We start from the raw sequence: 144,179 nt of genomic DNA, 5'->3' as shown, positions 1-144,179 counted from the left end.
ATTTTAGAATCTTTTTATTTCTTGTGTATATCTAGTGTTTTGATTATTATATGTATGGAATGCTGACTTTATAGTTCTATCTATTTGGTATTTGACATGCCTCTTGTATTTGATAGCATCTTTGTTATAGTTTCTATTGCTGTGAAGAAATGCCATGACCATGGCATCTCTTGTAAGAGAAAATATTTAATTGAATTGATTACAGTTTCAGAGGTATAGTCCACTATAATGGTCAGACAAAAGCACCATGCAGGCATACATGTTACTAAAGAAGGAGCTAGATCTTGATCTGCAGGCAACAGAAACTGAACTCAGGCACTGGGCATGGCTTGAGCATGAAAGAGCACATCCTTAATGATGTACTTCCTCTAACAAGGGCATTCCTATGCCATCAAAGCGACACCTCCTAATAGTGTAACTCTTTATGACTTTATGGTGACCAACTTCATTCTTAACTATCACAGATGGACGTTATTTTCATTATATTAAGGAAACTTCATTTTGTGATTTTATTGATAGTATCCCCTCCTTCTTCTATACCCATTAATTGTATGTTTGGAATTTTTATTTTGACCCAATGTTTCTACATGTTCCTTTCTGGGTTTTATATTTTATTTTTAATTTTATATCTAATTTGATTGTGTGATTCAATTATACATTACCTCAAAATCAAGACTTGGTAATTTCTTAGACTTGGTCTAACCTATTGATGAGGATTTTTTGTTAATTTTTAAAATTATTTAATTTTTCATTTTGTTTTATTTTACATTGGCCTTTTCACCAGATATTATGTATTTTTTATTAAATTCTGGTTTTTGGTTTTTTATCTTGAATTACTTTCAATATTTTGTTCAATAAAAATTTTTGATTTCTATATCTTTGTGTTTTCATTCATTTGGGTTTTGAGATTTTGGACTATGCTATTATTGTTATCTTGAAATTATTTTCTGGTATGCTTCGTAAACAACTTTCTAATAGGTATTACCATCAGTATTAATTTTCTATGAGTAATTATTATTTTGGTTGTTCTCATTTATGTTCTTGTGATGGCACCTAGGAAACTAGAGTTAGTAGTGAGTTCTTTTTTTGGTATCAAAATCTTATCTATGTTGTGTTGAATTGGTGTTTGAATCTGTTTCATGTTATTGCAAGTTACGAAGTTATTGAACAGGTATCTGGTGCTTAGGACCCTGTGTTTGGGACATTTAATGTTTATGTTCTAAAGGAGTTTCATAAGGATGCCTTGTTAAGCTCAATCCTAGTGAGGTTTCTAAGTCAAAGTGCAGACATTTGGCAAATGTAGTAAAGGCTATTGCTGGAACTGGTGATATAAGTGTGGAATCTTATCTGGTGAAGTGGGCCATGAAGTGGTGGCAGAGAGTAAATGTGGGATGCATAGTTTCTGGGAAATTTGATTGTGGTTATATAAGAGTTTATGAGTCTAGTGACTTCCCTGAGTCAAGCCTCATTCAATGCTTGACTTTTGTGTAGCAGGCTGCTTCTTTGCATTGCAACTTGCCTCTTTCTTCAAGTTACCCTCACTCTGACTCTCACCTATGAACTTCTCTTATACAACTCATGCTCTCTATGCATATATTCCTTTTCCGTCTTCAAGCCACTTTGCAACTTCATAAGTCGAACTTAAGGAATAATTAAGCTTTACCCTCTTTCATTCACAGAGAACTTTGCCATTTATAAGATGTCAAATAGAGACTTTGGTCCCATTAACATAGATGATCTGTTCTCTAAGTCACATCTCTCTTGGATACACTCTAAGCTATGGAAGCTTAATCAAGATCCTTCAGTCTCCCATGTAATTAAATCTGGACACACACACCCCCATCCCCCTATCCCCCCCACGTAATCAATCAGCTCTATAATTTGTACAGATTTTGTGTTTGGAGCCAATCTGCATCTGGGCTGTGAAATTCTACACCAATAACTATCATGTACCCTGTTCAGGGCCAGTTGTAGATCCTGAGAAGGAACCTTGCTGTTCATATTGTCATGCAGCAAAGAAAAAGATGGACGAAGACCTACTAGGACTGTTTGATGAACCATTCTAGAGGGAATGATCAACTGTGCCATCAGAAGTACTGGGTAGAACACCTTGTGGGAAATACCAGAGGGATCATGCTGTCTTTCAATCTCAACAAATAAAAAGCATGGGCAACTGTACCATTCTTGACACAGATGATTGGGAAGGCCACAGTATCATTGTCCATTTTACTGACACAGCCTTTCCTGACTTTATACAGGGGTTTCAAACAGTTAGCTAAGGACTCCAGACTCATTTTACACATCATTAGTTACAATATTTAAGGCGTTTAATAAATCATGAGATATTGAGAGTCAAGAAAGAAACTATGGAGGATAAAATGAGTGTAGATAATGCTCCCAACATGGCTACAAATTATGTATTCCCTGCACAGTTCATGAAATCCTAGAACTCTACTTTAAAGATACCTAATTCAGTCAATAGGAAACAAGCATATTCTCAAAATGAGTGATGCCTTCCTGCTATCAACAAGTTTAGCCAATGTATAAGATTTTCTGGAGAAGGTATAGTATTAAATTGAGAATCTAATTGAAGGAGGAGTATCTCAGTTTTCTTTGAAAATGGGATAAACTGATATGAGAATATCATACTCAGTTCAAATGTGGAAGAGGATAAAATTACTGACTCTATTCATATAATACTGAAAGACAAAGAAGGAACACATTTATTCCTATGGAGACAAATTGAACACTAGAATATTTAGGCTGTGATATTCTTTATATTATGAATGAGACGAGTAACCATAAATGTAAAAAGAATAAAAGTTGTATTTCTTACCAATATGAGAATCATTTTTTCTTTGTGAGCTAATGATCTGGTTCAGAACTCTGGTATGTAGTGCATTCCATATGTATTTATGGAGGTCCTCAAACAACTTATACTTTTGTTACATGATAAACAAATGACCCAGATACGGATATTAAGTTCAAGCTATATAAGATGAAGATCAGAAAAGCCAAGCATCTCGTCACTAGCTCTTATTCTACCTGAGATGAAAGGCACTCCTGGCTCCACCAAAGTTCATACTGTAACCTCCCCTCATTGTGTCTGGATAATCCTGAGACCACAATGTCTTCCTATGCTGAATGTGGCTGGAGAATGAGTACATGATAAAGACTGTTGAAGACCCTGCTCCTATCTTTTGTACCCCTCTAGTGTGATCCCAAGTGCTGAACTCATCTTTATGTGAGCTGTTTCTCTTTGGGACTAGATCCATCCTGTGTAGATCTGGGTGGCCTTGGACTCACAGAGATTCATCTACTCTTTTTTATTATTTGAATTAGAAACAAGATTGTTTCACATGTCAATCCCAGTTCCCACTCCCTCCCTCCTCTCCTACCACTCCCCCAACTAACACCCTACTTATCACATACACTTTGTGCTCTCCAGGGAGGGTGAGGCCTTCCATAGAGGGTCATAAAAGTCTATCATATACTTTGGGATAGGGACTAGGCCCACCCCACTGTATTTTGGCTCAGAGAATATCATCTACTCTTAATCCTGAGTCCTAGGATTAAAGGTGTGTACTACTACCTCCTAGCTTCTGACTGCTGGAATTAAAGGTGTGTACCATCACTGCCTGATCTCTATTGCCTGAAACTGACTTTGCTCTGTGAATCCTCAGGCAAGTTTTAATAAATTATAAATAATATACCACCAGATACTTTGCTCTTAATAATACTTTATTGTAGATACTTATCTTTTCATTCATTCATTTCTGGTTCTACCATGTTATTGGTTCTCTTCCTATGTAGGACTTTTGGAAAGTAGGATGTAATTAAGTATACTACTTGTTTCTTCTACAACTTTTCCCATATCTTTCACAAACACACTCCTTTCCACTTCTTTATGTTTTTTAATAACACCCTATGTTTATTTAATGGTGCAACTAGGTATAATGATGTTTGATCATTCAGGGGATCATTGACTACTTCCAGACTTAAAATTAAATAAGAATGAAATATATCACACATTATCTTCATTTGTATCATCCCAAGTTTTAGCAAACAACTGTGGTTCCAAAAGTAATAGTAAGAGTTCCATTCACTTAGCAAATATCCACATACCTTTCTCCCATAATTATGTATTAGGGAACATAACCCTAAAATGCAATTTCTACTGGAAGAAGGTAATTTGTAAAATGTAGATCCATTTCCCTATTATTATACTCTTCAAATGCAAGCATAAAAATGAAAGAAACCAGCATTACAGGTGTAGAAGTGACTAATAACACAATTTTATTCATGAGAACTAAGATTTAGATCAAGTTTGAGAATTCTAATATGTAGATTTTCATTTGTTAATGAGTATTGATGAGAATATATTATATATTTTGACCAAAATTTTAACATTCAAACTTTCAGTGTTGCCTTGTGGACAAGTTTGTTCTAACAAACAAGTCAGGGAAATTTAATGAGCATTTTGAATTTTAAAATGCACATTCCGGGACTTCTGAAAAGAATTTCCCTCAGGTCTTAACAAAATAATGAAGCACTTTGGGCCAAAGATGCAAAGAAGCAGACCTGCACTGGAGGCCAATATACAGAAGACTTCCACAGCCACCATTGCCTTCCCCTTGGTGCTGTGGTAGACAGGAAGGAAGGTCACCCAGACACTACAGAACACCAGCATGCTGAATGTCAGGTATTTGGCTTCATTGAATGTGTCAGGGAGATTCCTGGCCAAGAATGCCAAAGTGAAACTTCCAATGGCAATGGAGGTTAAGTATCCCAAGACACAATAGAAAGCAATAATTGAACCTTTGTTACAGATAATCAAAATATGGCCCCTTTGAGCATGTACGTCAGCATCAACAAATGGAGGATAAGTGCCCAGCCAGATTCCACAAATAATCAGTTGAATCATGGTGAAAATTGGAATGATGTAGTTCGGTGCCCTTGACACAAGCAGCCACCTCAACCTTCTACTTGGATTAGTAACTTTGAAGGCCAGTATTACTGTAACTGTTTTGGCTAAGACAGTAGAAGCAGCCACAGTAAACATGATTGCAAATATGGTCTGCTGCATGATGCATGTGGCCATAACAGGATGACCAATGAAAAGCAAGGAACAAAGAAAACAAAAGATAAGGGCCATTAGTAGAACATAGCTGAGAGTTCTGTTATTGGCCTTGACAGTGGGTGTGTCTTGGTGCTTCAAAAACACACAAAGTATAAGAGCTGTCAGAGCAAAGAAGCCCAGGGCCAAGCAGGCAAGAGACATCCCCAAAGGGTCTTCATAACTCAAGAATGTCACAACTTTTTTGAGGCAGTGCGTTCTTCCAGGGTCGTCATATTGATCATCTGGACACTTTATACAATGATCCATATCTGGTATGGGAAGCAAATAAAAATCAGGTTTAATATTTCTTGATCATTCACAAGACATATTATATAAAGGCATCAGAAATTTCTTGTCAAATTGGCTTCATCTTTTGTGGTAGATGGAAAGTTAAATTTGGTTTTTGTTTAAGAATTAGTAGCAACTTCAAAATATATTATCCTTTTTCACGATTATGTGAATATCTTGCTTATATTTTTCTTCCATATTATGATGTCTTTAGTAACTTGCCAGAAAATAATAGTCTATGACTATTTATGTTTGTATAATAAAATACACAGTGAGAGGAATTCATGGAAGGACATATTTATTCTTAATTATTCTGTAAAATTCTGAAATTCACAAACATATAAAGAACTTCTTCCATATATAATTCCCATTTCAGCCTCAAGGCTAAAACCAGATGCTAATGTCCTTATGTAATGTCTTGGATATGCAAAATCCTCTAAGCCCATATATTTCATAAGTGACTACATAAATAGTATCCAGAAAAGCAGAGACAAGCATGGACCACTTACCACTTAAAGTCTCTACATGGTAAAAGTATCACTTTACTATTAGGAGTTGGTGTATGAATTCTAGTTAGAAACTGTACCTACCATTTTCCTAATTTTTATATTTGATTGCCAATGCTCCCAAGAAAATTGTTTACAAATGTCTTTATATACAAGAATTTAAGTATATTCATGTAAATTGGTCTATTTGATAAGTAATTCCTAGTATCATAATAGAAAGATTTACAGATGAAAACCAAAATTCAAAATTAGTTACATTGTTCTGAAAATATAAAGCCAAGATGACTTCCTCACCTAAGTAAAAAATTATATCTATGACTCCTTTCTGTTCTAAAGATCAGGTACTTCTAACTCACAGCTAGTGGGAGGAGGACTTTCTCATACTAAAGTAGAATAAGGTAGAAAAGACTAAATAGTACTTATTACTAATGACTGATTGGTTTGTTTACAGATTTACTTAAAGCACTGCTTGTAGTGCCTTTTTGTCATTATGACTCCACTGGATACCTGGAACAGAATGACCTGGAGAAATAGCTGAAACAATGAGTCCTTGTCCTTAACAACCTTTGAGTGTCACATATGCTTCTGTAAAATCTTGCTTGCTTGCTCACTCCACCTTGTAATTTTAGAGTATAAAATGAGAAGTAAATTGGACTGAGGATCAAGGCCTTTCACAAGTTATCCTGTCATCAGTAACATAGCCTCTCTTCTATTCTCATTGGTATCATTGTGCTTGCTCCAGAAAGATTTCCCCAACAGCATTTTCTGTAAGCATATCCATACATACTTTGAAAATGCTAAATGGAACTCTTCTTCAATGCCTCTGAGAGTACCAAGAGTAAATAAATATTTCTTTTCCTTTTTATGTTTCTTAGATAGCTTTGTAATTACCTTAAAATATTTCTAACTTGTGAAATAATACTAATTTTAGTTTTAATAATATTAAAAAGAAATATAACTATTGCAATACAGTACAAAATATATGTTTTTCCACATTGTAAGGACATAGACATGCCAAAAACAGGAGAGAGGAAGGAGATTCCTCCCACCCATATTGTGTAATTTATAAAATAACACCTTCAATTTTTTTCAATTGTGAGTACACATCAGAGCAAAATTAAAAGCAGTGATATCATTCATTCCATTTAGGGATATATGTTCCTTTGTAATTACTCATGTACTCTCTTAGTTTTCTAAGCAGTGCCATCTAAACCGTTCGACAAAAATATTCAGACATTTTTATTTTTCTAATAATTTTATAATTATGATTTGTTATAAAATGTTTAGTTTCAAGCATTAAGGATACAAATGGCATCAAGTAAATTTTAATTTTTTGTTGCATATTATTAGTTTCAATTACTCAAAAGACAATATATTAAAAACAACTTTCTTTTTGTTAGGCCATACAGCTGTTTTATCGCTTTATTCATTTGGTACTCTACAAAATATGTTGAACATTTCAATGTATATTTTTTGTCTTTGAACTCTATATGTATCTCTACACTTCTCAAGTTTAAATTGAACTGAATAAAAATATATTGAACTGAAGATTAAATGAAATTGTAAGTTTAGTATTTACCTTATGTGTCACCATTACAAAAGAAATTACATAATTCAATAACCTGATGCACTATCAAAAACATCTCAGAAGTTGTACAGGACCCTTTTCACAATGGAGATATTCCCAACTAAGTTTATGTTTGTACTTGTCCTCAAACTTTCTATAAATTTTTTATTTAGAATCCTATCATGGCTTCCAAACTCTCATGTGAAAGTACAACCTACCAAGTGACAGAGTTATCTACCATAGATCACATTATAAAACACATGCTTCTCAAACAGGGTTTACCTTTCTGAGCATCTACAACTTGTCACAAACTTGCCATGCACTGGATAAATAAGAATATGCAGCTCACATGTGCTAGGGAGGAAGAGAATTAGATGCATTACATAATGCTGTATTGCATACTACTGAATTCCAGGGTGGAAGATAAATGCTACAGTGATGTCTCATATTCTAATGCAGTTACCAAAAGAAACTATTATGTTCAATGTTTGAGAATAATGAGCCAATATGTAGTACTGGACACAAGAGTGTGCTATTCCAAGGGGAAGACTTATTAATTCATATAATTACATGATGAGATTTAACATCATGTACCCTAAGACGTCACTGAGAACTATGTTAATATGAGAGAAATAATCTAAGTAAATTTTTTTGTGAATTACATACTCACCTGTCATGTTGGAAATTTCATTCTCTGGGCAGGGTATACAATCAAAACAGCAGACAGCCTTTCCCTGCTGAGGGGATTTTCTGAATCCTGGACTGCAAGGCACACTGCACATTGATGTTGGAGTCTGAGGAAAACCACAAATGTATTAGAAACAAGAAATTTACCTGCTTGGTTGTAGTCATAGTGACTTAGAAAATGGCACTATTGTAAAACATCCTTATCTACACATGCATTAAATTAAGTAGTAACACTACATTGTATTATGTTGTTACATAGTATAGAATTATAGTGATTAGTATAATGTGAAATATATATATATATATGTTTGTGTTTATGCATATACATTTTACATCTATCCATCTCTCTCTCTCACAGACACACACACATATAGTATGCTACTGAAAAAAATGTGAAAGCAAGTTTAGGAATGTGGGAAATTAGTTTGTGAGTAAATTTGAAAATGCTGTATTCTGTGATAATGGTAAAGTCAACTTGAGATTTTGGGGACCTATGTTGCATGCAGAGCTGTAAAAATAAGTGCAATGCACCTGTTTAATATCGGTGTTCCACTTTATCACCTCTTCAGACATACCCAGTTGTTGACCATGTGGTAAATATTGGGAAAATGTGCCTATTTTCACTTTAAGACCGAGTTTTGGCAAAATATCCATAGTGTGGTAAATGTCATACTTTGCATTCAATTTTTCTTTCTGATTCAGGCTCACTTGGTCTTCAGCAGGGTTTATAAACTGAATGTTTTCCAGGAAAGGGACCATCTGAAACATTTATTATTTTAGTTTCAACTATGCCTACAGATTAGGAAAGAAAACGTGGAGTTTAGATTGTCTTTAATTTTCATTCATCTGTTCTAAAAATGTGACTTTATTATAAGTGCTCTGATAGTAAAAGGAAAAAAAATCATCATAGATTTATAGTCATACATAAATCATATTATTACTCCATTATTAATTTATTTACATGTATTTAAGATATCACTACAACTTGGAAATACCAATTTCTCAGTGAAGTTAACTCTCTAAGACATGAACAACTGAACAATATGCCTATAAGTGCCATCCCATTTCTTCTATAATGTTAATCAGCTAGGAAATTGATGTAATTAATAGATTAAAAAATGTAGCCGAATTATTGGTGTTATTTGGGATCTCTTCATGAGATTGATTACCCATTTTCATCACTTAAACAACAGTCAGCATCTTGTTGCCAATAGGAATTTCACAAGAAACATTAAATTTTGTTTCAAATATTAAAAATATGAGATGCAAATGTGTTGGAAATATTGCAGTAACTAGTATGAGCTTAGGTTATGAGTCTGTTTTAGTGTTGACTTGTCTAGAATTTAATGAACAATAAAGTTACATGACATAGTGAAAGAGTACAGAAATTGATGTATTGAAAACAAAAGATTTTAGAGTCATTGGAGAGAACATAGAGTGTCCTTTAAGAAAATTATAACCATAACACTACGTGACATACAATTGAATACATATTACCCGCCAAGAATCAAATTCCAGTCCTTTCCCATCATTACTTTGCCATGTATCTACTTGTTGCAGAAGCATCTGATGGAGTGCATGGGCCACAGCATACACAGCATTATGTAGGTCATAACTTGTACCACTCAAAGAAATTTCAGAATGGTTCTTGGATAACCAGTTTAATATTGTTTTGGTTGAACAATTCTTCAGATTCTTGCAATTAAATGATGACAAAGAACAATTAAAATACATCCACCACAATCTAGCAAGAGAGATATCATTACTGTAGTTGGTAGGGTGTGTTGTCTGGATAAATGTTTTAAAGCCAGTTAATTCAGAATAGTGATGTATAAAAGTGAGAGTCCCATAGAAGGAGTTAAGGAGGAATTTTCCTTCATGTATGATCATATCCCACTGGGCAGTAGTGACCCAAATCCTCTGAATGTTCATTGAATTCCATATTCTAAGGTTCACTTGTAGGTAAGAGTCTTTATCTCCATAAATGATAACAACTTTTGCTGATGACATCATGATCTGGCTATAATATATATTTATATTTTTCAGGAATACTGTAGGATCGTTTGTAATGATACTCACAATGGATAAACACACAGTGTTTCTTTGCATTTCTTTTCTCAATTCCAAGAGAAATTGAAGTCCTAAGTCATCATCCGAAATGATTGTTCCCACCCAGTTCCAGCTGAAATGGACCATCAATGACACCATGGCTAAGGCCAGAGATGTGTGCTTAGGAGCCGTCTGGTACAGATATGGAAATTGTTCTCGGCTGCTCAGGAGAGGATTCAAGGGCCCGTAATAAAGCTGAAGGCCACAGAACATAAGAAATAAGTTAAAGGAGGTAGAATACATAATGCTCAGTCTAGAACTTAGTACACTAAACAAAACCCATGAGTGTTTGGAAGTACAAACTTCTCATGTGATTATTAGGATCATATCTAATTTCTTGTATCTTATAAAGTACAGAAAAACTAATCTGCATCACTTCAAGTTTCTGCTGATATTAAGTTCTGTTTATCCTAAAGTAGTGGCATGTGCCTCTAGAATATCTCAGTATTTATGTTTTGAATTCTCTGCATCAACATAGACATAAAACAATTTCATGCTTGCAATGAATTAGTATTCAAAATAAAAGAGAATGACAGCAGCCAATGTATTATAAAAATTAGCTCCCCCAACTTTACCTCTGGTGTTTTGGAGATGTACAGGAGTGGCCCAAGGATGGCAGATGCTAGCCACATTGGTCCTGTAAGTACAATTAAGTATCTTCTCTGACTTATGCAGTAGTAGTTTGGAATAAATTCACCTCTTTTTGAGGCTAAACTGTTTATTCTCCAGTCATCTAGTAGGCTACATTCGACTTTGACTAGCAGTGAAATGTTGGGTAGAAAATGTGGGTTTTGATTGATTTCTTTGAGGGCAAAATAAAGAGACAAAATCAAGTGGATATTCTTAGCTGTCAATCTGGAAACAGAGCCAAGACATGATTAGAGATTAGACTCCAAGCCTGATAATATTGAATAACACTAATATTGTTTCTGTATTTAATTCTTGTGTTTTAACCCATTGGTATGGTTACACAAAGTTCTTTTACTATGGTGTATGAGAATGTGAGATCTGTAGAAGTATGGTGTATGAGAATTTGAGATCAGTAGAATTAAGTAAGGACTTTGAAAGGGTATAGGTAGCTATCTCTCGTGTGTTATCCTGTGATTTTGAACTTTCATACAGATTCATTCCTTTGTCTGCAAGCATTTTATGAAGCATGTTGCCAAATAAAGTTAATCTGCTCATTATTTTGGAATTCTAATTATTAACACTCATGAAAAAATTAAAGGGGTATAATCTGTTACCTAGGTTATGATGCTTTATTACAGAGAAGCAGCCCTGGCCAAGAAATTGTTTTTATGCACACAACGAATGGGTAGCCAAATTTTATGTCTATGTCACTGGCTCTGAGAAAAATAGTAGAGTAAGAAGTAAATTGCATAATTTTTATTCTTTCTCTCCATGTTATACACATTTGTCCTCTTTTTTTTCATTTAATGCTGTTTGTTCTTTGGTGATATGCTATTGATAATAACAACAATATTTTTCATCAGGAATGAGCCCTTTCCTATTCCCATGGACATCAAAATTTCTAATAATGGATTTCATTTTTATTCACTTGTCTAAACATTAGAGACTTGGCATTGATTCCCATTTGTTTATTCTGGTTCATAAAGAGTTGTTTCTTCTTTAATCACTTCACATTAATTCCCATGCATTTATTTAACATATTTTAAAGGGGCACAGATTCTATGATATAGTCTTATTCAGACTGACAATCCTGTCTAAATAATCATTAACGTTTTACTGTTTTTCTTATTTTGTTTCAGCTTTTCCCTCCTCTCATGTAATATTTTATTGCTTTTTAGCCATGTTACACATTAAAATACATTAGCTCACTTTGTCACTGTGTATTTAGTCTCAAATAGACAGAAAAGTAAACATGCTCTATAATTTTGTGCTTCTTGTGTTTGAATAACACAATTTGTGTGTTTTTTTTATTTCTTTAATGTTTCTGTCTTGCTAAGAAATACCCAAACATCCACTGCTTTCTAGTGCCTTGCCATTTTGTATTGGATTATATTGATGTATGTTGTCTCTAGTTTAATTTGACTACTCCAATTAAACCAGTGAGGTTACTGTTGTGTAACGATAATATCTCAACTCATGTAGACCTTTGTCTTCCAAGTAAAGTTTTAGAATTTGTGTTTCTTCTTCTTATAGAGTCATACATTCAATTTCCATGAAATGCTATTATTCATTCACTTTTTATTTAATGGTTTCTATATCAAATCTTTGATGGTTTAGTAGCTTACATAGTTTTTAAAACATGTTCTTGGGGCGACATCATCAATATTTCCATATTTCCTCATTTGTTCAATGACTCACCAGTTCTGTGTTTTCATTTTAATATATGGCAAAGCGGGAGTTCATTTCCTTTTTATTTTACCATATTGATTTCTGATCCAAAGCAGAAAAATGACATGGCTTTTTCCAATTTTAAGGCACTGTTAATTAAGCCTCAAATTTAGTGGCCATCATTTGTTTATAAGCTTATGAAAGTACTTTATTTCAGGATATCAATATCTATTACAAATAGAATAATCCCAATTTCCTTTTATCTTGCATTAACTTGTCTTCTGTACATATACCCTGCTTTATTCAAAGTCATAAATTTCCTGTGCTGTGGAAATCCAGTATATATAAATATCAGAAAGAAAGTAGACACAAATCTCCCTCCATACACAAGAAAATAACTAAAAGTGAATCAATAGTAGCAATGCTGGAAGAGGAAGATGCAGTTTTCTTTAGGACTGTGGCCCATGATGTTTCAAAAATGGCTATTTCCAGGTACCATATACAAATGAATATAAGCAACACAAATTAGACTTTATGGGTCAAAATACCACTTCATGAGGAGAGCAGATATCATCAAAGCACAATATTCAAAACTCTTAAAGAACTAATAAAATGTACCTAAGGATATAAGCTTCAAATAGAACTAATATATACAGATTCACATTTTTCCAATTTTGACTTGTTTTGAATGGAACTTAATTAGTTTCTTTCCCTGATAATACTATATACCTCTAGGTGGGAGAGAGTTATGACCGAAAACATTGGCATCATGTATTAAATAAATAAGAAAATATCAGGAAAGTTTGGGATTTCACAATTGCCTTAGAAGGTACACACAGAGTGATTTAAACACCTTATAAAGTATTCCACATATAGATATTGGCAAACTGTAACTCTATTGATCAGAGCACAAGCATTTCTGTAACCCTGGAAGCAAACCTATAAGAATTCTTAAAATATATGAAAAATGAAATACCTATAATAATTTTCCCCTTTCAATATATCAACAAATCACACATTCTAGTGAATAACTGAAGACATAGGAGAAGCCTTTGCTCAGTCACAGAAATAATCATTAGGTAAGTCATCACAGGAACTGTCATATGGAAATTCTAGTCTATTACACACACACACTAATCAAGGCTAATTTAATTCACATGTGTATTGACCTGGATAGATCCCAGATAAAGCAACAAACCTGAGGGATTTTATTTGTGAAAACCAATGGATGCAGAATATTGGTCCAGTGTATTGAATGAGTTCCTCAACTCAAGATTAAAACAAATTCATATTGTACATTTTCTTCCCATACTCTACATGCAGTGATAGACACTCTTCTAAAAAGTGTTCAAGCATCCTACTAGAATTTTATAAATGGATGCTTCACATATTTACAACATAGAACTTTGGAAAATGCCTGACATTGTCAATAATAAAAACCATGTGGCAATGGATGTGTTCAAGTGAAGCAAAATTTAACCGAAAGCATTACATTCTCATAGTAAATGGACTTTCTTTTTCTGTATATGATTTCAGTGTTAGTAGTCCAACAGCATAGCAGATATGAAATGAAAAACAAACTATAAATATGTAGTATTCTCTTAAGAAATAAAATCATGAAGCAGGGTAGACATATTAAAGATCTCTCTTTATAGGAATTGGCCATTCTCTGCTGATGACAGAAACACTAGCAAACTACTGAAAGAAAATTTTAGTCAATCTCTAGGAAATAAACTCATGACAGTGCTTTGGATTATGTTTATCAGGGATATCACTTGCCACCATGCAATGAAATCTGCCACTATTTAGGGTATTCCTACAGAAAATAGGTTTTTTTAGATGTATATAATTCAGGTTCTGATATGAAAAATCCAACTCCATTAAGATGACTTAGATATCATTAACCTGTGAGAAATGGGGAAAAAAACCAACAGTAAACAAAATAAATTTTAATTATACCCTTGGTAGTGAGGGAGGGAAAACAGACAGAAGACATGGAGTATTAGGGTCTGCCTATGTATATCTCTACTATGTATTATTTACATTGACTTTCAATTAAGAACAAATAAGTGAAAATTACTGACCGCTTATCTAGATTCTCACTGAAGTGTTCATTCTTCACATGACCCCGCTTTGTATAAATTGAAAAAAAACAATCAATATCTTTGTCTCCTTCCCAATTTTTGTTGGTTTTTAATCTCCAAAAGCACTTGGGTTCAATTGAACTGCTGAAAAGAAAGGAGAGCTTCAGGATCAAGAAGACAACCATCAAAGAGAGCATCTTTATCATGTCACCAAGATGAAAGGTTAGCTAAAAGTGTAGCAAGCAATTTACACAGAATACCAGTAGTCAAATATGTCTGTACATATATGTGTCTCTTTTTATTACTGTAGTCACTAATGAGTAAGCTGATATTTCCCAATACTTTTTCTCCCAAATTGTTCTCTGGGGAACTCTTATGCATTATTAGGCCTCAGGTTCTGCATCTGAGTTCTCATATGCAGGTGCAAGCAACATTTGGTACTTTTGTTTAAGGATAATTCTTCCTTCCATATTATTTATAATTATGAACATATTAGTCAACCTGAAGGCCCCAGAAAAGATTCCTCCTGAGTAAATTATGTAATAAGCATAGTTTGCAAAACAGCTTTTCTGATCACAATTTTAGCAGATTGCATCAGACATTTGGAACAAGTTTAAGATGGAAGCCTCAGAAACAATTAATCCTAGACAGAGCACACTATAGACATTCAGGTATCATGTACATGAATATCTGTGATATGCAATGTACCATCATTTACTTGGTGTTCAGACATCCACAAAACATTCATTCTCTATTTGTCTTTCTGTCTTCTATCACACACACACACACACACACACACACACACACACACACACACACACATGCACACAGGCACTGACTTTGTCTGATAATGAACAAAAACTTCCCGAGTTAAATGTATTAGATAAGGAACCAATCATCATCCAAAAATCCGAAATGTTAAGTAGTATCTCAAAGTCAAGGACAAAACTAAATATTATATTGGAGGCCCCAGATTATGAAATCTGGGCCTAAGTTTCCATGGGTTGATATCTTGAAATCAGACATTTATATATCTACAATATAGGCTTCCCAATTTATTCTTTTATATAAATAGAGTAGTACCTGCAATTAACTCCATAGTTTTTGAGTAAGTATTATCAGTCCATAAAAGGACACAGCTGGATTTATTCTTTTTTTATTTGGGGTGGGTATTGTTCCTGGTTTTATATTTTTCCTCTTATTGAAAATATTTTCACCAGGCGTTGGTGGTGCACACCTTTAATCCCAGCCCCCAGGAGGAAGGCAGATCTCTGTGAGTTTAAGGCCAGCCTTGTTTCCAGAGAGTGTGCCAGGATAGGCTCCAAAGCTATACAGAGAAACCTTGTCTCAAAAACAAAACAAAACAACAACAAAAACAAACAAAAAAGAAAAATAACTTCTTTTCCCACACTATCTGTATTTATTAAAGGTTTCCTCTTTTCATTACACCTCAGTTTTCCTCCCCACCTTCCATGGAATCCCTTCCATCCTCTATCTGTCTTTGGAAACAATTAGGCTTCTAAGAGATGACTAATACAATATAATATAATGTAAAAACTAACCTATTTGAATTGTGAAACCCAAACAACAGAAAGAAAAGAGTCCAAAAGAAAGCACAATATTCAGAATCCCACTTGTTCTCCTGCTTAAGCATTCTGTAAAAATGATAACCTTGAAGACAGTACATTTGCAAAGGACTTGTAGGTTAAAGCAGAGAAGAAAAATATAATTAAATAAATTAAACATGATACATAACAAAAGGGAATGCTCTAATATGACTCTGATTGACAAGGAACTTCAAAAGATACACATGACTTTATTTTGTGTTGACCATCTACATTTAGGTTTGCATTCTAACCTTAAGAATAATATTTTACTTTTTTCCCCCAGGGAGTCTCCCTTGGAAATGAACTAAGTTTTAATTTAAAAGTGGTTATCAATGGGACATTGCTTCTTGTGGTGATATCTTGCTTGTACAAATAAAGCCTGTCTGAAGGTCAGAGAACAGAGCTTGCCACTAGCTAACCATGGAGGTATGGAAGTCTGGAGGTCTGTACAGACAGACAGAAAGTAAGATGGCTTGGCAGAAACAGGATATAAGGAGGGAGAAAGAGGAACTCCTTCTCTTATCTGCTGAGATAGTAAGGAGATAAGGTGTGGTCATGGCTTGCTCCTTCTCTCTGATCTCTCAGCATTTTCTTCTGTATCTTTGGGTTTTTATTACTTAACCCAACTGAGAACTCTTTTACAGCTTCCAAGTTAGGGATAGGAATGTGTGTCCACTTCTTTCAGCTTTAGGTCCTCATCTGGTACTGACCAGTGTAGGCCCTGTTCATGCTGTCTCAGTCTCTGTAAGTTCATATGGATATTGATTATGTTGATTTAGAGTGCCTTAATTTCTTGATGTCCTCAATCTTCTTTGGCTCTTCCATGCTTTCTGCCTGTTCTACTGAGTTCCCTGAGCCCTGAGGGGAACTATTTGATATTACATTTATAGCCCAATATTTGAAGGTGTCTCACTCTCTGTATAATGTCTCTGTGAATTTCTGTATTTATTCCTATCTGTTGCAGGAAGAAGATTCTCTAACAATTGCTGAGCAAGGCACTGATCCCATGCATGTTGTCAGGATTCATTTTATGGATACTTTCTCCTACCTCTTGAAGAACAATATTATTTGGTTTTCCCTAGGTACCTGGAATATCTAGTTTCTGGTTCTTGGTCACCTGTATGGTATTGCATATGGGTCCAGTCTTGTGGAGAGGATTTTAAGTTAAATTAGATATTGTTTGCTAACTCCCCCCAACAGTGCCATCATTGTGCTAGTTTAATTTCCAGGCAGAACAACATTGTAGATCAATGGCTTTGAGGCTATATTGCTGTTTACATTTCTTCTTAGGTAGCATGCCCAGTACCTTCCTGAACTAAAGACATTAGCATGTAGAAGTGAATGCTCTATGTGGGCGCCAGCTCTTCTTCTTCATACTCAATGAGTTGTGCAGATGTTATCATCAGAATCAGGGTCTTACTAACAAATTGTGGAGAGAATAATGTAATCTTGGCAATAACTTGGGTTGTTTCAGGCTTCCTATGGAATCATTTAGCCAATAATTAAATTAGATGCATCTCAATCTGAGGACTGGAATTGTCATTTGGGACAAGTGTGTCTAGTTGTAATTATGTCTCCCCTAGATTTGATGACTTCATTTAGATGACCTTCCTATATATGCATATATTTTAGGAAGCTTCCACTGTGTTAAACTTCCACACTACCCTGCAAATGGCCCTTAATTTTAGCTATCTCTCTTGGTATTCCCTTCTTCATCACACTCTCTAATTCCCCACTCCACTTGATCCTCCAATTTCATTCTCTGTCATCCTTCCATATCTATCTATTTCTCCTTTCCATAAAATGGTATGTGTCACCCATAATACCTTATGATATATGTAAAGTCTGTGGTTCTATGGATTAAAGTTGGTTGTTGTGCTAGAGAGATAGGTAAGATTTTTACATCTAGATTTGAAAAGCCCATACCCAGTGACATATTTCTTCCAAAAAGACCACAACTACTGAAACGAAATATCACAACTAATTGTGCCAACTATTATGAGCTTAGGGGCCCACTTTCATTCAAACCACCATATTTTGCTCCCTGGCCTCCATAGCCTTGTAGCCATATCAGAATGCAAAAATGCATTTAGTCAAACTCCAAAACCCCCATACTATGTAAAAATCTGAACACTGTTTAAAAGTCCTAAGTCAAAGTTTCTTCAGAGACTCAAGGCAATCTTTTATCTGTAACAGTCTGTAAAATCAAAAATAATAATAAATGTATCCAAGAAACAACAACACAGGATATCTATTACAATTCCAGGAGGGAAGAAAGGGATCATCCAGTGAGCTAATACTGGATCAAAACAAGACTGAAAACCAAGTGGGCTAATTCCAAGCACTGCATCTCCATGTCTGACGTCAGAGCAATATTCAGATGTCCAACTCCTTTTAGCTTTGTTGACAACATACTTATTTCTCTGGTGCTTTCTTCAAACCCTGTTAACAGCTTTCTTGGCAGGCATCACACATGTCCTGCATATCCAACATCTTGGGATCTCCAAGGCAATCCAGGCTTCACCTTCACAGCTTCATACAAAGGATTCTCTTGGTGTTCATTCAGGTGTTCATATCTTACATAGGTAACCTCAGTGGCTTTTCTTAGTCAAGGAGGGAAATTCCACATATTCTTTTTTTTTTCTTTTTGTATCCTTGATTCTAAACTTCGAATCACATGGCCAAAGCTACAATGTTCTGTTGTTTGCTGGTGCTGGCTCATGCCCACCTTGTTCAATTAGATTTTCATCTGCTTTCTGGTTTCAATGGTTTCTTTATCTGCTTAAGCCTGGCTGTCCTAGAAGTTGCTCTGTAGACCAGGTTGGCCTTTACCACAGAGAACCTTTTTCCTTTGCCTCTCAAGTACTTGGATTAAACATGTACCATCATGTACAGCAGTATGTTTTCCTTAATTTATTTTTACTAGTTGGAAGCTTTGCTGAGTGGGGTCTGTATTTGACTTATGATTACACTTTTCTTTAAACTTTTTTCAAGTGCTCTTTTTCTCTGCAAGCTTCACTTTTTATTAGCTTTCTCCTTTTCATTATAGATACTAACAAGAAGAGCCACTAATAAACACACAACATAGTTAATGCTAGGATGTTTTGAAATATCCTATTTCAATGATTTTAATCCAAAATATTTCAAATGAACCTCAGGCAGATATTTTTATTTAAATTAGAAACAATCCTATTTTACATATCAATCCCATTTCCTCTCTGTTCCATCCTCCCATGACCCCCAGAAATCCCCATGCCATCACCTTCTGTTTCCCATGGAGGGTAAGACCTTCCATATGGGGAATCATCAAAGTCTGTCATCATTTGGGGCAGGGCCTAGGCACTCCCCCATGTATCCAGGGTGAGAGGGTATCCCTCTATGTGTAATGGATTCTCAAAGTCCAATCTTACACTAGGGATAAATAATGTACCACTACCAGAGGCCCCATGGACTACTCAGGCCTCCTAACTGATACCTATGTTCAGCGGTCAGGCATATTTTTTTAGACAAGGAAATAAGCAGCCCCATCCTTTGACAAAATATCAAAACAATGGCATCTAGGTCACATACTTCCATTCTTCTCCTCTGAAACATCTTGAGCCAGGGAGACATGGTTGAAATCACACTCAGCACCACTGTCTTCTATGGTGCTTCATACTAGTATGGTCCATTAATCCCTACTTAAATTATTTAACTGCTTTCCTAATGCAAGTCCATATTCTTTCAAACAAAATCGAGGTTCAGCCTATTACAACAATACCCTAGTTTTAGGCACTAAATTCTGTCTTAGTTAGGGTTTTATTAATGTAAAGAGTTACCATGACCATAACAACTGTAATAAAGGAAAACATTTAATTGGGCCTGGCATATAGATTTAGAGGTTTATTCCATTATCCTCATGGTGGAAAACATGGCAGCACACTGGCAGGCATGGTGCTGGATTGGTAGCTAAGAGTTCTACATCAGGATTTTCAGGCAGCAGGAAGAAAGAGACACTGGGCCTGGCTTGAACTTCTGAAATCATTTTCATTCAAACTACATCTTCTAACTTGAATATCCTAGATCTCCTTCAGTTGTCATCTTGGTCTATCTAAGATTTCAAGAACTATGTTGAATAAGCTTGAATAAGAGTGGACAACATTGTCATATTCCTGATTCCAGTGGAATTTCTTTGAGTATTTTATTATTTAAGTTGATTTTGGCTATGGGCTTCTTTTAAACTGCCTTTATTGTGTTGAGGTATGTGTTGAATTTTTGTCAAATACCTTTTCTGCATTTATTGAAATGAACTTGTAGTTTTTCCCTTCCAGTTTGTTTATAATGTGAATTATGTTTGTCATTTTACCTAGGATCAAATCTTTTACTCATTGTTTTCTATTGTTATTTCTAGTTCATAGTAGTTTATGATAGCCATGTGTTGGTGTCTGTAAACTCTTTTGGAATCCTAGTAGGTGAGACAGGCCACTTGGACTCAGAAGAAATGTGTTTCTAGGTATTGGGATGCTGAAAGACTGAGTGATAACTTCCTATTGCCCCCTTAATGAAAAGACTGAACCACCTAAAACAGTTTGAGGGAAATGAATTTCTGATGCACTTGTGACCAAATTCTGAACCCCCAAATTACAAAGAGACCCATTCTGATGTAAAAGAAAAGAGTCTTTTATTATTAATGAGTTAACTGCATTAACTTGGGACCCTCATTCATGAAACAAGGTGGCTGGCATGAGATGGACCCAGAGAAACCATGAGGCAAGGAACTTATTGAGGCATGCAAGGGGTCTAGGGGTATGCAACAGCCTCAAAATTGGTATGCTTCCAGGCTTGGACAAAGTGTCCTATGTTGATTGGTTAACTGGTTGTTATAGCCTATAGGCCCTCGCAGGGTAGTTGCTATGCTCTGCATGCCACTGTTATACCACTTTTATCGTAAAGTGCTATAAAGCAGTCAGCTAACTTCTGATTGGTTCCTTGCTACACAGAGGGTATCTTACTTAGGGCAGCTCCTGCAAGGTCATAAGGCTGGAAACTATGCATATGTGCTGAGTCAGGGGCCTTGTCTTTCTAGGTCTTTTCTGCAGCCTGTCATGGCTGCTAAAGTAGGGGGCTGGGTGAGGGTCTGGTCCCTTCAGTCTAACCCATTGAAGTTATCAGGAATTCTTAGTTATCTCCTTCTGAAATCTTCACAAATAGCAGCTGTTAGAGGATGGACTATTCATAGAAGGAACAAGTGTTATTTAAAAACTTGGAAAAAGGAATTTTGCGTGTGTGCTCAATTCAGTGGGTCAGAAAAAGTATGTTCATGGAGGATTTGATGAAAGATTAATCCTGTAGGAATGTCAAGATTGGCATGAAATGTTCTTTTAGTGGCCTTTCTCAGGTTTTCATTGGAGCAAGATCTCTATGAAGTAGGAAAAGCATTGATTTATCTAAGTGATATAGGCCAGAATGTAAAGAGAATTTGTAAAGTGCGAGAGCAACACAGAACTCATAGTAAGCATTGAAAGCAGAGGCTGAGGTTGTTCTGGGTTACTTGAAACCAAATATGGCAAAAATTGCATCAAGTTAGAGTTCTTAATGAAGAAAATAATAATAGACATAAACAGGGTGCTAAGGAGGTTCTGGGAGGATTTAAAGTCTCAGGAGCAATTCCTGTAAGATATTTGTGATGGAAAAATATAGCCCAAAATGATCAAACCTCTCACAGAGTTGGGTAATTATCCTCTCCACTGCAAAAGGTTACAATTCCCTCAACAAAAGGTTATGCTATGGGTGGAGATACTTTGCCCAGCCATGATGTGGTGAATAGTGATGTAAAAGTTATAGCTACAGCCAGCACACCAACACAGAGACATTCAGACACAGGGAGATAGCAGATGAATCAGGCAAGAATAGAGACATGTTCATATAGTTGGTTCTCCATAGGTCAAAGATTTCATCATGGTTAGAGAAATGTATGAGGGCTTTTTGGAAGAGCTGCAATACATATAATAGAAAAGTTTAGAAAGAAACACTGAGTATTACAGAGAATAAATTACATTAGCACTGCCTATCCATGCTTTTTAATAAACTCTGATTTGGGAGAATGCAAGTGATACAAATGGATGGACCCTTTCCATGCTGAATCAGAGCATGCCTTTGTTCACTGTTAGTGCCTTCTTAGTTGGAAATGCCTGGACTCACCTGACAATTGTTGAAGCAGATGGCAACAAACTTTTGGAGTGCTTCACCAAGGATATCTTTGTAAGCCCACTATTGTTTTGGAGTGTTACTTTGTCCTGACTATCCTCTGAAAAAGATTTTTACAAGGATGACATAGTGTTAAATAAGTGCTTTGCTGGTTTGGAAAGCCCTTGGTGAGACAATGATACTTTGAACTATATTGAAACCCTCCTAGGGTTGGGGTAATTAAACAAACAAACAAACAAATCAAACTAAAGTCAAAGGTATTCAATGTGGTTATAAAAGGACACTCCCAGAGGCCATAAGATTATTAAATTACAACTTCAGTGCTATTAGGTATGTTATTATTTGCTTTTTTTGCCAGTGAAGCTCCTGGGGGATTATTCTTTTGATTGTATGCCAGAACTGGATGGTATGATAATGAGGGAAGTTACCAATATGGAGCCAGGTTAAAAATACAAGGGAAATTAATAGGGAAAAGCCTTACTTAAAGAGCAACCTAGCCAGCCAGCAGGCAGCAGTCTGTACAGCAAGCTGAAGATGAAAGCAAAAGCATCCTGCCACCTAAGCATCCCTCAATCTATGTCACCCTGACCCCGCACTCACAGGTGTGGTCAGGGAACACTTGTACCCAGCCCCTAAGCAGGCATGACTACAGCATCCCCTACAATTCCCCTTTCAGTCTAAAATAGGATTAAAACTTAACAGTGTAAAGTATGCAAAATTAACAGTCATAAAGGTGAAATATAAGAAGATACAACAATCTGCTTATGTCACATCCTAACTATGTCTATTTTAACTAAACCATAAAGTCATCTGAGAGAGGTTTTCAAGACTGAACACCATAAACAATAGGAAGCTATCCTTAACTAGGTGTACATTATCCTTAGTGACAACAATGGGGGAAAGAGGACGTAGCATCCTCCAAGTTACTTCCTGCTGAAATGGGACAATGATAGCCTTGTGGGGTCCTGTAGGAAAAAAAATGATAGTATACTGAAAGTCTTCAATGGATTGTATCCAATCCATTTCAGATGGGATTCGCTTGATTGGAGATCTCGCTTTGAATCCTCTATTTGATTGATGTCAGTACCTGAAGCTCTGGCCAGAGTGTCTGTTGAAATGGAGCAAGTTGGATCCAGTGCAGTCGAGGAGGTGTGGCCCATTTTCTTTCCTGGGTGTTCAGGGATTGCTGTCAGGCAGGTCTTCATTGGCTGTGTAGGACTCAAACATAAACAACAGAGAAATGTTTGGTTGTGTATGTACGCATACTGGAAAAGGCAACCATGGGAGAATAACGATTATGAGAGGGTGTACACCTTGAAAGAAAGAGCCAAGAAAAGACAAAGAAAGTCCCCAAATTCTTCTCCTATTCTGTATTACATCAATTGGCTTCTTGATACAATACAGAGACTCTAAAGTTTACTTAAACAACGTGCTTGGATTTTAGATGAGGAAAGCCAAATCCACCTATAAATGCATCATTGGTTTAATTGAATAGGGACTAGGAAATTAAGAGAAATAGAGTTCTCAAAGGGACAACTGTAAAGGAATATTATCATATGGCACCTTCCTTTTCTTTCATGGTTATAGCTAGCTACCTTGTCTTCTTAAGAATCTACCCATGTAGTGTCCTTTGACTTCTGGAGATGAGTTTCCCTGTGAATATAAAAGAAAAACACTTCCGTTTCCTTTGCGATGTTTCTATTTAGTTTATAAGATATACATTAGTAGAATACCTGTCATTTCTCCTCATTGAGAGGATTTTCCTTTTCAACTCGTATCTTGATCAACTTTGATGGTATGCAAGTTTTTCTTCTCGTGTGATAACCAATGCAAAATCCCTACTCCATCATAATACATGTCCTGGTTTCCATACATAGGTTAGTACATCTTTGAAGTACTTGGCTGATTCAATTGTGCATTTTTTTCTGTCGTCTAGTGTACTTCTGCAGCTGTTTGTCCTTTCTCATTGGCATTATGAAAGTTACGTGTTAATAAATCATTATGCAACCTATGTTTTGGGGGTTTTCACTTACCAGCCTGTCTATGGAGATTCTCCTTAAGTGTCCTATTAGGTCTCTCAACCACTGCTTGTCCTGTAAGATTGTTTGGTTTACCAGTGACATGTTTTATGTCCTAATATTTGAACCACTGTTCCAATTATGTGGAGACATATGATGGAGCATTGTCGTTTTTATTTGTGCAGGTATACCCAAAATGTCATAATCTCTATCAGGTATGTAATAACAGAATCAGCTTTTTCAGAGTTAAGAGCAGTAGCCCATTGGAACCTTGAGAATGTGTCTATAGTATGATGCACATATTTCAAATTTCCAAATTCTGCAAAGTGAAAGACATCCATCTGCCAAACCTCATTTCTCCAAATGCCCTTAGTATTACAACCTGCTGGCAATGGAGTTTGATTATAAAAGGAACAGTTTCTCACTATCTCCTTGGCTTATTGCCAAGTGTTGGAGAAGTCCTTTTTAAACCTTTGCTATTTAAATGATGTTACCTATGAAATTCGGAGGCTTCTAGCACACTTCCAATTAATAACCGATCAGTCTCATCATTGCCTTGTGCTAGTGGGCCTGGCAGACCCCTTATGGGATCTGACATGTATAATGTATATAGGATTACTTCTGTGTTTGACTGTTTCCTGTAACTGTATAAACAGTGTGGTTAATTCAGTATTATCAGAAATGAATTCTGCAGTCTCAATGTGTAACACGACTTTCTCTCTGCATGTGGAGAATCTGTAACTATATTAAGTGGTTCTGTAAAACCCATGAGTACCATGAGAATTGCATATAATTCTGCCTTTTGTGCAGATGTATATGGAATTTGAACTATTTACTTAACTCACCTGCTTTATAACATGCCTTACCAGATATGTTGGCATCAGTGTAGAAGGTAAGAGCTCCAGAAATGGGAGTTTGTCTTATGATATGTGCAAGAATCCAGACTGTCTTTTTTGAATTTAATTCTGTAGTTTTGGGATAATTGTTGCTAATCATTCCCAAAAGTCAGTAAGAGCTATTTGCCAATATTCATTATCCTTCCACAAGGAGGAAATTTCTTCACTAGTTAAAGTGACTATAATTTCTGCTGGGTCTTTTCCAGTCAGTTGACAATGTCTTAATTTGCCTTGTAAAATCAAATAAGAAATCTTTTCTAAATATGTTTTTAACTTTTTATTCTGTTTATGTGGCAGAAATATCCACTCCAATATGGTGTTTTCCCTCTGCATCAGAATTCCAGAAGGGTATCCTCTGGATGGCAAGATAACCAGAATACAGTCTAAATCAAGGTTTATCTGATCTACATCCAATATTCTGTTTTCTACCCATTGTAATTCTTTTTCTGCCTCAGCAGATAATATTCTCGAAGGGTTTAGGTCCTTATCACCTTTAAGGGCCATTTTTAAATTCTTTAAGTAATGTCCTTCTACTCCAATAATCATCTGTAATTGGGCAATTTCTCCTAGAAGCTTCTGAAGACTTTTAAGTGTTTGATAATGATCCCTTCTAATTTGTACCTACTGTGGCCGGATTCTTTGTAAGTCTATCTTACAACCTAAATAGTTAATAGAATCTCCTCTTTGTATTCTTTCTGGGGCAATCTTAACCCCAAATGAGGTAGAACTTCCTTCACTATGTCAAACATACCTTCCAAAGTCTCCTTATTAGAATCTGATAAAAGAATGTCACATATGTAATGATAAACAACAGATTGTGAAAATTTTTTAAGAATTATTTCCAAAGGTTGCTGTACAAAGTGCTGACACAAAGTAGGACTATTTAGCATCCCTTGTGGCAAAACCCTCCACTGATATCTCCTAACTGGCTGTGAATTATTAAGAGTTGGTACAGTAAACATAAATTTTTCTCTATAGTTTTCCTTTAACGGTATTGTGAAAAAAAGTCTTTTAGATCAATAAGTATGATATGCCATTCATTAAGTATTAAGGAAAGTAATGGCATTCCGGGTTTTGGAGAGCTCATATTGGTTGAATTACTTTATTTATGTCTCTCAGGTATGTCAGCATTCTTCACTTACCTGACTTCTTTTTGATAACAAATACAGGAGAATTCCAAGGACTGGTAGATTCCTCTATATGTCCAGTATCTAGCTGTTCCTGTACTAACTTTTCTAAAGCCTCTAGCTTCTCAGAGGTCATAGGTCATTGTCCTTCCCAAACAGGTTCATCTGTAAGACATTTCAATGGCAGGGCCTTTGGCTCCTCTGAAGGTCCATCATTTCTACCTAGTTTCTGTACAGGTTGGATGATTGGTAACAGTTTTCCATAGCGTCTTACCAGACCTTTTCTACTATGTAAAGATTGTACATAATTTGTATCCAATAGTGGAGGAATATTAATCTGAGTATTCCATTGCTGTAAGAGATCAGGACCCTAGAGATTTACAGCTATATCTGCCACTTATGGTTTCAGTATCCCTTTCTGTCCTTCCGGTCCAATGCAGACCACGGAGATAACACTGTCGAACTCTAGATAGAGTTCCAATTGCTAAAAATTGTACATTTGCCTCTGCAAGATGCCATTTTTGAGGTCAAGACTTTTGGGTAATAATAGTCACTCCCGCCTCAGTGTCTACTAAGCCAGTAATAGCTTTATTATTAATTTTCAGTTTCTTTTTTATTTTATTTATTTACTTTTATTTTTTCCATTCATTTATTTAGCTCATAAATAAAGTCATGCACAATTATGATACACAATACAGTATGTTCACAATGGCATGGCTAAAATTAAACCAATTAACATATTATATCACACATATTCATCATTTTTGTTTAGAGAACACTTAAAGTATACTATCTCACAACTTTTAAAATATAGCATATTGTTATCAACCATATTTATCATGCTCACAGTAGACCTCAAGACTTCACAGAGTCCATGCCTCTTGTCCAACTGCCATTTTATATCCTTAAACCAATCGTTTCCCCATTGTTAAAAGACCAACATTGAAGCCTAATAGACACAATTTTACTCTCTGTTCCCATAAGTTCATCATTTCTAAGTTACACATAAAATTGAAATTGTGTGGCATTTGTCTTCCAGTGTGTCATTTATTTTTTTTTAATTGGGCAAGCATATAACTTTACTAGTTCCTAAAGATGAAATCAAATTTGCATGCACAGGTGAGGACTCACTGAAACACCTTGGATTCATCACATATTTGAGTTTCAATTAGCATATACATATGTATATATATTTACATAAAAAGAGCAATAATGGCGATATGTGATGCATCAATAGCAGCAACAGCTTTTCCAGATTCTGCAGTCATTTGAGCAAAATTTTAGAGGCATCCACCACACTCCATTTAAAAAAAAACCAAAAAAGCAAAAACAAAAAAACAAACAAATAACAACAACAACAACAACAACAACAACAACAACAACAAAGTAAAAAACAAAATCCCAGAAAATAGCACAGTTCTGTTACTCTTTGGTACCTGGCACCATTTTTTTAAAATTAACTTCTCAGTCATCATCTGAGAGAAAACCATTCTGAGCAATATCGTCAAAAATAGCTGTGTTAAAGCACAGTCACTACTATCTATCATAAAGCAGGTCCACATATGAATGAGTACACATCATGTTTGTCTTTTTGTGATTGGGTTATCTTGCTCAGAATGTTTTTTTTTTTTTTGAGTTCCATCCATTTTCCTGCAAATTTCAAGAATCCATTTTTTTCTGCTGAGTAGTACTCCATTGTGTAAATGTACCAAAATTTCTCTATCCATTCTTTGGTTGAGGGGCACCTTGGCTGCTTCCATTTTCTGGCTATTACAAATAATGCTGCTATGACCATGGTTGAACATATGTCCTTGTTATATGAATGTGCTTCTTTTGGGTATATGCCTAGGAGTGGAATTGCTGGATCTTGTGGTAGACTCATTCCCATTTTCTTGAACAGTCACCATACTGATTTCCACATTGGCTGTACAAGTTGTCACTCCCACAAGCAGTGGAAAAGAATTTCCCTTTCTCCACATCCTCTCCAGCATAAACTGTCATTGGTATTTTTGATTTTAGCCATTCTGACAGGAGTAAGATGGTATCTCAGAGTTGTTTTGATTTGCATTTCCCTGATGACTAAGGATGTTGAACACCTTCTCATGTGTCTTTCAGCCATTTTAGATTCCTCTATTGAGAAATGTCTATTTTGTTCTGTACCCCATTTTTTAATTGGATTGTTTGGTGTTTTGGGGACTAGCTTCTTGAGTTCTTTGTATATTTTGGAAATCAGCCCTCTGTCAGATGTGGGGTTGGTGAATATCTTTTCCCAGTCTGTGGGCTGCCGTTTTGTCTTGCTGACTATGTCCTTTGCTTTACAGAAGCTTCTCAGTTTCAGGAGGTCCCATTTATTAATTGTTGATCTCAGTGTCTGTGCTATTGGTGTTATGTGCAGGAAGCAGTCTCCTGTACTGATTAATTAAAGGGTATTTCCCACTTTATCTTCTTGTAGGTTCAGTGTGGCTGGGTTTATATTGAGGTCTTTGATCCATTTTGACTTAAGTTTTGTGCAGGCTGAAAGCCTCCAGTCTATCTGTAGTCTTCTACATGTTTGCATCCAGTTATGCCAGCACCATTTGTTGAAGATGTTCTCTTTGTTCCAACGTATATATTTGGATTGTTTGTAAAAAATCAGGTATTCATAGGTGTGTGGGTCAATATCAGGGTTTTCAATTCTATTCCATTGGTCTACCTGTCTATTTTTGTGCCAATACCAAGCTGTTTTCAGGACTATAACTCTGTAATAGAGTTTAAAGTTAGGGATGGTGATGTCTCCAGACATACAGAGTTGTTTTGGCTATCCTGGGACTTTTGTTTCTCCATATAAAGTTGAGAATTGTTTTTTCAAGGTCAGTAACGAATTTTGTTGGGATTTTGATGGGGATTGCATTGAATCTGTAGATTGCTTTTGGTAAGGTTGCCATTTTTAGTATGTTGATCCTGCTTATCCATGAGCATGGGAGATCTTTCCATTTTCTGGTATCTTCTTTAATTTCTTTCTTTAGCGACTCAAAATTCTTATGGTACAGGTCTTTCACTTTTTTGTTCAGCATTACCCCAAGGTATTTTATGTTGTTTGTGGCAATTGTAAAGGGTGATGCTTCTCTGATTTCTTTCTACACCAATGTGCCATCTGTGTATAGTAGGGCTACAGTTTTATTTTGAGTTAATCTTGTATTCTGCCACTTTGCTGAAGGTGTTTATCAGCTGTAGGATTCCCCTTGTGGAGTCTTTCGGCTCAATTACGTAGACTATCATATCAACTGCAAATAGTGAGATTTTGATGTCTTCCTTTCCAATTTGTATTCCCTTAATCTCCTTTATTGTCTTATTGTTCTAGCTAGAACTTCAAGGACAATATTGAAGAGATATGGAGAGAGTAGACAGCCTTGCCTTGTTCCTGAATTTAGAGTTATTGCATTGAGTTTTTCACCATTTAATTTGATGTTGGTTGTTGGCTTGCTGTATTGTTTGGTGTTTTGGTGACTAGCTTCTTGAGTTCTTTGTATATTTTGGAATTTTATTATGTTGAGTTATGTTCCTGTTATCCCTTATTTCTCCAGGACCTTTATCCTGAAGGGGTGTTGGATTTTGTCAAAGGCTTTTTTGGCATCTAGTGAGATGATCATGTGATTTTTTTCCTCAGTCTGTTTATATGGTGGATTACATTGATGGATTTTCATATGTTGAACCATTCTTGCATCCCTGGGATGAAGCCTACTTGATCGGGATGGATGATTTCTCTGATGTGTTCTTGGATTTGATTTGCCAATATTTTATTAAGAATTTTTGCATCAATGTTCATGAGGGATATTGGTCTGTAGTTCTCTTTCTTAGTTGTGTCTTTGTGTGGCTTGGGTATCAAGGTTATTGTGGCCTCATAAAAAGAGTTTGGCAATGACCCTTCTGCTTCTATTGTGTGGAATACTTTGAGAGAATTGGTATTAATTGGTATTAGAATTGGATTTTTTATAGAATTCTGCACTGAAGCCATCTGGCCCTGGGCTTTTTTTGTTGGGAAACTTCTAATGACTACTTCAATTTCATTAGAAGTTATAGGTATATTTATGTTACTTATCTGTTCTTGATTTAATTTTGGTAAGTGAAATCTGTCCAGAAAATTGTCCATTTCCTTTAGATTTTCAAAATTTGAGGAATATAGGTTTTCAAAGTATGACCTGATGGTTCTCTGGATTTCCTCTTTGTCTGTTGTTATGTACCCCTTTTCATTCCTGATTTTATTCATTTGTATGTTCACTCTCTGTTGTTTGGTAAGTTTGGATAAAGGTTTGTCTATCTTGTTGATTTTCTTGAAGAACCAACTTTTTGTTATATTGATTCTTTGTATTGTTCTCCTAGCTTCCATTTTATTGATTTCAGCCCTCAATTTGATTATTTCCTGGCAACTCCTCCTCTGGGGTGTATTGGCTTCTTTTCTTTTCTAAAGTTTTCAGTTGTGCTGCTAATTCTCTAGTGTGATTATTCTCCTGTTTCTTCATGTGGGCATATAGCGCTATGAACTTTCCTCTTAGCACTGCTTTCAAAATATCCCATAGGTTTGGATATGTTGTGTCTGCATTCTCACTGAATTCTTGGAAATCTTTAATTTCTTTTTTTATTTCTTCCTGAACTCATGAATTGTGCAATTGGGTGTTGCTTAATTTCCTTGTGTTTGTAGGCTTTATGTAGTTCGTGTTGGTGTTGAATTCTAATTTTAAAGCATGGTGATCTGATAAGACACAGGGGGTTATTTCAAGTTTTTTGTACCTGTTGAGGTTTGCTATGTTGCCAAGTATGTGGTCGATTTTAGAGAAAGTTCCATATGGTGCTGAGAAGAAGGTAAATTGTTTTGTATTTGGGTGGAGTATTCTATAGATATCTGTTAAGTCCAATTGTGCCATAACTTCTATTAGATCTTTTGTTTCTTTGTTAAGTTTCTGTCTGATGTTCCTATCCAGTGGTGAGAGTGGGGTGTTGAAATCTCCCACTATAAGTGTATGCGGTTTTATGTGTGATTTGAGTTTTAGTAAAGTTTCTTTTACAAACGTGGATGCCTTTGTATTTGGGGCATAAATGTTCAGAATTGAGACTTCATCCTGATGCATTTCTCCTGTGATGAGTAGCAAATGACCTTCTTCATCTCTTTTGACTGATTTTAGTTTAAAGTCCAATCTTTTGGATATTAGGATTGCTACCCTCGCTTGTTTCTTGGGTCCATTTGATTGGAAGATCTTTCCCCAACCTTTAATTCTTAGGTACCATCTCTCTTTGAGGTTGAGGTGAGTTTCTTGTAAGAAGCAGAAGGAAGAATTGTCTCTTCTTATCCATTCTGCTAATCTGATCATTTACCAAGCTTTTCTATTTCCAGCATTGCCTCAGATTGTGCTTTCTTTATTGTCTCTATTTCAGTTTTTAGGTCTTGAACTGTTTCTTTATTTTTTGGCTTGTTTTGTCTTCAATTTCATTAAGGGATTTTCTCATGTCCTCTTTGAGGTCCTCTATCATTTTCCTGGAGATGTTTTAAGTTCATTCTCTTCTGGTTCATCTGCATCATGATGTTGAGGTCTTACTGGTGTATGGTTCCTAGTTTCCGGTGGTGTCATATTGGGTTTTCTGTTGTTGCATGTGGTGTTACCTTTTCCTCTTCTCATCCTTTCTTCTGGTGGGTCTAGCAAGACCCTAGACCCTGGTGGGTCTAGCATACATTTCTTGTTCTCCTGGTGGTTGTGGGTCCATGGTTCCCTTCCGGTAGATGCAAACAGATCCAATATTCTGATGCTAGTCCTCTTTTCGTGGATGGAAGTGTCACTGTTACTCGGGTGTTGGCAATGTCCGGGTGTGCCGGGTCCCACTGGGCTGGCAGTTGGAGGAAGAGCTGTCCACAGGCCTCTGGGTGTCGGATCCCACTGCCGAACACCATATGGTCACTTGTGTCAGATGACTCTGAGCAGCGATGTCGAACCAGTTCCTCGCCTACCTGGGCTGGCAGATGGAGGCCAGGCTGCCTCTGGGTGTTGGGTGTTCAGAACCCACCGCTGCCGAGCTGGGTCCAGCTCGCAGGTTGCTTGTGTCAGATGACTCTGAGCAGTAATGACAAACCAAAACTGGAAACAGTTCCTGGCCTACGTGGACCGGCAGATGGAGGTCGGGTTGCCTCTGGGTGTTGGGTTTTGAGAACCCACTGCTGCCACTGAACTGGGTCTGGCAGGCAGTTCACTTGGCTCAGATGACTCTGTGCAGCGATGACAAAACGGAACTGGAATCAATTTTCTCTTTCAACTGAGCACTTTTATTTTTAATAGAAGTTTGCCAAAATATGCATTTCTCATTTTGTCTATTCACATTTGATTCTTTATCACTATTCAATCTACCATATAGAGCAGTATCATTTTTCACAATAGGCAAAGAACTATTTATTTGTCCCGTGAGAGATTGTCTTCCACTGCTACTGGGAAGGATATGGGGAACTTCTTGAGGCCCCCCTCGAAGTTTCCCGGCCTTAACGGGTTTCCTTGCATATCCCTGGTTAATCTACATACATTGGTCCAGTGTCTGCCCTTACCACATCTTCTACATAATCCAGAAGGCAGTGACCTTCTGTATGAGGCATTGTCAGAATTCGTTTGTCTACAATTTCTCTTGATATGTCCCATTCTACCACAGCTGAAACATCTAGGTTCCTGGTGCCTTCGTGGTTTCCTGGGGAAGGCTCTTCCTACCCAAGTTTATGGTTCATAGTAGTAGTAATCTCTGGCCTCTGGGTACCTATGTTAACCTCTGTAAAGTGCTTCTCCTTCCCAAACCCTTGCGTCCTCAGTTCTACAACTTTAATCTCTTGTTGCCCTTTTAAACCTTTTGACATGGCTTCTCCTACCCAAGCTCCAGGACCTTGCACATTATAGTCAATGTTGGCTGCATGCAAAACCCATTCTTCTAGTGGAGCTGATCTGATCTTGAAAGGAAAAAGTATTCTTTTGCAAATTGGGTTTGCATTTTTTATAAGCTAGTGTATGAACAATTGATTTCTTGTTTCTGGATCTGTTATCTGTAATTCTACTGCCATAGTTAACCTTTATAAGAAGTCCTGGAACTGTTCTGTATGTCCCTGTTATGTTCTGGTATAAGCTTCTAGACATTCCCTTGGCTCACGAAACTTGTACCAGGCATTTAATGCTGCTTTCCTGCATAGGGACAGTATATGGTCATCATATTCAGCCTGAGACTGTGGGTTAGTATAAATACCCTCACCAAGAATCTTATCTAGAGTGGCTTCATAACCATCCTTTATTCCTTGATGCTCAAGGAGTTTCGTCTCTTCCCTGACCAATGCCTTCCACTGGATTTGCATGAATTCTCAAGTACAGCTGCCACCAATCATTCCCAATCTGTGGGTGTCACCATGTTAAAGGTTGCCCTTGAATGTAATAGCTGTTTTGCATATGAGCTATGGAGACCATGTGAGACAACTGATTCTTTAATATTCTTAAGATCCTTCCTTCAGCTGTATAGGTTGACATAATAAGCCTTCTGTCCCGAAGGGTGTTTCTTAGAAGCTGGCTTTTCTACCATGGCAGCTGGGTAGACTAATGGTGTACTAGTAACAACCTTAGAAGAATAGTCATGATACCTGGGTGGAGTAGATTTCTCAGATTGGAGTGATTCTGCCTCTGAGGCATCCCAATGATCTTTAAGCCTAGTAATGATATCCTCATGAAAAGTTTCAATTTGCTGCATCATAAAAGATTCCAAGCATGTTAGTGAATTTGTAAATTGCTCTAAGTGCTCTTCTATGCATTTTTCTAGGTCTTTAATACATTCATCCTTAGACATCATCTGGATGGTATGGAAACTGCCTTCTAGGAATTGGAGTCTTGATTCAAGGTCATGATTTGCTGATTTTGAGTCCTCAGCAATCAACTGTATGGACATATCTAATCTGTCAGCTCTGTACTGTAAATTATCTTCCAAACATTCTAATCTAGACTCAAATTTGTGATCTGCTACCTTAGATGCTTCAATAATTGATCAAATGGCATTGTCCTGTTCTTCAACGCTATCCTCAGTATTTTGCACCTTTGCATCTAGTTTCTGGGTCACAGAGCCCATCTGAGTTTCTAGCTGGCTACAGATATTCTTTAGTTCGTCATGGTCCTCTGACAGCCTAGCCTCTAATGCCTCAGACATGGAAGATCTCTATGTGTTTATATATTCATAAATACACTGCATCTCATCTTGGGTAACAGACAGCTCTGTCTTTAGCGTGTTGGACACAGAGCCAAGCTTATCATCCAATTTTTGTTCCACTTGCTGCACAATTGTGTCCTGACCCAATCTGTTCTCCAAAACATCATTGCATAAAGGTTTTATTTCCTGTAAGTAGGTGGTGAGGTTATCATTGTCCCTGTTGCTAGGAGCTCTGGCTAGAAATGTTATTTGTACCAGGAAGCTAACTGCTATTAGTACATATAGGCAGATGATTGGGAGATTAGCATCCTCCTCAAATGTTGAATTCACATAATGAGCAAAATATCACCAATTTTAGCAAATGATAAATATTCCACCATGATTTTACCTGATTTCTACTCCAGATGCAGTAACTATCTTTGACCTGCTGGTGGCGCAGGTGTACAGTTAGTCAGTGCAGCATTTGCAGTGGTCAGTCAGACAAGATGGTGGCAGCTGTGGAGCTGAGGTCACACAGGTGGCTGCCCTAATCTGAGAGAGTTTATGGCCTTGTGGCCGCAACCACTAAATAAGCCACAACTTTCTGGCCACTGCTCGGACCCTGCTGAAAGCCAAGTCCTACTCGGTTTAAGGGCAGGAGGCATCTGGGCTTGGGTAAGCTGCAGTCCAAGCCTGTCCTGTGCATGCAGCTAGAAACTGAGACAATAACCATGGGGAGGTCTGTGGAATTCTCCCAGCTGGGTGGACGTTTCAGAGAGGCTCAGTTGCAGCAGGGATGCACTTGTGGTGCAGAACTTTGGCTGCAAGATGGGAGCACCTGTGGAGACATGGAGTGCTTTCCCGGTCTAGGCCACCATCCTGGTGGAACCTGCAGGGTCTCCCAAATGGGGCCTAGGTTTACAAGATCCCACTTCTGAGAACCAGATAATATGGGAAATTACCAATATGAAGCCAGGTAAAAATACAAGGGAATTTAATAGGGAAAAGCCTTACTTACAGAGCTACCTAGCCAGCCAGTGGGCAGCGGTAAGTTCAGCAAGCTGAAGATAAAAGCAAAAGCATCTCGCCACTTAAGCATCCCTCACTCTACGTCACCCTGACCACACACTCACAGGTGTGGTCAAGCAAAACCTGTAACCAGCCCCTAAGTAGGCATGGCTACAGCATCCCCTACAGTATGACCCTATGGGTAAAGAAACTAAATATATTTACTTTGACTGTCGGACACAGAGAAATTAAGGTGGAACTAATCTGGAAACTCCCACAATTCTAGATACCTTATGGAATGTCAGAGGGGTGATTTGAAGTCTTCCAGTGGAGAGTTGCAGTCAACACTCCTTTTTTTTATGGGCCCTGCATTTCAAACCACCAACATGCCAGGCAGGATGTGAATTTTTATGCACAAGTGGTTTGGTTACCATAGGTAAGAACAACAGTCTTCCAATTGGATTCAATACCCACTATACAAGAAGGAGTTCAAGCCTGGCACTGTAAACCACATCAAAAATCTGTGACTGGGGAAGCAACTTCAATGTTTTTTCTTGATGGACATTATGTGCCTGTCAAATTGCCTTACAAACCTATGTGCTTATACCCATAGATCACTGCTGCTGTCAGCCTTAACTCATAACCACTTGTGAAGCGCCTGATAACAAGTGCCTGTTACTGGGAAAGGACTGCCTATTAATTAACCATCTGTAGACATCTATAGTGATCCTATCCAAGGCTTAGGATCACTGTAGAAGAGGGGACAGAGCAACATAAGAGCCAGAAGGGTGGAGTGCTTTGTAACAGTTTCTTCTGAGATTAAAATTTCCAACCTGCAGAAAGCTCCTAAGAAGAAAGGTAAACAATTAAAAATATCTTCAGAGAATTGCTGAAACTTACAAGATTCACTAGATCCTCACTGGCAATGTAAGCAATAAAAATCAGAATCCTTCTCAGATAAAATAAGCTGAGCTGAAAAGAAGTCTCTCAGAGGTTCAAAGTTGCAAATAATAAGCTGAGACCAGAATAGCTTTCTGGAAGAAGCATGATCCCTTAGAGTCTGCATAATGTCTGTCCATTGAGAAGTTGGGTCTGATAGGTTACTTGACCTTTTACTTTAACAGCTCTTAATATTCTTTATTTTATATATTTTGTGGTTTGATCATTACATGGCAAGAGGACTTTTTTGGTGCACTCTATTTTGGTGTTCTGTAAGCTTCTTGTATATTCATAGGTATTTACTTCTTTAAGTTGAAAAACTTTTATTCAATGATTTTGTTGACTATATTTTCTGTGTCTTCAAACTGGTATTCTTCTCCTTCTTCTATCCCTATTACTCTTAGTTTTGGTCTTTTTGTGGTGACCCAGATTTTCTGGACATTTTTTGTTATGAATTTGATGGCTTTCATGTTTTCTTTGATGGATGAACTACTTCCTCTATCATATCTATTTTTAAAATTTTATTTATTAGTTCTAGTTAGGGAACAAGCTTATTTCACATGCAACTCCCTTCTCTCTCTCCCTCCCCTCACCCCCATGCCTCATCCCCCACCCCCAGCCTACCTCCCACCCCATCCACCTACCATTCCCCAGGCAGGGTAGGGCCCTCAACGGGGGCTCTGTGAAGTCCACCAAATCTTCCTATGCTGTTCCTGGGCCCTTCCCCATGTGTCCAGGGACAGAGTGTATCCCTTAACATGGGATGGGCTCTCAAAGTCCCTTCTTGCACCAGGGAAAAATACTAATCCACCACCAGAGGCTCCTGGAGTGCAGAGGCCTCCTTATTGACCTCCATGTTCAGGGGTCTGGATCAGTCTTGTACTGGCCTCCCCGACCCGTCGATGTGCTCTCCCTTGGTCAGGCCAAGTGTTCCTGTGGGTTTCTCCAATCTGGTAAGACCACTTCGCTCTTCATTCCTCCCTCTCTTCAATTAAATTCCCGATTTAAGCTCAGTGTATATCTGTGGATGTCTATCTCTGCTTCCATCAGCCACTGGATGAGGGCTCTAGGATGGCATAAAGAGAAGTCATCAATCTCATTTTAGGGGAAGGGCTTTTAGGTAATCCTCTCCACCATTGCCTGGATTGTCAGATCCTGTCATCCTTGTAGGTCTCTGGAGATCTCCCTGGTTCAAGATCTCTTCTCAGACCTATAGTGGCTCCCTCTAATATGGTATCTCTCATCCTGCTCTCTCTCCTCTATTCTTGCCCAACTCAATATTTCTGCCCCTCCATTTCCTCTCCTCTACTCCTCTTCTCTTGCTCTTATTGTAGAAGCTCCCTCCCCACTACCTCATGTTCCCAATTAGCTCAGGAGTTCATGCCACTTCCCATTCCTGGGGTCCATTTATACCTTGGAGTCTTTCATGATTCCTAGTTTCTTTGGTGAAGATGATTATAGGCTGGTAATCCTTTGCTCTATGTCTAAAATTCATATATCAATGAGTACATAACATGTTTGTCTTTTTGTGACTCGGGTACCTCACTCAGGATGGTTTCTTCTAGTTCCATCCATTTGCCTGTGAATTTCAAGATTTCATTGCTTTTTTCTGCTGAGTAGTACTCCATTGTATAAATGTACCACATTTTCTCAATCCATTCTTCAGTTGAGGGGCATCTAGGTTGCTTCCAGGTTCTGGCTATTACAAACAATGAACATGGTTGAACATATGACCTTGTTGTATGAACATGCACTATTTGGGTATATACCCAAGAGAGGAATGGTTGGATCTTGAGGTAGATTGATTCCCATTTTTCCGAGCAACTGCCATACTGATTTCCAGAGTGGTCTCACAAGTTCACACTCCCACCAGCAATGGAAGAATGTTCCTTTTTCTCCACATCCTCTCCAGCATAGATTGTCATTGGTATTTTTGATTTTAGCCATTCTGACAGGTATGAGGTGGTATCTCAGAGTTGTTTTGAGTTGCATTTCTCTGATGATTTTGAGCACTTTCTTAAGGGTCTTTCAGCCATTTCAGGTTCCTCTGTTGAGAATTCTCTATTTAGTTCTGCACCCCACTTTTTAATTTCATTGTTTGGTGTTTTGGTGGCTATCTTCTTGAGCTCCTTATTTATTTTGGAAATCAGTCCTCTGTCAGATGTGGGATCAGTGACAATCTTTTCCCATTCTGTGGGTGGTTATTTTGTCCTACTGACTGTTTCCTTTGCCTTACAGAAACTTCTCAGTTTCAGGAGGTCCCATTTATTAATTGCAGACCTCAATGGCTGTGCTACTGACGTAATGTTCAGGAAGCTGTCTCCTGTGCTAATTTGTTCAAAGGTAGTTCCCACTTTCTCTTCTAGAAGATTCAGTGTGCCTGGATTTATGCTGAGGTCTGTGATCCATTTACACTTAAGTTTTGTGCATGGTGACAGGTATGGATCTATCTGCAATTTTCTGCATGTCCGAATCCAATTGCACCAGCACCATTTGTTGAAGATGCTATCTATTTTCCATTGTATAGATTTAGCACCTTTGTCAAAAATAAGGTATTTGTTGGTGCGTGGGTCAACATCAGGGTTTTCAATTCAATTCCATTGGTCTATCTATCTATTTTTGCACCAATACCAACCTGTTTTCAGAACTATGGCTTTATAGTAGAGCTTGAAGTCGGGGATGGTGATGCCTCCAGAAGATCCTTTATTGTATAGAGTTGTTTTGGCTATCCTGGGTTTTTTGTTTTTCCATATAAAGTTGAGTATTGTTCTTTCAATGTCTGTGAAAAACTGTGTTGGGATTTTGGTGGGGATTGTGTTGAATATGTAGATTGCTTTTGGCAGGATTGCCATTTTTACTATGTTAATTCTACCTATCCAACAGCATGGATACCATTTTCTGGTATCTTCTTTAATTTCTTTCTTTAAAGTCTCAAAGTTCTTATTGTACAGATCTTTCACTTTTTTGGTTAATATTACCCCAAGATATTTTATGTTGCTTGTGGATATTGTGAAAGGTGATGTTTCCCTGATTTCTTTCTCGTTGGATTTATCATCTGTATATAGTAGGGCTACTGATTTTTTTTGAGTTAATTTTGTATCCTGCTACCTTGTCGAAGGTGTTTATCAGCTGTACGAGTTCGCTGGTAGAGTTTTTCGGGTCACTAATGTAGACTATCATGTCGTCTGCAAATAGTAAAAGTTTGACTTCATCCTTTCCAATTTGTATCCCTTTGATCCCCTGTTCTTGTCTTATTGCTTTAGCTAGAACTTCAAGTACAATATTGAAGAGATATGGAGAGAGTGGACAGCCTCGTCTTGTTCCTGATTTTAGAGGAAACGCTTTGAGTTTCTTTCCATTCAGTTTGATGTTGGCTATTGGTTTGGTGTATATCGCGTTTATCATGTTTTGATATGTTCCTGTTATTCCTGTTCTCTCCAAGATCTTTATCATAAAGGGATGTTGGATTTTGTCAAAGGCTTTTTCATCGTCTAGTGAGATGATCATGTCGTTTTTCTTTTTCAGTTTGTTTATATGGTGGATTACATTGATGGATTTTCGTATGTTGAACCATCCTTGCTTCCCTGGGATGAAGCCTACTTGATCATGGTGGATGATTTTTCTTATATGTTCTTGGATTCAGTTCGCCTATATTTTATTGAGTATTTTAGCATCGATGTTCATGAGGGATATCGGTCTGTAGTTCTCTTTCTTAGTCTTATCTTTGTGTGACTTGGGTTTCAAAGTGATTGTAGCCTCATAGAAAGAGTTTGACAATATCCCATCTGCTTCTATTGTGCGGAACAGTTTGAGGAGTGCTGGTATCAGCTCTTGTTTGAATTTCTGGTAGAATTCTGCAGTGAAGCCATCTGGCCCTGGGGTTTTTTTTGGTTGGGAGGCTTTTGCTGACTGCTTCTATTTCATTAGGGTTATGGGTCGATTTAAACTGTTTATCTGATCTTGGTTTAATTTTGTTAAGTGTTATTTTTCCAGAAAACTGTCCATTTACATTAGATTTTCAAATTTTGTGGAGTACAGGTTTTCAAAGTATGACCTGAAAATTCTCTGAATTTCCTCAGTGTCCGTTGTTATATCCCCCTTTCGTTTCTGATTTTGTTAATTAGCATGCTCGCTCTCTGCCTTTTGCTTAGTTTGGCTAGAGGTTTGTCTTTCTTGTTGATCTTCTCAAAGAACTTGTTGTGATCAGTCGGTTTAAAACCACTTTCATATCTTCAACAACTGAGATTCTCGCTTTCATCTCTTGCATTCTGTTGGTTTTGCTTGCATCTGTACTTCCCGTTTATTTACTAAGCTTTTCCATTTCCAGAATTTCCTCTGTTTGTGTTTTCTTTATTGCCTCCATTTCAATTTTCAAGTCTCAGACTTGTTTGTTCGATTTTTCTTAGTATTTTGGTCCTCTTTGAGGGATTTATTTATTTCTTCCATTTTTTTTGACTTTTTCTCCTTTTATTAAAGAAATTCTTCATTTCACCTCGAAGGGCCTCCATCATTTTAGTCAACTTATTTTAAAGGTCATTTTCTTCTGTTTCTTCTGCATTGTGATGTTCAGGTCTTCCTGATGTAGTACCACTAGTTTTTGGTGCTGCCATATTGCTCTTTACGCTATTTGAAGTATTTTTGTATTAACCTACCCTTCTCTTCTTCCTCTTGGTGCAGGCAGTGTCTTTGTCTCAGTCTTCACCCTCAGTCCCTTCTATGCAATATGTGTCTGTGTCCTAGGGGGACACTCTGAATCCTCTGTCTCATTTCTTTATGTGCAGTAGATGTCCATGTCCTAGGGAGCCACTGATGTCACTGTGGTTTGGGAGCAGACTCTCAGTCTTCTCTGTGAAGTTTATGTCAGTGTCATAGAGACCCACTCTCAGTCCTCTCTCAGTCTTATCTCTCAGTCTTCTCTGGGCAGTAGATGTGTTTGCTCCTGAGAGCTGTAGATGTCATCAGGGATGGGTGGGATTGGGGGTCTGAGTGGGATTTGTAGGTTACAGGGTCAAGAGGATGGCTGTTGGTGTAGCCTTCTTGCAGGAGACTTTTCTATTGACCTGCTAGTGTGGCTGTGATGGGTAGGGGAAAGTTCCAGGGTTTTGCCTCAGGCCTCAGGCAGAAAGCTTGTTCAGACAGGAAGCTTGTCACTCACAAGTAACAATTACTGATCATTAATATCCCTTAATACCAATGGACTCATCTCACCTAAAAAAAGGGCACAGACTAACAGAATGGTTACAAATCAGGATCCATCCTTCTGCTGCATAGAAGAAACCAACTACAACTTCAAAGATAGACATTTCCTCACAATAAAGGGGTGTGAATAGACTTTCCAATCAAATGGATCTAAGAAGCAAGCTGGTCTAGCTATCCTAATATTTAACAAAACAGACTTCAAAATAAAATTAAAATCAAAAGGGATGATGAAGGACATTTCAGGTTCATCACAGGAAAAATCCATCAGGAAGTCGCAATCCTAAACATATATGCTCCAAATACAATATCACCCATATTCATAAAAGAAACATTACTAAAATGTAAATCACACCTCAAACCCCACACACTAATAGTGGAAGACCTTATCACCCAACTCTCACAAGTGGACATGTCTGCCAGACAGAAAATTAACAGAGAAATAACTTAAATGTCAGACATTATGACTCAAGTGGACTTACCAGACATTAATAGGACATTCCACCCAACAAAAAAGAATACACTTTCTTCTCAGCACCCCCATGGAATCTTTTCTAAAAATTTTCACATACTCGGTCACAAAGAAAATCTCAACAAATAAAAAAATGGAATGACTCTCTGTATCTTCTTAGACCACCATGACTTAAAGTTAGAATTAACAATACAAATTCTAGAAAGCCTACAAACTCATGGAAACTGAATAATACCCAACTGAATCACTCCTGTGTCAAGGAAGAAATAAAGAAATTAAAGATTTCCTAAAATTTAATGAAAATGAATGTACAACATACACAAATTTATGGTACACTATGAAAATAGTGATAAGAGGAAAGTTCACAGCAATAAATGCCTACATAAAGAAGTTAGATTAATTCCACATCCATAAATTAACAAAACACCTCAATGCTCTAGAATAAAAGAAGCAAATTCACCCAGGAGTAGTAGATAGTAGTAAATAATCAAATTGTGGGTCAAAATCAGTAACATAGAAACAAAGTGAACAATAGAAAGAATCAATAAAACAAAGAGTTTGTTCTTCGAGAAAATCAACAAGATAGACAAACCCTTATTTAAAGTAACCAAAGACACAGAGAGAATATCAAAATTAATAAAATCAGAAATGAAAAGGGGACATAACAACAGACACTAGGAAAATCCAGAGAACCATCAGATCATACTTCCAAATCATGTATTCCACAAAATTGGAAAATTTAAAAGAAATGGACAGTTTTCTCAATATATTCTACATACCAAAATTAAATCAATGCCATGTATAAAATTAAAAAACCCTATAACCCCTAAGGAAATAGAAACAGTCATTAAAATTCTGTCAACCAAAAAATATCCCAGGACCAGATGGCTCCAGCACAGAGTTCTATCAAAATTTCAAAGAAGAGCTAACTCCAATACTTCTCAAGTTGTTCCACAGAATAGAAACAGAGGGGACATTGCCAAACTCCTTTTATGAGGCTATAGTAATCTCGATACCCCCAACACACAAAGATGCAACAGAGAAAGAGAATTACATACTAATCTCCCTCTTGAACATTGATGCAAAAACTCTCAATAAAATACTGGAAAACTGAATATAGGAATGCATCAAAAAGTGATCCACCATGACAGAGTAGGTTTCATCCCAGTGTTTCTGGGTTGGTTGAACATATGGATATTTTTCAATGTAATCCATCATATAAAGAAATTGATAGAAAAATACCATATTATCATCTCATACACTGAAAAATCCTTTGACAGAATCCAACACCCCTTCATGATAAAGGTCTTGGAGAGATCAGGGATACAAGTAACATACCTAAACAATAAAGGCAATAGCCAACATCAAACTGAATGAAGAGAAACTCAAAGTGATTACACTAAAATCAAGAACAAGAGAAGCCTGTCCATCTCTTCTTATCTATTCAATATAGTATTTGAAATTCTAGCTAGAGAAATATGAATACAAAAAGAGATCAAGGAGAAACAAATTGGAAAGGAAGAATTCAAACTATCTCTATTTGCAGATGATATGATAGTATACAGAAGTGAACCCCAAAATTCTACCCCACAATTTGTACATCTGATAAACACCTTCATTAATGTGGCATGATACAGAATGAACTAAAAAATCATTAGCCCTCCCATATACAAATGATAAAGGGGATGAGTGGGAAATCAGAGAAACATCATCAGTTATAATAGCCATAAATATAAAATATCTTGGGGTAACACTAACAAGTGAATGATCTGTATGACAAGAACTTTATGTCCCTAAAGACATAAATTGAAGAGGATATTTGATAATGGATCGATCTTCCATGCACTTGGATAGTAGGATCAACATTATAAAAATGGCAACCCTATCAAAAGTCATCTATAGATTCAATGCAATCCCCATCAAATCCAACAAGAATTCTTCACATACATTGAAAGAACAATACTCAAGTTTATATGGAAAAAGAAAACAAAACAAAAACCTAGGATAGCTAAAACAATGATGTACAATAAAGAAATTTCTGTAGTTATCACCATCCCTGACTTCAAACACTACTATAGAGATATAGTAATAAATAGCTTGTTATTAGCATAAAACAGACAGGTGGATCAATAAAAATCTAATCAAAGTATCTGGTCTCAATACACATACCTATGGTCACCTGATTTTTGATAAAGAATCCGAAATGGTGAAATGGAAAAAGGAAAACCTCTTTAACAAATATGCTGGCACAACTGGATGTAGAAGATATGTAGAAGATCACAAATAGATCCATATCTTTCACCATGCACAAAACGCAAATACAAGTAATACTGAGGACCTCAACATAAATCCAGCTACACTGCTGGATAGAAAAGAAAGTGTCAAGTAGCTTGACACACATTGGCACAAGAGAGCACTTTTTAAAATATAACACCAGTAGCATAGACACTGAAAACAATAATCAATACGTGGGACCTCCTGAAACTGAAAAGATTCTGCAAGGCAAAGACACTGTCCATAAGACAAAATGACAGCTTACAGAATTGGAAAATGTCTTTACCAACCTCACATCTGTAGTGGCATCTTGCTTTGCCAGTGAACTTGAGGTGGTGGTCACAACCTATGAGCATGGTTTCAGGTGTTCAGATGTGACCCCTTATAAGGTAGAGGAGGGACTGGCTTGCTGTTTTTGGTTGCAGTTCCCTCCTGATGCTCTCACCACAACCCAAGAAAGCAAATCAGGCTCTCATCTACCTTATAGGGGGTCATGTATGAACACCTTAAGCCACGCCTCTAGAGTGTGACCACCACCTCAAGTTCACTGGCTAAGCAAGATGCTACGGCACACATTTGACAGAGGGCTGATCTCCAAAATGTATAAAGAATTCAAGAAGCTGCCGGGCATTGGTGACGCATGCCTTTAATCCCAGCACTCAGGAGGCAGATGCAGGCGGATCGCTGTGAGTTCGAGGCCAGCCTGGTCTCCAGAAAGAGTGCCAGGATAGGCTCCAAAGCTACATAGAGAAACCCTGTCTTGAAAAACCAAAAAAAAAAAAAGAATTCAAGAAGCTAGACATCAAAATATAAAATAACCCAATTGAAAAATTGGGTACAGAGAATTCTCACCAGAAGTATCTCAAATGGCCAAGAGTCACATAAGGAATTGCCCAACATCCTTAATCATCAGGGAAATGAAAATTAAAACAACTCTGAGAAGAGCAATGAAAGATATATCTTAATAGACAGAGATCTATGGCTTAGGGAGAAACCTGGTGCTAGGGTAACTCCCAAGAATCCACAAAGAGAACCCCAGCTAGGACTCCTAGCAATAGTAGAGAGGATGCCTGACCTGGCCAACCTGTGTCATCAGATTGGTGAATACTCCAACTATTGTCATAGAACATTCATCCTATAATAGATGGAACCACATGCAGATATCCACAACCAAGAACCAGGAGGAGCTCTGTGAATCCAGTCAAAGAGAGGGAGGAGGGAATATATGAGCAAGGGATGAACAAATCTACAGAGACAGCTGAATCAAGCTCGAGGAAACTCATTAACTCTATACCTACAACTGTGGAGAGTCCAGAGGACCAAAGTAGACCTTTCTTATGTGGAATACAGTTGTGAAGCTTGGAGTATCTGAGAGGCCACTGGCAGTAGGACCACAAAACAAACCTGGTACATGAACTAGCTTATTGGAGCCCACACCCATGCTTGAATTCCATGCTCAGTTTTAATGTGGCAGAGAGGGTCCTGGCCCTGCCCCATCCTATTGTGTCAGACTTAGTTGATTCCTCATGGGAACAATTATTCATGAGAAGGAGTGGGATGGGGGAAGGTGGGGGTTTAGGAGTAGGCGAGAGTGGTGGGAAAAGGGGTGGGAGAGAGAACTGTGGTGTGAATATAAAGTTAAATAAAAAATAAAAAAATGGAAAAAAGAAAAAAAATATTATTGCTCTGTCAGGTAATACAGAAAATAAAATATTTGGCTTACAAAATAGAATTACATGTATAGAAATGTTTTTTCATATCAAGTATTATACAATAGAACTAACGTTCAGATTTTGTGTTTGTATTTTATTATTTAGCTTATTTTCTACATTTTTCCATAAGAGAAGCCTTCATATTTTGGAATAATACTTGTGATCTTGTAGGCATTCTAGTATAGGAAGTAAGTTAAATTTCATGGATATTTTCATCTTTACAATATGTCTTTCTGAGCTTATGAAAAGAATTTATCTGTGGCTTGAACAAAATAATGTAGCACTTTGGGGCAAAGATGCAGAGAAGTAGGCCTGCACTCGAGGCCAAGATACAGAAGACCTCCACAGCCACCATACCCTTACCCTTGGTGCTTTGGTAGACAAGGAGGAAGGTAAACCAGACACTACAGAACACCAGCATGCTGAATGTCAGGTACTTGGCTTCATTGAATGTGTCAGGCAGATTTCTGGCCAGGAAAGCCATAGTAAAACTTGCAAGGGCCAGAGAGCCCAAATATCCCAGGACACAGTGGAAGGCAGTAGCTGAGCCTTTGTTGCAAACAATCAATATGTGGCCATGTACAGTTTGTGCATCAGCATCAACAAATGGAGGAGAAGTTCCAAGCCAGATTCCACAGAGAATCACTTGGATCATGGTGCAGATGGGAATGATGATGTTTGGTGCACCTGATGCCAGAAGCCATCTCATCTTTGCATCTGGAACAGTGACCTTGAATGCCAGTACTACAGTAATTGTCTTAGCCAAAACAGAAGATGTTGCCACAGTGAAGACAATTGCAAATGTGGTCTGCTGCAAGATACAGGTGGTTGTATGTGGTTGACCAATGTAGAGCAAGGAACAGAGAAAACAAAGTATTAGGGAGAGGAGTAGTACATAGCTGAGAACTTGGTTATTGGCCTTTACTATAGGAGTACCTTGATGCTTCAAAAAGACAACAAGTACAACAGCTGTAAGAAAGGAGAAAAATAGGCCCAAGGCAGCCAGAGACATTCCCAATGGATCCTCATAGGCCAGAAAGGTGACAACTTTCTTGAGGCAGTGAGTTTGTTTTGTGTTGGCATATTGATCATCTGGACACATCACACAATGATCCATGTCTAGTATAGGAAGGGAAGCATTTTCAGATTTAGTTTTTTTCTTAATATTCATGAAACATGATAGCTACATTTCTGCATTAAGAAGTCATATTTGTTGTGGTATACAGAAACTACATGTGTTTGATGCATAAGACTTAATTCTAATTTCCATTGCCCTTAATCATAATGCAAAGATTTTGTTCATATTTTTTTACTTACCCAAGAACTTTTTATTTTTCAAAAAGAATTATGTACTTTCACATAATGTTCAGGTGGCCACAGTAAAATACCTTGTATTGAGTCATTCATGGAAACACAGTTGTTACTCAAAATTTTGCATGCTATGTCAAACAATTCAGAATGAGCTACTACCTTTCATATCATAATCTATCAGCAACAAATTGGTTTCCACATACAAATGTCCTCATGTCTCTCCTTTGACACACAAACATTACCCACTAAATATCTTGGAAGGAACCTATACCCACCAAATTATTAAAGCAATATTATTCCTAATAATGTTCAAAGTATCTGTGCCTATACACAGATTGGTAAAGTACTCTCCAAACAAAAGGAAAACTATCTTTGAAACAATGACTACTAGAGAAAAATCACTACCAGTGAAAATGTAGAATTGTGGAGTTTTGTCTAATAGATACATCTATAATAATACTGCCTCAATTAAATTACAGGAAAAAATGAAAAAGAGGACCATGGAAAGATTGAAGAGCTAGGGTATCAGGGAGTTTGATATGATCAGTGGCTCTTAGAAATACTGCAAGATACAGCCCTAAAATCTCATTGACATGACTCCTTAAATTGGAGCTGACAAGGACAAAAACAACAGACATGATAAAGGGGATAAGGGAGAGACATTCAGGCCTCAACTCTACATAGAGAACAGCAAGCTCCTGGAATATTAAACATGGAAAATCTGTCTTTCCCAGATTATCTGTGGATAACAAGATGGTAAATCCTGAAAACATATAAGTAATATTGTACAGACTGAACAGTTTGTATTTAGAAATTATGCACACACACACACACACACACACACACACACACACACACACACACACACACACACACTTAATGATGAAAGTGTCCTTGAATTTGAAAGACAGCAAGAAGGGGTATTATATGGGGGGATTTGGAAGAAGAACGAGGAAAATAGAAATGATATAATTGTATTATAATCTCAATAATAAAAAAGAAGCAAACAGGGCTAGCATAGCTAATTACAAAACAGAGCAGAAACACCATGGACAAATTCTCTACATGTCCAAAATATCACATTTAGTTTTATGTTCCAATAATTGATCTTTGCTTGTGGGCATTGTCTGCAAATTTTACTCATTTCTTAAGATTTAGTCATTCAATGCTACACCGATGTTGCAGTATTTATTGAGAAAACATCAAAATCAAGTTAATATGCCATATCTCAAGGGCACAATTTTGAAAGATAATATTGGATGAGGCTAAGAAGTTTCTTCCATTTGCATCTTTATAATTTATATCACAATATATTTACTTTTTTTCAGTTGTGTAGACCCAACAAATCAAACTGAAAAGTGATTATTCCATTCCGGTCTTGAGTGTATCCATCAGAAAGTTTATATTCTGTTTCAGTTTTTAAATTCTCTCCAATTTTGCTAAGCAGTGTCATCTAAGCTGGTGAGTATAAGTAATTCAAATGCAGGCTGGAGAACTCTTGCAGGGGACCTGACTTCAATTCCCAGAAACCACAAGGAGGCTCACAAGAATCTATAATGAGATCTGGTGCCCTCATCTGGCCTGCAGGAATACATGCAGACTGAACATGTTATAAATAATAAATGAATGGATGAATAAATGAATGAATAAATAAAAAACAAACAAACAAATAAATAAATAAATAAATAAATGTACTGGAGTTTCTTATCCCAGCAGGTTCCACCACCCTTCATCCCCAAATAAGCACACAGGAGGCTATATTAATTACAAAACTATTGGCCCATGGCTAGGCCTTCTTATTGGATAGCACTCTATTAATTATTTACCCATTTCTATAAATATATGTATTTCCACATGGTCTTAGCTTACAGAAGAAGGGCCCAGACCTCTTACTCCTTTCTCTGCTACATGACATCTACTCTGCCCCTATGTGACCTTCTGCTTCCTCTTGTAGCCCCACTTATACTTCCTGCCTGGCCAGTCAGTATTTTGTTTTTCAACAAATAAGAGAAACATATATACTGAAGAACATTCCCCCATCACCTCCTTTTGTTCTGTGTAAACAAAAAGAAAAGTTTTAATTTTAACATAGTAAAAGTATATATAACAAAGCAGTTATCAAGTAAGAAGTATAGGGCCTTCCTCTGCCATGCTCGGGGATATCTGAGGCTGTGGGACTGCTCACAGTGGCAGATCCCATTCTGCAGAATCCAGCCCACCCAGAGACTGCCAAAGCCCCATACTAGTCCCACCTCCATTCATGGGCCTAGAGAGGAGAGACATCTGAGTATTGGATCTGTTTTCAACTACCAGAAGGGAACCTTGGTCCCTGACCCACCAGGAGAGGAAGAGATATCATCTACAACCACTGTAAGAAGCTATGGGAAGAAGACAATATAAAAACACATTCAACAACAGAAAAACCAATATGACAATACCGGAGTCTAGGGACCCTACACCAGCAACACCTGAACATCACAACTCAGATGAAACAGAAGAGAATGGACTTAAAAATATCTTCGTGAAAATGATAGATGGCTTCAAAAAGGATATGAGAAAATCCCTTAAAGAAATGGAAGAAAAAAACCAAAAATACCAGAAATCAACAAATCTCTTAAGGAATGCCAAGAAAATACAGTCAAACAGCTGAAGGAAACAATTCAGACAATTGAAGACCTGAAAACTGAAATAGAGATACTAAAGAAAACACAAACTGAGGGAATGCTGGAAATAGAAAAGATGAGTAAATGATCAGGAACTACAGATGCAAGCATAACCAACAGAATACAAGAGATGGAAGAGAGATTCTCAGGAGGTGAAGATACATTAAGAGAAATAGACTCATCCACCAAAGAAAATCTTAAATCCAACAAATCCCTGATGCAAAATATCCAGGAAATATGGGGCACTGTGAAAAGATCAAACCTAAGAATAATAGGTATAGAAGGTGAAGAAATATGACTCAAAGGTGCAGAAAACATGTTCAATAAAATCATTGAAGAAAACTTTACCAACCTAAAGAAAGACATGCCTGTGAAAATACAAGACGCATACAGAACACCAAATAGACTGAACCAAAAATGGTCTCTTCACCACATAAATGAGAGCAAGATAAGAGATACCATAATACAGGGAGCCATTATAGGATTAAAGAGAATTCAGGCACTAGGGAAATGTCTGGAGATCTACAACGATGACACCAAGTAACAATCTAAGCAACAGAGGAGAGGCTACCTTAAATGCCCTCCCAGATAATGTGATTGATGACTGACTTATATGCCAACCTATAGCCTTCACTCAGCAGTTGGTGGAAATGGAAGAAGATACCCACAGCTAAACACTGAACTGTACTGGAATCCAGTTGTAGAGAAGGAGGACTGATGAGCAAAGTGTTCAAGACCAGGCTGATGAAACCCACAGAAACAGCTGATCTGAACAAGGGGGATCTCTTCTTTCCCAGACTGAGAGCTGGGAAACCAGCATGGGACTTATTCAGACCCCATAATCGTGGGTGTCATTGAGGAGACCTCAGAAATGTATGGGGCCTTTTATAGTAGATCAGTACTTATCCCTAGCATAGAAATAGACTTTGGGAGCTCATTCCACATAGAGGGATACTCCTGGAGCTTAGACACAAGGTGGTTGGCCTAGGCCCTATACTACAGACCCCTTATGGAAGGCCTCACCCTCACCCTCACTGGGGAGCAGAATGTGTATGGGATAGGTTGGGTGTTAGTTAGTATGGGCACAGGAGGAAGGGGGAAGAGGGAACTGGGATTGACATGTGAAACAATCTTGTTTCTAATAAGAACTATAATTAACAATATTTAGTTCATTAACATTTGGCAAAAATTAAACACAATATTCTGTCATCTCTGTTATCTTTGTGAATCTTAAGTTTGATATGTAACTTATCTGTTATCATAACTAAGGAAAACTATAACCATAACTTTCTCTGTCTCTATCAAAGACCTTACAATGATAGTATACACTCTAATATTCACAGAGCCATCTCGCTTCCTGGACAGACACCCAACATTTTTCTGTAATGTTGGAGCATCCATTTTCAGCTTAGGGGCACTATATTGTGTGTAGCAGACTTCTCAGTAAATCAGGAAATTTTAAACTGTTCACTTGTATTGGCAGTTTGTCAATAATTTTTCTCTGTGTCCTGCAGAATGTCTGGCAGACTACTCCATGAAGAAGGAACCCTGCAGGACTGTCCCACCTTGGTTTGCAAGTTCAGCAACCATTTTCCTGTGGGTCCTTCATGTACAGTTTATACAGCACACAGTCAAACAGTCCTGGAAAGAGCAGTTTTTGCTCAAATGGCTATTTCTGCCATGTTGATGGCAAACTCTATAACAAGTTTCTTGGATGCTCATCTTCCTCTCTGATGTAATTGGCATTTCCAGGAGCAGTTGTGTTTCAGTGTCATAAAAATCCCTAACTTACACTAAATGTCATATTCTGTAGGTCTTTGAAAGGTTTGAAGGATATCTATCCATTTGAAATACATCTCTGTGTATCTAGATAACTTAACTGTAAGATTTTGACTATTATAGCTGACAATCTATAATCTGTATTTAATTATATATTATATGTTTGAAAGACCTGTACAAATACAATACCTAAACAATAGAAGTATACACATAACAAAATTGACCTTAACTTTGAATCAATAAACCAAAATCCACACCAGTACAAAATATTCATTTTTATATCAAATAAAATCTTGAAAGATGTATTAAAAATTTCAATTTTAATATTTATTGAAAATTAATTGTTAAAATGTTTTATTTATTTATTTACTTTTACTTTATTCTCTGATAGAATACACTCTGACCACAGCTTCCCTTTCCCCACTCCTCTATTGCTTTTTTTAGTAGGAACAAGGAGAATTAATAAAAGTGAATGTAGTATCTTTTTATTGAACCAACATAAACATCAATAAATTTAACTTTTGAATTCATTATGTCTCTGATATTATCATTTGAATCAATACAATGTTTTGCATTATTCTATCCAAGTGGTTTATTTTCATCCATTAGTCACTGGGTTTAGTAGTCAAATATTTTTATAATATTACTGTATTTTTTAAACTGTAATATTTCTTCACAATCTGCATGTTGAAACCATATAGAATTATATTTGTATGCTTGTCTGGTTCTAAATGAAACTTTCAGTTAATTATTGAGCTATTTCTCTTCACTACATCAGTAATTAAATCCATCCTTCAGAACCCTGTACAATATGAAAAACGTATTTTTCAAAGTTTCTGGACATCAATGTATATTTCACCACATATTTATTCAAAATCTTCTCTGTGCATCACTTTTATGAACATTATGATGCTATCTTTAATTCAGAGTTGAATATGATTTTTAAATTTAAAATATCTCTGATAATGACATTTGAATCAACACATTTTTTTGTGTTGTGTTTATTCAAGTGGCTTATTTTCATCCATTAGCCACTAGGTTTAAGAGTCAAATATTTTAATAATTTTACTGTAATTAAAAAAAATCCTGTACTATTTTTTTTTACAATCCACATGTTCAAATCATATTGAATTATGCTTACATGCAGGTCTGGCTCTAAATGAAACTGTCAGTTAATTATTGAGCTTTTTCTCACCACTACATTAGTAATTAATACCATCCTTCAGAACCTTGTATACTATGAAAAACATATTTTTTAAAGTTTCTGTAGATCAATGTATATTTCACCACCTATTTAATTCAAAACCCTCTCTGTGCATTACTTTTATGAATATTATAATAAAATCTTTAATTTAGAGTTTAATATGATGCCATCTAAACTCACGTTTGAAGGAGGGTTGAACTGAAAATACAAAGTATTAATGATGGCATTATCTACCATAGCACACAGAATAAAAACATATATTTCAGAAACATGGCAGAACATCACTGAACATCCATTCTTTGTTAGCAGGCTTGTGGCCTGCTGGGGAACATAATGATGCATAGCCTATAAATCTTAAATAAACTGAAAAATCAATGCAACTTATTATAAAATGCTGAATATTAGAATGAAGATGAGTTTCAGTATTAATCTTTAGTACTCTACTGTACTTTCTGGGAGAAAATATTATGTTCATATGTTCTAGACTGATCAGACAAAAATGTAATAAAAAATACAGTGTTTTATTTAAAATAGCGATGTTAGTGATCTTTCAACTTCACAATGAAATTTATCTATTTCCTAAAGGACTGTCTGAGAGCTATGTAATTATGGAAGAAAATAAGCAATCTTTTATTATTTTGGTAAAACATATCCTTACTTGTCATGTTGGAAATTTCATTTTCTAGACAGCGGTTACAATCAAAACAGCAGACAGCTTTGCCCTCCTGAGGGGATTTTCTGTGTCCAGGACTGCAAGACCTACTGCATATGGATGGTGGAGTCTGAGGAAAATCAGAAAATTTTAGAAACAAGGCGTTTATTTTAAGTTATAGAAGCTATAGCAATTCACAGCATGGAAAACATTCACAGTGAAATTCACAGTGAAAAACCTCTTTTTAAGCACATGTATAATAATAAAAAATCATTGTTTCTAAGATAAATATTTTGAGTATATGGTAATGTATTGTGAACACATAAATACACATAAGACAGGACAGAGAGAGGGGGGAGAGAGGGAGAGAGAGAAAGCAAGAAAGAGAGAGAGAGATCTATAGGGATGGAAATTGATTCAATAAATTAGTAAATGTCAAATGTTTTTATGCAGTGATGAAGCACATGTAGACCATAAGATTGTGGAGTATTCATGCTACATTTAAAACATTTGATTTAAGATCAAATTACCTGTCTAAAATCTGTGGCCCATTCTATCATTTCATCAGACATATATAATTGTTGTTCATTTGGAAAGTGTCCAGAAAACTTTCCTATTTTCACTTTAAGCCCAATTTTACTTTTATGATCCATGATATAGAAAATGTCATACTCTGTATCCTGTTTTGCTTTGTGGTTCATGTTCACTAGGTCTCCAGCAGGATTTACAAATTGCATGTTCTTCAGAATAGAGAACATCTAAAACACAGTTGTTGTTTTAGTTTCAACTATGTCTATACATTAGGAAATACAATATAAATTATTTAATGCCTGTAATTTTCATTGGCCTCTTCTAAATGTCACTTTATTATAAGTAGTTAGTGTAAACAAGAGAAATTACATAAAGACTTAAAATTTCTGTACATATTAAAGGTAAAATTTGGTCACTGAGTTGATAGTCTAAAATATATACATATAAATTTTATACTTATAGAGTAGTGACACATTCTCTATATCATTCTGACATGAATGTCATTTAATCATAACTTAGTAATTGAGTTTCTTAATTGTTCAAAAAGTGTCAGTACTCCAAACATTAGCTGCAAAATATTTATTACAATGATAAAAACTTTTTGATCATATAAAAGTCATTTACATGTTGCCATTTAAGAATCTTATAAAAATATTTTTTTTCAAATTTTAAAAACATAAGATTCATGTGTGCATGAAATATTCTGGACAAAACATTTTGACATAGATTGTGAAATGCTGACTTTTGTGCCTATACCAGATGTACTATTATTTAAGACTCTAAATGAACTAAATCACTTGCCGTGAAAGAGTACAGAAATATATGCATCTGGGAGAAATGCTTGTACTTTTCATGGATTTAGAACTTACAGTTCCCTTTATGAAAGTAATTACTATGACATATAAGGAATGGGAAGCTAATTACCTGTTGAGAGTCAAATGCAAATCCTTTCCCAGCATTTTTTGACCATGTGTCCACATGGTTTAAAAGCATCTCATGGAGTGAGTAGGCCACAGCATGCACAGCATTGTATAAATTATAACTTGTATCACTCATGGCCATTCCAAACTGGTGCCTATAGAACCATTTCAACAGAGTTTTGGTAGAACAATCTTTAAGTTTTGTGCAATTAGATGATGAGAAAGAACATTCAAAATAAATCCACCATAGTTTAGCAAGTGAAATTTCATTACTATAGTTTGAAGGATGCACTGTCTGAATAAATTGTTTAAAACCAGACATCTCAGGATTCTTATGTGAGAAAATGAAAGTCCCATAGAACGGGTTAAGCATAAAATCTCCCATAAATGTGATACTATCCAATTGGGACATACTGACCCAGATTCTCCGAATTTCCACATAGTTCCATAGTATAAAGTGACATACTAGAGAGTCTTTGTCTCCATAAACAATCACAACTTTTGCTGATGACATCATGATCTGGTTATAATATGTATCAGCCATTTTAGTATATGATATAGCATCATTTGTGATAATGCTCACAAATGCTATACAGACAATTTTATTTTGCATCTCCTCTCTCAATTCAGAAAGAAATTCATGTCCATGGACTTCATCTGGAATGATCACTCCCACCCAATTCCATCTGAAGTGAGCCACTAGGGATACCATGGCAAATGGCAGAGATGTGTCCTTGGGAGACATCTGGCAGAGATGAGGAAATTGTTCATGGACATTCAGGAGAGGTTGAAAATGACCATAGTATAGCTGAAGGACATAGAATATAATCATAATATGAAGAATATGGAATTAATAATATTTGGTCTAAGATGTAAGTGTGCTAAACATTACTGGAGGCATTAGAAAGTGTGGATTCTAAACCTCATTGTTAAAATTATATCCATTTTCCTGTGCTTATCCAAACAACTAAAGAAAACTAATTTTTTTCATAAAATGCTTCACATTTCTTCTGCCGTTTGTGTTTATTTGTGATGAACTTTTGTTTCATGCAGCAAGTATCTGAACATTTTTTTTCTCTTGATGGAACAGAATATATATATATATATATATATATATATATATATATATATATATATCCGGTCTCTGCCTTTTAACCTTTCTTGGTACTCAGATAGTCAACTTGAAGGAGATACTATTTCATTAAAAGCAACCTACCCCAACTTACTTCTGGTGTTTTTGACATATACAGCAATGGTCCAAGAAAGGAAGATAGTAACCACATGGGTCCTGTAAGTACAATTATATATTTTCTCTGATCTTTGCAGTAGTAGTTAGGAAAATTTACAGTTCTTTTTGCATATAATCTAGATCTTTTCTGATCACCCATCAGGTTACACGAGATGTTAACTAGCAGAGAAATGTTTGGTAAAATATGAGGGTTCCTATTGATTTCTTCCATGGCAAAGTAAAGAGAGAAGATCAAGTGGATGTTCTTAGGGGTCAACCTGAAAACAGAGAACACTATTCATGAGAGATTAGGTTCCAAACATGATAATTTTAAATAACACTCAATATAAGAATAACACTGAATTCTTTTTTTTTTTTTTGTAACCCATTGCTATGGTTACACAAGTCCTATTACTTTGATATAGGAGAAAATGAGACCTGTGTTAGAGTATTAGGATTCTTAAAGTGTGTGTGTGTGTGTGTGTGTGTGTGTGTGTGTGTGTGTGTGTGTGTGTGTTTTGGGGGTAGATTTCATAACAATGAGATTGATTTTGTTACTTTGTAATTTCCTATGGTTTCACCCTCTTTCTTATAAATTTTGTGAAATGTATGCCTGACATTCAAGGACTATAAAAGATTTACTGTCCAAAACTGAATCTGCTCATGAATCCATCTTATACTTCTTCTAACAGTTAATATATGTGGAAACAAATAGGTATTATCTGCTATTTAGAATTCTATACTTTTGTACCGAGGCAGCATTGGACAATGTTATGAGTATGAAGATGAGGTTGTCAAAATTTCTGGGTAAAGACCTATGAATAGACTGAGGAATTCATAGGTAATGCAAATAGCATAATAATTCTTATATTCCATCTTCTTCACATACTTTCTTCTTTCCATTTTTTATTTGTGGTTATGCAATATTGAGTTGTATAAGATTGGATGTACGTATACCTGCTTCCATGAGTAATGAGCTCATTCTGTTCACATGGACCCTTATTCTGTACTGATCACTTTATATGTATATGATCAGCTTGGTATCACAGAACTAGCCCTGGCTTCAAATTGGTTCATATTTTTTCTGATACATTCTATGTAATATATTTGATTTAGCTTATGTCTTCCACTAAATGTATTTTAATTGGATGTAACTGTTTTGATATAGTTTTTATACAGTTTGATCTTATTTAACAATAACATTTCATTTCAATATATTGTTTATGAGTGTTTTAGGTATTGCCTCACCTATGAGTTTTGTATTTCTTTGTGACTAAATAAGTATTCGAGTAACTGAGAATGTCACTCTGACCTGACAATATAATACATAGCTGTAGTAATAAAAACATCATAATATTGCCACAAAAACAGACATAGTGATCAACAGAATGGAATTGGCATTTCAGATTTAACACTACACACCTATGGAAGCCACTTTTTGATAATTAAACCATAATTACACAGTGGACATGATAAAATATATTCAACAAATGGTGCTGGCTAAACTGGATGGCTGCATGGAGAGGAACACAATAGATCCATACCTATCACCCTGTGCAAAACTCAATTACAAGAGGATGAAAGACCTCAACATAAGACCAGATATGATAAATCTCTTAAAAGTGAAAATTGGGGAATAATCTCGAACTCATGGTTATGGCAAAAATTTTTCTGAATAGAACAATGATAGCAACAATAAGTAAATGAGACATCATGAAACTGAAAAGCTTTTGTATGACAAAGAATTACATCATTGGGACAGAGTGGCAGGCTAAAGAATGGGAAAAGATCTTTACTCATCAGGATACTGTAAATCAAATGTACTTTGAAATTTTATCCAATTATATTCAGAATGGCCAATGTCAATAAAAATGATAGTTCCTGCTGTAAAAATACACACTAATGTGAAAACTCATCCATTCCTTGTGGGAATGCAAACTTGTACAGCACCATGAAAATCAGTGCAGTAGTTCCTTGGGAAGCTTGGTATAGATCTATTTCAAGATCCAGATATCTGATTTGTCTTAGGTATGGTTTATAATGCTGCAATGAAACACCATGACCAACTAGCAAGACAGGGAGGAAAGAGTTTATTTTTCATAAAATTCCATGTCCGTTTATGACAGAAGTCAGGATAGGAATACAGAGACAGAACCTGTTAAATGAAGCTGTTGAAGAGTCCATGGAGGAGTGCTGCTTATTGGCTTATTTTTCATGGTTTGCTCAGCCTGCTTTCTTATAGACCCCAGGACCACAAGCCAAAGGATGGCACAATCCATAATTGGTTGAGCCTTCCCCTATTGATCACTAGTTTAGAAAATGCTCCATAGAAATGCCTGCATCCAATATTATGGAGATATCATTTTAACTGAATTTACCTCTTCTCAGATGATTTTAGCTTGTGTCTAGTTGCCATAATTCAAATCTTCAGCATACAACTCTTTGTCATATGCTCAAAGGACTATACATCCTTCTATAGAGACATTTTCTTACCCATACTAATTGTATGGAAATCTGAAATAGATTTAGCCTTCTAAAATATATGCATGTATTAAGGCAATCTAAATGAAATTGGCAAATAACAGTTGAGACCAATCCCCAACCATACAGATATGTCTTGTAAACAAAGGAAGCTTCCAATACCATTAATAGGTTATATTTCTTTGAATAGTCAGCCAAAGGAGTCCTGTAAGGACCCTCCAAAAAACCCAGGCTGTTACAAAGGCTATAGAGTCCTCTCTATAAATTTATAAGTAATCCCTATGGCTGAAGATGACACATACATAGCTGATTGAAGACGAAGGAACTAATCTTGTACCTACCTAGAGTGTTCATGCCTACTAACTACTGTTTATAGTAATCAAACTACTGTGAAAAAAGAGCAAGGTAAATACAAGCCTAATTATCTACAATGCTGACCCGCTGCAGACATGCTAGTGAAATAGTGGCAGAAATAACTGGTTGGATTAATCAAACAGTAAATGATTTGGTATTTTGAAGGATATCCCACAGCATCAGTTGGGAATTGTAATATAAAATGATTGTCTCTAGAAAGTGTGGGCCATTCATTAAGTTTCCAGTCTGGAATTTGTGACTTGAAAAAGACAAAGGACAAGCTAACCCTAAATAATCAGAAACAGGGAAATAAATTTGCAGTAAAATAGGATAAATTTGGGTTATAACATAAATGAGTGAAGGAATTATGGACAGAACATATACAGAACAATTGTCTGCCTCTCAGCAGCCATAGAATACATCATCTACCATAATAAACAAAGAAACAAAAACCAAATGAAAGTTGGCACTTACTGCTTATCTAGATTCCCACTGAAGTAATCATTTTTCATGTATCTGTGCTCTGTATAAATGGAAAAGAAACAATCAACCTCTTTATCTCCTTCCATGTTGTTCTTGTCTTTTATTCTCCAAAAGCACACAGGATCAGTCAAACTGCAGAAAAAGAAGGAAAGGTTCAGGACCAAGAAGACAAACAGAGAAGATAACATCTTTGTCAGGTAACTAAGATGAGAGGCTGAGCAAAGTACAGCATGAAGGGTCACAGAGGAAGCCATGTATCAATTATGCATGAACACATCCTGAGTCTCTTTTTATTATTGTATTTACTGCTAAAGAATTCATGTATTTCTTTCAGTACTTATCTTTTCAGCTGGCTCTTTACCTCTGGAGGATTCTTAAGTACATGCTAGCCTGGGGCTCTGCATATGAGGTCCTGTGTCTAAGTAACAATTAAGGGGTAATAATTTTATTCATGATTATCTTTCCCCCATATCCATTATGACTAGATCCATGTCATTGGACATAAAATTCCCAGACTTTATTCCTCTAGGGAAAATTTCCTAATAAGTCTAGCTCACCAAACCAATTCTTTGATTACCATTTGTACTAACTGACTTGGAACTACATCAGAAATTGCAGAGTTTTGAGATAGAAGTGTCAAAATGAGTTCCTCCCAGAATGAATTTATTACAAACATACAAAAATATGACCAGTAATGTTCAGGATAGTATCTTTACTATCTGTGATATGAATATGATCTATGCCTACATGAATGCTGTTTTGTGAGTCTCTTTGAGAAGTTCTGCATGTCAAAGGACACAGTCATTCAGGCAATGCAGCAATATATAGAATAAAAATATTTACATCAAGTACACATCAGATAGAAGAATAATATACAAAATTTCTAAAGATATCAAGAAAATACATATCATTAAAACAAGGAATCAAAAATGGAGTACAGACATAAACAGAAAATTCTGTATAGAGAAAAATCAAATGTCTAAGAAAGAAAGAAATGTTCAAAACTGTTAGCAACCATTAAAATGCAAATCAAAACTATACTGAGATTTCAACTTATACCTGTCAGAATGACCAAGATCCATACCACAAGTGAAAGCACAGCTGGCAAAGATGGATGTGAAGCAAGAACACTCATACATTGCTTGTATGAGTACAAACTCATACAATCACTATGAAAGTTAGCATGGCAGTATGTCAAATAAGATGGCAATCAATCTATCTCAAGATCCAGCTAACCCACTCTTAGGGATATGTACAAAGAATGTTTTATCCTACTTCTGAGTCAAAGGCTAAATTATTTTCATTGTTTCTTAGTTCATAAGAGTCAGAAATTAAAAACAATACTGTTTCCCTTCAAGAGAAAAATTATAAAGAATGTATGGTACCCTTAAGCAATGGTGTATTACCCAGCTGTTAAAATAACAATATTATGAAATTTGCAGGAGAGTGGATGGAATGAGAAAAAAAATCATCCTGAGTGAGGTAAACTAGAAAGATAAATTGGGCATGTATTTGCTTATAAGTGGATATTGGCTGAGTTGTCATTGATAACCAAGCTACAACTGATAGAACCACAGATAGTATGGATAGAATAAGGGATTGGAAGGAACAGGTAGATATCCTTAGGAAAGGGATGTAGAATACATGGTTATGAATGGAAAGGGTTGGAGGGCTAGAGTAGGAGGATCAGTTGAGGACAGAAAGGGGAGAGGTTGCTGTAGGGGAAGCTGTAGCTACGCCTTCTTAGGGGCTGGCTACAGGTGTGCCTGACCAGGCTTGTGAGGGCATGGTAAGAGTGACGTAGTGTGACTGCATTTTGCGGTTTCGGTTTCTCTTTGCTTCTTGCTGTACAGACCTCTACCACGCCAGCTGGCTAGGTTGCTCTGTAAGTAAGGCTTTTCCCTATTAAATACCCTTATATTTCTACCTGACTCCGTATTGGTAATTTCCCACAATAGGTTGCTGTTTGGAAGATTATGTGGTGAAATATGTAAAATCAAGGGCTATTCAAGATGTAGTATAAAATCAATACAGTTAGAACTTCTTTAAATTCATATGTTAGTAAAGATGCTCTAAAGGAAGTTGCCAATATTGGTATATACAGAGTAACAAATGCCTATCTCTTTTAATCAAATGAAGCTTTCAGTACCTGGAGTGAATTATGTTTAATTCAGTTGTTGGCCAAAGGTGATTGATGGGGAGTCCAGATAAACTCATGCTGTGTCTGACTTTATGTATAGTTTGCTCTCCACATACTGACAGCCTCATTGAAAATGGAGATGTCAAGTGAGTTCCCATATCGATTTGTCTCCTATGTTCCAGTTTCTTTGATGAAGGAACTACACAGCAAGCTCTCTAAAGAAAAACATAAACATCATGCATAGAACAAACTTTTTATATACAATGTGTATTGCCTGAAAGATATGTTAGGACAATGGTGGTCAAAAGCCTGTGTGAGTAACCAACAAATATCTGAGTTCACCTGAGGCCCACTCCAAAATATGGATCTCATTCTCTACACTGTTTTCATAACCAAGACCTTGAGACTCAATAGCCCAGAGACCTAGGGTGACATTAAATAATACACATATAAGAAAAGAAAAAATATAGTGATATTCTGATATACTTAAAAAATCAGTTCCTTCTTCACCTGATGTAGCAATGAAACAAGTATAGAGATCCACGGGCTGACATTACACAGAAGGCGAGGGACCTTGAAACACCCAGCCCTACATAAATCTCTCCCTTTAGACCTCAGGAAACCTCATAGATGAGGATGCAGAAAGAGTCTAAGAGCCAGAGTGGTTGGAGGACAGGAAAAGAAGGGCCCCTAAATCAGCATGAGCAAAGTTCATATGAACTCACAGAGACTGAGGTAACATGCACATGGCCTGCATTTATCAGCACCACATCCTCTACATTTATAATATGGCTACAAGTTTAGTGTTTTTATGGGATTTCCAAGTGGTTGAACAAGTGTGTCTCTGATTCTTGTGCCTTTTATTGGGCTTTTTTTCAGTATCTTTGTTTCTATTGTCTGGTATCAATATGGTAGTTTTTGTTTTAACATTTATTGTATTTTTAAAAAGGGAATGAATGAATGAATGAATGAATGAATGATGGAGTAAATGAAACCTACCCACAAACGTATGGGTTAACAACTGAAATTTAACATACTTGCTGAACAATGGAAAATGAGTTTTCTTTAATAGAGTGATGCTGGGTATATCAACTATACCAGGACAGAAATATTCTTGTTCAGGAGTAGTTGACCAACATATAATGGATGGCAGATTATTTTTGTGAGCTTTTATTTAGTTACAGTTTGGTGCTTTTTTGTTTGTTTTGGGTATGTTTTTAATTTTTCTCTCTAGGTATTGATGGAGTTTGTTGTTTATAATTGATTCTTGCTCAGTTTTTAAGAGAGAACTTAAAGCTGTGTCAGAGAGTATAAGGGAGGATTTAAGGGAAGGATAGAATATTATTCATATATATGTAAATTTAAATCACTGTTTTAAATGATAAAAAGTTTAAAAATGTATTTAATCATTTTCCTTATCATATAACTACTTCTACACCCCTAATTTCTCTAACCATCTAACTTTCTCTTTCCAAAATATTAGTGAAAACAAGAACAAAATTAAAAATAAATCTAAGAAACCCAAACATGAATATGAAAGCAAAGAAATAAAAGAACAAGGAAAAAATAATATCAAAATGAGATAATGTCTGCAAAACAAAAACATGAATTTGATTTCGTGGTGACAAACTACTCATTGGCATGGGGCCTGCCTTTGAGTTTGTTGGCTATGCCAATTGACATTCCACTGGAAAACACTATGTTTCAAATTTATTTATTACTTATTATTCTGATATGTTTCCCCTCCTCTCAGTGTTTCCCACCACCTCCTCTTTAAAAACCCAACCAACTCTTACTCAGTTTCTATTCAGAAATGTCATGAGTGAGGAAAATTCCATTATGAAATTTCCAGGGTTTCCAGTAACTGGGAGATCTGGTGTACATTGAATAGATGATTTGCTATTAAATAGCATGGCCTCAGTGGGGAATGTCTCCTAGTTTGCATCTCTACTGAACTAAGCATTTGAATAGGCCTGCACCTGAGGGGAGGTGCTAGGTGTGTAAGTAACATGTGAGGACAGATTAAGAGTGATAGAGCAGAGAGGGGTTAGGAGGAGAGAAATGACCTCCTTGTGGCCATGGAAGCATGGTTAAGAAACAGCCAAAAAGATGCTAAATAAACATGAGACTCTAGTTTTACAAAATGGAACTGAGAGCTCTCTAAAGATGACAAGATGCCTGTGTTTGGTCTTTATCATCCTTGGGTTGCTAGGAGCTTTCAAGTCCATGGTCCCCCACTCAGGCCGAACCTCATGGCTGCTGTGGCTTGATGCTGAGACATGCCAGTCCACAACACAGAAACATTCAGGCCTCCCATGTCAACAAAACATGGCATATTAACTTGCATGATGACTAATCAACTCTCCTTTTATTAAGGCTGGGTCCTAAAAGCCAGCAAAAGAGTCACAGTCAATCACTGATTCCACTATTATAAAAACACAGGCAGATGGCATTAGTTCTAATGGATTGTGGCTGCACTGGTGTTCCAAACTATTTGAAGTCTTTCATGGTCACAGGAGATGGCCATTTCAGGTTAGATATCCTCTATTGCTAGCTGTCTTACCTGGGCTCATCCTTGTAAGTTCTTGTGAGTTTCCTTTCCATCAGTTTTCAACCTAACCCTAAAATGCCCAATTCTGGTTGTCTCTTTCTGGTATCTCCTCCTACATGCTCCCACCTGATTCCTCATGTTCCCATCCCTATCTGCTCACAATCTACTCACAAAATCTCTTCTACTTCCTCTTCCCAGGAGATGCAAGCATTCTCCCTTGAGCCTTCCTTTTTACCTAGCTTCTCTGGGTCTATGGATTATAGTATTTTTATCTCTTACTTTATAGTTAATATCCACTTATAATTGAATATATATCATAGTTGTCTTTCAGGGTTTGGATTACCTCATTCAGGATGAATTTTATGGTTACAGCCATTGTCTGCAAATTTCATGTTGTCATTTTTTTTTACAGCTGAGTAATACTCCATTGTGCAACAATGCCAGTTTCTTTATCCATTCTTCCATTGAGAAACCTCTAGGTTGTGTATGGGTACTGGCTATTAAGAACAAAGCAGCCATGAATATAGTTGAGCAAGCATCCTTGTGGCATAACTAAGCATCTTTTATGTAGATGCCAAAGAATTGTATAACTGTGTCTTGTGGTAGATTGTTTTCCAATTTTCTCTGAAACTGTTGTGTTTATGTCCAGAGTGGCTGTACAAGATTCCACTGCCAACAATGCAATGGAGGAATGTTCTGGAGGTATAACCATCCCTGATTGCAAACTGCATATCAGAGTCATAGTAATAAAAACCACATGGTAATTATTAGGCAGTATGGACAAGTTATATGTTCAAACTTTTCTGAACACACATATAGGAGCAAACATAAACTAAGACCTCCCACTGTAGAATCTTCATGTTTAACAAAGGAAAATAGATGGAAACTCTTAATTGCATTTAAGTCTTATCATAGTATCATCTGAATATTCACAATATTTATTGCCAATATTTCATCCATCATTTAATAACATATTAATAACATAAAAACACAAAGGAAAAACAATGAATTTTAAGCAAAACACATGCATAAATCTCCACACCTATGATCACCTGAGTTTTACAAACAAGAAAAACTTATACAATGGAAGAAAGAAAGCCTCTTCAACAAATGATGTTGGTATAACTAGATATTGGCACGTAGAAGAATGCAAATAGATGCAAATTTATTAGCCTGCAAAAAGTCAAGTCCAAGTGGATCAAAGACCTCAACATAAATCCAGACACATTGAACCTGATAGAAAAGAAAGTGAGATTTATCATTAAATACATTGGCATAAGAGACAACTCCCTGAATAGAACACCAAGAGTATGAACACTAAGATTAAAAATTAATAAATATGACCTCATGAAATTGAACAGCTTTTGCAAGGCAAATAATACCATAAATAAGAAAAAATGGAATCCTACAAAATGGGAATAGATCTTCACTTATCCCACATCTGGCAGAAGGATGATTTCCAATATGTATAAAAAATTCAAAAATTATGAATCAACAAACTAAATAATTCAATTAAAATTGGAGGTATATGAAAGACCCCTGCCCCTTAGCTCTCTCTGTCTCGCTCTCGCACACTCGGTGACACGCCCGCGTGCGCGCGCACCCACACGCCCAGCCGCCAGCGCCCTCCCAAGCTGGTACACCCCAGCGGGGCCCGCGCCTCCGGCCCGCCCGCCTGGCACCGCGCCCCGGGGCTGGGGCCGAGCAAGGAGCCCGTGAGGTGGCAAGAGGGCGAGAGCCAGGCAGGCCGGCCTGGGGCCCCCGTCCCCCTCGCCCCCGCCCGACGGGGAACGCTCCGTCCCAAGGATATCTATGGTCAGCCATCTGGACGCGGAGGGAGGAACTGCCGGGTCTGTTGTAGCCACTGTGTACCCAAGATAAGATAGAGCCAAGGCAGCTTCGCCTGATTACCAGACCTTGAGAACATGCTGACTTGAAATAACTCTGTACCTCATTTAAATTGTCCAATAGAATCCCTGTAACTATGCTTTTCGCTTCTGTACTGTGCTTTTTGCTATATAAGGACCCCTCTCCCTTGGCTCGGCGCGCTTGGCCTCACAGAAGCTAAGTCACCCCGGGTACCCATGTATCCAATAAAGCCTCTTGCTGTTTGCATCCAAGTTCGTGGTCTTGCTGATTCCTGGGTACGGGTCTCCTTCTATGAAAGTACCTCTTCTGGGGTCTTTCATTTGGGGGCTCGTCCGGGATTTGAGACCCCCGCCCAGGGACCACCGACCCGCGTCTGGGAGGTAAGCGTTGTGCGGATCCGCTGTCTTGTCTTGTCTTGTCTGCCTGTCTGAATCCGTCTTATGAACTGCGCTTGCGTCTGTAGTACACAGCTGCATACATCTGTATCTGGCGGCTCCGAGGAGGAACTGACGAGTTCGGACTCCCGACTGCGGCTCCAGGAGACGTCCTGGTAGCGTCTGGAGTCTCAGTGGGCTCACTTCTGTTTTCTGACTAGGGTAGATGCCTAGGCATCTTCCCAATCTGTTTGGGGAAGCCCCTCAGGTTGAGGGATTTGCTATCCTCATCGGGGACGAGGAAGGGAGGCCCCCTTCTTCGGCCCCATCTGAAGTTTTACTTTCGACCTTGTGTCGAAACCACGCCGCGAAAGCCTGTTCTGTGTTGTTCAGTCTTTGTCTTGTAACCATCATTTGTGTCCTCCTAGGTCTAGAAACTATGGGGCAAACTGTCACCACTCCTTTGTCCCTAACACTCTCGCACTGGAGAGATGTGCAGGATTATGCTCATAACCAGTCTGTTGATGTGCATAAATGCAAATGGATTACTCTTTGTTCCTCAGAATGGCCAACCTTTGATGTGGGCTGGCCGCGGGATGGTACCTTTAACCCCCAAACTATATTTCAGGTGAAAGAGAAGACTATGGATCCTGGACCACATGGGCATCCTGACCAGGTGGCATACATAGTCACTTGGGAGGCTTTGGTTCAGGACCCTCCCCCCTGGGTACGTCCTTTCTTACACCCCAAGGGCCCCTCCTTCCTTTCCCCCTCTAATCACTCCAGCCGATGCACTCCCTCGGCCCCTACCCTTCCCAATCCCTTGACACCCACTCCTCCCCAGCTCCCTCCCCATTCCAGCCTTTACCCTACAGAGGTAAAAGACGCTAAAGCTGAAGAAAAGAAGACACCTGAGGTACTCCCCCCGGGAGAAGACCTGTTGGTTGACCTACTGACTGAGGAACCCCTGCCATATCCGGCACCACCGCCGTCCCCGCCAGAGGTAGAAGCGGCCCCGCCGCCTCGGCGGAGGTGGCCCCGGCTCCCTCACCTGACCCTTCACCAATGGCTCACCGACTAAGAGGTCGTAGGGAACAGCCCATTCCAGATTCAACCACTTTGCCCCTCCGAACTGGACCGAATGGCCAACCTCAATATTGGCCATTCTCAGCCTCGGACCTCTGTAACTGGAAAAATAACAACCCTTCTTTCTCTGCAGACCCTGTGAGGCTGACATCTCTCTTAGAGTCGGTTCTCACAACGCATCAACCTACCTGGGATGATTGTCAGCAGCTTTTGCAGGTCCTTTTAACCTCGGAGGAGAAACAGCGCTTTCTACTAGAAGCACGGAAGAATGTCCCAGGAGCCAACGGGCAGCCCACCCAGCTGCCCAATGAAATTGATGCAGCTTGCCCTCTTGAAAGACCTGAATGGGATTTTACCACTGAAGCAGGTAGGACCCATCTGCGTCTCTATCTCCAGTTGCTCGTAGCGGGTATTCGGGGGGCAGGACGCCGACCCACCAATTTGGCCCAGGTAAAGCAGATGATACAGGGGGCGGAGGAATCGCCCGCCGCTTTTCTAGAGAGACTAAAAGAAGCGTATAGGATGTATGCTCCCTATGATCCGGAAGATCCAGGTCAGGCCACCAGCGTTTCTATGTCCTTTATTTGGCAGTCAGCCCCAGACATAAGAAACAAGCTTCAAAGGCTAGAAAACTTACAGGGATATACACTCCAAGATTTGTTGAAGGAAGCAGAACGTATTTTTAATAAGAGAGAGACACAGACAGAAAGAGAAGAACGCTGGAGGAAGGAAGCCCAGGAAAGAGAGGAAAGACTGAGACAAGAAGCAGAGGAGAAAGAGGCTGCGAGAGACCGTAAACGGAATAGAGAGATGAGCAGGCTATTGGCCACAGTAGTGACAGGTCAGAGACAGAATAGGCAGAGGGATGACAGAAGGGGGCCCCACCTGGACAGGGATCAATGTGCTTACTGCAAGGAAAAAGGACATTGGGCAAGAGATTGCCCTAAGAAGACCTCCCGGGCCCAGCCTCCACGGCCCAGGACCTCCAACCTCCTACACCTAGATTAGAGAAGTCAGGGCCAGGAGCCCCCCTGAGCCCAGGATAACACTGCAAGTCGGGGGGCATCCGGTCACCTTCCTAGTCGATACAGGGGCACAACATTCCGTTCTGAATCAGTCACCCGGACCCCTGAGTCACCGGACTGCATGGGTACAGGGGGCTACAGGCGGAAAGCAGTACCATTGGACCACAGATCGGCAGCTCCAGCTCGCGACCGGTAAGGTCATGCACTCTTTCCTCCATGTGCCCGATTGCCCCTACCCCTTACTAGGACGGGACCTATTGACCAAACTAAAAGCTCAAATACACTTTGAGAGATCAAAAGTCAAAGTCACAGGGCCAGAAGGAATTCCCCTTATCATCTTGACAATGTCCATAGAAGATGAATATAGACTCCATGAAAAAGAGACTAACTCGGGCAACCAGGAAACCCTTGACCACTGGCTCATGGAGTTTCCCCAAGCCTGGGCTGAGACAGGCAGGATGGGCCTTGCCATCAACCAGGCCCCAATTATAGTAACCTTAAAGGCTGCCGCCCTTCCTGCATCCGTCAAGCAGTACCTGATGCCTAAAGAGGCCCGCGAAGGAATACGGCCACATATTAAAAGGCTACTCGAACAAGGGATTCTGACGCCCTGTAAATCTCCTTGGAATACACCCTTGTTGCCCGTTAGGAAGCCAGGAACCAATGACTATAGGCCAGTGCAGGATCTGAGGGAGGTCAATAAAAGGATAGAGGACATACACCCTACTGTCTCCAACCCTTACAATTTGCTGAGTGGATTGCCACCTGACTATACCTGGTATACAGTCTTAGATCTTAAAGACGCCTTCTTCTGCCTCAGCCTGCATCCCACCGGCCAGCCTATATTTGCCTTTGAATGGCAGGACGCTGACCTTGGAATCTCTGGGCAGCTAACTTGACTAGGTTACCTCAAGGGTTTAAGAACAGCCCTACCCTTTTCGATGAAGCTTTACATCAGGACCTGGCAGGATTCCGAGTTCGGTACCCCGCGCTAATCCTCTTACAATATGTAGATGACATCCTCTTGGCAGCCAAAACCCAGGGGGAATGTAAGGAGGGCACTCAAGCCCTCCTCCAGACTCTTGGGAGCCTAGGGTACCGAGCATCTGCCAAGAAGGCCCAGATATGTCAGAAACAGGTGACCTATTTAGGATGCAAGATAAAGGATGGACGGCGATGGCTAACGGAAGCCCATATGCGAGCCATCTTAGACATTCCCACCCCACAAAATCCCCGCCAACTAAGAGAGTTCTTGGGAACAGCAGGTTTCTGCCGCCTATGGATCCCCGGGTTTGCCGAAATAGCGGCTCCCCTCTACCCCCTCACTCGGCCAGGGATTGCCTTTAAATGGGAAGAGCTCCAAAAGAAAGCCTTCACCAACATCAAAAAGGCTCTCCTTGAATCACCAGCCCTGGGACTACCGGACTTGGCTAAGCCATTTGAGCTCTTTGTAGACGAGAAAGAGGGCTATGCCAAGGGAGTCCTCACCCAAAAACTGGGGCCTTGGAGAAGGCCCACTGCATACCTCTCCAAGAAATTGGATCCTGTGGCATCGGGATGGCCACCCTGCCTCCGAATGATTGCCGCCATAGCCTTGTTAGTAAAAGACTCTCACAAGCTAACCTTGGGGCAGCCTTTGACCATACATGCCCCTCATGCAGTTGAGGCAGTCATCAGACAGCCTCCAGACAGATGGCTTACTAATGCCCGAATGACTCATTACCAGACTATGCTGTTGGACAAAGACCGGGTCCACTTCGGGCCTTTGGTGACTCTGAACCCAGCCACCTTGCTCCCCCTCCCTGGGGAGCCCGAGGCTCATGATTGCTTGCAGGTACTGGCCGAGGCCCATGGGACGAGACCCGACCTGACTGACCAGCCTCTACCCAGCCCGGACCACATCTGGTTCACGGATGGAAGCAGCTTTTTGCATCAAGGAGAACGGAGGGCTGGCGCGGCGGTCACCTCAGAGGATCAGGTCGTCTGGGCCCAGGTGCTCCCTCCTGGAACCTCCACTCAGAGAGCGGAGCTCATTGCACTCACGCAGGCTCTAAAGTTGGCAGAAGGTAAGAGGCTCACCGTGTACACAGACAGTCGTTATGCCTTCGCCACTGCACACATACATGGAGAAATCTACAGACGGAGGGGGTTGCTTACCTCAGAAGGGAAGGACATTAAGAATAAGGAGGAAATCCTCGCTCTCCTAAGAGCTCTTCATCTGCCCTCCGCCTTAAGTATCATACATTGCCCCGGACATCAAAAAGGGGATTCTCTTGAAGCGAGGGGCAATCGAAGGGCAGACTTGGCTGCCCGAGAGGCGGCCCTGGCCACAGAAACCACTAACCTCCTGGCTCTAGAACCCACCAACGATCGTCCCTTCCCCTCATAGGACTATGAACAAAGAGACATCCAGACCCTAGAGAAATTGGGAGCCACCAAGGAATCAAACGGGGATTGGACTTATGAAGGAAAGACTGTCATTCCCTACCGGGTAACTAAGTACCTAATGACATTTTTACATAAGATGACACATCTGCGCTCCAAGAAGATGCGGGAGCTCCTCGAGCGAGAAGAGGAATTCAATTTCCTTTTGGGGAAGAATGACATTTTAAAAACAGGTAACTGAACAATGTGATGTGTGCGTCCGAGTCAACACATCCAGACTGAAGCTTCCTCCCGGGAACCGGGTCAGAGGCTACCGGCCCGGAACACATTGGGAGATAGATTTTACTGAGATTAAACCAGGTAAATATGGATACAAGTATCTATTAGTTTTTGTAGACACCTTTTCAGGATGGGTTGAAGCCTTCCCTACTAAACATGAAACAGCCAAGATCGTTACTAAGAAATTGCTTGAAGAAATCTTTCCCCGTTATGGGATGCCTCAGGTACTGGGAACAGACAATGGGCCCGCCTTCGTCTCCCAGGTAAGTCAGTCAGTGGCCACCTTGTTGGGGATTGATTGGAGATTACATTGTGCTTATAGACCCCAAAGTTCAGGACAGGTAGAAAGGATGAATAGAACAATTAAGGAAACTTTAACAAAATTGTCGCTTGCAACTGGCACTAGAGACTGGGTCCTCCACTCCCCCTAGCACTCTACTGCGCTCGCAATACCCCTGGGCCACATGGGCTTACACCTTTTGAGATCCTGCATGGAGTACCTACTCCTATCATTAACTTCCTTGATCAAGATGTCTCAGATTTTGCTAACTCCCCTTCTCTCCAAGCTCATTTACAGGCCCTCCAACTAGTACAACGGGAGGTCTGGAAACCCCTTGCTCAAGCTTATAAAGACCAGAGGGACCATCCTACCATTCCCCATTCCTACCAGATCGGGGACACCGTTTGGGTCCGGCGTCACCAGACCAAGAACCTCGAACCCCGCTGGAAGGGACCCTACATCGTTTTGCTTACCACCCCCACCGCACTCAAAGTGGACGGCATTGCAGCTTGGATACATGCTTCTCATGTAAAGCCAGCCCGACCCACCGATTCAGCCACTGCATCAGAATGGACCGTGCACCGCACTCAAAATCCTTTAAAGATAAGACTCTCTCGTACACCCTCCTATTGATTGTTTGTCTGTTTACCCCCCATGTAGCAACCAGCCCCCATACCATTCATGCGTTAACCTGGCAGGTCCTTTCCCAGACAGGGGAGGTCATTTATGAGACCACCAAAAACCATGCCCTTGATATATGATGGCCTACATTGACACCCGATTTCTGTGACTTGGTCGCTGGCCTAGACACCTGGGACATCTCACACTGTTACCCTAAGGCTTGTAGCAACAACTATCTGCCATACAGACCTTAGTCTTAACTCAACAATACCACCAGCTAAAGCAAATAGATCCAGAATATCCAGAGACCTCTGAATGAAAGATTCCATTCAGTCACAAGAGAAATGGGGGAATGAAAGACCCCTGCCCCTTAGCTCTCTCTGTCTCGCTCTCGCACACTCGGTGACACGCCCGCGCGTGCGAGCACCCACACGCCCGGCTGCCGGCGCCCTCCCAAGCTGGTACACCCCAGCGGGGCCCGCGCCCCCGGCCCGCCCGCCTGGCACCGCGCCCCGGGGCTGGGGCCGAGCAAGGAGCCCGTGAGGTGGCAAGAGGGCGAGAGCCAGGCAGGCCGGCCTGGGGCCCCCGTCCCCCTCGCCCCCGCCCGATGGGGAACGCTCCGTCCCAAGGATATCTATGGTCAGCCATCTGGACGCGGAGGGAGGAACTGCCGGGAGGATATCTATGGTCAGCCATCTGGACGCGGAGGGAGGAACTGCCGGGTCTGTTGTAGCCACTGTGTACCCAAGATAAGATAGAGCCAAGGCAGCTTCGCCTGATTACCAGACCTTGAGAACATGCTGACTTGAAATAACTCTGTACCTCATTTAAATTGTCCAATAGAATCCCTGTAACTATGCTTTTCGCTTCTGTACTGTGCTTTTTGCTATATAAGGACCCCTCTCCCTTGGCTCGGCGCGCTTGGCCTCACAGAAGCTAAGTCGCCCCGGGTACCCATATATCCAATAAAGCCTCTTGCTGTTTGCATCCAAGTTCGTGGTCTCGCTGATTCCTGGGTACGGGTCTCCTTCTATGAAAGTACCTCTTCTGGGGTCTTTCAGTATAGATACTGATGGGGAATATCCTTCTGTATATATGTTTCTCTTACTGGCTGATGAATAAAACACTGATTGGAAAATAGGTGTAGTAAGATAGGTGGGGCTAGGAGACAAGGAGAATTTTGGGAAAGGTAGGCAGAGAGACCACACAAAATGACACCATGTAGAGACCTGGAGGATAGGACATGCCAGGCATTCTCCTGGAAGGTAAGACCATATAGAAATACATAGATTAGTATTGGGGATAATAATTAAGACAGAGCTAGCCAATAAGCAGTCTTAGGCATCAGCTAACACTTTTATAACTAATATAGTATCCCTGTGTGTTCATTTGGGGTTGAAGCAGCAGAACCTGGTGGGACAAGAAATACCAGCAGCAAGATATAAAAAGAGACTTCTCAACAGAAGAATCTCTAATGGCCAAGAAACACTTAAAGATATATTCAGCATTCTTAGCCATCGGGGAAATGCAAATCAAAAGGACTTTGAAATTCCATCTTACATCTGTCAGAATTGCTAAGATAAAAACACAAGTGACAGTTCATGCAGTAGAGGCTGTGGAATAAGGAGAAACTAGTTTTTAAGCAGTAGTATTTGTTGAGAAGCAGTATGCATATGGTAATTTTTCATTTCTCAAGAACATATATGTTACACCTAACACTTGATGGGGAAAATAAATTCCATCCATCTGAATAACAGATATTTTCATGGTAGTCTAGTAAAATTTATAAATCTTATTGTGTCAACAGAACAAAATGAAAAGTGATGTGATGAGCATTATCTAAATACTTGGTTAGAGGTATTGAATACATTACAGATGTTTCTAACAATTTGATAATTATTAGGCAGTATGGACAAGTTATATGTTCAAACTTTTCTGAACACACATATAGGAGCAAACATAAACTAAGACCTCCCACTGTAGAATCTTCATGTTTAACAAAGGAAAATAGATGTAAACTCTTAATTGCATTTAAGTCTTGTCATAGTATCATCTGAATATTCACAATATTTATTGCCAATGTTTCATCCATCATTTAATAAAAATAGATATGTACTTAATAATACTCATTGTGTTCACCAACCACAAATATTTGGCATTTCCATGGATATTTTCTGTATCTGAACTCTATTCACACCTCTACTTTCCTCACAGGCCAATAATATGTACACAGTAACACAGTGGAGCTTAAATGAAAGTCTGAGTTTACAATTTATATCTCCTTACTGGAAAAGCAAATATTTCTAAGTTTCAGATGCTTGATACAATTGGATAAACTTCACATTCATAGTTTCCTTTGTATGCTTGGCATACAATGAAGGTAACACCACTATTTAATCCTCAAAGTTTCTGTGCATACTTTTATCCAGAATTAAACAAATGCTTTAATTCAGAGCTCTATATGGTAGCTTCCATATTCACTTGTTAATTAGAGTAAAACTGAAAAGAAAGCCTAGCACTTTACTGTATGATCTATGAGTGGACACAATGCAACATGATTCTCAAACTGGATGCAGCATTACTGAATATTTATAACATGTCACAAAGCTCTTGGGGCACTGGACAAATAACAATGTAAAGCTCCCATTTCTTAAGAAAGCTAAAAGATAGGTAAACTGTATAACAACATGCTAAATGTCAGGCTGGATATGTATGCTACATTGATGTTAATACCTTAAAGTCATTTCCAGGGGACACATTATGTACAATGATTCTAGAATAAAGTATCAAAATATAGTTTAAAATATATCAGTGTCTTAAGTCAGGGGACTTCTTTAATTCCTTACTTTGTTTCTTTTTTTGGGTAACCCATAATGTTCATTTAGAAATTCTTATATATAGTGGATGTGGATCATTCAATGAAGCATTGGAATACCACAAGTCTTCCAATTGTATCAGAATGAAATTATTTGCTCAGTAATATCATTTGTACTTTCTAAAGTTGTAGCATATATCTACTTTCACATAGAAATGTTTAATACAAATACTAAACTAATAACTATAGTATGCCTACTGATGTTTTGTTATAGATCCTTTAAGATCTGTGCTTGATGTTCCAGTCTGTCTGAACTCATAGTCTCCTTGCTCAGTTAATTCCAAGACCACTTTTCTCATCCTGTGTTCCAACACCTCTGGTTCTTAGAACATTTCTACCTTCTCTGACGTGACAGACTTGATGGAGACTTCCAATTTAGGACCTGTCTCAACATAATATCCACCTGAGGGGTCTCTGCATCTGTTTTCATCTGCTGCCAGAAGAAGCTTCTATGATGAAGACTGGATCTGACACTGATCTGTGAGTATACCAAATAATCCACAGGGACCAATTCATTTGAGTTTTTAGACTAGTAATAATTAGTTTTATCCTTTATCTCTGGGCTATACAGTCTCTAGTAATCCCAACAGAAACTGGTGTGGGTTCCTTCTCCTAGAGTGGGCCTTGGCCATGCCAGACACTAGTTTGCTATTTTTCCAAACATTTTGCCAAAATTATAGAGTATGTTTTGGGGCAGGACAGTTAGTATGTCTAAGAACTCCTTATTGTGAAAATGAAAGGGTTTCTGTTTTCCATGACTGCTTTGGGACAATTTTTATAATGTTGGTTTCCTTGTCCATATTTTATATCATAGATTTTGCTTCACTTTGATATATTTTATTTTTCAATACTATTCTTTTCTAATGAAAGATATAAGGGAGTGGATCTGAAAGGTAGGGTGAGAAGGGGAACAGAGTGGGGGAAAATTATAATGAGGAATTATTATATGAAAAAAATATATTCAATAAAAATTCAAACAAAAATCAAGAAAATCATTTAAAAATGTATGCTTCCTAATGAAAGGATCTACATAATATCATACAAATAATATTATAATTTATGGGACCAGCCTTTGATTTCTCATCATTTCTAAATTGTTTTTGTAAATATTGGGGTCAATAGGACTACTTGATTCCTTGTTAATACTCAGGTTGTTAAGGAAGAATGACTTTTGGAAAATAAAAATTTCTAGGTTAGACAGCAAGGTGGATGTAGGCTTGGTTTTCATTTTATTCCTATTTTTTTTTGCAGATTTTTAAATTTGAATTAGAAACAAGATTGTTTTACATGTCAATCCCAGTTCCCCCTCCCTCCCCTCTTCCCCTACCTCCCTCCCCCAACTAAAACCCAACTTATCACGTATCTTTTCTGCTCCCAAGGGAGGGTGAGGCCTTCCATAGGGGGTATCAGAATTATCATTTCCTTTGGGAATGCCTAGGCCCACCTCTGTGCGTCTAGGCTCAGGGAGTATCCCTCTTTGTGGAATGGGCTCCCAGAGTCCATCCCTATGCTAGGGATAAGTACTCATCTACTACAGGAGGCCCCATAGATTTCTGAGGTATACTTACTGACACCCACTTTCATGGGTTCTGGATCAGTCCCATGCTGGTTTCCCAGCTATCAGTCTGGGGACCAAGAGCTCTCCATTGTTCAGGTCAGCTGTTTCTGTGGGTTTCACTAGCCTGGTATGGACACCTTGCTCATCACTCATCCTTCTGTGAAACTGGATTCCAGTTCAGTTCAAGGTTTAGTTGTGGGTGTCTGTTTCTACTTCCACCAGCTGCTGGATGAAGGCCATAGGATGGATTATAATTCAACCATCAATCTCATAATCAAGGGAGAGCATTTAAGAGAGCCTCTCCTCTGTTGCTTAGATTGTTAGTTGGTGTCATCTTTGTAGATCTCCAGACATTTCTCTATTGCCTGATTTCTCAGGAAACCTAAAATGTCTCCCTCTATTATGGTATCTCCTTTCTTGTTTTCTTTTATTCTTCCCCTTACTCAACCTTTCTGCTCCCTCATGTCCTCCTCTTCTCCCCTTTTCATTCTCCTAGCACCCTTCCCCCTTCCCTGTTCCCCCCATGATCCAAATTTGCTGAAGAGACCTTGTCCCTTTCCCCTTCTCCAGGGGACCATGTATGTCTCTCTTAGTGTCCTCCTTGTTTACTAGTTTCTCTGGCAGTGTGGATTATAGGCTGGTAATCCTTTACTCTATGTCTAAAATCCACATATGAGTGCATGTTGTTCAATTTCCATGAGTTGGTAGGTTCTGTAATTTGTGTATTTTTTTTGAAGTCTAACTTTAAAGCATGGTTGTCTGATAGGACACAGAGGTTATTCCAATTTTTATGTCCCTGTTGAGCTTTTCTATATTGCTGAGTGTGTGGTTGATTTTAGAGAAGATTCCATGTGATGCTGAAAAGAAGGTATATTCTTTTGTGTTTGGATGGAATGTTCTATAGATGTCTGTTAATCCCGATTGGGTCATAACTTCTGTTAGTTCCTTTGTCTCTTTGTTAAGTTCTTGTCTGGTGTTCCTGTACAGTGGTGAAAGTGTGGTGTTGAGGTCTCCCAATATAAGTGTGTTAGGTCTTATTTGTGATTTAAGTTTTAATAATGTTTCTTTTACAAATATTGGTGCCTTTGTATTTGGGGCATAGGATGTTTAGAATTGAGACTTCTTCCGGATGGAGTTTTCCTGTGATGAGTAAGAAATGACCTTCTTCATCTCATTTGATTGATTTTAATTTGAAGTCTAATTTGTTAGATACTAGGATAGCTACCCCAGCTCGTTTCTTGGGTCCATTTGATTAGAATATCTTATCCAAATCCTTTACTCTAAGGTAATATCTGTCTTTGAATTTGAGGTGTGTTTCTTTTATGCAACAGAAGGATGGATTCTATCTTCCTATCCACTCTGTTAGCCTATGTCTTTTTATAGGTGAGTTAAGATCATTAACATTGAGGGAAATTAAGTTCCATTGAGTGTGTATTCTTGCTTGCTTTTGGTTTGTTGTTGGTAGTGGCATTGTATGTGGATTTACCCTGCTTTTTCTTTTGGGTTTTGGTAAAGTGGCATTATCTATTGCCTATGTTTTTGTGAGTATAGTTATTTCCTAAGGTTGGAATTTTCCTTCCAGTAATTTCTGTAGTGCTGGATTAGTAGTTACATATTGTTTAAATCTGGTTTTATCATGGAATATCTTGTTTTCTCCATTTATATTGATTGAAAGCTTTATTGGGTATAGTAGTCTGGGCTGGCATCCATGTTCTCTTAGAGTTGGTAGAATATCTATCCAGGTCCTTCCCTCTTTCAGAGTTTCCATGGAGAAGTCCGATATAATTCTGATAGGTTTGCCTTTATATGTTACTTTGCCTTTTTCCTTTGCTGCTCTTAATATTCTTTCTTTATTCTGTATGTTTGATGTTTTAATTATTATGTGACAAGGGGACTTTCTTTTGTGGTCCACTCTATTTGGTGTTCTGTAGGCTTCTTGTACTTTCATTGGCATGTCTTTCTTTGGGTTGGGAAAGTTTTCTTGTATGATTTTGTTGAATATGTTTTCTGCAATTTGAGTTGAGTTTCTTCACCTTCTTCTATACATATTATCCATAGGTTTGGTCTTTTCAAGGTGTCCCATGTTTCCTGGATATTTTACAATTGCCACAAACAACATAAAATACCTTGGGATGATGCTAATGAAAAAAAATGAAAGACCTGTATCATAAGAATTTTGAGTTTTAAAAGAAAGAAATTAAAGCAGATACCAGAAAATGGAAAGATCTCCTATGTTCGTGGATAGGTAGGTTAAACATAGTAAAAACTAATTCTTGCCAAAAACAATCTTCAGATTCAATGCAGTCCCCATCAAACCCCAGCACAATTCTTCACAGACATTGAGAGAAGAATTCTCAACTTAAATGGAAAAATGAAGGACCCAGGATAGCCAAAACAACCCTGTAAATTAAAGGAACTTCTGGAGGTATCACCAACCCTGAATTCAAGATCTATTATAGATCTATAGGCCTGAAAGCAGCTTTGTTTCAGCACAAAAATAGACAGGTAGAGTAATGGAATCAAATTGAAAACCCTGATATTAACCTACGAACACCTGTGTTTTTGACAATGAAGATAAAATTAAGTGTTGAAAAAAAGACAGCAACTTCAGGAAATGGTTCTGGCACAACTGGATTCAGACATGCAGACAATTGCAGAAAGATCCATATCTATCACCATGCACAAAACTTAAGTCCAAATGGATCAAAAACCTCAACATAAATACAGCCTCTTAGAAAAATAGTGGGAAATACCATTGAGTGAATTGGTATGCTTCCTGAACATTGCATCAGCAGCACAGACACTGAGATTGACAATTAATAAATAAGCCCTCCTGAAACAGAAGATGCTTCTGTAAGGCAAAGGACACAGTCAATAAGACAAAATGGCAGCCCAAAGAATGGTAAAAGATCTTCACCAATCCCACATCTGATAGAGGGCTGATCTCCAAAATTTAGAATGAACTCAAGAAACTTGTCTCCAAAACACCAAATAATCCAATTAAAAAGTGGGGTACAGAACTAAATAGAAAATTCTCAACAGAGGAATCTAAAATGGCTGATAGACACTTAAGAAAGTGTTCAACATCCTTATCCATCAGGGAAATGCAAATCAAACAACTCTGACATACCATCTTCTGTCAGTATGCCTAAAACCCAAAACAGCAATGACAGTTTATGCTGGCAAGTCTGTTGAGAAATGAGAACATTCCTCCACTGCTGGTGGGAATGTACTTGTGCAGCCACTTTGGGAATCAGAATGGGAATTCCTCAGGAAAATTGGAATCAGTCTACCTTAAGAAGCAGCAATTACACTCTTAGTCATACACTCAAATGGTGTACATTCATACAAGTACATTTGTTTAACTATGTTCATAGCAGCATTATTTGTAGTAGCCAGAATCTGAAAGCAATCTAGATGTCCCTCAACTGAAGAATAGTTAGAGAAAAGGTGCTACATTTATACAATGGCATGCTACTCAGTGGGAAAAAAAAAACAATGGAATCTTGAAATTTGCAGGAAAATGGTTGGCACTAGAAGAAACCATCCTGAGTGAGGTAACCCAGACAGAAAAAGAAACATGGTATGTACTCCCTAATATATGGATTTTAGACCTGGATCAGGAGTTTTCCAGCCTGCAATCCACACCTCCAGAGAGGCTGGGTAACAGGGAGGATCCTAAAAGAGACATATATGGTGCCCCAGAGAAGGGGAAGGGGAGAGAATTCCAGAGTGTATTGGGAGCATGGGGGAGGGCAAGGGAGCTTGCAGAAAGAGAAGGGGAGAAAAGGAGGGAAGAGGAGGACATAGGGGAGCAGCAAGTTTGAGTTCGGAGAATAGAGGAGAGCAGGATGAGAGATATCATAATATTGGGTTCCATTATAGGCTTGAGGGGATATCTGGCACTAGGCAGATTTCTAGAGATCTACAAGGATGACACGCACTGGCAATCTAAAAAATAGTGGAGAGGCTGCCTTAAATGCCCTTCCCTGATAATGAGATTGATGACTACCTTATATGACATCATAGAGCTTTCATCTAGTGTCTGATGGAATCAGAGGCAGATACCCACAGTTAAACACTGAACTGAACTCCTGGAAGCCAGTTGCAGAGAGGGAGGAGTGATGAGGAAAGGAGTCAAGACCAGGCTGGTGAAACCCACAGAAACAGCTGACCAGAAAAGGTGGGAACTTATGGCCCCCAGACTGATGGCTGGAAGGCCAGCATGGGTTGATCCAGACTCCCTAAATGTGGGTGTCACTGAGGAGTCCTCAGAAATCTATGGGACCTCTGGTAGTAAATCAGTATTTATCCCTGGCATATTAATGGACTTTGGGAGTCCATTAAAGGTGGATGGATGCTCTTTAAGTCTGGACATATGGGTGAAGGCCTAGTCCCTTCCCTGGATGACATGACAGACTTTGAGGATCCCCCATGGAGGGCCTCACCCTCATTGGGTAGCAGAGGGAGATGGGGTCTGGGATTGGTGGGGTGCAGGGGAGGGGGGCAGGAAGAGAGACCTGAAATTGACATATGAAGCAAGCTTCTTTCTAATTTAAATAAAAATAAATTAAAAAAAACCTTGAGATCTTGGTCAAGAGTAAGTATGATAAAAGAGCTCATACTGTGACTATAGCAATTACCAATTTCCTGCACATTTCATGACATTCTACAACTCTATGTAGTTGACATCTTTTTCTCTGTAAGGAAATTAATCTATCCTCAAAATGAGTGACACATTCCTAAGCTCTTTGATCTTACCCAAAACATAACAGTCTGTATGTAGTATCTTCTGAGCCCAAGTTCAGTCTTCAAAGTGAACATCACATGGAACAAAAAGTGTCTTGATTTTGGAGTAGAGGTAAATTATAAACTAAAATTAAAATCATGTTAACTTCTGAAAATGGATAAATATAACTGAATCTTCCTCTAATATAAAAAGAAAAGGAACAAGATTCTTTTCATTATGATGGCTGTTTGGGTTGTTGGAAATTCAGGTTCCAATATCCTCCAGCATTTTGCCTGGGACTGGCATAATTATTATTTTTTTGATGCAAACTGCACGGGACTTTATTATAGTTGTTTAACGAACTAACCCCATGTTAGCTCAGGTCTTTCATCCACCTACCATGGCAGATGGCTAGGAAAGACAGCTCGAAGTGTCTGCATAGAGATCTTATAGGGCAGTGTAAGGGGAGTGGCTAGGGTACTCACAGGCTCAGGATTGGTGTGCCTCCAGGCTTGGAGGGTTTGTCCTGTGTTGATTGGTCAACTGGTTGTTATGGCCCATAGGCCCTCCAAGGGTGGTTGCTATACTTGTTTCATAAAGCACACCCAGAGCCATAAAGCATAGCACCACCAGCTAACTTCTGATTGGTTCCTTGCCATGAGGCAGGCATTTGACCTCCTAGTGACCAAGGCAAGTTCAGACAAGCAATTGTTTAGCTGTTATGGCTGCTGAAATGGGGAGCTGGTCCCTTCATTCCCCTATTTTTTTTTGAAATTCCAATCATGGAATTGCTTTCTCTCTAGCGTCCCCATCAGGGATATTGGCATCCTCATGCAAGGAAGTTCCTTCTGACTTATCATTTTAACCAGGGAAAATGGGCAACATATTCTTTCCCATGCTACTTCCTCCTGACTTTGGGACGAAGTTAGGGACCCAAGAAGGCTGAAATGCTAGTCAAAAGCAAACAACAACAACAACAACAACAACAACAACAAAACAAATTTAGGCAATGGGGAATCCATCAGAAGCTTCTGGTTAGCAGACTCTGTTGCAGAGACAGGAGGTGTCCATATCAGCTGGACTGGTTCACATCCACAGCAAGTTCAGGGCTCTCAGTCTACTTAGGAACAGCCTGTAGTCAGCAACTGATACTCAGATGTCTGCCAGAAGTTCAATGTTTTTAGATTTATTCTGATTGTCATCTAAGTATAAACTTAAAGGGGTTTTCACCAGGCCAAAGGCAACTCTGTACAATCCATACCTGGCTCTCTGAACAGAAGAAAAATGTACATGCTTCTAGCCCAAATCTGTAGTTATTTCTAGGACTCAGAATTATAAATATGTTCCTGCTGTTTGAACAGAGATCTGGATGTCTGCTTTTTCTGCAATGTGGACTTCAGTAAATAAGTTTTAATGTCTGTTCCCAATTTAAACATGTCTTAAACAGGTTTCTGCTTCTGAGACTGGCATAATTATATACATGAAAGGACTCACAGTTACATCTGATACCAAAATGAAAAAAAAATCCATATTAGCTTCTGTTCTGGTTCAAAGGCACTTCAGAGGGGTGCCTGAAACAGCCCTATTTTTTCCTCTCTTACAATTCATGATTGATACTGATCATTTTGCTCATTCCTTTTTTGTTCTATCATCTAACCTATTCTCTTCCTGGGTAGGACATTTAGATAATGGGGAGAATTAAATACACTATATGTATTCCCATAATTCCCCATACACTTTTCACATACCCTCATCTCAATTTCTTTACTTTGTCTTTTGATAATGCTTATTTTCATTTATTGATGCTATTATGTCTGTGTGTGTAGAAACATTCAGTGGAGTTTTGGAATGCTACCAGTTTTCATATTAAATCTGAAAGAAATTAGTTACTTCATAATGTCATCATTTGTACCAGATCAACTTTTAGTATCTATCTACTCTCAGATAAAAGGATTTGATTAAAAGCTCTCAACAACTAGCCATAACATAAATACAGATGACATATAGTGTACATTGCAGACCCTGTGCTTGCTGCTTTGCTTCAATCTATCTGAGCCCATATGCACCTTCTTTATTTGATTATAAGGACATTTTCTCCAGATATCTTTGAAGCCCTCTGGCTCTTAGAATCTTTCTACCTCCTCTGGTGTGATATTCCTTGAGCTCTGAGGGGAAGGACTTAATGCATATCTCCCACTTAAACTTTTGCTCCACAAAATGTCCACAGGGTCTCTGCATCTTTTCCAATCTTCTGCTGGAGGAAGCCTTTCTGATGATGACTGAATCAGACACTGAATTTTGAGGATAGATTATTGTAGGAACCATTTTATTGGTTTTCTTCTTAGACCAGTAGTGTTTTGTTTTACTCCTCATTTCTGGGCTATCTGACCTCAGCTTCTTAGTTATTCATTCAGTGATGGGTATAGGTTTTGTCCCATAGGAAGGGCCTTAGTCAAATCAGACATTGTTTTGCTATCTGCAATGTGCCTGCCACAATTGCTCAAACCTGTTTTGCCAGCAGAACACACTGTAGGTTAACGGACTCTATTGTAGGAATTAATGGGTTCCTGACTATTATACCTGCTCTTGGGATTCTCTGGGTTGCATTGTCCAACCTAAATATCATCATTTTTCTTCACCTTAATATATTATATTCTTTGATATTTGATTGTTATTGCTTAGAAGCCTGTTTCATTTTCTTTTAATAAATATATGGGGAATTGTTCTGGAAGGGAGGGTAAGTGGGGAGATAGCAGGAAAAGCACAATGAGGGGAAATTATAATCAGGATATATTGTATGAAAAAAGATTCTATTTTAAATGAAAGAAAAAACAGCTAAAAAACCTATTAAAATTTTATGCATCCTAATATAGGTTCCATATTATCCCATGAAAAATACAGTAAGTAATGGAACACAGCCTGTTTTCTCATCATTTCTGAATTTCATTTGTAACTATTATGGACAGTAGGACAAGCTGACTCTTCTTTAATCCTCAGGTTGTTATAGAAGAATGATTTTTGAAAACTAAGAGAATTTCAAGATTAGAGAGCAATGTACACTGTTTGTTTGTGTGTGTGTGTTTGTGGGTGAGTGTGTAAATGTGCATTCATGTGCATAGGTATAGGTAGGGTATGAAGGGCCTGAAAATATAGAAATAAAGAAAATGAGAAAAATTTACTTTTCTTAGAAGTATGTTTGTAGTGTTTATATAAATAGAATAATATCACTTGCCCTTCTCCCTTCCATCTTCCAGTCAGGTCACTGTTCTCAAGCCCTAATTTTATACTCAAGAGCCTCTTAGTTTTTCATTATTTTTGTTACATATGGATGTTTGTATGTCATGTAAATACAAAATACTTGGTCCAAAAATGAATCAATTAAGTTTATATAGAGTCCTCTTTATCTCATGTCAAATTAAACGGAGTTCTCATACATATACATGTCCTTACATCTCCCACTGTAATGACTTACTACAGAACACAACCTTAACAATAATTTATAGTAGAAAAGTTATGTTAGATGTTAGTACATAAGATCCAGACTAAAGCATAGCTATTGCCAAATTCAAGCACAAGTATATCTATAAAGAAGGAAACCAGCATTACAGAGATTGCAATGTGAGATATGAATGTTTGATACATGAGAACTGAGGTCTGTGCCATGGTTTAGATCTCTAATGTGTAGCTTATTTTCTATATTTACTAATGAGACAAAGTACATATTTTGATTTAGATTTGAGGATAAATGTGTCACTTTTCTCTTTGTTTAAGTATGTTAAAATAAATATGACAGGAAAATTTGATAAATATTTTCAATTTTAAAATGTATATTCCTGAAATTTTGAAAAGAATTTCTCTCAGGTCTTAACAAAATAATGAAACACTTTGGAGGAAAGATGCAAAGAAGCAGCCCTGCGCTGGAGGCCAAGATACAGAAAACCTCCACACCCACCATAGCCTTGCCCTTGGTGCTATGATAGACAGGGAGGAATGTAATCCAGACACTACAGAACACCAGCATGCTGAATGTCAGGTACTTGGCTTCATTGAATGTGTCCGGCAGATTCCTGGCCAAGAAAGCTACAGTGACACTTCCCAGGGCAATGGATCCCAAGTATCCCAGAACACAATAAAAGGCAGTAATTGAACCTTTGTTACAGACAATCAAAATGTGGTCTTTTTCAATGTGTATGTCAGCATGAACAAATGGGGGAGAAGTTCCCAGCCAGATCCCACACAGAATCATTTGAATCATGGTGCAGATTGGAATGATGAAGTTCGGTGCCCCTGACGCCAGCAGCCTCCTCATCCTTCTACCGGGAGTAGTAACCTTGAAGGCCAGTACTACTGTAATTGTCTTGGCCAACACAGTAGAAGTAGCCACAGTGAACACTACGGCAAATATGGTCTGCTGCATCAAGCATGTGATTATATTGGCTTCTCCAATGAAGAGCAAGGAACAGATGTGCAAAAGATGAGGGAGATAAGCAGAACATAGCTAAGATCTTGATTATTGGCCTTCACTGTGGGAGTGTCCTTGTGCTTCAAAAAGACACCTAGTATGCTAGCTGTGAGTATAGAAAAGCACATAGCCAAGCAGGCAAGAGACATTCCCAAGAGGTCTTCATAACCCAGGAATGTCAAAACATTTTTGAGACAGCGATTTCCTCCAGGGTTTGCATACTGATCATCAAGGCACTTTACACACTGATCCATGCCTGATACAGGAAGAAATGCATCATCAGATTAATATTTCTTGGTATTTCAGAGAACATGGTATAGTAATGTAATGAAAATCTCTTTACACATTAGCTTTATTTTTGAGGTAGTACATAGTTAAATTTTTATGTGCTTAAGAACTAATAGCAAGGGCGGTTGGCGGTGGCTAATGCTTTTAATCCCAGCACTTGGGAAGCAGAGGTAGGTGGATCTTTGTGAGTTTGAGACCTGCCTGGTCTACAAAGTTATGCAGAGAAACCCTGTCTCAAAAAAAAAACTTAAGTCAAAATCATTTTCTTTATGCAGTTTTAAAATTTGCTATTTATATTTATCATTCATATCCAGGTTATTTTTATTTACTGTTGAAAATTTTCAGCAGGTGACAGAATATTCATGTTTACTAAACAAAAAACCTTTAGGGAGAGCAATATGGAAAGACATATTTATTATTAGCAATTCTATAGGCTATAAAGAATGAGATAAGAAAAACCACATTCTTTCGCATGTGTTTTGTTCTATCACCTACAAGGCAGGTACCAAATACCAATTCCTTTTGTAACATCTTGTGTAATAAAACACAGCTAATCCCACATATATCTTTAAAGAATGAATAAATAGTGTCAGGGAAAGGAGAAGCTTCATCAAGTATTTACCACCTAAAGTCTCTACATGTTAAAATATCACATTTACTATTAGGTTTCTTATGAATGTTGGCAAGAAACAGAGCCTACCACTTTACTAATTTATATAAGATTTTTCTGTCACTATCTCAGTAGAAAAATGTTTATTGTGAAAACAACATGAAGGAAATGCTCTCCATCTTTTTACTTCTTTATATTTGGATGGATTTTTTAAATTCATTAACTTATTTTTAAAATTAATTTTTATTTAAATTAAAAGCAATCTTATTTGAAATACCAATCCAAGTTCCCTCTCCCTCCTGTCCTCCTCTTGTCCCCACCAAGCCCCCATGCCACCCTCCATCAATTTCTCAGTGATCATCAAAGTCTTCACATCATTTGCGGTAGTAACTAGACCCTTCCCTTCGTATCAGGCTGAGAGAGTATTCCATTGGATGATTCTTTTAATTCAATAAAACCACTTAAATATTTTATGTACAAATCATATATAACTATTATAATCTTTCTATTTTTCCTTTTTTAATCCTTATTTATTAGGTTCTATATTCATCAATTAGTAACAAAATTCAGTGGCTGTTTTTGCCAGCCATGCTATTCCTTGATGCCTTGCTTGCAATATTAAGTGTTGGTGAAATACAAGAGAACAGGCAGGAAGTGAATACATGGATACCCATGGGATCTTAGAGGAAATTCATACTCTCTTTCACACCTATGTTATTTGAGATATATTCATCCCATCATGTTGCAGACTATGTATTTTATCTGATAGTTGGTGTCATAGAATATAAAAGATTATAGATTTCTAGGTTTTTGAGATTCTCTTGTGAATTCCTGGCTAAACCATATGAGTAGTAGTTAAATGTGTACTGGGTAGTTAAAGTAAGGACTGTGAACCTCACACTGACATTTATGAGAATTTGATATGTATATGTAATCCAAAGTTGGATTCCCCATTGATAGAGAAGTACTTTGAGTGACTGTCCAGGTAGCCTGATACCTCTATTGTTAGGTAATATTACATCCTTCTGGGGTCTTTGATGGAGTTAAAGACTAAAAAGTTAAATTTATATTTTCCTTAATTTTGATAAAAGATAAATTAAGTATACAACTTTAGACTTACAAAGGTATTATAAACAATAGAGATATTATATTATAAACATATTATAATATATATAATATTATAAACATAAACAATGTTCTCTAATTTGCCAAATACAAATTGACTGTATATTGTAACTGTAATTTTTCCTTGAGAACTGTTTTTGTTATATATATATATATATATATATATATATATTATAAAATTATACACATATAACTTAATTATATATATAATTTTATAATGTTAAAATTAAAACTTTCCTAAATTTATTCACTTAATTTACATTCAGCCCAGAGTGCTCCTTCCATTCTCCCCGCTCATTCCCTACTGCCACCTCCACTCCCCAATTCACCTCTCCTGGGCTTCTGTTCAGAAAGTAGCATGCATCTCATTGGTATCAAACAAGCATCACATATCAAGATCTGGTAGGACTTGTCTTCTCCCAAAAACACATAGATAAGGCACATAGAAAAGGAAATAGAGGGTAGGGCTTTATTCCAACCATATCATGCAATTTATAACATTATATTTCTACTGTATTTATTTGAACTGATCAATACTGCAAACTTGACAGCAATAATATTGTTCTAATAATGAATCTTTCCATACCTCAAATTTAAATATTTGATGTTATCTAAACCATTGGCAAAGTATTCATATTATTTTATTTTTCTAATCTTTTTATAATTATTACTTGTCATAAAAGATTATATTATCAATATTTTCAAATACACATAATGAACTACTTAATTTTGTGAAATACAGGAACATAATTTTTTTCAACTAAAGTTAATATATTTAAAACATACTTTTTCATTTATTTATTTTCAATTTGGTATTCCAAGATATCTTTTTCCCATTATCCAATTGGTACTCTACAAATTATGTTTAACTTTTCAATGGAATTATTTGTGTCTAAAGTCTATATGCATCTTCACACTAATCATGTTCAAATTATTTGGAACAATTTACATTTTGGTGTGCAGATGAAATCAAATAAAATTTTAGTCTTTAGGTTTGCATCATTATCCCTAAAGCAATTGATTCCATCTTTTAGTTACCTGTTATGCTACCAAATGTTCCATGGGTGTAGGGGACACTGTAACCATGCCTCCTCAGGGTTGGCTAATGGTCTGCCTGACAATGCCCATCAGGACATGGTCAGGATGATGAGAGGGTGATGTGAGTGAGGTTTAAGGATGAGTGGACACACACGGTGTCCCTTCTTTATCCTGCTTCATTTTATTTATCTGCTTACTACATTTCCTGATGGCTGGTAGGTTGCACTTTAAGTAAGGCATATCCCCAATAAATATACCCTAACCTCTACCTGGCTATGTATTGGTAATTCATCATTATATGTGGGGCCCTTGTCACTAAGTAGATATCCCTATCTATTTAATGTGCAGTGTTTTCATTCATATTTGTTTTCATGGTTAAAATATTGAGTACATATCTCAATTTGGACTTGTACATGCTAGCTTTCAAAATCACCGGTGAACAAGTCTACAAATGTAAAGAAAACTTAGCAAGTGACATCATGATCTACCATAGGCCACATGAGAAAATGCATGCCTCTTAAACAGGACTGCATCATCCATAATCATGTACAAGTATTGGCACAACTCATTTGGGATATGTAAATAAAGATGTGCAGCTTCCATGTTTTAGATATAGATAAAATATAGTTATATTAGGAAGGGCTGAATTTTAAACTAAAGATAACCCCTAATGTTTATTAAAGCAGTTTCTACAAGGAAATATTATGTGAACAGTTTCTAAAATAATGATTCAAAAAATGGTTCAGGATATAGATTGTGCTGCTTAGGGAGTAGAATTTTCTATTCATTTGATTTTGTGAATATCTTTTCAATTCCCAGACATGTCAGTGAGAATCATGTAAAAATGACAGAAATTAACTAATATAATGAACCTTTTGTTGTGTTATATATTTACCTGTCATATTGGAAATTTCATTCTCTGGGCAAGGGGTACAATCAAAACAGCAAACAGCCTTTCCCTGAAGAGGGGATTTTCTGAATCCTGGACTGCAAGGCACACTGCATATTGAGGGTGGAATCTTAGAATAATGAGAATATAAAAAAATGTTTTATCCATTTGGTAATAGTGATAGACATTTAGAACATAGTAGAACTGAAAAACATCTTTTTACAAATATGCATTAAACTAAAACTAATGTCTGTTTTATGTTGTATTTTATATATTATAGATGTGATTTATACTATGAAAAACTTGTATGTATATGTGGGTTTATAACTAATCTATATTTATCTGTCATATACATAGGTACATAGACATACAAATGTGAGATATGATATTGGAAAACATTACGGGATGGTAAAGGTCAAAGCCTCTCCAGGGCCGGGTGGCTTATCTCAATATCTCAACAGCATGTGTCTCCCTTACAGCATCAGAACTTCCTTTCTTTCCATGCCCTTATCTAGAGAATGACTCTGTGCCTGTAGGACTAATTTTCTCTGAAAGATGTTTATATAGCAGATTTCCTAAAACACACACACACACACACACACACACACACACACACACACACACACAAACTTCTAGCAGAATTTTTGTGCCAAAGTGCATATGAAAGATGAATCAGCCATCATCTGCTATAGAACCCTCTAAGTGCCACATACTATGCCTTGAGATAGGAATGTTCCACTTAAGGAAAATTAGGGTTTGATCCCATGTTCCCTAATCTTATGTATTCCTTATATTCTGGAATAATTTTGAGCTGGTTCACCAAATTATGTCTCCTTTGGAACTGTTTCCACTCATGCTCATGGGATATGTACAAAGCTTTCTGTCACTGATATTGATTCTTGCCCTCTTGTCCTTGTGGCCAGTAGGTCAGCAGGAACAGAGGACCATCCACAGTGTATGAATTTTCATACTACTGAACTAAAATATACTGAAAGAAAATCTATAAATATGAGAAGTTAGTGACTATATTTGAAAATACTCTGTCTCATGAAGATGCTAAAGTCAATCTTGATATTTGGGATACTTATGCTGCAAGTAGAATTGTACAAGTAAGTCAAACAAACTTGCCTAAGGTCTATATTCCACTTTATGATCTCTTCAGACACATAAAACTGTTGACTATGTAGCAAATATTTGGAAAATTTTCCTATTTTGACCTTAAGTCCATGATTTGGCAAAAAATTCATAGTGTAGTGAATGTCATACTTCATATCCTGGTTTTCTTTCAGATTCATGTTCACTTGATTTCCAAAAGTGTTCATAAATTGTATGTTCTTCAGGAAATGGACCATCTGAAACATTTATTACTTTAGTTTTAAATATTCCTATGCATTTAGAACAAATAATTTGACTAGTAGATTGCCTGCAATTTTTCTTGATTTATCTAGAAATGTGACCTAATATCAAATCTCATATAGAGAATAGAAAGAAAATCCACATAGGTATAACAATAACATTATGTTTTGGAAATACCATCTTCTCACTGAGGTTAACTCTTTAACTCTTGCACACCTGAATGATATTCCTAGAGAATAGAGAGATATTACGTAGAATATTTTCTCTAAAATTTACCCGATAATCAGTTAAGAAACTCAGTCCTTAGTATGTTAAAAAAATGTGGAAGAATGACTTGCTGTTTTTTAGGATCTATTAACTTAATTGCTCACCAACTGTTTGATCACTTAAAAGGCCATTCATCTTCTTGATGGTCTCAAAATTTTAAAGACAAAGAACTCCTGCCACCTACATACACAGGAGTGATGAGTGTGCACCCTGCTTAGGCCAATCTTTCCCGTCCCCCTCCGTGGAATTTCTGGGGTCTGTTAAGTGTATAGTGGACCCGGTATGACTGACCAAACCACCCAGAGTCTGCCGATTTGGAAGTCCTAGCCCACCTACACCCACCTGGAGAGGAGAGGATTACTGTCAACCTGTTCCCATTGGAAGAAGGGATGGATAGACAATCCTATACAAACACATTCAACAACAGGATGACCAATATGATACCACCACAGTCTAGGAACTCTACACCAGCAAGACCGGAACTTTCCAACACAGATGCAGCAGAAGAGGATGACAACAAAAACAATTTAATGAAGATGACAGAAACCCTCAAAGATGAAATGAGAAAATCTCTTAAATAAAATGGAAGAAAAAACAAACAAAAATTACAAGAAATGGCAGAAAAGCCAAAAATGGAAGGAATAAACAAATCACTTAAAGAACAAAAGGAAAGCCAAGAAAAAACAACCAAATAAGTGAAGGAAACAATTCAAACAGTTCAAGGCTTGAAAGCTAAAATAGAAACAATAAAGAAAACACAGAATGAGGGAATGTTGGAAATGCAAAAGTTGTATAAAGATCAAGAACTACAGAACTAAGAATAATCAACAAAATACAAGAGATGGAAGATACAATCTGAAGTGTAGAAGATTGACTAGGGGAAAAAGATTCATGAAGCAAAGAAAATCTTAAATCCAACAAATAGGTAACACAAAATATCTAGGAAATATGGGACACTGTGAAAAGGAAAAACCTAACATTAATAAGTATAGAAGAATGTGAAGAAACTCAGCTCAAGGATACAGAAAACATATTCAAGAAAATCATAGAAGAAAATTTTCTGAACATTAAGGACTTGTCTATGAAAGTACAGTAAGCTTGGAGAACACCAAATAATGTCCCCTGGCTGCATAATAATCAAAATATCAACATACAGAATGAAGAAAGAATATTTAGTGCAGCAAAATAAAACTGCCATATAACATATAAAGGCAGACCTAACAGAATTATTCCTAAATTATCAAAGGAAACTCTGAAGACCAGAAGTCCTGGATAGATATTCTACAATTGGTAAGTGTCCATGGATGCCATCCCAGACTACTATACCCAGCAAAATCTCAATCACTATAGATGGAGAAAACAAGATATTCCATGACAAAACCAGATTAAACACAGTACATATCCACATATCCAACCCTACTGAAAGTATTGGAAGAAAAACTCTAAACCAAGGAAGTTAACAAAACTCTCAAATATATATGCCATAGATAATCCCAATTTACAAAAACCAAAAGTCAAAAAGTGATGTGAATCCACACATATTACCACTACCACCACCTAATCCAAAACAAACAAGAATGCACAATCAATGGTCATTAATATCCCTTAATATCAATGGTCTTAACTCTCCTATAAAAAGACACAGGATAGCAAAATGGATATGAGACAGGAACCATTCTTCTATGGCATACATGAAACACACCTCAACTCATAGACAGATATTTCCTCAGAGTGAAGGGTTGGGAAAATATTTTCCAATCAAATGGACCTAAGAAACAAGCTGGTATACCTATCCTAATATGTAAAAAAATAGACTTCAAGCTAAAATTAATGAAAAGAGATGAAGAACAGCATTTCATGTTCATCATGGGAAAAATCCATCAGGATGAAGTCTCAATTCTGAACATCTATTTCCAAAATACAAAGGTACCTATGTTAGTAAAAGAAACATTACTAAAACTAAAGTCACACATTAAAATCCCACACACTTATAGTGGGAGACTTCAACACCCCTCACTCACCACTGGATAGGACTACCATACAAAAACTTAACAAAGAAACAAAAGAACTAACAGAAGTTATGACCCAATTGGGTTTAACAGACATCTATAGATCATTCCACCCAAACACAAAAGAATATACCTTCTTCATAGCACCACACAGAACCTTCTTTAAAATCTGCCACATACTCAGCAACAAAGCAAACCTCAGCTGATACAAAAAAATTGAAATAACCCCTGTATCCTATAGTATCAGAATAGTCCAAAGTGAGAACACAAAAACAACACAAATTCCATAATACCTACAAACTCATGGAAATTGAACCATGTTCAGTTGCATCACTTCTGGGTCAAGGAAGAAATAAGAAAGAAATTAAAGGCTTCCTAGAATTCAATGTAAATAAAGATATAACATACCCAAACTAATTGGAAACTTTGAAAGCACTGCTAAGAGGAAAGTTCATAGTACTTAGTGCCCACATGAAGAAACTGGACAATAGTCACATTAGAGAATCAACAGCATATTTGAAATCTCTAGTACAAAAGAAGCAAACTTATACAGCAGGAGCAGATGTCAGGAAACAATCAAAATGAGCACTGAAATCAATAAAGTAGACACAAAGAAAGCAACACAAAAAAATCAACGTATCATAGAATCAGTTCTCTGAGAAAATCAACCAAATAGAGACACCTTTATCCAAACTAAGCCAAAGGCAGAGAAGGAATGTGCAACTTCACAAAATGTGGTACATTTACACAATGTAGTATTACTCAACAGAAATAAAACACAATGCAATCTTGAAATTCGAAGGCAAATGGATGGAACTAGAAGAAACCTTCCTGACTGTGGTAACCCAGTCACAGAAAGACAAACATCTTATGTACTCAGTCATAAGTGGATAGTAGACATATAGCACAGGATAACCATCATACATTCCACACCACCAGAGAAGCTAGGAAACAAGGAGGACCCTAAGAGCGGCATTTATGCTCCCCAGGAGAAGGGGAAAGAGACAATTTCTTCTGAGCAAATTGTGAGCACGACAGGAAGGGGAAAGGAGGGAGGAGAAAGAGAACAGCAGTAGAGTAGGGGGAGGAAAACATGAGGGATTGGGAAGAGTATGTTCGAAAAAGAATAGAGGAGAGCAAGGAAAGAGATACCATAATTTGGGGAGCCATTATATGTTTAAAGAGAAATCTGGCACTAGGAAATGTCCAGAGTTCCACTAGGATAAACCCAACTAAGAGACTAGGCAATATTGGAGAGGCTACCTTAAATGCCTTTCCCCATAATGAGATTGATGACTACCTTAAATGCCATTTTAGAGCCTTCATCTAGTAGCTGATGAAAGTAGAAGCAGACACTTGCAGCCAAGCACTGAGTTAAATTTCTTGAATCCATTTGTAGAGAGGGAGGAGGGATGATCAAAAGCATAAAGACAATGCTGGCAAAACCCATAGAAACAGGTGACCTGACCATGAAAGAGCACATGTTCCCTAGTCGTAAAGTTGGGGAACCAGCATTGCACTGAACCAAGCCCTCTGAATGCAGGTGCAAGTTAGGAGGCCTGGGCAGTTTATAGGACCTCTGACTTTGGAATCAGTATTTATCCCTAGTGCAGAAATGGACTTTGGGAGTCCATTCCCCATGAAGGAATACTCTCTCAGGCTAGATATATCGAGGAGGGCCTAGGCCTTCCCCCAAATGATGTGACAGAATTTGATGATCCCCATGGAAGGGATCACCCTAAATGCAGAGTGGATAGAGGTTGTGATGGGAGGTTTGTAGGGGGTAAGAGGAGATGGGAGTGAGGAGAGGTAAGTGGGATTGATACATAAATAAGATTGTCTCTAAATTAAATAAATGAACTAAAAATAGAAAGAACTATATTTTATTTCAAATATTAAAAACATGCACATTTGGGAGAAATGTTATGGAAAAAACCTATGGCACAGATCATGAAAATCAGTCTGTTATTAATTTCTGTAGTAGAGTTTTTAATCAATAAGAGTCCCAGATATTTGTCAACCTATATATAAATTCTGTGTAGGCTAGAAATGATCCTGGTGTTCTTACATAGAAACAACATTATCTATTGGGAAAAGTATATTTTGTCACTACATTGCATTCATTTGGAATACTTATTACCTGCCAAGAGTCAAATTCCAACCTTTCCCCAGAATACTTTGGCCATGTATCCACTTCTTGTAGCAGCATCTCATGGAGTGCATGGGCCACAGCATGCACAGTATTGTATAGGACATAGCCTGTACCACCCACAGACATTTATAACTTGTGCTTGAATACCCAAGAGTATAGTTTTTCTGTTGATCCAGATCCTCTGAACATTTACTAATCTGTAGAGTCTAAGGTTGAGCTGCAAATGAGAGTCTTTGTCTCCATAAATGATAACAACTCTTGCTGATGATGTTATGATCTCATTATAAAATACATTTACGCTTTTCTGGAATAATATTTTATGTTCCACAATAATGTGTACAAAGGCCAAGCATACACTGTTTTTATGTGTCTCTCTCCTCAATTCAAAGAGAAACCGAGGTCATCATCTGAGATGATTGCTCCAACCCAGTTCCATTTGAAATATACCACCAAAGACACCATTGCCAAGGCCAGAGCTGTGTCCTTAGGAGCCATCTGGTAGAGATGTGGAAACTGTTCATGACTACTCAGAATAGAATGAAATGGCCCATAGTAAACCTGAATGCCATAGACATAAAAATTAACTTGAAGAAGGTAGAATACACAATGATCACTCTAAAATAATTGTGCTCATCAAATACTTGTAATATTATGGCATGTAGATTTTCATATCATTAAATCAAATGTGATTTTTTGAATATCTTAAAAAAGTATAAATGAACTAAATCTGCTTCTAAATCACTTGAAATTTTTCATTTTATTTTTTGGTGTATGTACACTAAAGTACTGTTGTTCATCATAATATATTCTCAGTATATATGACTTGAATTCTGTGCATCAAAATGAACACATACACACTTGGGGTTTTGGCAGCCCCCTTATCTGAAAATCGGAATGAAGGAAGTCAGTATTTCTTTAAAACCTATTCACTAATACTTACCTCTGGTCTGTTAGTGATGTACAGGAGTGGTCCAAGTAGTGCAGATGATAACAATGTCAGACATGTAAGTACGATTAAATATCTTCTCTGATTTATACAGTAGTAGTTAGGAAGAAATTCATCAATTATTGAGGATAAACTATTCTTTCTCCAATCATCCAGTAAATTGCATTCAACTTTAACTAGCAGAGAAATATTTGGTAGAATATGTGGGTCCTTGTTGATATTTTCAAGAGCAAAATAAAGAGACAAAATCAAGTGGATATTCTTAGTATTCAACCTGAAAAGAGAGCCAAAGGATCATTTGGGATTGGGCTCCAAACATTATAATATTAAATCACGCTATAGTGTTAATTTATTTAATGCCTATTTTTCCATTGCTATTGTGGCATGAGCCCTGTTATAATGTAGATTGAAAATATGAGATCTCTGAAATTAAGTAAGGATTCTTAAGAGGTTTTGTGGTAGAACTCATGTCAAATTCTTTGAACTTTCATAGTTTTATTACTTTGTCTGTGAGCATGCTGAGAAGAAGGTCGTAGAGGAATTGAGTCTACTCATTCCTTTATTCAAGAATTCTAATAAACAACATACATATAAAATAGGTGGATATAATCTTCTACCCAGATTGTGATACCTTTTTACCAAGAAGCTGCCGTTGACAAGGCCATGACTTACTTATGAATAAAAGGAATGGGTAACCACACATTTCCATTTCCATTTGTATTACCATCTCTGAGAATCTTTAAATTTATAAATACAGATAGCTTAATTACTTTTACTTTTATTCTGTAATTCATGTACCTTTGTCTTTTTCCATTCCATTTGATGCTGATTACTGTTCGGTGATATGTTATTGATTATAACAATGACTTTATATTATGAGGAATAAACCATCTTCAAATGGGCCCTCTGGTTGATGATGACCTATTTCATTTTTATGTATTCATCTGAACATGCTAATCCTGTCTAAATTCTGATTGCTTTGTGTTGATTAGCAAAATGTTTTCCTTCTCTAATGTCTTTACTTTTTATATGTGTGCATATCCTCTGATATATTTTTCATATTTATTTGAAAATCATATCTAAAATATCTAAATTTGTTAATAACTTGTCTTATTTTTCGGTTTTCCTTATGAGTGTTTCAGCTTTTGTTTGCTCTCATTTTTAGTCTGTTGCTTTATGGTGGGGTCCCACATATGAGTGCACTAGCCTATTTTGTTATTCTATAGCTAATATCCAATTGAATCAACACCCTAGCCCCGCCCAATAGTCCTGGGACAGGTACCAGGTGGACCCGGGACTCACCCATAAGAGCGTGGTGAAGGAAAGCTGGGGTGACGTAAGGGAGCTTCTTAAGGGGCTGCACGTGGGGACCCTGGCCCCTTTTGTTCTGGCCGCGCTTGCTGGGTTCTATAACCTAGCTCTGGCCGGTGTTTTGCCTTGGTGTCTTCTTGAATAAAGAGACATTAATCCTACATGTGGCACCCAACGGAATTTCACGACCCTGAAGAGCCAACAGGCACCCAGGAGAATCAGTGAGTTCCTTCCACCGTGCACGCGCGGCATCCCCTCCCCCGCCCTCTACTCCCCCGTGCCCTGGTGCAGCGCTCGTGCCGCTGGAACTCCTGACTCCTGCTGCGGTGTCGGCGTGAGATCCTCCTGCTCGCCAGCCCACCCGCTTGCGGGCCAGACTCCTCCGCTTCCCGCGGGCACCGGCGCTGGTGCACGCTGCGGCTCAGCCGCTAACAGCAGGGATCGTGGCTAATCGCGCCACTGGGACTTCTGATTCCCGCCACGTGAGAGCCACCCGCCCGCAGGAGACCCGGCCTGGCTTTGTCTGGCCCTCCGGCTGCCTGGGAGAATTCTCTGGGGCACTCACTTTAGCTAGCTACGTGTGTGCGCTTAGGGCCTGAACGCAGGAGCTCCCTGCGGGCACAGCAGAGGGTTTTCACCTTTCATCCACAGGGAAAGCACCTACTCCCTTTGTTCCCACCTGCCTGTCTATACCTGCTGCCGCCGTCTGCGGCCAGACCCTGGCAGGGTAAGCCTTTCAACTCTAGCTGTGGGCACAGCCACCTGCCTGACGCAAATACCCGACAGGTAAGTTCTAAAGAGTTCCTTAGCGGCAAAAGCAGATTTCTGTGAGTCAGATCCTACTCTAGATAGATGCGCTGCGCCACCTGCTGGCCGGCATGTAGTTACTACAACCAGAAATGAAATTACCAATAAATATGGCTACATTTCCTTTGCAGTTAGACATGTATAACATCTCTTATGCTTATATGCATTCACTGCTGGAGGAGCAGGCTGACTTACAAAATATTGGCTTACATGTTTTGTTAGCTGTGACTTTCTTGATTCACGTGTCGTTGTTCCTCAAGAACAGAAGGAAGGTTGATCTCTCTACCCACTTGCAGGACATACAAGCCTTACGTAGCCAGGCTCTAAATGAATCAAAACTTACCTATTCATTGCTTCTTGAGCTGTTAGAACAAAAACTGGACGATGGGCTCCATTCAGTGTTCTATAAGATACAGACAGATTTGTCTACTACTCAAGCTGAAGTGCAGCACATTTACAACAACATAAAAATAGACAGATGCTCCATCGAGTCTTTACAAGCCGATCGGGCAAAGGACCATGATGAGATTCAGGAACTTATAAAAATAGACAGCTGCTCCATCTTAGAGTCTTTACAAGCCGATGGGGCAAAGGATCGTGATGAGATTCAGGAACTTATTCAGACCTTACAAATTAAACAGGTTAAAGACCATAAAGAACTGACATCTAGTTTAGGAATACTACAAACTACACAGACTAAAGACCATGAGGAACTGACATCAGTTTGGGAATGCTACAAACTAAACAGGTTAAAGACCATGAGGAACTGACATCTAGTTTAGGGATACTACAAGCTACACAGACTAAAGACCATGAGGAACTGACATCTAGTTTAGGAATGCTACAAGTTAAACATACTAAAGACCATGAGGAACTGAAATCTAGTTTAGGGATACTGCAAACTAAACAGGTTACAGACCATGAGGAACTAAAATCTAGTTTAGTGATGCTACAAACGAAACAGGCTACAGACCATGATGCCTTAATGGCTAGGCAGGCAGCAGACTGTGAATCGTTGGAGACAGTATGCAGCCACTTAGAAACTCAGCTAGGCTCTCTCTCTTATTCCTTTGTTACTAAGGTACAAGAAACCCAGAATAGGCTTCAACAATTAGATAATGCCATAAAGTCAATAGCTGGGAAATATGAGAGGGACTACAATGAACTTAGAACTAAGTTTCAAAGCTTACAGGAGGAGTTACAGACCAGGGTTGCCAAACTGGAAATGTCTACCGAGTTCATGGCAGAGATTAATTGCAACCTTGATTCTAAATTTCAATCTCTGGATGGCTATTTCCAGGCCAACCAAATGCTAGCTAGGGATGAACGTATTACTCATCTAGAAAATCTTACAGGAGAATTGTCGAAGCAAATCGTGGATTCCGCATCATGCCTTGAATCTTTTATGGTGGATGAGATTAAAGACTCTCGCGAGGAAATCCTGACCTGGCTGACATATCTTGAACAAGAAGACACTGACTCACTTCGATCTGAGATGCACAATTCGAGAAGGTATTTCAATCACCCTAAAGCAGTTACACACACACCTTTAGTATACCCGGCCATGGTGGTGGACAAGCAACCATCTAAAAAACACTCTCAGCATATACGTGGCAACCAACCCAATTAAAGGATCTTAGGCATATTAAGGAATCAGTTGTCTCATATGGTCTTCATAGCCCATATGTAAAGCAGCTGTTGTATTCATGGGCCACCTTTAACAGGGTGACGCCCGCAGATTGGGTAGGATTGGCATCAGCTGTCCTCGAGAATTCCTGCTTAATTGAATGGAGAGCATTATTCAGGGAAGAAGGAGGGCTCCTAGAACGGCAAGCCGCCAGGGACGGAATTGATGCACCTCTCCAAAAAATCCTAGGAGAAGGCATTTATTCTGACCCACAGATTCAGGCTGAATATGATGACCATACGCTGTCCCTATGCAGAACAGCAGCACTAAATGCATGGGACAAGGTTCGTGAATCAGGAGAACATCTAGAAGCTTTTACAAAAATAGAACAGGGACAAACAGAACCATTTAAAGACTTCTTAGACAGATTGACCAGAGCAGTAGACAAACAGGTAACAGATCCAACAATAAGACATTCAATTGTGTATAGTTTAGCTTATAACAGTGCAAACCCAATGTGCAACAGAATACTTTTGCCTCTAAAGATCAGCTCAGCTCCACTAGAAGAATGGGTTTTGCATACTGCCCATGTTGACTGTAACATACAAGATGCTGGAATCTGGGCAGAAGAAGCTATCCCAAGAGATTTCAACAAACAACAGGAGATTAGAAAAGACAGCAACAGAAGGACTTGGGAAGGAAGAGCACCTTACAGGGGCTCACACAGGTACCGTGAGGCCAGTGCTCATTGCTACCTTGACCCAGAGCCTCGCATAGGAAGAGCACGCGTCAGGAAAATAGATGTTTCAGCTGTGGTAAAATAGGACATACAAGGAAAAATTGTAGACAGAGAAATTCTAACAATTCCCCACGCGACAGGTCGTTGCCCTCTGGGTTATGTAGGAGATGTGGTAAGGGCAAACACTGGACTAACAAATGCAGATCAACTAGGGATGTTCAGGGGAACTTATTGGTGCCAGGAAACTCGGAAGGGGGACTCAAGCAGGCCCCTGCCCCGAGAACAGTTCGATCATTCCCAGTAACAGTGGAAGACAATCTCTTGCAGGACGAATAGATAATTCCTTGCCTATGGGGGAAAATGATACTGCTCTAGAGGGTAGTTTAAATAGTGATGAAGAATCACATGTGACTGGTGAAAATGACAAACGCATATTTTGGCAAGCTTCTATTAATGATAAAAGGCCTCAGTTAAAAATTAAAATTAACAATAAAGTTATTTCTGGCTTAGTGGACACTGGAGCTGATGTGACTATTATCACTCAGAAATGTTGGCCTAAGAAATGGCCACTTAAAAAGGCCAATGTACAATTTTTAGGAATTGGAACTCTATCTAGAGTTCGACGGAGTGTTAACTCGATGGTTTGTATTGGACCGGAAGGACAAAAAGGAATACTGAAACCTTATGTAGCAGATATTGCTATAAATTTATGGGGTCGTGATTTATTACAGCAGTGGAACACTCAAATTAACATCCCTCCAGTGTCAGATACGAATTCTAGACAATCGCTGGATAGTAGAAAAGATTGGGTAAGATGCCATGGAAAATGGTTACCAACTATCTGGGCTGTACAGACACTAAATACAAATGACAGGCCTTCAGAGGAACCAAAGGCCCTGTCATTAAAATGGCTTACAGACAAACAGTCTGGATAGGGCAATGTCCTTTGACCTCTGAAAAGCTTGAGGCTCTAGAAAAGTTAGTACAGGAACAGCTAGAGGCTGATCACATAGAGCAATCTACCAGCCCTTGGAATTCTCCCGTATTTGTCATTAAGAAGAAGTCAGGTAACTGGAGAATGCTGACAGACCTGAGAGCCATAAATAAGGTAATTCAGCCTATGGGCACTCTGCAGCCTGGAATGCCATTGCCTTCCTTAATACCTAAAGGATGGCCGATCATAGTAATTGACCTTAAAGACTGCCTTTTTCACTATACCATTACAAGAAAGTGATAGAGAAAAGTTTGCATTTACGGTGCCAACTCTTAATAACTCACAACCAGTTCGGAGATACCAATGGAAGGTTTTACCTCAGGGGATGCTAAATAGCCCTACCTTGTGTCAACAATTTGTACAACAACCTTTGGAAATAATTCGTAAACAATTTCCACAATCTCTTGTTTATCATTATATGGATGATATTCTTTTAGCAGATTCTAGTGAGGAAACTTTAGAATGTATGTTTAAAATGGTGAAGGAGGTTCTGCCTAGATGGGGTTTACAAATTGCCCCAGAAAAGATACAAAGAGGAGATTCTATTAACTATTTAGGATATAAGATAGACTTACAAAGAATCAAACCTCAAAAGGTACAAATTAGAAGGGAGCATTATCAAACTCTTAACAGTCTTCAGAAGCTACTGGGAGAAATATCTCAATTACAGACGATTATTGGTGTGGAAGGACATGACTTAAAGCATTTTAAAATGGCACTAAAAGGTGATAAGGACTTAAACAATCCACGAATATTATCGGCTGAGGCAGAAAAAGAGCTACAATGGGTAGAAAACAGAATATTGGATGCGCATGTAGATCGGATAAACCTTGATCTAGACTGCATTCTGGTCATCTTGCCATCCAGAGAATACCCTTCTGGGATTCTGATGCAGAGGGAAGACACTATATTGGAATGGATATTCCTGCCACATAAGCAGAACAAAAAGTTAAAGACGTATATAGAAAAGATTTCTGATTTGATTTTAAAGGGCAAATTAAGACTTCGTCAGTTGACTGGGAAAGACCCAGCAGAGATTATAGTACCCTTAACTAATGATGAGATTTCCTCCTTATGGAAGGATAATGAATATTGGCAAATAGCTCTCACCGACTTTTTGGGAACAATTAGTAACAACTATCCCAAAACCAACAGAATTAAATTCATAAAAAAGACAGTTTGGATTCTTCCACGCATAGTAAGACAAACTCCCATTTCTGGAGTTCTTACCTTGTACACCGATGCTAACAAAACAGGTAAGGCTGGTTATAAAGCAGGTGAGGTAAGTAAAGTAGTTCAAAGTCCATATACATCTGTACAGAAAGCAGAATTATATGCAATTCTTATGGGGCTTATGGATTATACGGAACCTCTTAATATAGTTACTGATTCCCAATATGCAGAGAGAGTCGTCTTGCACATAGAGACTGCAGAATTTTCCCTGATAATACTGAACTAACCTCGTTGTTCTTGCAGTTACAGGAAACAATCAGAAACAGAAGTAACCCACTGTACATTACGCATATCAGATCCCATACGGGTCTGCCAGGCCCACTGGCACAAGGCAATGATGAGATCGATTGTTTATTGATTGGTACTGTGCTAGAAGCCTCAGAATTTCATAAAAAGCATCATGTAAATAGCAAGGGTTTAAAGAAGGGCTTCTCCATCACTTGGCAACAAGCCAAGGAGATAGTGAGAAACTGTCCTACTTGTTCCTTTTATAACCAAACTCCACTGCCAGCAGGATGTAATCCTAAAGGCCTTCGGAGGAATGAGATCTGGCAAATGGATGTTTTTCACTTTACAGAATTTGGAAATTTGAAATATGTGCATCATACCATTGACACATTCTCAGGTTTCCAATGGGCTACTGCTCTCAACTCTGAAAAAGCTGATTCCGTTATTACACACCTACTGGAGGTGATGGCAGTTATGGGCATACCGGCACAGATAAAAACTGACAATGCTCCAGCATATGTCTCCACAAAAATGGAACAGTTCTTCAAATATTATAACATTAAGCATGTCACAGGTATACCACACAACCCTACAGGACAAGCAGTCGTCGAAAGGTCTAACAGGACACTTAAGGAGATGCTCCATAGGCAAGCTGGTAAGTCGAAACCCCCCAAACATAGATTACATAATGCTTTATTAACGTTAAACTTTCTTAATGCCAATGACAGTGGGCAGACAGCTGCGGAAAGACACTGGACTACGGAAAAAACTGCTGAACTGAACCAACCAGTGTATTACAAAGATGTGCTGACCTCGGTATGGAAACCTGGACATGTATTACGTTGGGGTAGGGGTTTTGCATTTGTCTCCACAGGAGAAGAAAATCTTTGGATACCATCAAAATTGATCAAAATTCGAGTTGAGGGAGACGACCCCCTCGACAAGGATGACTGACAGGTATTTTCTGAGGAATCCCCCTCTAGAAGTCAAAGGACACTACATGTATGGATACTTAAGGAAAGAACGTAGCTATAACCATCGAACAAAAGGAATGTGCCATATGGTAAAATTTACAGCTGTCTCTCGAATAACTCTATGTCTATTCATTTCCTAGTCCCTATTCAACTAAATCGAGACTGGATTTAGAGTTGGATTTGGCTTTCCTACTCTAAAATCCAAGCATGTTATTTAACAACATTTAAAAGTTTCTGTGTTATATCAAGAAGCCAATTGCTATAATACAGAATAAATGAAGAATAAGAGGACTATCTTTGTCTTTTCTTGGCTTTTTCTTTCACACCCTCTCATAATCGTTGTTCGTCAAGGTTCGTCAAGGTACCTTTCCCGGTACACATACATGAACAAGCGAACATTTCTCTGATGACACTTATGTTTGAGTCTCATACAGCCAACAAGACCCAGCCTGACAGCAATCCCTGCATGCTCCGGAAAAGGAATTGGACTACACCTCCCCAATTGCACTGGATTCAACTCACTCCATTTCGACTGACACTCCAACCAGAACCTCGAGTAACGACTTCAATCAAGTTGAGGATTTCAACGTAGATCTTCAATCAAACAAATCTCATCTAACATGGACTAGACATAACTCATTAGAGACTTTCCCTGTACTGGCATTTTTTTTTCCCACAGGGCCCCCACATGACTATCATCGTCCCATTTCAGCAGGAAGTAACCTAGAAGATGCTACGCCCCCGTTCCCCATTATTGTGTATTAGGGTAGTGTAAGTCTAGTTAAGAATGACCTTCTTATTGTTTAGAGTTGGGATTGGAAGAAGGTGTTCAAGTTAGACACTTTTTCCACATGATTTTAAGACTTAGGTAGAATAGACATAGGATGTACCATAGCAGATTATTGTATCTTCTTGTATTTCACCCTTATGATTGTTAGTTTTGGATATTTTACACTATTAAGTTTTAATCCTCTTTTAGACTAAAAGGGGAAATGTAGGGAGACACCCTAGCCCCGCCCAATAGTCCTGGGACAGGTACCAGGTGGACCCAGGACTCACCCATAAGGGAGTGGTGAAGGAAAGCCAGGGTGACGTAAGGGAGCTTCTTAAGGGGCTGCATGTGGGGACCCTGGACCCTTTTGTTCTGGCCGCGCATGCTGGGTTCTATAACCTAGCTCTGGCCTGTGTTTTGCCTTGGTGTCTTCTTGAATAAAGAGACATTAATCCTACAGTATTTGCCCTATATTTCATGGTTATTTTGCTTGAATAATTTTATTGTGAAGTTCACTATTTACTTTATTTCTTGAACTTTTCTGTCTGATTTAGGAATAACCACAGCTGCATTGTTTATTTAGTTACCTTTCATTTCATGTGGAGTTTTCATTTATCTCTCTCTCTTTCTCTCTCTCTCTCTCTCTCACCCTCTCTCTCTATATATATATATATATATATTAATTAGAGAGGGAAGGCCTTGTCTGGAATAAACAAGAAGAAATGTTTAAAAAGGGACTCTGAAATTCCAACATAATAACTTATCCCCATATCAAATAAGCCACATATAAACCATGCCAAAATGAAGCTTGGTACATCAGTTTGCAAGAAGTTTAGTGACCTTATATCCAATGAATGATAATTTTTAATATACAAAGTAATAATATATATATATATATATATATATATATATATATATATATACAATATGTTACCCTTTCTGTCATCAGTAAATCAAATCACAAGTTCTGGTGAATAAATGAATGCACAAAAGAAAAAGCCTTTGGTTAGTCACAGATACTTTTGTTAGGTATGTCCTCAAAAGATTGGCATATGTGAAATCTGAATTATTATATTATACACCAAAGAATGCTTATTCAAATGAGAAGTAATCTGGGTAGAAAATGATCAACCATCAATCCTTTATAGTGATTGCATTTGTTAAATCTGTGGATCCATAAAGTGGTGTGATATATTGAGGGAACTCTTCTAATTGAATTAAAATGAATTCATATAAACATATCATTTTAGTACTCCAATTTGTCATATTAGTTTCTAATGAGTTAGAAGCTCCATGGAAACAAACACTGACTATGATTGTCACATATTGACATATGATACAGTCAAAGATGTTTATTACAAATAGTAATCACAGGAACATTTTATCTGGGACTGAATACAAATCATATTCAATTCGCATGTACCAAATTTGTAGGCAGTCTTTCAAATGAAGGATGTAAATTAAAACACAGAGAATATTAGAGAATAATTCATGTAGTGTTAGATTCTAAAATTGAGTGATAAACACACTAATTTCAATAATTTAGCTAACTACAAATATTAAAATTTGAAGCTGTTTACCAACAACAAAGAGTGAAAATTTTAAGTCAAGAGTGTAGGATATAGGGTTCTCTGGCAATAATATCAAACATCATAAAATATTAGTAAGTATTTAGGCAGAATGCCTATTCATGTTACACAAAAATGTAAACAGATATACTTCAGATGTATATATGCAAATATATAATTGTATATAAATGTATACATACATTTATATACACATTTAATATATGTATAAGTATGTTTATAGCTACCTGTATTTTGTTTGTGTTTTAGAAAGGCATAACATTACTTCCACTATAAAATTAGATTTCAATTCAACTTGACAAAAGATAATGTGTGTAATCTTGCTCAAATATTTTATTTTCCAACAACATTTACTTTATCAAATACAGATTATGTTGTTTTTATGATAGAAACATCACAATACTAGCAAGAAAATGATGATACAGACTATATGTTGTGTTGATATAACACATGCTCAAAGATAACACACATTTAGAAACATGCTTCTATGTTTTATGTAATAAATAGATACTTCAAAGTCTACTAGATAATTCAGTTGCATTTTGAATGAATGCTTATTCAGATGTATAAAATCAAGGATGTGATCAGTACCATTTAACAACCTTTGTTTTCAAATAATACATTTCTTATATTTACTAGAATAGCATCAATCTTACCTAGAAAGATCATATCACTGTGGAGTCTTTAACCATAATCTTGTGAGATTTAAGAACCAATAAAAAGAGGAATTACAAGTTCTCTCATCTCTACTTCCAAGAAAAGTGGTTTGTTTTGACTACAAGAGCTCTAGTGATTGGAAGAGATATAGCAAAACTTTGCCTAACTTGAGTGAAGATTTTCTCATTCAAGGTCTAAAGAACCTCCCTTCAGATATTATTTCATATTTGTTTGATATTTTGGACTCCAGAGTCATCAGTCTCTTGTTCCATTTCACTGTGAAAATTGCTCTGTTAGTGTAAAAATATATGTTACTTAATGTTATTCCTTATTGTATTTCATCACTGTGGTTATGTTTCACACTTCAGCCAGTTTTATTGCTGGTTCTCATTATTTCCTTAATCTTCTTGAAAAATTCCCTCTTATACTCCATGATATGAAACATCCTTTTCTGCTATGAATCTTATTCATCCATATGTTATTAAAATTTAATACAACTTTTGTCTCATTGATAAAACATTGTTGTGTTTCTCACAAAGCCCATCTTGTACAATATTCATTACCATATATTTAGACTGTTACTTGTGATAATTTGCTTAGTATGGCATAGCAGACATTGCTATAACTATCCAAACCAAATAAAGTTAGACTATGGTCAAATATACAAATCTACAGCATGTAATAGTCCTACAATATATAAACACACTCTTGATAATTGGGAAAATGGTAAAGAGAAACAAGTATGAAGTAAGTGCCAGAATTATGGAGCATAGAATCAAGACATGAAAACTTTAAACCAATAGCAAGTAAAGTGATAATATTTATGACTTTAATAGACTTCTTTAAAATTGTGGCACATGCTTCAGTTTCCATAGATAAATCAGATGTAATTATGATATGTTTGCCTTATATGTTACTTTCTCCTTTTCCTTTACTGCTCTTAATATTCTTTATTCTGTATGTTGGAAGTTTTAATTACTATGTGGCAAGGGAACTTTTTTGTTGTCCACTCTATTTGGTGTTCTGTACACTTCTTGTAATTTCATTGGTATGTATTCTTTAAATTGGAAATTTTTTCTTCTATGATTTTGTTGAATATGTTTTCTGAACCTTTGATATGAGTTTCTTCACCTTCTTCTATACCTATTATTCTTAGCTTTGTCCTTTTCATGATGTCCCATATTACCTGGATATTGTGTTAGGGATTTGTTTGACTTAAGGTTTACTTAGTGTATCTGTGGTCTGGGACTGGGCACTGCTGATCCTATCCCAGTGGGATCCAGCCTACCCAGACACTGCAAAGTTCCTAGTTCCTACCTTCTTCCATGGGACTAGCTGAGCTTGGCCTTTTTCTGCCTGACTTATTCTGCCCTGCTCAGAGAAACCTGAGGCCAGGGACTGTGCACTGCTGATCTCATGCCTGTGGGATCCACTCCACCTAGATACTGCCAAGTCCCTGGTACTGGTCCTGTCTCCATCCACAGGAAGAGAAGAGACATCAGAGTATTGGACTTGTTTACACCCACCTGAAGGGAAACTGGGTCCCATACCCACAAAGAGAGGAAGAGAACCCCTTTACGCCCACCAGAAGAAGGGATGGGAAGAAGACAATATAAAAACATATTCAACAACAGAAAAACCAATAGGACAACCCCAGAGTCTAGGGACTCTACACCAGCAACACCTGAACATCACAACGAAGGTGAAGCAGAAGAGAATGACCTTAAATACAACTTCAAGAAAATGATAGAGGCCCTCAAAGAGGATATGAGAAAGTCCTTAAAGAAATGGAAGAAAAGACAAACCAAAACAATGCCAATTCTCTTAAAGAATGCCAAGATCATACAATTAATCTGATGAAGGAAATAATTTAGACAATTGGAGACCTGAAAACTGAAATAGAGACAATAAGGAAAAGACAAACTGAGGGAATGCTGGAAGTAGAAAAGCTGAGTAAACAACCAGGAACCACAGATGCAAGCATAACCAACAGAATAAAAGAGATGGAAGACAGAATCTCAGATACTGAAGATAAAGTAGAAGAAACAGAATCATCGACCAAAGATAATCTTAAATCCAACAAATTCTTAACACAAAATTTCCAGGAAATATGGGACACCGTGAACAGACCAAACCTAAGGATATTAGGTATAGAAGAAGGTAAAGAAGGCCAGCTCAAAGGTGCAGAAAACTTGTTAAACAAAATCATAGAAGAAAATTTCCCCAACATGAAGAAGGACTCGCCTATGAAAGTACAAGAACTTTACCAAGCACCAAATAGACTCGAACAAAACAGAAAGTCACTTCACCACATAATAGTCAAAACATAAAAAGTACAGAATAAAGAAAGAATATTAGGACAGCTAAGGTAAATGTTGAGTAACCTATAAAGGCAAACCTATCAGAATAACATCGGACATTTCCATGGAAACTTTGAAAGCCAGAAGGTCCTGGATAGATATTCTACCTACACTACCAGACCATGGATGCCAGCCAAACTTATGGGACACTTGGAAAGCAGTGCTAACTGGAAATTTCATAGCACTAAATGCCCACATGAAGAAACGAAAATAGTCACACTAGAGAATTAATGGCACAACTCAAAGCGCTAGAACACAAAGAAGCCAACATACTCCAGAGGAGTAGATACTGGATAATAATCAAATTGAGGGCTGAAATCAATAAAGTAGAATCTAAGAAAACAATACAAAGAATCAATATAACGAAGAGTTGGTTCTTCGAGAAAATCAACAAGGTAGACAAACCTTTATCCAAACTTACCAAATGGCAGACAGTGAATATGCAAATTAATAAAATCAGAAATGAAAAGAGGGACATAATAAGAGACACTGAGGAAACCATGAGAATCATCAGGTCATACTTTGAAAACCAGTATTACTCAAAATTCATAAATCTGAAGGAAATGGACAACTTTCTGGATAGATATCACTTACCAAAAGTCAATCAAGAACAGTTAAGCAACTTAAATAGATCTATAACCCCTTATGAAATAGAAGCAGTCATTAAAAGTCTCCCATCCAAGAAAGGCACATGTCCAGATTTCTTAGGTGCAGAATTCTACCCGAAATTCAAAGAATACCCAATACCAATTCTCCTCAAAATATTCCACACAATAGAAGCAGAAGGCTAATTGCCAATCTCTTTTTACAAGTCTTATATAACCTTGTTACCCAAGCCACACAAAGATACAAATAAGAAATACAACTGCAGACCAATATACCTCATGAACATTGATGCAAAAATACTCATTAAAATACTGGCAAATTGAATCCAAGAACACTTCAGAGAAATCATCCACCATGATCAAGTAGGCTTCATCCCAGGGATGCAAGGATGGTTCTACATATGAAAATCCATAAATGTAGTCCACCATATAAACAGACTGAGAGAGAAAAACCTCATGATCCTCTCTCTAGGTACTGAAATGCTTTTGACAACATCAAATACCCCTTCATGATAATGGTCATGGAGAGATCAGTGATAACAGAAACATACTTAAACATAATAAAAGCAATACACAGCAAGCCAACAGCCAAAATCAAACTAATTGAAGAGAAACTCAATGCATTTCCTCTAAAACCAGGAACAAGACAAGGCTGTCTACTCTCTTCATACTTCTTCAATATTGTCCTCAAATTTCTAGCAGAGCAATAAGATAACAAAAGGAGATTAAGAGAATACAAATTTTAAAGGAAGAAGTCAAACTTTCTCTATTTGCAAAAGATATGATTGCTTACATAAGTGACCTGAAAAACTCTACAATTGAACTCCTACAGCTGATAAACACCTTCAGCAAAGTGGCAGGATACAAGATTAACTAAAAAAAAAACAATCAGTTGTTCTACTGTATACAGATGACAAATGCACTGAAAAATCATATAAACATCACCCTTTCTAATTGCCACAAACAACATTAAGTACCTTGGGGTAATTCTAACCAAACAAGCAAAAGACCAGTATCACAAGAACTTTGAGTCTTTAAAGAAAAAATTTAAAGAAGATACCAGATATTGGAAGGATCTCCTATGTTCTTGGACAGGTAGGATCAACATAGAAAAAATGGCTATCTTGCCAATAGCAATCCACAGATTGAATGCAATCTTCATGAAAATCCCAGCAGAATTCTTTACCAACTTAGAAAAAAACAATTCTCAACTTTATATGGAAAAACAAAAGACCCATGATATCCAAATGACATTGTACAATAAAGGAACTTCTGGAGGCATCACTATCCCTGAATTCAAGCCCTATTATAGAGCTATATTCCTGAAAACAGCTTGTTATTGGCACAAAACTAGACATTTAGATCAATGGAATTGAATTGAAAACCCTGACATGAAACCAAAAACCTACAATCACTTGATTTTTGAAAAAAAAAAAAAACCTAAAATTATACAATGGAAAAAAGGCAGCATCTTCAACAAATGGTGCTGGCATACCTGGATGCTAGCATGTAGAAGACTGAAGATATATCTATGTCTGTTGCCATGCACAAAATTTAAGTCCAAATGGATCAAAGACCTCAACATAAATCCAGCCACTCTGTACCTCTTAGAAGAGTAGGTAGGTGGTACCCTAGATGGAATTGGTACAGGAGACAATTTCCTCAACATTACACCAGTAGCATAGACACTGAGGTCTACAATTAATAAATGTGACCTCATGAAAATGACAAGCTTTTGTAAGGCAAAGTACACAGTCAATCAAAGAAAATGGCAGCCCATAGAATGGGGAAAGTGATTCACTAACCCCACATCTGACAGAGGGCTGAATTCCAAAACAAAGAACTCTGAATGTAGCCTCCAAAACACCAAATAATACAATTAAAACTGTGATACACAACTAAATAGGGAATTCAAAATAGAGGAATCTAAAATTGTTGAAAAACACAGAAGAAAGTGCTCAACATCCTTAGCCATGAAAATAAAAAATCTAAGATAAATCAATTTCTATCTATCGGACAGCCTGTCAGAATGGCTACTTACTCCTTACTCCTGTCAGAATGGCTAAAATCAAAACCAATAATGGCAGTTTATTTTGTAGAGCATGTGGAGAGAGGGGATCACTCCTACTCCACTGCTGGTGGGTGTGTCAACAGGTACAGCTACTTTGAAACTCAGTATGGCCATTCCTCAGGAAAATGGGAATCAATCTACCACAAGATCCAGCAATTCCACTGTTAAGCATATACCCAAAAGATACACATTCATACAACAAGGACATCTGTTCAACCATGTTCATAGCAGCATTATTTGTAATAGCCAGAACCTTGGAGCAACCTAGATGTCCCTCAACTGAAGAATGGATGGAGAAAATATGGTACATTTACACAATGGTGTACTACTCAGAGGAAAAAAGTAACAGTGGAATCTTGAAATTCACAGGAAAATACATGGAACTAGAAGAAACCATTCTGAGTGAGGTAACCCATTCACAAAAAGAGAAAAATGGTAATTACTCACTCATGTATGGCTTTAGACATGGAACATGGAATTGCCAGCCTACAATCCACACTGCACTGCTGGAGGAGCTAGGAAACAAGGAGGACTCTAAGAGAGACATACATGGCCCCCAGAGAATGGGAATGGGCATAGATCTCCTGAGAAAATTGGGAGCATGTGGGCAGGGAAGAGGGAGCTAGGAGAATGAGCAGGAGAGAAGAGGAGGGTGTGGAGGACATGAGGGAGTAGGAAGTTTGAGTTGGGGGAAGAATTGAGGAGAGCAAGATAGATACCTAAACAGAGGGAGACATAATTTTAAAGAGAAATCGGGCACTAGTAAAAAGTCTGGAGATCTACAAAGATGACACCAATTAACAATCTAAGCAACAGAGGAGATTCTACCCTAAATGCCCTCCCCTGATAAAGAGATTGATGAATAACTTGTATGCCATCCTATAGCCTTCATCCAGCAGCTGGTAGAAGTAGAAGCTGACACAGCCACTAACCACTGAACTGGAATAGATTCTGGTTGCAGAGGAAAGAGGAGTGATGAGCAAAGTAGTCCTGACCAGGCTGGTGAAATCCACAGAAACAGCTGACCTGAATAAGGGAGAGCTCTTTATCTCCAGATTGATAGCTGGGAAAACAGCATGGGAATGATCCAGACCCCCTGAACATGGATGTATGTGAGATAGCCTCTTGTAGTAGATCAGTATTATCCCTAGCATAGGAATGGATTTTGGGAGCCCATTCCATATAGAGGGATACTCCCTGAGCCTAGACACATGGGGGTGGGCCTAGGCCCTATCACAAAGGGTAAGACAGAATCTGAATCCCCCTATGGAAAGCCTTACCACCTTGGGGTGCAGAAAGGGTATGTAATAAATAGCATGTTATTTGGGGGGGGCAGGGGAGGATATGAGGGAGAGTTTTGACATTCAAAACTATCTTGTTTCTAATTTAAATAAAAAATCAAGAAAAAAACAGGTTTCAATGTAGACTACAAAAAATAGTAAATTATGCTCTTAGTACTCATACACAAAAATCTCCAATAAAAGTCTGTTGAAGACAAAGGTAACTACGAATTTTAAGAAAACTGTAATTGCATAGCAAATTTTTACAAAGATTTTATAAACAGGAAACTGACACAAACACTGTAATATAGTAACCATGAATATCCATTAAGTGTTTGAACATATCAATAAAGAAATAATTGATAGTGTATTACATTTTTTCTTCTTTGAATACAAATACAAAACATGTGCATCCTAAACAATGAACTTCAATATTAAGTTTGTGGTTTTTACTTTAATATTCTGCAACATAATATTCAAGATATATTATTATATTTCCTATATAACCTATATAATGGGTTACTATTAACCTATGATTGTATTTATAGATAATTACATCTCTTGTACCTCCACTATTAAAATTCTATTTACAGTGGATTGTCATTTAAACAGATACCCACAACTCACCAAGATTCTCAGAATAAGAGACAAGAGAATATTATGCTCCTCAGGGGACACAGATATCATATTTCCTTCCCAAGTTAAGGGATCATAGAGTTGTAGATGCAAGTTTCTGTATATTACCCAGTCCCACTATATTGGTTCCTCTTCTACCAACCAGTCCCCATATTAAATAGCCACTCTGAGGCTTAATATCATTTATAAATTGTTTGGCTGATGGCCCAGGTTTTTTGACTATCTCTCTCTTAATTATTAAATCATTTCTATTAAAATATGTATAGCCATGAGGCTGTGCCTTACCCATAATGTTTGTTCCTTCAGTGGTTACATGGTGTCTCTCTGATGACTCCTCTGTGTTTCTCTTTCCAGCCTTCTTGTAGTCTGGTAGCCCCACCTTTACTTCCTGCCTTGCTGCATCATGCTTGCTCATTGGCCAAAACAGCTTCACTCATCAACCAATAAGAATATATATATATATATAATATATATATATATATATATATATATTTCACAGCATACAGAAGGAAATTCCTATCATCTCTTTTCTGTATAAATAAAAACAAAGGTTTTAACTTTATCATAATAAAATTATATATAAAAACAGTTGTCAAGAACTATTGTTAATATTTAGTCCATTTACATTTGGTAAAATTTAAAGAAAATATTCTATCATCTATCCTATCTCTCTAAATGTAAAATATTATATGTAACTTAACTTTTATTACAACAAAGGAAAACCATAACCATAACTGTCTGTCTCCACCAAAGACCCCAGAAGGATAATATATAAACACTACAATTAACAGGGATATCTTTCTGCCTACACAGTCAAGCAAAATTTCTCTGTAATGTTGAGTCATCTATCTTCCACCCATAGGCCATAGTGTCTGGCAAACTTTTTAATGAAGTAGGAAGTTGAAGGACCATCCTGTCCTTTGAAAAGTTAAGCAGTCACTTTTCCTTGTAACCTGCTTGTCCATTTTGGATAATGTGTTGTCAAGTAGTCCAGGTAAGAGCAGTTTCTTGTAAAATGGGTATTCTGACATGTTGATGTTAAACCCCATAACAAATTTCTTTGATGCCAATCTTCCTCTCTGATGTAATTGGTGTTGCCAAGAGCAGTTGTGTCTCATTGTCATTAAAAACCCTAAACCATTTTAAATGCTATATTCTGCGGGTCATTAAATAATCCATATCCATTTTAAATATATCACTGTATATCTAGAAAACCTAACTAACATAAGTTTTGACTAGTATAGGTTGCTATCTATAATGTGTATTTAGTTATACATTACATTTTAAATGAGCTTTTTATTTTAATGTATGAAATATACATATAATAAAATTGGCATTAAATTTGTATCAATAAACGATAATCAAAGTATACATTTCTATACCATATTACTTTTTTCTTTAGAAAGAGATTGACTGTGATCACTAAACATTTATAACCAACCCTGTTTAAAGGAAACAAGCATTTATAAGCAGTATTTGGGAATAGTTCTCTCCAAACTTCTTCCTGAAGCTGTCAATCCCATAGGGACCCTGAGAAAACCCAGAACCATGGACAAATCCTGGCTGTAGTAGTCTGAGAGGCTGCATCATCCCAGGTGTTTTGGATGCTTTATTACCTGGTCTACTCCTAGAGGGAGCCATGCATGGTCAAACCATATTAGTCTGGAAGGAATCCAAAGCTTTTCATCAACTGTGGAAACAAAGCAAAACCTCTTTTTCAAAGTAACATACACTTAGTCTTAAATTTTGATGTGATGGCATTTTAGAAAATGCATAGGTTGTATTAACACAGCAGCATTTATAATCAAATATTTTCAGCAGCTGTTGCTCCTACCTTAGTAGTTAAACAATTTAAAGACAACACAATAACATACAGTATCCCTCTGCCCTTCTGCCTCTGCCCCTCTGCCTCTGCCCCTCTGCCTCTGCCCCTCTGCCTCTGCCCCTCTGCCTCTGCCTCTGCCTCTGCCTCTGCCTCTGCCTCTGCCTCTGCCCCTGCCCCAAGGTGTGTGCCACCACACCCAGCTACTCCAGTTCTTTTATGGTCTTTCTCTATCCTTTTTCTTTTCTCTTCCAAGACAAAAGCCTATATATTTTAAACATGCTGTAAACCATTTAGAGGTTTTCTCCTTTGAATCTGCCCTTACAGTGCATCTCTATGTCTTTCTGACCACAAGTCTTTAATCTGAAAAGCAGCATGCCTAAGATTAAAGCAGTGGCTGACTGCTGGCTACACCCAATTTGTTTTTCCAAAATGACAGTGGTGTTTACTGGCAGGTCTTGGAACTGTGCACTCCACCTCGGCTCTGGACTGTGCCACCATCAGGTACCTTGAGGCACACTGCCCATAAACCATTTTATATGGAGGAGTAATGTGTGACTTGGAGATGGTCTCCGTGTATCTCCTCATGAATCTGCCATGCTTTGATCAATTCCTAATGTCACAGAATCTGTGCACCATGGCCTTAATGAGACTGTGCAGCTAGGAAGCCCACTTGTGGCTCCATTTTATGTGGAAATTCTTGCCAAAGATTTGGGTACCACTTGTAGATGCAAGTTTCTTTCCTGTCCACCAGTCCCCATAATAAGTACTCTGAGGCTTAATATTAATTACAAACTCTTTGGCTGATTGCTCAGGCTTCTTTTGGATAACTATCTTTTAATTATTAACCCATTTCTATTAAACTATGCATTGTCATGAGGCTGTGACTTACCCATACTATCCCAACATGGTACTCCTTTGGCTGCTACATTGTGTCTCTCTACTTCCCTCTTCCCAGCTTTCTACTTGTCTGGTAGCCCTGCCTATACTTCCTGCCCAGCTATATCCTGCCTGTTCATTAGCCAAAACAGATTTATTAATATTTAGAGATATATTTAGAGCAAAAAGAAGGCCATCCCCTATTACAGTGTAAGAAAAATTGCAAAATAAGATATGTGAATGTCTGCAATATAACTATCTTCTGAACACATAAGGAAAGTTACACATATGAATTTACAGTATCAGTAATAGCATGCCCAAAACTTTGTGACTCAAATCTAGACCAATTCCAGCATGAACATGGAAATTAGACAAATAATCCCTCTCTTATGGGTAATTGTCAGAAACATAGAGAGGAGAAACTGCTTTCTCTGTGAGTATACCCTAAGGCAAATTGATCTTTCTAGTATGGAAGATCACATGGTCAAGAATGATTTGCTAGCACAATTTTACTTTAAGGAGTATTTGAAAGGGATATAAAGTTGGGTACATAGAGAGAGGTATACTGATATATTATTTATGATTTATTAAAGCTTGAGTGAGGGGTTCAGAAAAGCAAAGACAACCTCAAGCTATAGCGATCAGGCAATGGTTCTGCATACCCTTAATCTCAGAAGCCAGAAAATAGGAGTAGGTGGTACAAACCTTTAATGCTAGAATTCAGGATTAAGAGGTGGACAGATCTCTGTGAATTCAAGGCCTACCAGAGCTAAACAAGATTAAATCAGTCTAAAGGAGAATTATACCTTGCACCTTTATTCCAGGAACTAGAGAGGTTTAAAAGACAGGAATAAGTATTCAGTAGAAAGATTCATTCTCCAGACACATTGAAGAGAGACATTATTCTCCAGCCACACTGAAGATAGTACCATTAATTCTCCATCCATGCTGAGGAGAGGTTACAGGCTGAGGCTTGGTGAGAGCTCATGGATACAGGATCAGCCCATTCATTCTGAGGTAATTTTAAGGGTGAGTGGCCCCACAATCTGCTTCTCTGAACTTCAGGTCAAACCTCAATATCATTCTGTGGGTCTTTTATTATTTTGTGTTACAGAAGGTCACATGAATCTATGAAGGGTTAGTAGATAGGATTACTACATTTAAAATATTTTATGATTGTAGCCTGGTTTCCTTTGCTTTACATCTAATATTCACTTATGAGTGAGTCTTTTTTTTATTTTCTTTTTTTATTAGTTCAAGTAGGGAACAAGCTTGTTTCACATGTAAGTCCCCTCTCCCTTTCTCTCCCCTCACCCCCATCCCTCTCCCCCATCCCAACATACCCCCCCAACCCATCCACCCACCACTCCCCAGGAAAGGTAGGGCCCTCAATGGGGGCTCTGCAAAGTCCACCAAATCTTCCTGTGCTGGGCCTGGGCCCTTCCCACTGTGTCCAGGGCCAGAGTATATCCCTTCATGTGGGACAGGCACTCAAAGTCCCTTCTTATACCAGGGAAAAATGCTAACCCACTACCAGAGGCTCCCTAGACTGCAGAGGCCTCCTTATCGACATCCATGTTCAGGGTTCTGGATCAGTCTTGTACTGGCCTCCCAGACAGCATCTGTGGTCAATGTGCTCTCCCTTGTTCAGGCCAACTGTTTCTGTGGGTTTCTCCAACCTGGTACAGACCCCTTCGATATTCATTCCTTCCTCTCTTCAACTAAATTCCAGATTTAAGATCATTGTATTTCTGTGGAAGTCTGTCTCTGCTTCCATCAGTTACTGGATGAGGGCTCTAGGATGGCATAAAGAGTAGTCATTAATCTCATTTTAGGGGAAGGGCTTTTAGGTTATCCTCTCCACCATTACCCAGATTGTCAGATTGTGTCATCCTCGTAGGTCTCTGGAGATCTATCTATTTCCAGATCTCTTCTTGGACCTATAGTGACTCCCTCTAATATGGTATTTCTCACTCTGCTCTCTCTCCTCTCTTCTTCCCCTAACTGAATATTTCTGCTCCCCCATTTCCTATCCTCTACTCCTCTTCTCTTGATCTTATTGTGGCAGCTCCCTCTCCCCTAACCTCATGCTCCCAATTAGCTCAGGAGTTCATGCCACTTCCCATTCCTGGGGTCCATTTATCCCTTAGAGTCCTTCATATCTCTCCTGAACATCAATGCAAAAATACTCAATAAAATATCGGTGAATCAGCTTCCTTTCCTTTCCGACGACCCATCAGCAACTAGGTGAGTGATCCCCTGCTTTTACCCAAGTCCTGTCCAAAGCCCCATTCACTCAGATCTCCCCAGGCTTGTCCCTGCTTGAAGTAGACACGCCCAGGCAGGGAAGAGCTCCCTGAATCCGGTTACAGGCCAGTCTTCGTTAACTTCCCGCCGACCAATGCTGGAACCGATCCACAAGGAGGTGAGTGATCCACTGCTCTTACCGAACTCCCTTCCAAAGCCCCATCCACCCCAATCTCTCCAGGCCTGCTCCTGCTTGGGGTAGAGCTGCCCAGGCAGTGAGGAATGCATGAGAGCCTAGAAACACCCCACTCTTACTTCCTGTCCTGCCCACACACACCTGATCCCTATGGAGGCCTAACTCCTTCAGAGTGAGGAGACTACCAGGAGAAGCAAGACCATCCAGAAGTTTGGACATTGAATTCCTAGCCCCCCCAAACTACTGCGTAACAAGAAGAGATAGAGAGACCCCACCTGCACTCACTGGAAAAAGATATGGGAAGACAGAATAAGAACTTGCTCAACAACATAAAGACCAATATGACACCACCAGAATCTAGGGACTCCACTCCAGCAAGATGTGAAAAGCCCAACACAGTGCATGAAGAAGAGATGGACCTCAAAAATGATCTCAGCAAGATGATAGAGGGAACAAGAAAATCACTTAAAGAAATACTGGAAAAAACAAGCAAAAATTACACAAAATGGAGGAAAAGACAAACCAAAAAATTCAAGAAATAAACAAATCTCTTAAAGAATCTAAAGAAACCCAAGATAAAACAACCAAACAAGTGAAGGAAGCTCTTGAAACAGTTCAAAGTATGAAAGCTGAATTAGACACAATAAAGAAAACACAGAATGAGGCAATGCTGGAAATGGAAAGACTGGATAAATGATCAGGAACTAATGATGTGAGTATAACTAATAGAATCCAAGAGACAGAAGAGAGAATCTGAGCTATTGAAGACTCACTAGAGGATATACATTCATCAACCAAAGAAAACCTCAAGTGCAACATATCCCTAACACAAAATATCCAGGAAATATGGGACACCATAAAAAGACCAAACCTAAGAATAATAGGTGTAGAAGAAGGTGAAGAAACACTGCTCAAAGATACAGAAAACATATTCAACAAAATCTTAGATGAAAACTTCCCCAACCTACAGAAGGATATGCCTGTGAAAGTACAAGAAGCTTACAGGACACCAAACAGACTGGACCACAAAAAGAAGTCCCCCAACACATAATAATCAAAACACCAAATCTACAGAATAAAGAGAAAATATTAAGAGCAGCAAAGGAAAAAGGCCAAATAATATATAAAGGCAAACCAATTAGAATCACACCCGACTTCTCAATGGAAAATGCAAAAGCCAGAAGGTCTTGGATAGATACCCTAAAAGCACTAAGGGAGCATGGATATCAACCCAGACTACTGCACCCAGCAAAACTTTCAATCACTATAGATGGAGAAAACAAGATATTCCATGACAAAAACAGATTTAAACAATACATATCCACAAATCCAGCACTATAGAAAGTTCTGGAAGGACAACTCCAACCCAAGGAACATAACTACATGCACAAAAAGACAGGCAATAGATAATCTAATTTTACCAAACACAAAAAGAAGCAGGAGGGCGAAATCCACACACAATGACAACACCAACAATAAACCCAAAACAAACAAGAACCAACGAACAATGGACATTAATATCCCTAAATGTCAATGGTCTTAACTGACGCATAAAAAGATAGAGGCTAACAGAATGGATATGAAGACAGAATCCATCCTTCTGCTGTTTACAAGAAAGACACCTCAGTTTCAAAGACAGGCGATACCTCAGAGTAAAAGGATGGAAAAAGATTTTCCAATCAAAGGGCTCAAGAAACAAGCTGGTGTAGCAATCCTAATATCTAACAAATAGGACTTTAAATTAAAATCAATCAAAAGAGATGAAGAAGGGCATTTCAAACTCATCACAGGGAAATTCCATCAAGATGAAATCTCAATCCTGAACATCTATGCCACATTATGAAGACACCCACATTTGTGAAAGAAACATTCCTAAAGCTCAAACCACACATAAAACCACACACACTTATAGTAGGAGACTTCAAACACCCCGAGTGCCACTAGACAGGACCACCAGACAGAACCTTAACAAAGAAACAAAGGATCAGACAGAAATTATGATTCAACTGGGGTTAATGGATATCTATAGAGCATTCCATCCAAACTCAAAAGAATATACCTTCTTCTCAGCAGCACATGGCACCTTCTCTAAAATTTACCACACAGTAGGCAACAAAGCAAACCTCCATAGTTACAAAAGAATTGAAATAACCCCCTGTGTCTTATCAGACCACCATGCATTAAACTAGAATTCAGCAACAATACGAATGGCAGAAAACCTGCAAACTCTTGGAAAATGAATAAAACCCAATTGCACCATTCCTCGGTTGAGGAAGAAATAAAAAATCAAATTAAAGACTTCCTAGAATCTAATGAGAATGCAGACACAACATACTCAAATTTGTGGGACACTCAAAGCAGTGCTAAGAGGGAAGTTCATAGCACTAAGTGCTCACATGAGGAAAATGGAGGAAACTCACATTCGAGAATTGACAGAACAACTGAAAGAACTAGAGCAAAAATAAGTAAACTCACCAAGGAGGAGTAGACGCCAGGAAATAATCAACCTGAGAGCTGAAATCAATAAAGTAGAAACTAGGAAAACATTACAAAGAATCAATGAAACAAAGAGATGGTTCTTTGAGAAGATCAACAAGATAGACAAACCTCTAGCCAAACTAACCAAAAGGCAGAGAGAGAGCATGCTAATTAACAAAATCTGAAACGAAAGGGGGGATAGAACAACGGACACTGAGGAAATCAAGAGAATCTTCAGGTCATACTTTGCAAACCTGTATTCCACAAAATTCGAAAATCTAATGGAAATGGACAGTTTCCTGGATAAATATCAAAATTAAACCAAGATCAGATAAACAGTTTAAAGCCACCCATAACCCCAAATGAAATAGAAGCAGTCATCAAAAGCCTCCCAACCAAAAAAAGCCCAGGGCCAGATGGCTTCACTGCAGAATTCTACCAGAAATCCAAACAAGAGCTGATACCAGTAGTCCTCAAACTCTTCCGCACAATAGAAGCAGATGGGATATTGGCAAACTCTTTCTATGAGGCTACAATCACTTTGATACCCAAGCCACACAAAAATAAGACTAAGAAATAGAACTACAGACGGATATCCCTCATGAACATTGATGCTAAAATACTCAATAAAATATTGGCAAATCAAATCCAAGAACATATCAGAAAAATCATCCACCATGATCAAGTAGGCTTCATCCCAGGGATGCAAGGATGGTTCAACATATGAAAAACCATTAATGTAATCCACCATATAAACAAACTGAAAAAGAAAAACCACATGATTATCTCACTAGATGCTGAAAATCCTTTGACAAAATCCAACATCCCTTCATGATAAAGATCTTGGAGAGAACAGGAATAACAGGAACATATCTAAACATGATAAATGCAATATACAACAAACCAATTGCCAACATCAAACTATATGGAGAGAAACTCGAAGCATTTCCTCTAAAATCAGGAGCAAGAAAAGGCTGTCCACTCTCTCCACATCTCTTCAATATTGTACTTGAAGTTCTAGCTAGAGCAATAAGACAAGAACAGGGGATCAAAGGGATACAAATTGGAAAGGACGAAGTCAAACTTTCACTATTTGCAGATGATATGATAGTCTACATTAGTGACCCGAAAAACTCTACCAGGACACTCCTACAGCTGACAAACACTTTCAGCAAGGTAGCAGGATACAAAATTAACTCAAAAAAATCAGTAGCCCTACTGTATACAGATGATAAACTCAATGAGAAAGAAATCATGGAAACATCACCTTTCATAATATCCACAAGAAACATAAAATATCTGGGGGTAATACTAACCAAAAAGTGAAAGACCTGTACAATAAGAACTTTGAGACTTTAAAGAAAGAAACTAAAGAAGATACCAGAAAATGGAAAAATCTCTCATGCTCTTGGATAAGTAGAATTAACATAGTAAATTTGCAATCCTACCAAAAGCAATCTACAGATTCAATGCAATCCCCATCAAAATCCCAACACAGTTTTTCACAGACATTGAAAAAACAATACTCAACTTAGTATGGTAAAATAAATAACCCAGGATAGCCAAAACAACTCTTTACAATAAAATATCTTCTGGAGGGATCACCATCCCTGACTTCAAGCTCTACTATAGAGCTATAGTTCTGAAAACAGCTTGGTACTGGCACAAGAATAAACAGATAGACCAATGGAATCGAATTGAAGACCCAGATATTAACCCATGCAACTACGAACACCTTATTTTTGACAAAGGTGCTAAATCTATACAATGGAAAAAAGATAGCATCTTCAACAAATGGTGGTGGTACAATTGGAATCAGACATGCAGAAGATTGCAGATTGATCAATACCTGTCACCATGCACAAAACTTAAGTGCAAATGGATCAAAGATCCCTCCATAAATCTAGCCACACTAAATCTTCTAGAAGAGAAAGTGGGAATTACCCTTGAACAAATTGGCACTGGAGACCGATTCCTGAAGATCACGCCAGAAGCACAGACAGTGAGGTCTGCAATCAATAAATGGGACCTCCTGAAACTGAGAAGCTTCTGTAAGGCAAAGGACACAGTCAGTAAGACAAAACGACCACCCACAGAATGGGAAAAGATCTTCACCCAACCCCACATCTGACCGAGGACTGATTTCCAAAATAATAAGGAGCTCAAGAAGCTAGCCACCAAAACACCAAACAATGAAATTAAAAAGTGGGGTGCAGAACTAAACAGAGATTTTTCAAGAGAGGAATCTGAAATGGCTGAAAGACAGTTGAGAAAGTACTCAAAATCCTTGGCAATCAGAGAAATGCAAGTCAAAACAACTCTGAGATACCACCTCATACCTGTCAGAATGTCTAAAATCGAAAATACCAATGACAACCTATGCTGGAGAGGATGCGGAGAAGAAGGAACACTCCTCCATTGCTGGTGGGAGTGTGAACTTGTAAGACCATTGTGGAAATCAGTATGGCAGTTGCTCAGAAAAATGGGAATCCATCTACCTTAAGATCCAGCCATTCTTCTCTTGGGTATATACCCAAATAGTGCATGTTCATACAAGAAGGACATATGTTCAACCATGCTCATAGCAGCATTGTTTGTAATAGCCAGATTCTGGAAGCAACCTAGATGCCCCTCAACTGAAGACTGGAAAGAGAAAATGTGGTACATTTATACAATGGAGTACTACTCAGCAGAAAAAAAGCAATGGAATCTTGAAATTCCCAGGCAAATGGATGCAAGTAGAAGAAACCATCCTGAGTGCGGTAACCCAATCACAAAAAGACAAACATGGTATGTACTCACTCATATATGATTTTTAGACATAGAGCAACGGTTTACCAGCCTATAATCCTCTTCACCAAAGAAACTAGAAATCATGAAGGACTCTAAGGGATAATTAGACCCCAGGAATGGGAAGTGGCTTGAACTCCCAAGCTAATTGAGAGCATGACGGTAGGGGAGAGGGTGCTGCCACAATAAGAGCAAGATAAGAGGAGTAGAGGAGAGGAAATGGAGAAGCAGAGATATTGAGGATAGGGAAGAATAGAGAAGAGAGAGCAGGATGAGAGATACCATATCAGAGGGAGCCACTATATGTCCAAGAAGAGATCTGGAACCAGGGAGATCTCCAGAGACCTACAAGGATCACACGATCTGACAGTCCGGGCAGCGGAGGAGAGGATAGTCTAGAAGTCCTTCCCCTAGAATGAGATTGATGATTACTCTCTATGCTATCCTAGACCCTTATCCAGTGGCTGATGGAAGCAGAGACAGACATCCACAGAAATACACTGAGCTGAAATCTGGAACCTAGTTGAAGAGAGGGAGGAATGAAGAACAAAGGGGTCTGTACCAGGTTGGAGAAACCCACAGAAACAGTTGGCCTGAAAAACGGAAAGCATATCAACCCCAGATGCTGTCTGGGAGGCTAGTGCGGGACTGATCCAGCCCCCTGATAATGGATGCCAATGGCGAGGCCCCTGCACTCTGGGGAGCCTCTGGAGGTGGACTGGCATTTTCCCCTGGGTGTGTGTGTGTGGGACTTTGAGAGCCCATTCCACGTGAAGGGATGCGCTCTGTCTCTGGACACATGGGGAGGGGCCTAGGCCCAACACAGGAAGATTTGGTGGAATTTGTGGAGCCCCTGTTGTGGGCCCTACCCTGCCTGGGGAATGCTGGGTGGATGGGTTGGGGGTAGGTTGGAAGTGGGGGAGGAGGAATGGGGGTGAGGGGAGGGAGAGGGAGAGGAGACTTACATGTGAAACAAGCCTGTTCCCTAACTTGAATTAATAATAAAAAAAGGGAAAAAATTTGGTAAATCAAATCTAAGAACACATCATAAAAATCATCCACCATGATCAAGTAGGCTTCATTCCAGGGATTCAGGGATGGTTCAACACATGAAAATCCATCAATGTAATCGATCACATAAACAAACTAAAAAAGAAAAACCACATGATCCTCTCACTAGAAGCTGAAAATGCCTTTGACAAAATCCAAATTTCCTTCATGATAAAGATCTTGGATAGAACAGGAATAACAGGAACATATTTAAACATGGTAAAAAGCAGTATATAGCAAACCAACAGCCAGCATCAAACTAAATGGAGAGATAATCAGAGTGATTCCTCAAAAATCAGGAAAAAGACAAGGCTGTCCAATCTATGCATATGCCTTCAATATCATACTTGAAGTGCTAGATAGAGCAAAGACAAAAAAAGGAGAGCAATGGGATACAATTTGGAAAGGAGTAAGTTAGACTTTCACTATTTTCAGATGATATGATCATCTACATAAGTGACCCGAAAAACTCCACCACGGAACTCATAGAACTGATAAACACCTTCAGCAAACTAGCAAGATACAAAATTAACTATAAAAAATCAGTAGCCCTACTATATACAGATGATAAATGCAATGAGAATGAAAGCAGAGAAACATCACCCATCACAATATCCACAAACAACATAAAATATCTTGGGGTAATGCTAACCAAACAGTGAAAGACATGGACAGTAAGAACTTTGAGTCTTTAAAGAAAGAAGTTAAAGAAGATACCAGAAAATGGAAAGATCTCCAATGCTCTTGGATGGGTAGGATAAATATAGTAAAAATGGCAATCTTGCCAAAAGTAATCTACAGATTCAACACAATCCCCATCAAAATCCCAGCACAGTTCTTCACACAACTTGAAAGAACAATCCTCAACTTTATATGGAAAAAAAAAACAAAAAACCCCAGGATAGCCAAAACAACCCTGTTCAGTGTGACCTCTCTCCACTGCCACGGCCATCTTGACTGACCAACCGCTGCCAAAGGCCACACGGACTAACTGAACACCTGCGTTACCTGCATGTCAAAGATAGTTACTGCATCTGGAGTGGAAATCATCAGGAAATCATGACGGAATATTTATCATTTGCAAAAATTGGTAACATTTTTGCTTATTATGTGAACGGCAGTTATCTTGTGGTACAAATAACATTACTAGCTAGAGTTCTCAGGAGCAGGGACAAAGATAACCTCACTGCCTGCTTACAAGTAATAACAGCTTTACACAATGAGGTTTTGGAAAACAAATTAAGTCAGGCCACAATTGTACAGCAAGTGGAACAGAAATTGGATGATAAGCTTGGCTAAGTGTCCAATATGCTAAAGACAGAGCTGTCTGTTACCCAAGATGAGATGAAGCATATTTATGATAAGATAAACACAGAGATATCCTCCATGTCTGAGGCATTTACCTGACTCCATACTGGTAATTTCCCACATTACACATGGCCCCCAGTCTGATGTCCAGGAGGCCATCATGGGACTGATCCAGACCCCTGAAAGTGGATGTCAACAAGGAGGCCTCGGCTCCATTTGTAGCCTCTGGTATTTTTCCTGGTGTAAGAATGAACTTTGAGAGCCCATCCCACATGAAGGGATGCTCTCTAGGCCTGGACACACAGAGAAGGGCCTAGGTCCAGTCCAGGATGATGTTGTGGAATTTGGAGTGCCCCTGGGGAGGGCCCTACCATCTATGGGGAGTGGAGGGGGAGGTGGGAGAGTGCTAGTGGGGGGGTTGGGTGGGAGGGGAGGAGAGGGAGAAGGAATTGACATGTGAAATTATAATTTTGTAAAAGTTAAATAAAAGAGAACCAAAATGAAGCCTGTTCTCACAGAATATACTTGGTATTAAGAATGTTTCTATTAAAGAAACCCACTGATACATTAAAAAAAAAGATGCAGCATTTCCTCTCTTAGGCATATGCCCAAATAATGTACATTCATATAGCAAGGACATATGTTCAACTATGCTCATAGCAGCATTGTTTGTAATAGCCAGAAGCTGGAAGCAACCTAGATGCCCCTTAAATGACGAATGGATAGAGAAAATGTGGTACATTTACACAATTGAGTACTAGTAAGCAGAAAAAGCAGTGGAATCTTGACATTCACAGGGAAAATGGATAGAACTACAATAAAGAATCCTGAGTGAGGTAACCAAGTCACAAAAAGATAAACATTGTATGTACTCACTCATATATGAATTTTACATGTAGAGCAAGGATTACTAGCCTACAATCCTCATCACCAAAGGAACTAGGAAACAAAAAGCCCTTTAAGAGAAAAATTCTTGGACCCCGGAGAATGGGAAAGGAGGATCTCCTGAGCTAATTGGGAGCATGAAGGTAGGAGAGAGGGAGCTGCCAGAATGAAAGGAGGAGAAGAGAAGGGGAGAGGAGGAAATGGAGGAGCAGAAATATTGATTCAGGGGAAGAATAGAAGAGAGCAGGATGAGAGATACCATAACAGAAGGAGCCATTATAGGTCTGAGGAGAGATCTGGCACTAGAGAGATTTCCAGAGATATACAAGGATGACACCAACTGAAAATCTAAGCAATGTTGGAGAGGCTACCCTAAATGTCCTTCCCCTATAATGAGACTGATGATTGCCTTATATGCCATCCTAGAGCTCTCATCCAGCCTACAATCTGTACACTGAACTGAAGTCTAGAACCCAGTTAAAAAGAGGGAAGAACAAAGGGGTCAGGACCAGGCTGGTGAAACCCACAGAATCAGCTGACCAGAACAGGGGACCACTTGGATCCCAGACTGCTGTCTGGGTGGCCAGCATAGGACTGATCCCAACCCCTGAATATGGATGCCAATGAGGAGGCCTTGACAATCTATGGGGCTCCTATAGTGGATCAGTATTTATTCCTGGTATAACAAGGGACTTTGAGAGCTCATCCCGCATGGAGGGATGCTCTCTCAGCCAGGATACATGGGGGAGGGCCTAGGCCCTGCCCAGAATGATATTACAGACTTTGGGCCCTTAGTGGGTCTTACCCTCCCTGAATAGCAGAGAGGGAATGAGCTGGAGGGTTGGGGGGGTTGCGGGGAGGCAAGATAGAGGGAGAGGGAAATGGGATTGACCTGTGAAACAAGCTTGTTTATAATTTGAACTAATAAAATAATAATAAAAGAATACAAATGTAGCTCTTCTGGCCTTTTCAAGTGCCCACGCCCTTTGAATCTGAGCATTCAGACAGAGGTATAGTGGGAAATTACCAATATGGAGTCAGGTAGAAATATAAGGGTATTTAATAGGGAAAAGCCTTACTTACAGAGCTACCTAGCCAGCTGGCGTGGCAGCATTCTGTACAGCAAGCCGAAAAGGAAAACAGAAAGTGAAACGGAGCCCTGAACCTCTCACTCTATGTCACCCTGACCATGCCCTTACAGGCATGGTTAGGCAGACCTGTAGCCAGCCCCTAAGCAGGCATGGCTACAGGTTCCCCTACACAGAGGCAAGTGTTTTTCTGTGAGTTCAAGGACAACATGGTTTGCAGAATTACATAGACAGCCCCTCTTTAAAAATAAAGGAAAATAAAAGCAAAACAAAAATAGCAAAAACACAACCAAAAAACCCACAAAAGAATCCAAACAAATGATACCTCATGATGGAGAGGATGAGGAACAAAATGAAGACTCCTCTATTGCTGGTTGTATCACAAAATTATACAGCCACTGTGAAAAGCAATATGGTGGTTCCTTAGAACTTGGGAATCAAGCAATAACACACTTGGGCATATAGCCAAAGGACACACAATGCTACTACAAAGACATGCTAAACTGAGGTTCATAGTGGCTTTATAGCCAGAAACTGGAAACAACCTAGATGTCTTTCAGCTGAACATCAGATAATGAAAATGTAGTAAATTTATACAATGGAGTATTTAAATCAGGGTTTCTATTGTTGTGAAGATACTCCAAGACCATGGCAACTTTTATAAAGGAAAACATTTAATTATGTGGCAGGTAACAATTTCAGATTTTTAGTCCATTATCATCTTTACAGGGAGTAGTGTGGCATGAAGGCAGACATGGTGCTGGCTATATCTTGATCAGAAGGCAAGAGGAAGTGGACTGAGACACTCGGAGGTATCCTGTGCATAGGAAACCCGAAACCCGACCCAGCAGTGATACACTTCCTTCAACAAAGCCATATCTACTTCGAAAAAACACACCTCCTAATAATGGCATTCCCTATGAGCTTGTGGGGGACAATTACATCAAATTACTACATTCCACTCCCTGAGCCCCATAAATTTTTAATATCATTATGCAAAATGCATTTAGTTCAACTTCAAAAGTCCCTGCAGTCTATCACAGTCTCAACAGTATTTATAATTACAAAGTGTCTTCTGAGATTTATACATTCCCTTAGCTGTAGTCCCTCATAAAATCAACTTGTGTCTTAGGATTTCTATTTCTGTGAAGAGACACCATGACTGTGGAAACTCTTGTAAGGAAAAATATTTAATTGGAGTGGCTCAATTATAGTCAGAGTTTCAATCCAATATCATCTTGGTTGGACAAGGCAGCATGCAATCATACATGGTGCTGGAGCAGTAGCAGAAAGTCTTACATCTTGCTGGCAACAGGAAGTGGTCTGGAACATTTGGTAGTGTCTTAAACATATATGAGACCTCAAAATACACCTCCACAATGACACACTTCCTTTATCAAGACTACACCTATTCCAACAAAGTAACATCTGCTAATAGTGACACTCACTTTGGGGTTCATTTTCTTTCTACCAACCACATTCCACTCCCTGACCCCCAAAGTCTTTTAGCCATATCATAGTGTAAAATGCCTTCAGTCCAAGTTAAAATGTTCCCATAGACAAGAAGAAGCCCAAATTTATTTAAAACTCTATAGTTTAAAGTCTTTTCTGAGATTCATGCAATTTCTCAACTGAAATCACCTGTAAGTTCCAAATAAAATAACAATTCACATACTTCCCTTGGAAAATGACACAAGATATATATTATCATTCCAAAATGTAAGGAAGGGGCATATCAAGGAAATACTGAGACAAAGCAAGTCCAAAACCCACAGGGAAAAATCCAAACTCTGCATAATGTCAAAACTCTGTGTACATCTACAACTCCTTTCAGCTTTATTTAGTGCAACAAACTTCTTTCTCTTGGGATGGTTCCATTCACTATTAGCAGCCTTCCTCAGCAAGTATCATATTACTCTAGTGTCTCTATCATCTTGGCATCTCCAAGGCTATCCAGGCCTCAAAATCACAGCTTCATTCAATGTTAATGCCAGGGGCTCCCCTAGGAGATCTAGGGACATATTCCTGACTCAGCAGCTATCCTTAATCAGGGGGAACATTCCATAGCAACTCTTCCCAAGGAAAACATTCAATTAAGGTGGCAGCTTACAGTTTCAGGGGTTTAGTCCATTATCATCAAGGTGGTGAACATGGGAGCATGCAGGCAGGCATGGTGGTAGCTACATCTTGATAAGAATGAAACAGGAAGTGGAATGAGACCCTGGTAGGTACATTGAATAGAAGAAACCACAAAGTCTGCCCCCACAGTGACACACCTCCACCGCAAATTTCATACCTACTCCAACAAAGCCATGCCTCCTAATAGTGCCACTCCCTATGAGCTTACAGGAGCCAATTACATTCAAACTATAACAATGGAGTATAATTCAGCTGTTAGAAAATGAAAACATGAGATATGCAGGCAAATGTATGGAACTAGAGGAAATCTTCCTGATTGAGGCAACTCATACCCAGTGAGACAAGCTCAGGCATAAATACTCATTTACAAATGAGTATTAGCTGTTATGTAAATGATTACCATGCTATAATCCACTGTTGTGGGATAATCCTTCTGTATGTTGTAAATATAGTTTTCACTAGTTGGGTGATAATAAAAGGTGGTTTGACCTATATGAAGGTAGAATACAGCTAGGCAGGAAAGTCAAACTGAATACAGGGAGAAAGAAGGGTGGAGTCAAGAGAAAAGTGAGCCAGATGCTCAAGAATAAGATTCCAGCAGAATGCTAAAGACATGGCAACATGGCAATACATAGATTAAAAGAAATGGACTAATTTAAATGTAAAAGCTATCTAGTAATAAACCTGAGCTACTCAGTCAAGCATTTTATAATTAATAGTAAGCTTCTGAATGATTATTTAAAAAGCAGCTGTAGACTGGGGAGGGGCAGAGAACCCCTAATTACAAACCTCTGAAAAACCTAAGTAACAAAAGGGAAATAAAATAGTTTGTGTGTGTGTTTGTGTGCGTGTGTGTGCGTGCGTGCATGTGTGTGTGTGTGTGTGTGTGTGTGTGTACTGGGAGTAGGTAAGGATGGGAAAAGGAAGGATCAATTTAGGGAGAGAGGAATAGAAGGAGAGAATACAGAGTAAGACTGTAGGGCATGTAAGTGGCAATATGCAAATCCAACTCAGCAGAAACTTCCAGGAACCTATGAGGTTTATTCTGGAAAGGACTCCCAGTAATGGAGAAGATGGATCATGAACCAGCCATCTTCAGTAATGAAGCTACGATCCCCATGGTGGAACTGGGACATCAGCCCAGTCACTAAATCGATGATCTGCAACTTGCTTTGTCTATTGTATGTAAGATCCAGTTGTAACACCAAAATCCAGCACATTATGTGTGATCATGCACCAACATTGTGAGCACGCTGAACAATCTTCATCTTGAAAAGTCACCTTTCTAGATGGCTCAATTGGTCTGAATTTCCTGTTTGGAGCTAGATTGGTTTTTGCATCTTTCTTGCCTAATTGGATGATCTGTACTACTTTCATGCAGCTGTGCTTGTCTTAGTATTTTTTGGGAGAAAGAGGCTTAATTAATCCTGTTAGTTTTGTGGACTTCCTGGATTTATTTTGAGTTGTTTAACTTCTTTCTTAAAGGGCTCTGTATGGGGTGGAATGTTTCTTTCAAGTAGAGATCTGCTGGACAAACAGATTCAACTAACTCCTAATAACTTATCATTATACCTATAGATCAATACATCTTTTCTCCCTCATCTGGAAAATGTCCATTTGCAGGAGATTTTTGCTCAATGCACGTATGAATTTACACTAGCTTTGACAACTCACATAAAGTCTATGAAAGTTTGAGCCAGACCTTATATATGCCAGCATAAAGAGGGAAGTCAGACACAAAATCCATTCATTTGATCAATATTTGGGTGTTTTAAAGAGTCACTGATACTGTTCTACTCAACTGTACAGCCCAAGGTAACTTGACCATTTTCTATTGGAAGATGAAACAAGCAAGAATATCTGGGAAGTACAAACTTTTCTTGAAAGGTGTTTTGAAAGAGACACATAATTGCTTAGTTAGAGATGAAGGAATATATTGAGGAAAAGTTGGTGGAGGGATTTAATATATACAAAACTTCTTGTGGCAACCTCTTAAAGGACTAAGAAAAATTCAATCCAGGCAATAGCTTCATTGCATAATGGGTAGAGTTGTTCTCAAAATTCTGAAATTTGATTAATTATAAAAGAGTTTTATTGATCTTGTTCATCCATTAGCTTTCACTATGTATCCACATGAAAGAAGAATTACCAAAAACCATTTATATCATGTCTGTGATAATCAGGAGAAAAAGTACTGTGAAAATTGGGATTGAACAATTCCAAATGAGGGTACACATTGACAATAATTGAAAACTCTTGCTAAGTGTACCATACACAGACTGTGCCAACTTGAATTTCAGTAAATTGTGTGAGCATTTGACCAGATTTCAATCCAAACTATAGCAATAATGGGAATGCAAAGAAAATATACCCAATATTCATTTTCATTCTTCCACCAATCAGGTTTTATGTATGAACACACAACAAAAGCCACAAAGATAATTCCTTTGCTCAGCTACAGAAATTATTGTTATAGTACAGTTGCTTATGACAGCAAATGGAGAAAAAATTTAAAGGACGTAAAGGAAGTAAGTTTCTACAGCATAGCTCTATAACATCATTAAATATATCACTAGCAACTCACGAGGAGGAATATTTATGCATAGAATGATATATCCCACAAAAGACATTTATTTGCTATGATTAGTATGTTTGTATTTGATTTAGTTATACTTATCCTCTAGATGGTCAAAAATTCCTCTTTTAATATATAATTTTATTTATATTCTATTAAATAAAACACCATGTAAATTGATTTACATCCTATGATTTTACTCCACAAACTCATTTTTCTTATCATCTATGCTATCATGTTCCTAATCATGACAGAAATGTATGACTGACAAAATAGTAGGAAATTGAGAAACAACCAACTTTTCTGTGTAGGAATTATATACAAACACAAACCTATCTTTACAGAAACATAGTTTATGATATTTTATGAAATAGACACTTAATAGTGAGATAAACATACAGCATTATTTTAAATAAATTTACATCCATATTAAGAACAGAAGTAAAATGATCTGAACTATAGCACATATCCTGTATGCTTCAGACATTTATGGTAGTATTTGTACATTTCTCATAATTAGTACTGCCCAGGGATATAATGTATCTGTGTAAAGGTAATGAAAGAAATAGCTCTCTTTAGCTAGTAGAAATAAAATTGTTTCTTTGGATCTGTTCTATTTTGTCTTTCATAATTTTGTGAGCATAAACAAAGAAATTGCCTATAATTTCAAATTTGTGTTTTACAGAAATAACCTTTTCAGTGCTCTTATCAAGAGATATACATTGCTGAACTACATTGGTATATCAGTTGATAACTCAGCATTAATGAAAGTAGGGAGTACGAATTTTGTCAGTTTGACTTCCTGGAAAACAATTTCTCCCTCTAATGTACAACTTGTCATTTGATATTTAGTGGCATGACAGCTGCAGGCTACACTTCCCCTTAGGTTATTTTCATCTATGTCAGATCTTAGATTTATGAATCATCTCCTTATTATCCTATTTCACTATGTATATTCTTTTTTCATTAAACAAATATGATGATATGATCCTTTTCCCACTAATTCTCCTTTCTCTAGCATTTTAAATGATACTTTTGACAAATATACTAGCAATCAAATAATTTTATGCACTTTATCATTGCTTTCATTTCTTAGAATGTTTTCATCATTATTCTACATTTTACATTGCCCTAATCTACTTTGAATTTCATTCACTGGTATACTATTAAAAATAAAACACAGCTATGTCTCAAACTATGAAGTCCACCATACTCTACCCCACACATACAACAGTGGCCTATATTCAGGAGTCATCATAAGAAAATTTCAACAGCATTATTTTCAATGATAATTCCCTTCCCAACGCAAATGTCAAATGCTTCAGAACATTCATTAATAAAGAAAACATATTATCAAATATAAATATCAGATTGTGATGTGTACATATCCTCATAATACATACTTTTGTATATTTAGGGTAGTTTTAAAAAGACAACTAAATGTGCAATAGGTAACATAGATGAAAATTAGACAGGGAAAATAATACATGAAAATTCAAAACAATTAAATGTTCTTTAATACTGGGAAATTTTCAAATATGTATCTTTCTTACTCATATCACATTCGAGCAGGTATGACAGTCAACACCATTTATTATGGCAAGTGAAAGGCAAGTTAGGAGGTCACTGCTTGCAGTGGTATCCCATCTCCTCAAAGGTGAACAAATGTTCTACTGAAATTCCTTAAAAACTTGATCCATGAACTCATGACCTAGAACTCTGAGTACTATAATTGTTAAAACAAGAAAAACATGGCTCAGTATTTGAAAGACAATGGAAAGGAAAATAAAACACAAAGTTCTCAATATAACCAGACATTTTATTCTCAACCTCACCTTCACACAACAGTCACAGAACTGTCACACAACAGAACAGTGATAAAGGTATGACATGTCAATTATTTGCACAAAACCTAAAGTATGTTCTAAAGATAGGTATGCACAAGTCATGTGGGATATACCATTATAATCTTGCTGAGGTACTGGGTATTTTGTGATGATAGATAAAATACTACCAGACCACAGAAATTCTACTTTACTGCAGCTCTAAGAAATAAAGAAAATGCTGTGTTTGAGTGCTTGTTTCCAGGGAAAATCATGACAGAACTTGAAGTGGGAATTGTCACTACAAATGGTATCACGTTAGGAAAATGGTAAAAACAAAAAAAAGTTCATCTATTTCAGCTGCTATTCTGTAAAATATGATGTGAGAAGGATGGATAATCAAATAACTGATACTAGTAAAAACAGTAAAATTATTACCAGTAAGACACAAAGACTTTGCTAATGTTCTATTTAGTGAGAATGCAAAACAGACAGACGACACAGTTGTAGCAGATATTGTACACATTATTTATCATGATAATTAATCAAGAGTAAGTATATGAAGTACTTATTGCTTTTCTAGATTTCCACTGAGGTGATCATTCTTCATGTGCCCTCCCACGATATAAATAAAAAAGAAACAATCCTTATTTCCTTATCTCCATTCTGGTTTTCCTTGTCTGTTATTCTTAAAAATCACTTAAATCAGTGAGAATACAAAAAAGGAAGGAAAGCTTAAAGACCAAGAAGACAAAAGTCAAAGAGAACATATTTATCATGTTTAACATATTTATCACACCAAAGCTGTGAGCCTCAGCAAAAGTGCAGGAGGAAGAATTATGTGGATACCCACATATCAATTTTACATATGTGGTTCCACTTGTCTCTCTTTTTATTACTGTAGCATTTTCTAAGGAGTGTAGTTATGAATGTCAAAACTTTTCTTCTCCGCCTATTGTTCTACTCTGGAGGATTATTAAAGAATCTCTGGCCTGGAACTCCCTATCTGAGTTCCTATGATATGGTGAAGAGGAAAAATTTTGTTTATCATCATTCTTCTTTATATTCCTCATATATCCATCTGTGTCAGTGGACATGAAGGACCCAGACATGACTCCTTTCAGCTGAAATTGCTAATGTCCCCATTGCACAAAATCTTTCCTCTCGTCTCCATTTGATATGGTTGAGTAGGGTTAATTTAGACATTGCAGAGCAAATTTAAAGTGGAAGTAAGAAACAGACCATGCATGACAAAGTTTAATAAACTCTTCAGACATTTCCATGGATGTTGATGATAGGGAGTCCTATCTTTACATATTTGATATCCAGAGAACAAAGCACCATGAACTGTGAGCCTCCCATACATCTGAGTGCATGCTAACTGAACAAAATTCCCTTGAACTGTATGCATTATATAGAGAACCAACAATAATTCTGAATTCATAAGGATCCCAGAATCAACAAAGAAATTGCTGTTTAATGTTTACAAACACAAATAGAAGTTAGCTCCCAGTCATGATTGTGTTCTGATTAGCTACTATATCATCTGCAACACTGGTTTTATACATTTTTTTATTTGAATTAGAAACAAGATTGTTTTACATGTCAATCCCAGTTCCTACTTCCTCCCCTCCTACCTTACCATCCCTCCTTTCTGCTCTCCAGGGAGGATGAGGCCTTCCATGGGGGTCACCAGAGTTTATCATATCCTTTGGGATAGGGCATAGACGTACCGCCATGTGTCTTGGCTCAGGGATTATCCCTCTATATGAATTGGGCTCCCAAAGTCCACACTTATGCTAGGGATAAGTACTGAACTACTACAGGAGGTCCCATAGATTTTTGAGGACTCCTCACTGAAACCCATGTTCCTGGGGACTGGATCAGTCCCATGCTGGTATCCCAGCTATCAGTCTGGGGACAAAGAGCTCCCTGTTGTTCAGGCCAGCTGTTTCTGTGGGTTTCACCAGCTTGGTCTGGACCACTTTGCCCATCACTTGTTTTTCTCTGCAACTGGATTCCAGTTCAGTTCAGTGATTAGTTTTGGGTGTCTGCTTCTACTTCCATCAGCTTCTGAATGAAGGCTATAAGATGACATATAAAACAGTCATCAATCTCATTATCAGGGGAGGGCATTTAAGGAAGCCTCTCCTTTGTTGTTTAGATTGTTAGTTGGTGTCATCTTTGTAGATCTCCAGAACTTTCCATAGTGCCTGATTTCTCTGTAAACCTAAAATGTCTCCCTCTATTATGGTATCTCCTTTCTTGTTTTCTTCTGTTCTTCCCCTGACTCAATCTTTATGCTCCCTCATGTCCTCTTCACCCTCCTCTTCCCTTCTCATTCTCCTAGCTCCCTACCCCCAACTCCCTTGATCCCAATTTGCTCAGGAGATCTTGTCCTTTTCCAGGGGACCACGTATGTCTCTCTTAGGGTCCTCCTTGTTTACTAGTCTGGCAGTGTGGATTGTAGGCTGGTATTCCTTTACACTATGTCTAAAATCCATATATGAGTGAGTACTTACCATGTTTGTCTTTTTTGTTCTTTAATTTATTTATTAGTTCTAGTTAGGAAACAAGCTTGTTTCACATGTAAGTCCCTTCTCCCTCTCCCTCCCCTCACCCCATCCCTCCACTCCACCCCCAACATACCCCCCACCCCATCCACCCACCATTCCCCAGGCAGGGTAGGGCCCTCAACGGGGGCTCTGCAAAGTCCACCAAATCTTCCTGTGCTGGTCCTGGGCCCTTCCCCATGTGTCCAGGGCCAGAGTGTAACCCTTCACATGGGATGGGCTCTCAAAGTCCCTTCTTGCACCAGGGAAAAATACTAACCCACCACCAGAGGCTCCCTGGAGTGCAGAGGCCTCCTTATTGACATTCATGTTAAGGGGTCTGGCCTTCCAGACAGCATCTGGGGTCGATGTGCTCTCCCTTGTTCAGGCCAACTGTTCCTGTGTGTTTCTCCAACCTGGTACAGACCCCTTCGATATTCATTCCTTCCTCTCTGCAACTAAATTCCAGATTTCAGCTCAGTGTATATCTGTGGATGTCTGTCTCTGCTTCTGTCAGCCACTGGATGAGGGCTCTAGGATGGCATATAGAGAAGTCATCAATCTCATTTTAGGGGAAGGGCTTTTAGGTTATCCTCTCCACCATTGCCAGGATTGTCAGATCGTGTCATCCTTGTAGTTCTATGGAGATCTCCCTGGTTCCAGATCTCTTCTCGGACCTATAGTGGTTCCGTCTGATACGGTATTACTCATCCTGCTCTCTCTCCTCTACTCTTGCCCCAACTCAGTATTTCTGCTCCTCCATTTCCTCTCCTCTACTCCTCTTACCTTGCTCTTATTCTGGCAGCTCCCTACCCCCTACCATCATGCTCACAATTAGTTCAGGAGTTCATGCCAATTCCCCTTCATGGGGACCATTTATCCCTTAGAGTCCTTCAAGTTTCCTAGTTTCTTTGGTGAAGAGAATTATAGGCTGGTAATCCTTTGCTCTATGTCTAAAATTCATGTATAAGTGAGTACATACCATGTTTGTCTTTTTGTAACTGGGTTACCTCACTCAGGATGGTTTCTTTTAGTTCCATACATTTGCCTGAGAATTTCAAGATTCCATTGCTTTTTTTCTGCTGAGTAGTACTCCATTGTGTAAATGTACCACATTTTCTCAATCCATTCTTCAGTTGAGGGGCATCTAGGTTGCTTCCAGGTTCTGGCTATTACAAACAATGCTGCTATGAACATGGTTGAACATATGTCCTTGTTGTATGAACATGCACAATTTGGGTATATACCCAAGAGAGGAATGGCTGGATCTTGAGGTAGACTGATTCCCATTTTTCTGAGCAACCACCATACTGATTTCCAGAGTGGTCTTACAAGTTCGCACTCCCACCAGCAATGGAGGAGTGTTCCTTTTTCTCCACATCCTCTCCAGCATAGATTGTCATTGGTATTTTTGATTTTAGCCATTCTGACAGGTGTGAGGTGGTATCTCAGAGTTGTTTTGAGTTGCATTTCTCTGATGGCCAATGATTTTGAGCACTTTCTTAAGTGTCTTTCAGCCGTTTCAGATTTCTCTATTGAGAATTCTCTATTTAGGTCTGCACTCCACTTTTTAATTTCATTGTTTGGTGTTTTGGTGGCTAGCTTCTTGAGTTCCTTATATATTTTGGAAATCAGTCCTCTGTCAGATGTGGGATCAGTGAAGATCTTTTCCCATTCTGTGGGTGGTTGTTTTGTCCTACTGACGCTTTCCTTAGCCTTGCAGAAGCCTCTCAGTTTCTGGAGGTCCCATTTATTAATTACAGAAATCAATGTCTGTGCTACTGGTGTACTGTTCAGGAAGCAGTCTAGTGTGCCAATTTGTTCAAGTGTAATTCCCACTTTCTCTTCCAGAAAATTCAGTGTGGCTGGATTTATGGTGAGATCTTTGATCCATTTTCACTTAAGTTTTGTGCATGGTGACAGGTATGGGTCAATCTGCAATTTTCTGCATGTCTGAATTCAATTGTACCAGCACCATTTGTTGAAGATGCTATCTTTTTGTATAGATTTAGCACCTTTGTAAAAAAAAAAGTATTCATAGGTGCATGGGTTAATATCAAGGTTTTCAATTCGATTCCATTGGTCTATCTGTCTATTCTTGTGCCAATACCAAGCTGTTTTCAGAACTATGGGTATATAGTAGAGCTTGGAGTTGGGGATGGTGATGCCTCCAGAAGAACCTTTATTGTAAAGAGTTATTATGGCTATCCTGGGTTTTTTATTTTTCCATTTATTGTAGAGTATTGTTCTTTCAATGTCTGTGAAAAACTCTGTTGGGATTTTGATGGGGATTGTATTGAATCTGTAGATTGCTTTTGGCAGAATTGCCATTTTTACTGTGTTAATTCTACCTATCCAAGAGCATGGGGGATCTTTCCATTTTCTGGTATCTTCTTTAATTTCTTTCTTTAAAGTCTCAAAGTTCTTATTGTGCAGGTCTTTCATGTTTTTGGTTAGTGTTACCCTCAGATATTATATGCTGCTTGTGGATATTGTGAAAGGTGATGTTTCCCTGAATTTTTTCTCATTGGATTTATCATCTGTATATAGTAGGGCTACTGATTTTTTGAGTTAATTTTGTATTCTGCTACCTTGCTAAAGGTGTTTATCAGCCATAGGAGTTCCCTGGTTTTTCAGGTCACTAATGTAAACTATCATGTCATCTGCAAATAGTGAAAGTTTGACTTCTTCCTTTCCAATTTGTATCCCTTTGATCCCCTGTTCTTGTCTTATTGCTCTAGCTAGAACTTCAAGTACAATATTGAAGAGATATGGAGAGAGTGGACAGCCTAGTCTTGTTCCTGATTTTAGAGGAAATGCTTTGAGTTTCTCTCCATTTAGTTTGATGTTGGCTATTGGTTTGGTGAATATTGCATTTATCATGTTTAGATATGTTCATGCTATTCCTGTTCTCTCCAAGATCTTTATCATGAAGAGATGTTGGATTTTGTCAAAGGGTTTTTCAGCATCTAGTGAGATGATCATGTGGTTTTTCTTTTTCAGATTGTTTATATGGTGGATTACATTGATGGATTTTCGCATGTTGAACCATCATTGCATCCCTGGGATGAAGCCTACTTGATCATGGTGGACAATTTTTCTGATATGTTCTTAAATTCCATTCGCCAATATTTTATTGAATATTTTAGCATTGATATTCATGAGGGATATCTGTCTGTAGCTCTCTTTCTTAGTCTTATCTTTGTGTGGCTTGGGTATCAATGTGATTGTAGCCTTTTAGAAAGAGTTTGGCAATATCCCATTTGCTTCTATTGTGCGAAGAGTTTGATGAGTACTAGAATTAGCTCTTGTTTGAATTTCTGGTAGAATTCTGTAGTGAAGTCATCTGGCCCTTGGCTTTTTTTGGTTGGGAGGCTTTTGATGACTGCTTCTATTTCATTAGGGGTTATAGGTCAATTTAAACTGTTTATCTGATATTGATTTAATTTTGGTAAGTGATATTTATCAAGAAAGCTGTCCATTTCCTTTAGATTTTCCAATTTTGTGGAGTACAGGCTTTCAAAGTATGACCTGAAGATTTTCTGGATTTCCTCAGTTTCCGATGTTATATCCCCCTTTTCATTTCTGATTTTGTTAATTATCATGCTCTCTCTCCGACTTTTGGTTAGTTTGGCTAGAGGTTTGTCTATCTTATTGATCTTCTCAAGGAACCAGCTCTTTGTTTCATTGATTCTTTGTACTGTTTTCCTAGTTTCTACTTTGTTGATTTTGGCTCTCAGGTTGATTATTTCCTGGCATCTACTCCTCCTTGGTGTGTTTGCTTCTTTTTGCTCTAAAGCTTTCAGTTGTTCTGTCAATTCTCTAATGTGACTTTCCTCCAGTTTCTTCATGTGGGCACTTAGTGCTATGAACTTCCCTCTTAGCACTGCTTTCCGAGGGTCCCCTAATTTGGTTATGTTGTGTCTACATTCTCATTAAATTCTAGGAAGTCTTTAATTTCTTTTTTATTTGTTTCTCAACCCAGGTATGGTGCAATTTGTTGTTATTCATTTTCCACGTGTATGTATGTTTTCTGTAATTCATATTGCTGTTGAATTGTAGCTTTAATGCAAGGTGATCTGATAAGATATAGGGGGTTATTTCAATTCTTTTGTAACTGTGGAGGTTTGCTTTGCTGCCAACTGTGTGGTCAACTTTTGAGAAGGTCCATGTGGCGCTAAGAGGAAGGTATAGTCCTTTGTGTTTGGATGGAAAGTTCTATAGATATCTGTTAAACCCAGTTGGGTCATAACTTCTGTCAGATCCTTTGTTTCTTTCTTAAGTTTCTGTCTGGTGAACCTGTCTAGTGGTGTAAGGTGGGTGTTGAAGTCTCCTATTATAAGTGTGTTTGGTTTTATGTGTGGTTTGAGCTTTAGTAATGTTTCTTTTACAAATGTGGGTTCCCTCCTTTTTGGAGCATAGATGTTCAGGATTGAGACTTCATCTTGATGGACTTTTTCCAGTGATGAGTATGAAATGCCCTTCTTCATAATTTTTGATTGATTTTAGTTTAAAGTCTAATTTGTTAGATATTAGGATTGCTACCCCAGCTTGTTTCTTGAGCCCATTTGATTAGAAAAGCTTTTCCCATCTGTTTACTCTGCGGTATCGCCTGTCTTTGAAACTGAGGTGTCTTTCTTGTAAACAGCAGAAGGATGGATTCTGTCTTTGTATCCATTCTGTTAGCCTCTATCTTTTTATGGGTAATTTAAGACCATTGACATTTAGGGATATTAATGTCCATTTTTCATTGTTTCTTCTTTGTTTTGGATTTACTGTTGGTGGTATCATTGTGTGTGGATTTAGCCCTCCTGTTTCTTTTTGTGTTTGGTAAAATTAGATTATCTATTGCTTGTGTTTTTGTGAGTGTAGTTTTGTTCATTGGGTTAGAGTTTTCCTTCCACAATCTTCTGTTGGATTTGTGGATATGTAGTGTTTAAATCTGTTTAATATCTTGTTTCGTCCATCTATAGTGATTGAAAGTTTTGCTGGGTACAGTAGTCTGGGTTGACTGACATCCATGCTTCCTTAACGGTTGTAGTGTATCTATCCAAGACCTTCTGGCTTTGGGTGTTTCCATTGAGAAGTTGGGTGTAATTCTCAATGGTTTGCCTTTATTTGTTACTTTGCCTTTTTCCTTTGATGCTCTTAATATTTTCTCTTTATTCTTTAGATTTGGTGTTTTGATTATTATGTGTTGGGAGGACTTCTTTTTGTGGTCCAGTCTGTCTGTTGTCCTGTAAGCTTCTTGTACTTTCATAGGAATATCCTTCTGTAGGTTGAGGAAGTGTTCTTCTTTTCCAGCATCGCCTCATTCTGTGTTTTCTTTATTGTATCTATTTCAGCTTTCATGCTTTGAACATTTTCAAGAACTTCCTTCACTTGTTGGATGTTTTTTCTTGGGTTTCTTTAGATTCTTTAAGAGATTTGTTTATTTCTTGAATTATTTGGCTTGTCTTTTCCTCCATTTTGTGTAATTTTTTGTTTGCTTTTTCTTCTATTTATTTAAGGGACTTTCTTGTTTCTTCTTAAAAGTCTCTATCATCTTGCTGAGATAATTTTTGAGGTCCATCTCATCTTCATGCTCTGTGTTGGGCTTTTCAGATCTTGCTGGAGTGGAATCCTTAGATTCTGGTGGTGTCATATTGGTCTTTCTGTTGCTGAGTGAAATCTTATTCTGTCTTCTTCCCA

At 38.1% G+C, this 144,179-nt stretch overlaps 2 protein-coding genes and 1 pseudogene across 2 annotated transcripts; all 3 read right to left on the bottom strand.

Annotated features, from left to right (window-relative positions):
* Positions 1-4,468: 4,468 nt before the first annotated feature.
* On the bottom strand, positions 4,469-14,864 carry LOC100758916 (vomeronasal type-2 receptor 116-like). Its single transcript, XM_027407933.1, has 6 exons — positions 14,659-14,864; positions 10,852-11,131; positions 9,665-10,471; positions 8,699-8,926; positions 8,151-8,274; positions 4,469-5,388 (listed from the first exon to the last, which is right to left on the bottom strand). The coding sequence occupies exons 1-6, from the start codon at positions 14,862-14,864 to the stop codon at positions 4,469-4,471; spliced, it is 2,565 nt and encodes an 854-aa protein (XP_027263734.1).
* A 31,585-nt stretch (positions 14,865-46,449) lies between these two features.
* Positions 46,450-60,053, bottom strand: LOC100758630 (vomeronasal type-2 receptor 116). The gene is made up of 6 exons (XM_027407934.1): positions 59,854-60,053; positions 56,543-56,822; positions 55,321-56,124; positions 54,396-54,623; positions 53,872-53,995; positions 46,450-47,375 (listed from the first exon to the last, which is right to left on the bottom strand). Exons 1-6 carry the CDS (start codon positions 60,048-60,050, stop codon positions 46,450-46,452), a joined length of 2,559 nt encoding a protein of 852 aa, XP_027263735.1. The 5' UTR covers positions 60,051-60,053.
* A 25,383-nt stretch (positions 60,054-85,436) lies between these two features.
* LOC103162017 lies at positions 85,437-97,441 on the bottom strand (annotated as a pseudogene).
* Positions 97,442-144,179: the final 46,738 nt, after the last annotated feature.

This window comes from Cricetulus griseus, chromosome 3, assembly GCF_003668045.3.
Source record: "Cricetulus griseus strain 17A/GY chromosome 3, alternate assembly CriGri-PICRH-1.0, whole genome shotgun sequence".
NCBI lineage: Eukaryota > Metazoa > Chordata > Mammalia > Rodentia > Cricetidae > Cricetulus > Cricetulus griseus.
The sequence above is the reverse complement of the archived record's forward strand: the minus strand, read 5'-3'. Positions and strand labels throughout refer to the sequence as shown.

Bases quoted from the DNA above. Each gene is read 5' to 3' on its own strand.
- LOC100758916 (XM_027407933.1), bottom strand. From the start codon at position 14,864: ATGATAAAGATGCTCTCTTTGATGGTTGTCTTCTTGATCCTGAAGCTC. The intron at 11,132-14,658 runs GTCAGTAATTTT...CTCTGTTTCCAG, and splicing joins AGTGAGAATCTAGATAAGCG to ATTGACAGCTAAGAATATCC. The intron at 10,472-10,851 runs GTAAAGTTGGGG...TGTGGCCTTCAG, and splicing joins ACATCTCCAAAACACCAGAG to CTTTATTACGGGCCCTTGAA.
- LOC100758630 (XM_027407934.1), bottom strand. From the start codon at position 60,050: ATGTTATCTTCTCTGTTTGTCTTCTTGGTCCTGAACCTTTCCTTCTTT. The intron at 56,125-56,542 runs GTAAGTTGGGGT...TATGTCCTTCAG, and splicing joins ATATGTCAAAAACACCAGAA to CTATACTATGGTCATTTTCA. The intron at 54,624-55,320 runs GTAATTAGCTTC...ACTGTGTTTTAG, and splicing joins TTGCATTTGACTCTCAACAG to ATGTTCTCTATTCTGAAGAA.